The sequence below is a fragment of the Homo sapiens genome, chromosome X (assembly GCF_000001405.40).
Source record: "Homo sapiens chromosome X, GRCh38.p14 Primary Assembly".
Taxonomy (NCBI): domain Eukaryota; kingdom Metazoa; phylum Chordata; class Mammalia; order Primates; family Hominidae; genus Homo; species Homo sapiens.
Genome location: NC_000023.11, coordinates 48,199,257 through 48,321,468, shown reverse-complemented (window position 1 = coordinate 48,321,468; position 122,212 = coordinate 48,199,257). Strand labels below are relative to the sequence as shown.

Here is a 122,212-nt window from a genome sequence, read left to right as displayed (position 1 = left end):
GTTTGAGACCAGACTGGCCAACATGGCGAAACCCCGTCTCTACTGAAAATACAAAAATTAGCCCGGTGTGGTGGTGGGCGCCTGAAATCCCAACTATGTGGAAGCCTGAGGCAGGAGAATCACTTGAACCCGGGAGGCAGAGGTTGCAGTGAGCTGAGATTGTGCCACTGCACTCCAGCCTGGATGACAGAGCAAAACTCCGACTCAAAAAGGAAAAAAAAAAAAAAAAAGAATAGAAAGACTGTAGAGAAGGCGGTACTTGAAGAAATAATGTTCTAGAATTTTCTCAACTGAACAAACACATGAATCTTCAAACTGAAAAAAGTCACCTAGTTCTGAACCTGATTAACACACAGGCGCACACACACACACACACACGCTCACACACACACGCACACATATATACACACACACTCCCTAGGAGTAAAATTTCTAGGATAAAGATAAAATCCTGAAAGGCCCCAGAGAGAAAGAGAGAAAAGAGAATGCAATGGAGATGTTTTTCAAGGAGCTGATTAAAAATAACTTTGGGCCAGGCACAGTGGCTCACGCCTGTAGTCCCAGCACTTCGGTAGGCCAAGATGGGAGGACAGCTTGAGCTCAGGAGATTGAGACCAGCCTGGCCAACAAGGCAAAACCCATCTCTACAAAAAATACAACAAGTAGCCAGGTGTGGTGCCACGTGCCTATAGTCCCAGCTGAGTCTGGGAGGTGGAGATTGCTGTGAGCCGAGATGGTGCCACTGCATTCCAGCCTGGGTGACAGAGCCAGACACTGTCTCAAAAAACAAAACAAAACAAAACAAAAACAAACAAAAAAAGTTGAACCTAGATATCTATATACAGCCAGGATAATCCAGAATGAGGGAAAAAATATTTCAGAAAATTCATGACACATGTACCCTTCAGAAATCATTATTGGTATACAGGTCTATGAGAAGAGAAAAGTAAATTTAAGAGGAAGGAGGTGATTTCAATAAGCAATGATGAGAAGAAAACCAGTAAAATTTATTAAAAAGTGTAAACTTTTGATTGTAAACTTAAAAAATTATAGTCTTGAAATAAAATTCCAGGTATTATAAACATGGAAGATGGGAGGAGGGACAGGAAAAAAAAGAGAAGTTATTTCGGTGTTCAGGGAATGTATACAGATGTTTATGAATGATAGAACGGTAGAATGGTAAAAGGCACTAGCATTAAATTTTGTTTTATTTTAGACAGGGCCTCACTCTGGTGCCCAGGCTAGAGTTCCATAGCACAATCATGGCTCACTGCAACCCCAGCCTCCTCAGCTCAAGTGACCCTCCTGCCTCAGCCTCCCATGTAGCTGGGACTACAGGTGTGCACCACCATGCCTGGGTAACTAAAAAAAAATTTTTTTTTGGTAGAGACAGGGTCTTGCTATGTTGCCTAGGCTGACGTTGAACTCTGGACCTCGAGCAATCCTCCCACATCAGCCTCTCAAAGTGGTGAGATTATAGGAGTGAGTCACTGTGCCCACTTAACGCTAGTATTTTAGAGTACAAACTCTGGAGCCAGACAGCTTGGGTGCAGTTTCTGGCTTCTCAACTTATTAAGCTATGTGACCTTGTGTAAGTCATATAACCTTTCTGTGTCTCAGGCTACTCAAGAGTAAACTGGGGATAACCACACTAGCTCATTTGATTGCTATGATTAAATGGGCAAATACATGTAAAGCACTTAGAATAGCGCCTGTCATGTGGTTAAGTTAGTATATATCTTTTAGTTGTTGTTAGTAATGACTTCAAATTACTTTTAAAATGTAAAGGCATATCTGGTTCAAGAAGAAGATGGTGAACTAGCAATAGCTGCTGGCTTCCTTCCCAAACCCAACCCTGCAGATGTCAGATGCCACAGAAGAGGTGGGAAGTGGTTGGAGTTCAGAACAGTTCCCAATAACAAAACCCTTGATGGTTTAGCCCCACTGGAGGATGAGATGGCTTAGAGTGGGAAAAGGTCAGAGGCCACAGATGGAGGATCAGCCCAGGCGGAGCTTTCTAAGTTGCATTCTTTTTTTCTCCTTATTTTCTAGAAGGCTTATTACCTGTTCTGTAAACATACAGAGCAGAAACTTGGCAGGGCTGGCCCAGTGCTAGCCCAAAGTGGCCTGATAACATTAAAGAATAAGGGGCTTGGGAAGCTCCTAGAAAAAGTGCAGACTCATCAAAGCGGGCCAGTAACTGAATATTCCTTTCCTACCTGTCCCTCTGCCCTCTGAGCTGGGCGATTACAACCAATATCATCCACCTGTAGACTCCCTCCACACTATAAGGCAGAAATCCTGTAAGGGTCTCTGGGGGCTCATAGGCTAGGGACTGGAAGAAGAATTGGCTCAGCTCAGCTCTAGAGGCTCCGTATCCTACGATCTATCGATCCAGAAACCCTGAAACTCACGTGGAGTGTCTGGGCTGACACACCTTCCCAGGAAAAAAGAGTTATATAGAAAAACTATCGGATAGGCCAGACGCGGTGGCTCACACCTGTAATCCCACTACTTTGGAAGGCAGAGGCGGGAGGATAACCTGAGGTCAGGAGTTTGAAACCAGCCTGGCCAACATGGCGAAACCTCATCTCTACTAAAATTAGCTGTGTGTCGTGGTGCATGCCTGTAACCCCAGCTACTCAGGAGGCTGGGGCAGGAGACTCACTTGAACCTGGGAGGTGAAGGTTGCAGTGAGGTGAGACCACACCATTGCACTTCAGCCTGGGCAACAATAGTGAAACTGTAAAAAATAAAATAAAATAAAATAAAAGACCGGGCACAGTGGCTCACACCTGTAATCCCAGCATTTTGAGAGGCTGAGGCGGGCGGCTCACCTGAGGTCAGGATTTCGAGACCAGCCTGGTCAACATGGTGAAACCCCGTCTCTACTAAAAATGCAAAATTCACCTGGCATAGTGTCACACGCCTGTGGTCCCAGCTACTCAAGGGGCTGAGGCAGGAGAATTGCTTGGACTCAGGAGACAGAGCTGCAGTGAGCCAAGATGGAGTCACTGCACTCCAGCCTGGATGAAAGAACAAGACTCCATCTCAAATAAATAAATAAAAAGAAAACCTATTGGATAGATTGGATATGAAAACATTAATTGCTCGAATAAATAATTCAGTGAAATAGGTTGGATATTAAAATGGATATAGTTGAAAAAGCAATTACTGAGCTGAGGAAGTGAGTCTAAAGAATTCATAAAAGTAATCGGTAATGGATATAGATGAAGTAAATGAAAGGAAAGTTAATTAATAGGGAGGATAGAAGAATAAATGTTGAAACACATCTAATAGTAGCCTTATGGAAACAGAATATAGTCATTAAAAAGGAGAGTGTACTTAAAAAAGTAATGAATGAGAATTTCTCAGATTTAGACAAATGTCTTAAGATTTAAAGGGGTCATCGTACACACGCACATACACACACAGGAACTGTGAAATAAAAAATTGTGAAAGACAAAGAAAAAATATTTTTTAAATGATCTGAGAGAAATAGCAGGTTACATACAAAGGAAAAATATTTAAACCTTCATTGGGTCTCTCAAACACCACACTGGAGGCAAGGATACAATAGTGTAATAACTCCAAAGTGTTGAACGAAAGGATTTTTTTTTTTTTGAGACAGAGTCTTGCTTTGTCACTCAGGCTGGAGTGCAGTGGCATGATCTGCCTCCCAGTTACAAGCGATTATCCTCCTCAGCCTTCTGAGTAGCTGGGGCTACAGGCACACACCACCACACCCGGCTAATTTTTGTAGTTTTAGTAGAGAAGGGGTTTCACCATGTTGGCCAGGCTGATCTCGAACTCCTGACCTGAGGTGATCTGCCCACCTTGGCCTCCCAATATGCTGGGATTATAGGTGTAAGCCACTGCACCCAGCGAAAGAAGGGAATTTCTATATTTGGTGGAGTACGGCAATGTCAGGCATATAACACTTCAGGAGACTGAAGACACAGGGAAATGTTAAAGCAAACAAGTATTTATTGCACTTACTAAAGACTGTAAGGAAGGGCCAGCTGCAGTGGCTCATGCCTGTAATCCCAGCATGTTGGGAGCCCAAGGCAAGAGGATTGGTTGAGCCCAGGAATTCAAGACCAACCTGGGCAATGTGGCAAAATCCCCTCTCTACAAAAAATACAAAAATTAGACGGGCATATCAAGTTCCTGGGTCTGCAGAGAATTAAAAAAAAAGATAGCTGGATTTGGTGGTGCGTACCTCTAGTCCCAGCTACTCGGGAGGCTGGGGCAGGAAGATTGCTTGGGCCTTGGAGTTTGAGGCTACAGTGAGCTAGGATTGGGTCACTGCATTCTAGCCTGAGTTACAGAGTGAGACTTTGTCTCTGAAAATAAAAAAAAAGATCGTAAGGACGATTTTACTCAGAGCGGGGACTTCTGTGATAGGTATAGGGACCACCGCAATGGGGTCTTGCAGTGGGAGAGTGATATTGGGATCGACTTCAACTCCACCAAGGACAAGTGGGGATTTGTAGTCAGGGAGTAGGAGCCGGGGGTCAGAAGATGGGAAATTACTTAGAGGAAAACTCAGGTGCAGGGGGATTCTGGATAAACTGACTTGACAGGATTTTTGCTGAAACAGGCTAAATGGGCAGAGTTCCTGGATGAAAGACAGAGCCCGAGGTTGGGACCTAGTCAGAAACAGGACTCAGAGGAGCCCGACTCAAGTCTGGTCAAAGGACAGTGACTCTGTCTGAAAGCATAAGCAAGAAAGTCAACAGAAGTAAAATGAATGGATCACAAAGGAGAATTTTTGTGCATTGCTAAGCAGGACTCTGCTTTAACCATTGTGAAAGTTGATTACTTGAAGTGAGTCGTTCTTAGTTTTTTTTGAGTTCTTATTTGCAGAGGAAGCCTTCAGGTACTAGGCTTCAGAGAGAACAGGTTGTAACTTTTTTTTTTTTTGAGATGGAGTCTCTCTATGTCGCCAGGCTAGAGTGCAGTGGCTCCTTCTCCGCTCACTTCAACCTCCGGCTCCCAAGTTCAAGCGATTCTCTTGCCTGAGCCTCCTGAGTAGCTGAGACTACAGGCGCGTGCCACTACGCCCGGCTAATTTTTTTGTATTTTTAGTAGAGACGGGGTTTCACTGTGTTAGCCAGGATGGTGTTGATCTCCTGACCTCGTGATCTGCCCGCCTCCGCCCCCTAAAGTGCTGGGATTACAGGGGTGAGCCACCAAGTCCAGCCAGAACAATTTTCAATGTAGAACAGGGCGTTTTATTAACGGATCCAAATATCTTTTGTGTTTTATAAAACTTAAGGGCCAAGAACAAACTTGTATTTAAGTTTAGCGATTTGTTTCAGCTGTTTTCTTAGTTGGAAATGATCCCAATATTTAGTGAGTACCTATTACTTAATCTAACATAACACAACTTTAATATTTCATCTTCGTATGATAAGAGCAAGAAAAAAAGATTTCCAATTATATGAAAAGTTCATTTATAAACATGTATCTCACATTTACCTCGTTTATTCATTTTTAACAATTATACCTAGATTACTTATGAAAACTGACATATTAAACAAAGCCTGTTGGTCAGGTGAGGTGGCTCACACCTCCCCATCCAGGGACTCTGCCCATTAAGCCTGTTTCAGCAAAATTCCTGTCAAGTCTGTTTAGCCAGAATCCGCCTGCACCTGATGTCTCCTCCAAGTAATTTCCCATCTTCTGATCCCGCTCCCCCCAACCCTACTCTTGACTATAAATCCCCACTTGTCCTTGGTGGAGTCCAAGTCGATCCCAATATCTCTCCTACCACAAAAACCCATTGCAGTGGCCCGTGTACATCTCATAGTACTCCCCCTTCTGAGTAAAATCGTGCCTACGATCTTTTTTTTTTTAATTTTCAGAGACAAAGTCTCACTTTGTCACTCAGGCTAGAGTGCAGTGACCCAATCTTAGCTCACTGCAGCCTCAAACTCCAGGGCCCAAGCAATCTTCCTGCCCCAGCCTCCTGAGTGGCTGGGACTACAGGTACACACCACCAAATGCAGCTTTTTTTTTTTTTTAATTATCTACTGAGGCAGGAGAATTGCTTGAACTCGGGAGGCAAGGTGCATTGAGCCAAGATCACGCCACTGTACTCCAGCCTGGGCAACAGAGCAAGACTCCATCATAAATAAATAAAAAAATAAATAACCTATTGGATAGATTGGATATGAAAACATTAAATGCTCAAATAAATAATTCAGTGAAATAGGTTGGATATTAAAACTGATATAATTGAAAAGGCAATTGCTGACCTGAGGAAATGAGTCTAAAGAATTCATAAAACTAATCGGTAATGGATACAGATGAAGTAAATGAAATAAAAGTTAATTAATAGGGAGGATAAAAGAATAAATGTCAAAACACATCTAATAGTAGCCTTATAAGAAGAGAATACAGTCATTAAACAGGAGAGTGTACTTAAATAAGTAATGAAAGAGAATTTCTCAGATTTAGAAAAATAACTTAAGATTTAAAGGTATTGTAAGTACACACACACACAGGATCAGTGAAATGTAAAATTGTGAAAGAAAGAAAAAGTAGTTTTAAAACGATCAGAGAGAAATAGCAGGTTACTTACAGAGGAAAAATAATTAAACTGACATCGGGTCTCTCAAACACCACACTGGAGGCAAGGATACAATGGTGTAATAACTCCAAAGTGTTGAAAGAAAGGAATTTTTTTTTTGAGACAGAGTCTCACTTTGTCACTCAGGCTGGAGTGCAGTGGCATAATCCTGGCTCACTATAACCTCCGACTCTCGGGTTCAAACAATTCTACTGCCTCAGCCTCCCGAGTAGCTGGGGCTACCGTTGCACACCACCACACCGGGCTAATTTTTGTACTTTTGGAAGAGACAGAGTTTCACCGTGTTGGCCAGGCTGTTCTCGAACTCCTGACCTCAGGTTATCCCCCCACCTTGGCCTTCCAAAGTGCTGAGATTACAGGCATGAGCCACCGCGCCTGACCTATCTGATAGTTTTTCTATATAACTCTTTGTCCCTGGGAAAAATGTGTCACCCCAGACACTACATGTGAGTTTCAGGGTTTCTGGATTGATAGGTCATAGGATACACAGCCTCTAGAGCTGAGCTGAGCTGAGCCAATTCTTTCCAGTTCCTAGCCTATTAGCCCCCAGAGACACTTACAGGATTTCTGCCTTACAGAGTGGAGGGAGTCTACGGGTGGGTGATATTGGTTGTAATTGCCTAGCTCAGAGGGCAGAGGGAGAGGTAGGAAAGGAATGTTCAGTTACTGGCCAGCTTTGATGAGTCTGCACTTTTTTTTAGGAGCTTTCCAAGCCCCCTATTCCTTAATGTTATCACGCCACTTTGGGCTAGCACTAGGCCAGCCCTGCCAAGTGTCTGCTTTATATGTTTACACAACAGGTAATGAGCCATCCAGAAAACAAGGAGAAAACAAGAATGCAACTTAGAAAGCTCCACCTGGGCTGATCCTCCATCTGTGGCCTCTGACCTTTTCCCACTCTAAGCCGTCTCATCCCCCAGTGGGGCCAAACCATCAAGGGTTTTGTTACAGGAACTGTTCTGAACTCCAACCACTTCCCACCTCTTCTGTGGCATCTGCAGGGTTGGGTTTGGGAAGGAAGCCAGCAGCTATTGCTGGTTCACCATCTTCTTCTTGAACCAGATATGCTTTTACATTTTAAAAGTAATTTGAAGTCATTACTAACAACAACTAAAAGATATATACTAACTTAACCACATGACAGGCGCTATTCTAAGTGCTTTACACGTACTTACCCATTTAATCATAGCAATCAAATGAGCTAGATAGTGTGGCTATCCCCAGTTTACTCTTGAGTAGCCTGAGACACAGAAAGGTTATATGACTTACACAAGGTCACATAGCTTAATAAGTTGAGAAGCCAGAAACTGCACCCAAGCTGTCTGGCTCCAGAGTTTGTACTCTAAAATACTAGCATTAACTGGGCATAGTGACTCACTCCTGTAATCCCACCACTTTGAGAGGTAGAGGTGGGAGGATTACTTGAGGACAAGAGTTCAAGGTCAGCCTGGGCAACATAGCAAGACCCTGTCTCTACCAAAAAAAATTAATTAGCCAGGGGTGGTGGTTCATACCTGAAGCCCCAGCTACATGGGAGGCTGAGGCAGGAGGATCACTTGAGCAGAGGAGGCTGGGGCTGCAGTGAGCCACGATTGTGCTAAGGAACTCTAGCCTGGGCATCAGAGCGAGGCCCTGTCTAAAATAAAACAAAATAAAATGCTCGTGTTTTTAACCATTCTACCATTCTATCATTCATTAGTATCTGTATCCATTCGTTGAACACCAAAAGAACTTCTCTTTTCTTTTCTGTCCCTCCTCCCATCTTCCATGTTTATAATACCTGCAAATTTAGTTCAAGACTATAATTTTTTTAATTTACAATCTAAACTTTACACTTTTCAATAAATTCTAGTATTTTTCTCCTCACCATTGCTTATTGAAATCTTCTGCTTCCTCTTAAATTTACAACCTCTGCCTCCCGTGTTCAAGTGATTCTCCTGCCTCAGGTTCCCGAGTAGCTGAGACTACAGGCATGTGCTACCAGGCCTGGCTAATTTTTTGTATTTTTATTAGAGACGAGGTTTCATCATGGTAGCCAGGATGGTGTTGATCTCCTGACCTCGTGATCCGCCCTCCTCAGCCCCCTAAAGTGCTGGGATTACAGGCGTGAGCCACCTCGCCCAGCCTAAAATTTGCCTTTTTAAACAGTTGTTTATGGTGTCTTTTGACTTAGATGATACTTTAATTTTTACATCTTTAACTATGTCAGATTAATTGTTTATATCCTTGGTGTAATGTCAGGATTTGCTTATGCCAATTCAAGATCTCTTACACTATAATATTTTCCTGAATTTTCATCTAGTTCTTTATGACTTCACGTTTTCACATTTATGTCTCCGAACTTTTAGAATTTATTATTTTATGTGGTTCAGCATAAGGATTTCATCTTTATTTTTTCAAATGGATAGACACTTGTCAACAATCCTTTATTATACAACCCATCTTTTGCCCACTGTTTGTTTGGAAATGCATGCTGAAGTTGGTATATAAATTAGTCTGTTTCTTGACTTTCTATTTTGTTACACTAATCTGTTTCTAAGTATATTCATTTTTGATTGTTGCTGTAACAAATTGTCAATAGCTAAGACAATGCTGGGAGTGGTGTCTCACGCCTGTAATCCCAGCACTTTGGAAGGCGGAGATGGGCGGATCGCTTCAGGTAAGTTCGAGACCAGCCTGGCCAACATGACAAAACACCATCTCTACTAAAAATACAAAAATTAGCTGGGTGTGGTGGTGAGTGCCTGAAATCCCAGCTACTCGGGGCGCTGAGGCAGGAGAATCACTTGAACATGGGAGGTGGAGGCTGCAGTGAGCCAAGATCACCCCACTGATCTCCAGCTTGGGCGACACAAGTGAGACTCCATCTCAAAAAATATTTATATAGCTAAGACAATTTTTGAAAAAGAAGAATAAGATGGGAGGAATGGCTCTTTCATATTTCAATACTTCTTATATAGCTACAGGAATTAAGACTGTGTAGTACTGGGAGAAGAGTAGACACATAGATCACTGGAACAAAATAGAGAACCTAGAAATAGCCCCACACTGATTTTTTACCAAGAGACAAAAAGAAGGAAGGATTGTCTGCTTAACAAATGGTGCTGGAGATGTTGTAGACATAGGCCAAAAAAAAATGACCTAATTTTCTTACCTTTATACAAAAAAGTAACTCAAGTGCATCACAGATTTAAATCTAAACTATAAAACTAAAAGAAAACTTTTACAAGAAAATATAGGAGAAACGTCTGAGATCTAGGGCACAGTGAATGGTCCAAAAAGCATAATCAATAAGGAAAAAAATAAATTAGATTTCATCCAATTTAAAACTTGTGCTCTGCAAGAAATCTTGTTAAAAGGATGAAAAAACAGGGTATGATCTGGGAGAGAATGTTTGCAAACCACATATCCAAGAAAGGACTCACATCCAGAATATATAATGGATATGTATACTACTCTCAAAACTCAACGGTAGGCTGAGTTTGGTGGCTCACACTTGTAATCCTAGCACTTTGAAAGGTCGAGGTCGACGGAGGGCAGATCCCTTGAGGCCAGGAGTTCAAGACCAGCCTGGGCAACATGGCAAAAAACACATCTCTACTGAAATACAAAAATTAGACAGGCATGATGATGCGTGCCTGTAATCCCAGCTACTCGGGAGGCTGAGGCACGAGAATCGCTTGAACCTGGAAGGCGGAGGTTGGAGTGAGCCAAGATCATGCCACTGCACTCCAGCCTGGGTAACAGAGAGAGACTCTGCCTTAAAAAATAATAATAATAATAATAATAATAACTCAAAGGTAAAAAAAAAAACCCAAATAATCCAATTAGAAAATTATGAAAAGATATGAGCATACATTTCACTGAAGAGGAAATAAGCAAATAAGCACATGAAAAGATGTTCAACACTCATTTGCTTCACTAGATGCAGAATAACACCACGATGAGGCATCACTACACACTTATTACAATAGCTAAAATAAAAGACATAGTGACAACACCAAATGGTGATGAGGATGCAGAGAAACTGGACACCTCATTAAGTGCTGCTGGGAAGGTAAAATCTTACAGCCACTCTGGAAAGCAGTTTGGTAGTTTCTTATAAAACTAAACATGCAATGACCATACAATTCAACAATTACACTTCAGAGAAATTAAAATGTATGTCCATCCAGAAACTTGTACATAATTGTTCATAGCAGCTTTACTTGTAATAGCCAGTAGCTGGAAATAATCAATATGTCCTACAATAAGTGAATGGTCAAACTGTGGGACATCTATCCTATGGAATACTACTCAGTAATAAAAATGAACTACTGGCTTGGCACAGTGTCTCACCCTGTTACCCCAGCACTTTGGGAGGCTGAGGCGGGTGGATCATGACGTCAGGAGTTCAAGACCAGCCTTGCCAATATGTTGAAACCCCATCTCTGCTACTAATACAAAAATTACCCGGGCGTGGTGGCACGCACCTGTAGTCACAGCTACTTGGGAGGCTGAAGCTAGAAAACTGCTTGAACCTGGGTGGCAGAGGTTGCAGTGAGCCGAGACACTGCACTCCAGCCTGGGCGACAGAGTGAGACTCCGTCTCAACAACAACAACAACAATGAACTATTGATACACAAATATCAATATCTTGGATGAATCTCCAGGGAATTATGCTGAGTGAAATAAGTCCCTAAAACGTTATATACTATAAGATTTCATTTGTACAGCATTGTAGAAAAGAGAAAATTATAGAAATGAAAAACAGATTAGTGGTTGCCAGGGGTTAGGGATGGTGGATGGGATGAGAGTGAGTATTACTAAAAATGACTAGCACAAGGAATAGCATTATGATGATGGAAATGTTCTGTACCTTTTTCTTTTTTTCTGAGAGGGATTCTCACTCTGTCACCTAGGCTGTAGTACAGTGGCATGATCTTGGCTCACTGCAACCTCTGCCTCCCGGGTTCAAGAGATTCTCCTGTCTCAGCCACCCATGTAGCTGGGAATACAGGCGTGTGCCACCATGCCCGGCTAATTTTTGTATCTTTAGTAGAGACAGGGTTCTCCATGTTGGCCAGGCTGGTCTTGAACTCCTGATCTCAAGTAATCTGCCCACCTCGCCCTCCCAAAGTGCTGGGATTACAAGCGTGAACCACTGCACCCAGGCATGTTCTGTATCTTTTTTTTTTTCTGAAATACAAGCTTTATGTTAAATTTAAAGAAATATTAAACATTTTTAAACAAATTATAATCAAGCACTCAAAACAATTTAGGAATGTTAAACACTAATTCTTAATTGAAAATAATGACATCCATAGAATACATCCTGGTGTTGGCCAACATGAAGTTTACTTAATATTAGTATTTTATACATGCTTAACCATTCATCCTTCCTAAAATTTAATGATAACAATGATTTGACTTTATAAGGTGAAGTCTTTTATGTAATTCCCTAGAGAAAACTTTTTCAAATACAAAGCATTTATACCAGCAAGGAAATTATAAAAACATATATAAAGTACACTGAATGATGTAATTTAAACGCTGTCTGTATATATAGATACGTTTAACCTTAGAAAGTACACAACACATCAAAACACTTTCACAGAACATAGATGCCATTGCATGCTCTTACTTACGTTACAAAGCAAACAGCAGCTTCATAAATGTTGTTCTACTATGTATTAACTGAAAAAAATAGATACTCCACAAAAAGGTTTTGAAGACACACGGAGTGGAATGTGCCTGCATTAAAAGCAGAGCTTTTACAAGACCACCTGTCTCCAGCCGGCTCCTGGGGACCACTGAAAACAGCTGCTACCCTCAGAACGACAAGATGGCCTTGTTAATGATTTCACTGGACTTGAATCTCATCCCCCTTCACCACCAGCGGAGGCGAAACCTGATGATGTCGCCATGGGTTGGCTTGGCCAGAAGTGGATAATCTTGAAGTCGTAGACACACCTTCCAAGCATCACAATCTTTGGTTTCTTTAATAACAATAGAAATTAATAATTATTTTCCTCCCGGGCACAGTGGCTCACGTCTGTAATCCCAACATTTTGGGAGGCCGAGGTGGGTGCATCACCTGAGGTCAGGAGTTCAAGACCAGCGTAGCCAACATGGTGAAACCCAGTCTCTACTAAAAATATGAAAATTAGCTGGGCATAGTGGCACGTGCCTGTAATCCCAGCTACTCAGGAGGCTGAGGCAGGAGAATCGCTAGAACCCAGCAGGCAGAGGTTGCAGTGAGCCAAGATCGCACCATTGCATCCTGGGCAACCAGAGTGAACCTCTGACTCTAAATACATACATACATACACACATACACACAATAATTCTCTTCCTCTTACAGCAGTTACAGCATCAGAAGGTAGCTTCATGGGTTCATTTCTCAAGAGAATACCCATTTTGTTCTGTATTTTCAGCAAGATTTTCTTCTAAAACCTCAAGGGCTGCGATGGCCACTCAGCAGCCTAGTGGATTGCCACCGTATGTGGACCCATGGTCGCCTGGCTTAATGCTCAGCATTATGTCATCGTCCCACAGCACTGCAGACACAGAGTATCAGCCCTCAGAAAAGGCCTTTCCAAGGAGGACTATATCAGGTCTGACATTTTCATGATCAATAGCTAGCCATCTACCAGTTCTGGCCAATCCTATGTGTATTTCATCAGCAATGAACAGAACCAAGCTGGGAGCACGAGATGGGATGAGGGTAAGTTAATATACCACAAAGCTTACTGTTTTTACGGAGATTCAGCTGGTTTCTTTCTTTCTTTCTTTCTTTCTTTCTTTCTTTCTTTCTTTCTTTCTTTCTTTCTTTCTTTCTTTCCTTCCTTCCTTCCTTCCTTCCTTCCTTCCTTCCTTCTTTCTTTCTCTTTCTTTCTTTTCTTTCTTCTTTCTTTCATGTATGGATGTATTTATCTATTTGACAGTCTTGCTCTGTCGCCCAAGCTGGAGTGCAGTGGTGTGATCTCAGCTCAATGCAACCTCGGCTTCCCAGGTTCAAATCATTGAGTGAGCCCAGAAGGTCAAGACCAGCCTGGGAAAAATAGCAAAAGGCAGGGTGGTGCATGCCTGTAGTCCCAAGGCCGAAGCGGGAGCATCGCTTGAGCCCAGGAGGTAGGGACCAGCCAGGACAACATAGCAAAACTGTCTCTACTAGAAAAATTAAAAATATTAGTGGTGGTGGGGTGGTGTGAGCCTGTAGTCACCAGGCTGAGGCGGGAGGATTGCTTGAGCCTGGGAGGTCGAGGCCAGCCTGGCCAACATAGCGAAACCCCATTTCTACTAACAACAAGAACAACAAAAAAATTGCGTGGGTGGGATGGCTCACCCCTGTAGTTCCGAGGCCAAGGTGGGAGGACTGCTTGAGCCCAGGAGGTCAATACCAGCCTGGCCAACAAAGCGAAAGCCTGTCTTTCCTATAAATAAGTAAATAAAATTAAAATGAGCAGGAAGAATGGCACACTCCTGTATTCCTGAGGCCGAGGTGAAAGCATCATTTGAGCCCAGCAGATTGAGGCCAGCCTGGGCAACATAGCGAAACCCGGTTTCTACTAAAGAAAGAAACAAACAAAGAAGCAAAAAAAAAAAAAAAAAAAATAGGGTGGGCAGGGTGGTGCATGCTTGTAGTCCCCAGGCCAAGGCGGGAGGATCCCTTGAGCCCAGGCCAACATAGCGAAACCTGGTTTCCACTAAAAAATAAATAAATAAATAAAGCGTGGGCCGGGTGGTGCATGCCTGAAGTCCCGAGGCTGTGGTGGAAGGATCCCTTGAGCCCAGGAGGTTGAGGCCAGTCTGGTCAACATAGCGAAACATGGTTTCTACTTAAAAAAAAAAAAAGCCTGGGCAAGGTGGTGCATGCCTGTAGTCCCGAGGCTGAGGCGGGAGGATCGCTTGAGCCCAGGACGTGGAGACCAGCCTGACCAACATAGCGAAACTGTCTCTTTTAAAAAATCAAAAAACGAAAAATATGAGTGGGGGTGGGGTGGTTCCCGCCTGTAGTCACGAGACCGAGGCGGGAAGATTGGCCAAGGCGGATGTAACCAATACCACAATCACATCCCGTTAAGTAAATACATTTTCGTCTCTCCAGGGCTACAGGTAAGGATGCTAATTGTGCACACCACACTTAGATTCCCTTTCAAAAATGTAATCAGCGGTTGGAGGGCCTTGGACTGTTTTTTCAGTGGCAACAGATATAGAAGCCACTGAAGAATGAAAGCCACGACTAAGTACAGCAAAGCTCTGCAAATGTGCTAGTCTGGAAAACATTGTGTCTTTCAAGTAGAAAAATCACAGATCCGACTATTTTTTTCTTCTCGCTGTTCAGACTAGAATCCAGATTTTTAACCCGAGATCCAGGCATGGTCTTCAGAGAGTTCAAAATCTGACGGCGCCTGAGGACCACCCACTTTGTCCCAGTGGCAACAAAGTGTTGCTGGAGGAGGAGACAATATTGTGCAATGTCACTGCGCAAGGATGATGGACCAATCAGGGCAGTCGGTGAACTCCATCTGGCCAATCAGAAGTCAGAACAGTAGGCGGGATAAGCAAAGCTGATGTGGCGTCTATCAGTCCAGCCTCCAGGGACAGAACTTTCTAACTGGGGGTGGAGACCCTGATTTTCCCGCCTAAAGCATCCCCCGGGATTGGCTACTTTAAGTTCAGAGTATGCATGCTCTGACTTTCTCTCTCTTTCGATTCTTCCATACTCAGAGTACGCACGGTCTGATTTTCTCTTTCGATTCTTCCAAAATCAGAGTAAGCATGCGCTGATTTTCTTTTTCCATTCTTCCTACCCCTCCCCTCCTCCGCGGTGCATTTGTTATCTAGTTTTAATAAGGAGTGTATGTGAGGCAGGTCGCCATCTCAAATCCTTCCTGTCAGTTTCTAACTTTTTCAGGTATGGGATTTTTCCTGGGAACTCTAGTAACTTAACAAATTTGGGCCGGGTACGGTGGCTCACGCTTGTAACTCCAGTTTTGGAGGCCACAGCTGGTGGATCACTTGAACCCACGAGGCGGAGGTTGCAGTGAGCCATGATCACACCACTGCATCCCAGCCTGGGCAACAGAGAGAGACCATGACTCAAAACAAACAAACAAACAAACAAACAAAAAATCTCACTCAAATCTTTCCTCCTGGGCTCAAGTGATCCTCTCACGTAGGCCTTGGGACTACAGGCGCACACCACTCCGCTTCTGTTAATGTGTGTGTGTGTGTGTGTGTGTGTGTGTGTGTTTTGTTGTTGTTGTTGTTTTAGTAGAGATGGTTTCGGTATGTTGGCCAGGCTGGTCTCAAGCTCATGGACTCAAGCGACCCGCCCTCCTTGTCCTCCCAAAGTGCTGGGATTACAGGCATGAGCCACTGCGCCTGGCTGATTGCTGTACCTTGAAACTCCCTACATTCTCTTTAAGTGATGGCGGGCTCTTGTAGTCTCAGAAATTCTAGCTCTCTTCTTCTAATAATTTACAAATCACCCAGTAATAGCCTCTAAATCCGTTCATATTAGCCATGCTCATTTCTCTTCAACAGAACAGAACCCCCCATCCCTCTGCCTGATCAGATCCATCACCAGAGAGACCATGTTATCTCTGGGACTCATTTCCCTTCCTTTATTTATTGAGTGGGGGTGTCAGCATGCCCCCACTGAATAAAATTACACAGTCACATCTCTGCCTTCCCAACAAGGGTCTGTACATCTTTCAGGGTAAGCCTGGCCCCAGGGAAACTACTAACAACATTAGCCAACCCCCTCCCAAAGACTCAAGGCTGCTTTGCCCACAGGAAGCCTGTCATCCCAAATCAATACTTCTCCCAGAGACCCCTGGTTCCCTATTTTCATCTGACTTCGCCCCATGTCATTACTCAGGGACAGATAAGCCCCAGATGGAGAAATGAAGCACCTGATTCCAGGTGACTGAGGGTGGCCGGCCTTCACTGATTTCTCCCTCCACAAGACCAAAGCTGCTGTGGCTGGAAAGACTCGGTCTGTTTCTCTTGCAGGACAGACTGCTCCCGGTGCCATGAACGGAGACGATGCCTTTGCAAGGAGACCTAGGGCTGGTTCTCAAATACCAGAGAAGATCCAAAAGGTGAGGTGACCTGGAGGGGGCAAAGTAGTGGCCCAGGGGACAGTGTGGGGTGACCGGTTTCTGAGGAGGGGAGGATAGAGATACTGGAGACAAGGAGCAGGGTCTTGGGGGAGATCTGGACCCTTGAGAGCCTCCCATCCTCGCTCTATCATCAACTAGCATCCTTGGAGACAAGTCTGTGACCGTGCACTACATTTGGTGAATCTCAGTCCATTCTGGAAAGTGGGAAGAGAGCCAGCCAGCAGCATTAAAGCCCTACTGTGTGGCAGGGGTGAAGCTAGGAAAGGTCCCTCATGTTCTGTCAGTTAGCCATGGCATCAACCAGGACGGAATATCATCCCCACTTCCCAGATCCAGCACACAGGAGGCGGCTCCAGCTGAATGGCAGACGTGTCTAGCTGAGTCACTGACAAAATTCCTTTTTTATCTTTTCCTAGGCCTTCGATGATATTGCCAAATACTTCTCTAAGAAAGAGTGGGAAAAGATGAAATCCTCGGAGAAAATCATCTATGTGTATATGAAGAGAAAGTATGAGGCCATGACTAAACTAGGTAACAGAAAGTTCTAGGTACAGACAAGTCTGGGGACACATGAGCATCCCTTTTCCTGCTTTGGCTACTTCTTAGGCTGCAGAAAGTACCCCACATTTTCCTTTTGTGCAGGGAAAAATCGCAAGGCAGCTTCTGGGTGTTCTGCTCTTCTGTATCCTGTCAGGGCTGAGGGCAGGGACTGGCCACAGTGGAGCTCATACCTGGATCCTGCACGTTTCTCTCCCTTAGGCTTCTGTTCTGATGAGTCCAAGTGTCTCTGTGGCATCCCGGCACCTCCACACCGTCCCTACCTTCCTTCTCTCGGCTTGTATCTCTCTTTCTTTTTTTTTCTTTTTTTTTGAGTCAGAGTCTCAGTCTGTCACCTAGGCTAGAGTGCAGTAGTGCAATCATAGCTCACTGCAGCCTTGAACTCCTGGCCTCAAGCAATACTCCAGCCTCAGCCTCCCAAAGCGCTGGTACTACAGATATGAACCACCGTGGCAGGTCAAAGCTTGTCTCTTAGGAATAAACATTTTGCTTCTTTCTAGGTTTCAAGGCTACCCTCCCACCTTTCATGTGTAATACAGGGGCCACAGACCTCCAGGGGAATGATTTTGATAATGACCGTAACCACAGGAATCAGGGTGAGTAGATGGGAAGGGGCTGGAAAGGGTCTCATCAAGCCCAATTGCTTTTCAGCTCAGTTACCTGGGAAAGATCCTCAGGCATTTGTTCCCTCATACACATCAGGGCTGAGTGAAAAAAAATTGCATGCAGAAAGTTAACGACAGAGGCCATTCATGTAACATTTTAAAACATGAAAAACAAGTATATATATTTTTATAGATAATAAGTAAATGGTAAATGTATACAAACATGAATGTGAATAAAAAGCCATCAAATTGAGGTGACTGGCTGTAAGTGGAGGAGGGAGGGAGGGCAGGGATTGCTGAGTGCTGCACAGACAGGTTCAGCTGTGACTTGTTGATAGTGTGTTTTGTTTGTTTTTGTTTTTGAGATGGAGTTTCACTCTTCTCGGCCAGGGTGGAGTGCAATAAGGCAATCTCAGCTCACTCCAACTTTCAACTCCCGGGTTCAAGTGATTCTCCTGCCTCAGCCTCCGGAGTAGCTGGGGTTACAGTTGCCCGCCCCCACACCCAGCTCATTTTTTATTTTTGGTAGAGACGGGGTTTTACCATGTTGGCCAGGCTGGTCTCAAACTTCCTGACCTCAGGTGATCCACCCACCTCAGCCTCCCAAAGTGCTGGGATTACAAGTGTGAGCTACCACGCCCGGCCTGTTTGTAGTTTTTCTAATATTCTGAATAAATAAATCAGACCTAACATAGCTGTGGGGTAATGTTGAGATCCGACTGGACTCAATATTATTCCCCATACTTTTCTGTGTGTTTGAAATATTTCTTTTTTAAACGACATGTTGTTCTTCCTAAGCACTGTTAATGAATCAAAGGACTGTTAAAATAATGTTACAAGAGAAAAAAAAAGAAAGAAAATGTTACTAGTGTAGATCTGCCAAAAACTTCCAGAGTTTGTTTCATTAACAGCATGTAGGTATTGGATAGGTATCTTAGGAGTGAGGTTGATGAACACATTATGTAATAAAGATCGCTGTTTCTCTGTATTTTATCAAAACCAAATAGTCTTCTCATTCCCAAAGAACCCTGATTCTCTGTGATGAGCTCGGGAGTGAGTTTGAAAGAGTGATCCCTCATCCCACACACAGAGAGCTTTCCCACTTGTCAGAGAGCAGAGATAACACAGGGTGAAAAAAAGACAGGTTCTTGGGTAGAGATCTTTGTACATTTCAGTAATATAAAGGGGGCATATGTGTTTCCTTGCTCTTCTGCTCTGACAACACAATTATAAGACAAGGTCAGAATGTCCAAACTATCTCCAATAGACCTATTACTCCCCAACTAAAAAGGCCAGATTCTACAATCTCCCACGATCACTACAAGAGATCTGAAAATCCAGGGCTTGAGTGTCTGCCAAGATTTTGACATTAAAGAAGTGTCTTTATACTGAAAATATTTCAGAGCCACTGGACCAAATCATCCATGGTTCATCACACATTTAACAGCTTAATTCACATACCGTAAGATTCACCCATTTTAAGTGTACAGTGATTTTCAGTTATTGCACATCTTGAGTGGATACAGTTCAGATTCTTAACCAATCAATTTAATTATTTGGAAAAAAGTAAAAGATATGTAAAGTAATAAGATGAGACTGTGATGGGGTTTAGTCCACATTTGATAAACTATGAGATGGAAAATTCTGAATGGATGCCACAGATAAATGAATCAACCATTACTAAACATAATTCAGAAGCAAATCTGAAATAACTCCTCAACAATGAGTGGACTCATAAGCCTCTGCTGGAGAATACCCTGATGCTACAGAAGTCTCTATAGAGTTTGGAAATCTTTACCAACAAGGAAAAATTCTGATGTATTCTCTTGCAGTTGAACGTTCTCAGATGACTTTCGGCAGGCTCCAGGGAATCTTCCCGAAGGTGAGTATCTCTCAAATCTAAAGGACCAGAGAACCTTTGTCCCTCCACAGATGGGAACACTGGTAAGAGTGGGAGAATATAAAAAATGCCCTCACTGCCTTCTTCTCCCCATATCTATCACAACACCTGATGTAGCACCAACAGCTTGATAACACTAACAGTTGTGATCCTCAATACATCTTTTGTTTTCATAGTGATGCCAGATACTATTTTAAGCAGTTCACATGGATGAATTTATTTAATCCTTAAGAAGACCTCTATGATGTTGTTTCTATTATTATCTCCAAATAATAACGAGTCACACACTTCGGTTGTCATCCATATAAAAGCCATGTGACTTGGCACAAATCTTCTGAGTTCTCTGAGCTCCAGATTCCTGGTCCATGAAATGGAAGTAAAGAATCATAGTTCATGTTTTAGATCATAGTTATCAGCAACATAATAATAAAATGAGGCTATCATTGTACAGAGATGTTAAAGAATTTTCCTGGGGCACAGTGTCAGTGGTAGTCTAATCCAGAGCTCCAAGCCATTTAAAGCTCATTCACGTTTGCATTTGTTTATGAAGTTCAGATGTTGCTCACTAGGGCTTTACCCCATAGGGCCTCCTGGTGCTTCCATTGAGACACCCGCTCTCGCAACAGGAAGGACCAGCTGGCCTCTGCTCTGTTACTGGGACCACTTGCATGGCTTAGGAATCGCTTTGACTGTTGGCCCCTCCCTACTGTGAGCTCCTTGAGGACCTTGTCTGCACCTGGGGCGTCCCGGAAGCCCCCATTCCAGCCCAGGGGTTCCCTCAAAGACCCCTGAATGAGTCATCCCACAACTGCAGATCCAACTCTGGTTTAGAGGATAAAGGGATCTGGGAGTTGGGTTGCCAGTGTGGAGACCGAATTCAAAGATGGATCATGAAAGGTATTAATTGTTATTATTACTACATTTAAACAGTGTTTACAAGCTCAGAGAGGACTTTCCCATAGACTATTTTATGTGTATTGTTCACTATTTCATAAGTGAGGAAGCTGAATAAAAAGTAGATTAAGAGCGGGGCACGGTGGCTCGCGACTGTAATCTCAGCACTTTGGGAGGCTGGGGTGGATGGATCACTAGGTCAAGAGATCAACACCATCCTGCCCAACATGGTGAAACCTCGTCTCTACTAAAAATACAAAACTTAGCGGGGCGTGGTAGAACCTGCCTGTAGTCCCAGCTACTCTGGAGGCTGAGGAAGGAGAATCACTTGAACGCAGGAGTTGGATGTTGCAGTGAGCCAAGATGGCGCCAGTGCACTCCAGCCTGGCAAGAGAGCAAGACTGTGTCTCAAAAAAAAAAAAAAAAAAAGTAGCTTAAGATTGTTGGTCAGTGACACGTCCCAATGCAACCAGAATTGGTATGGGTACCACCTCACTGAATTCCACATTCAATTGGTGCCTCTGCTTTCTTTGCTGCCTAGATTAATTTCAGCAAACCATTTCTTTACCTCTCCTGTCCCTGTATTCATCTCCCCACAACATCTTTCCCAGCAGTGTTTTGTCCCCTCTCTATGTTTTTACATTTACTCTCCCAGCAGCTAAGAGCTAATATGAGATCCCTTGTATTTTACAGAAGCTCTTCCTTTTGTAGACCTTATGAATTCTTAGAATGCTATCCTCCTTCCAATCTTTTGTATACCAAACTCTCAATTACATGGAGATTTTTGCTGTTTGCAAGAATGTCAGTCTTAAAAGAGTGTGAAGATAAGCATTCTAGCCCTGGAAACCATATTCACATAGGCCATTCCTTTCCCATCTAACCTCCCAGGTTTCTCCTAATTTAGGCAAGTGTAACTCTCCCAGCATTGTTGAGAACATTGATTAAAGTAATGCATGTGAAGACCCTTTGTAAGCTCTAAAGCACTGTAGAAATGTCACCGATACTGTTTATCTGTGACCTTCACATTATAAAGATCATGCCCAAGAAGCCAGCAGAGGTAGGAAATGATTCGAAGGAAGTGCCAGAAGCATCTGGCTTACAGAACGATGGGAAACAGCTGTGCCCCCCGGGAAAACCAACTACCTCTGAGAAGATTAACAAGGCATCTGGGAAGAGGAAATAATTTGGGAACAACCCCTCTGGCTTCCCTGGCTATGTTCAGGTGTGTGGACTGGGTGTGTGGCATGGATCCCAGACAAGCCTGGGTGCAGACTGGGCTGAGGAGCTCACCCAGCTCCAGATGAGATGTTTGACTGGACTTCCAGAGATACAGACTGGAGTTGTCATCCATATAAAAAAACACGTGACTTGGGGCAAGTCTTCCAAATTTTCTCAGTTCCAGATTCCTAGTCCATAAGATGGAAATAAAGAATCATAGTTCATAAATTGTTTGGAAGTATTATATTTAATCTAGAAGGCCTGATGATATGAAAGGTGCTCAAGCGATTCTATCTTTGATAACCTGGGATCATATCTTACTTAGCTCAATGCCTGATACCCAGTACAGGTGTACTTCAGAGATATTGCAGATTCAGTCCCAGACCACTGCAATAATGTGAGTCACACACATTGTTTTTTTGGTTTGGCAGTGCATAAAAACATTATGTTTACACTATACTGCAGTCTACTAGGAGTGCAGTAGCGTTATGTCTAAAAATGTACATACCTTTATTTTAAAATAATTCATTGTTAAAAATGCTAATAATCTTCTGAGTCTTCAGTGACTCACTCTTTTTGCTGGTGGAGGGTCTTGCCTCGGTGTTGATGGCTGTTGGCTGATCAAGGTGGTGGTTGCTGAAGGTTGGAGTGGCTGTGGCAGTTTCTTAAAAGAACACAACAGTGAAATTTGCCACATCGATTAGCTCTCCATTTCATGAAGGATTTCTCTGTAGTGTGTGATGCTATTGGATAGCATTTTACCCACAGTAGAATTCTTTCAAAGTTCGAGTCAATTCTCTCTAGCTATGAAAGTCCTAGAAGGCATCTCCTTCCGATAGAAGGCTATTTTATCTACATTGAAAATCTGTTGCTTGGTGTAGCCACCTTCAACAGTGATCTTAGCTAGATCTTCTGGATAACTTGCTGCAGCTTCTCCATCGGGGTTTCCTGCTTCGCCTTGCACTTTTAAGTTATGGAGATGGCTTCTTTCCTTAAACCTCATGAACCAACCTCTGCTAGCTTCACACGTTTCTCCTGCAGCTTCTTCACCTCTCTCAGCTTTCATGGACTGGAAGAGAGTTCGGGTCTCTCTGTGAATTAGACTTTGGCTTAAGGGAATGTTGTGGCTGGTTTCGTCAAATATCCTGACCGCTCAAACTTTCTCTATTTGAGCAGTAAGGCAGTTTTGCTTTCTTATTCGTGTGTTCACTGGAGTGTTAATATTATTATTTCCTTCAAGGACTTTCCCTTTGCATTATATACTATTATTTCCTTCAAGAACTTTTCCTTTGCATTCACAGCTTGGCTGTTTGGTGCAAGAGGCCGAGCTTTCAGCCTGTCTTGGCTTTCAGCATGCTTCCTCACTAAGCTTAGCCATTTCTAGCTTGTGATTTAGAGTGAGAGGCATGCGACTCTTCCTTTCATTTGAACACTTAACGGCCATTGTAAGGTTGTTAATAATCCTCATTTCAGTGTTGCTGTGTCTCAGGAAATAGGGAGGCCCAAGAAAAGGAGGAGAGACGTGGAACAGCTCATCGGTGGAGCAGTCAGGACACACACAACATTGGTCGATTAAGTTTGTCAACTTCTATGGGTGCAGTTCATGGTACCCACCCCCCAAACAATTACACAGAACAGGGTGATTATTGTCAATAATAATTGTACATTTTTAAAAAACTAGAAGAGTGTAATTGGATTGTTTGTAACACAAGGATAAATGGTTGAGGGGATGGATACCCTATTTTCCATGATGTGATTATTACGCATAGCATGCGTGTATCAAAACATCTCACGTACCCCATAAGCACATACACCTACTGTGTACGCACAAAAATAAAACACACGGACGGGCAATGTGGCTCACGCCTGTAATCCCAGCACTTTGGGAGGCTGAAGCAGGCCGATCGTGAAGTTGGGAGATCGAGACCATCCTGGCTAATACAGTGAAACCCTGTCTCTACTAAAAATAGAAAATATTAGCCAGGCGTGGTGACATGCTCCTGTAGTCCCAGCTACTTGGGAGGCTGAGGCAGGAGAATTGCTTGAACTGGAGAGGCAGAGGTTGCAGTGAGCTGAGATTGCTCCACTGCACTCCAGTCTGGGTGACAGAGCGAGACTTCGTCTCAAATAAAATAAAATAAAATAAAAATTAAAAATTTAAAACTTAAAATTATTTTAAAAGCCTGAAAAACAACAAAAACAATTGCAGTAATAATATCAAAGCTCACTGATCACAGATCACTATAACAGATATAATAATAATGGAAAAGTGTAAAATTGATGAGAGTTTCCAAAAAAAACATTGCAGCATCTGTGAAGCACTATGAAAATGTTGTGCGATAAAAAAAAGTATGCCTCGGTGCCCTCAATAAAAACACGTGCTGAATGAAAGGAGGTAAGGGTGGATGTTCCCGTAAGTGAAGAGGTTGGGAATCTAAACCCCACAACAGAAGCAGCCAGAAGCTAAAACTTTAATTGGCATTTGGCCTGTATTGGTGTGGGTCTAAGGTCTCAGCCTCTCTAAGCCAGAGAATGTGAAAAACTGGATAAAGAAGGCCCATGGGCACTTGGGAGGGGGGAGGCATCTCCTTTTTTTGAGAAAACAGAGCCTAACACTCTCCAACCTACCCAACCCTCACTTTCCAACTATTCTCCATCACAGGACCCAAAAGGGGGAAACATGCCTGGACCCACAGACTGCGTGAGAGAAAGCAGCTGGTGATTTATGAAGAGATCAGCGACCCTGAAGAAGACGACGAGTAACTCCGTAAGTGAACCTTCGGCTCATCCCCCACATCCCTGCAGATGTGGTATTCTGTTATGGTACTGGTATCCCATCTGTCACTTGTTCCCCAAATCATTCCCTTCTCATAATTTTCTAGGGTACAGCATTGAGGCCGAATGATGAGAGATTTCCCACGTTTTTTTTTTTTTTTTTTGACGGATTCTCCCTTTGTGGCCCAGGCTGCAGTACAGCAGCATGATCTCCGCTTACTGCAAGCTCCGCCTCACGGGTTCATGCCATTCTCCTGCCTCAGCCTCTCCAGTAGCTGGGACTACAAGCGCCCGCCACCACGCCCGGGTAATTTTTTTTGTGTTTTTGGTAGAGACGGGGTTTCACCGTGTTAGCCAGGATGGTCTCGGTCTCCTGACCTTGTGATCCACCCGCCTCGGCCTCCCAAAGTTCTGGGATTACAGGCGTGAGCCACCGCGCCTGGTCTTCGCAAGCTCTTTTTACTCCCTGCCCTGTATATCCAGGGATGCTCCCTACCCAGGATGCTGTGTGTTTCCAAACTCCAGGTCAGCCCTGTATGTGGGCCACACCTTCCTCTAGCCTAGGAATGGATAACCCAGGCGAAGAAGTCACTGTGGCATGAGCAGATGGTTCACTTCGAGGAACCGTGGAAGGCGTGTACAGGTCCTGAGGTAGGACAGAATCAGAGTGTGCAAGGTCTGCAGGTCAGGAGGAGTTGAGATTGAGTTGTCACGTGGTGGGAACTCACTGCCACTTACTTTCCTTCTCTCTTCTTGCCTCAGCCTCGGGGATACGACACATGCCCATGATGAGAAGCAGAATGTGGTGACCTTTCACGAACGTGGGCATGGCTGCGGACCCCTCGTCATCAGGTGCATAGCAAGTGAAAGCAAGTGTTCACAACAGTGAAAAGTTGAGCTTCATTTTTTAGTGTGCCAAGAGTTCGATGTTAGTGTTTCCGTTGTATTTTCTTATAGTGTGCAATTCTGTTAGATATTAATGTTTTCATTGATGAGCAAGACATGCTTAATGTGTATTTCGGTTTGTGTATCCATGCACCTACCTCAGAAAACAAGTATAGTCAGGTATTCTCTCCATAGAACAGCACTACCTTCCTCTCTCCCCACATGTGACTACTGAGGGCAGTTCTGAGTGTTTAATTTCCGATTTTCTCCTCTGCATTTACACACACACACACACACACACACAGAGACACACACACACACCAAGTACCAGTATAAGCATCTCCCATCTGCTTTTCCCCATTGCCATGCGTCCTGGTCAAGCCCCCCTCACTCTGTTTCCTGTTCAGCATGTACTCCCCTCCTCTGATTCCCCGTATCAGTCACTGACAGTTAATACACCTTTGCAAACGTTCCCCAGTTGTTTGCTCCTCTCATTAATGTGCGCACAGGTCTCTGCACGTGTGTGAATATTTCTTTAGGAAAGATTCTTAGAAGTTGAATTGCTGTGTCAAAGGAGTCATTTATTCAACAAAACACTAATGAGTGTGTTCTCATGCTGGACGTTGTTCTAGGTGCTGGAGAGACATCAAGGAACAAGGCAGACAGATGTTCCTGACCCCCATTCCAGAGGAGGATGTTTCCAGTTGTTGGGTTTCTTTGTTTGTTTATTTTTGCTAGAGAAGCGATCTTGCACTTCCCAGGCTAGAGTGCAGTGGCATGATCATAGCTCAATGCAGCCTTGAACTCGTGGGCTCAAGTGATCCTCCCACCTCAGCCTCCAGAGAAGCTGTGACTACAGGAATGCACCATCATGACCCACTAATTTTTTTAAGGTTTTGTCAAGAAAATCTCTCTATGTTACCCAGGCTGGTGTTAACCTCCTGTGCCAAAGCGATCCTCCCACCTTGGTCTCCTAAAGTGTTGGGATTACAGGCCTGAGCCGCAGCACCTGGCCTCCAGTTTTTATTTTGATACAGACTATACACTTCAGTCCTGGAGCAGGATTCTGCAGCAGGTGGTTGGGCATCTTGGCCTTTTCTCTCTGAAAAATTTTAGGTTTCAAGGTCTGGAAGGGTCCATTTGGGTGGATGTGGGAGGAGACACAGATGAAATTGTCATCTGAGGAAAGTGGAGGAATCAGGCAGATGCGTGCACTGTAGACCCTGTGATGGACAGGAAATAGAGGAGTCCACTTAGTCTCCATGCAGGGGAGCAACTGGTGGGAAAGTCTCCTGGACAGAAGCATGAGAGCGCCCATCAAGGGTCTCACCACCCAAGGGCCTGGGGGCTGGGGTGGGGACGATGATTTGGGAATGGGACAGTTCTTTCTCACATGTACCATTGCATGGTGCAGAGGTGAAACAGTTGTGGGGAAGGGAAGGGCAGAGGGGAGTCTATTTTAGCACAAAGCATTGTGTGTGAATGGAGACATCAAAGCTCCATTCACACACCATGGACTTGAAACACCAGCCCCAGATGGAGGCAGGATTGGAGCTGTTTTGCCGGTTGGTGGCCCATCACCTTGGCCTCCTGGTTCTACCCAGCCTTAGAAGGAGGACACTATGATCATTATGCCTATAAGACAGATGAGAGACGGAGTCCCAGAGAGATGGCAGGCGTCTTGTCACAGGTCCTACAGCTGGCAGGTGCAGGAGGAGCTGAGTTTGGAGCTCACTGACTTCAGAAACATTAAGGAGGACAGGTGTGTGTGGTGGAGGGAGGGAGAATTGAACAAACTCCGGGTTCTGTCCCCAGTCACAAGGTAGAGGCTGTGGGTTCATTTTCCAAGACAAGGAGCCCTTAGAGATGGAGAGTGCAGGGAGGAAGAGGCAATCGTGGACATAGTGGGGACAGTGGGAGACAGAGATGTGCAGCCTGGGCAGAAGAAGGGCAGGCAAAGAAGCAGGGGATACCCAAGGCCAAGTGTGGGCTGTCACAGCCACCAGAGGGAGAGGGTGCCAGGAAGGAGGTTGTGGGGCTCCAGGAGCAAGAGGTTCCCCAGATCTGTGAGCATGCCCTGCCTGGCACTTCAGGAAGAGGTGGCTGCCACCCAGGTCAGTGTGGACCTGCCTCTACCTGTGTCTCAGAGGAAACAAATTCTGTTTTATCCCAATATAGTTCTGTATTACACAAATGTAACATTCAGCTATTAGATATTGAGTGCCTTAAACTCCATGCAACTAGAGGAGCGCATACCCCAAAAGAGATAATGAAGGATTTGATTTTTCTTTCTCCCTGGGATGATGGGATCCATAAGGTGGTTCCCGGAGCCCACAAGACAGATACAAGGAAGGGTGGCTGGAAGATTGTGAGTCATGAAAGGGAACATTTTTCCTTAGGTTCCATGGGTATATAAAGCTCCGGACTATCTGTCTATCATGGATAAAGAGTGAACATGGTCCCCTCTCCACAAATGTGTTTCCCTCCTTGTTTATTACTGTAAAGGGCTGAAGTTACACCAAGTCCTGATACATTACTTTTTTTTTTGAGACAGAATCGCAGTCTGTCGCCGAGGCTGGAACGCAGTGATGCAAGCACAGCTCACTGCAGCCCGGATCTCCCAGGCTCAAGGGATTCTCCCACTTCAGCTTCTGATCTAGCTGGGACTACAGGCACACGCCACCACACCCAGCTAGTTTTTGTATTTTTTTATAGAGACGGCATCCACTATGTTGCCCAGGCTGGTCTGGATACACTGGCCTCAGGCAATCCTCCTGCCTCAGCCTCCCAAAGTGCTGGGATGACAAGTGTGAGCCACCTCGCCAGGCCTTCACTTTCTTTAATGAACAATTATCAGAGTTTCATCTTAGAGACAAAAGTGGCTACTGCCAGCCAATCTGAGTGTGGTGTTGGAGCGGAATCTGGCTGATTCAGACGTTTCTAACGAACTTTTAAATTAACCTACCTGATGATTATCCTAAGGCCCTTTCCAGCTCCGTGTTTTTTTGATTTAGGGTTTGGGGATTTTCAGAGGCTTTGTTACAAAGAGCGTCTCCTGGGCAGGCGCGGTGACCCACTCTGTAATATCAGCCCTTTGGGAGGCCGAGGCAGGCAGATCACTTGAGGTCAGGAGTTGGAGACCAGCCTGGCCAACAGGGTGAAACCCCCATCTCTACTAAAAATACAAAAATCAGCTGGCGGTGGTGGCAGGCTCCTGTGAATTCCAGATACAGTGGGGAGTGAAGCAGGAGAATCCCTTGAACCTGGGAGATAGAGTGTGCAGTGAGCCGAGATCACGCCACTGCACTCCAGCCTGGGCGACAGAGTAAGTCTCTGTCTCAAACAGCATCTCTCGCCTACAGTGATTTGAGCTGTGGTCTTGTCTCCTTGGGTTTCTCTATCAGTCTGATCCCATCTACTCTATCTCCCAGGAATGCCTCAATATTTCTGGTGGACCACTGGCACGTTTTCCTATTTTCCTCTACTGTTAAGGATTGACCCTTGAAAACATTTTCATCCCAGTTCAATGGAATGTTGAGTGGGGCATGGGATCTATCTGCCATCTTGCTCCAATCATCTGGTTTTAGATATTTTATGTATATTTGTCACTATATAAGTGTATTTTTTCTCAATTTGGTTTTCTAAATGGTTAATATTGGTATGTAGAAAACCTATCTATATATATATAATGTTTTGTTACCTGTCTGGGTGCAGCTTCCCCTGCATTTTGGCAGAAGACTCAATATGTTTTATTCTCCAAAAGGAAAGTGACAGGCTGGGTGCGGTGGCTCACGCCTGTAATCCCAGCACTTTGGGAGACTGAGGCGGGTGGATCAACTGAGTTCGAGACCAGCCTGGGCGAGATGGTGAACCCCCTTCTGTACTAAAGATACAATAAAATTAAAAAATTAGCTGGGCATTGGTGGTGCGCGCCTGTAGTCCCAGCTACTAGGGCAGCTGAGGCGGGAGGATCATTTGAACTCGGGAGGCGGAGATTGCAGTGAGTCGAGATCGCACCACTGCACTCCAGCCCGGGCGACAGAGACTCTATCTCTAAATAAAAAAGATAAAGAAAAAAAGAAAATTCACTTCACAGGCAACAGATAGTTATAAAAGGATACTTTATGGATGATTTCATAGGGGAAAATGATGGAAAGAAAGGATATATATATATATATATATATATATATATATATATATATAACAGAGCTGAGCAATTCACTGGAACAATCACCAGAACTGCCTTTTTCTCCAAAAATAGTACCCCTAAGCTATACTACTACTGGTTCTTCTAGTCCTTCCCTCTATTCCACATCCTCAAATTGTCCATTTTCTTATTGGGATAATTTTCCTCTGCCCAGATCTGGGTCCTCCACAACACTTAGCACTCTCTTCGAGTGTTTGCATGCCCATTGTTTTAGCTCAGGTTCCCAAGGAAACAGAATTTGGGCCATACAGGACACCTCTAGACAGACTATACTGAGAAACAATGCCTCCTGGAATGGTGCATGGGGAGAGGAGAGGAGAGGGAATTACGTTCCTGACTCTCACTCCTGGTTCCTTTTCTTATTGGTCAAAATTTACCCCACAGGTGCGAACTCCCCTACACTTCTAGATTGCATCAACTGCCCCTTTGACAGCTGTCTAGGAAGCCAGATCCCACACTTGGAAGTGTAGTGTTTCATACAATCCAAAAGTGTTAGCAGAGGCCAGGCGTGGTGGCTCACACCTGTAATCCCAGCACTGTGGGAGGCCAAGACAGGCGGATTATGAGGTCAGGAGTTCGAGACCATCCTGGCCAGCATGGTGAAACCCCGTCTCTACTAAAAATACAGAAATTAGTTGGGCATGATGGTACATACATGTAATCCCAGCTACTCGGGAGGCTGAGGAAGGAGAATCGCTGGACCCTGGGGGGCAGAGGTTGCAATGAGCTGGGATTGCACCAATGCACTCCAGCCTGGGCAACAGAGGGAGACTCCCTCTCAAAAACAAACAAACAAGAAAAAGCCAAACAAACAATAAAAAGTCGTAGCAGAAACCAGAAATTTCAGGTGTGTGGCTAACTGGCCTGGTTGTACAGCAACAGCCAAGGATGAAAACTAAATATTCCCAGGCAAGTCCTAAGTTCACCAAGTATTTGGAGTACCCATCTGTGCTAGTTAACTGCCCTTATCTGAAGGAAAAATAAAACTCATATCTCTATGACAAGCAGGTGCTTACAGTTTGGAGCAAGTCACCTAGGCTAAACTCCCCTGGTGACAGGGAAACAAGGAAATCATCTTCCTCGATGTTCACATTTCAAAGAGATGGCTCCAAGGCCTTGAAGAAAGACATTTCTAGGGACTGGGCGTGGTGGCTCATGCCTGTAATCCCAACACTTTGGGAGGCTGAGGCTGGAGGATCACTTGAGGCCTGGAGTTCAAGTTCAAGACATTCCTGGGTTATAGGGTGGACAGAGGCTTACAGATCAAAGGAAGAATTTACAAATACAAATTTTCTCAAGGAAATGCTCTAAGGAAGGTGAAATGGAGAAAGGTTTCTTCTTCCCTTTAGGCAACAGGAAAAATTCAATTTTATGTTTCGTTACCCTTACAATTTCCCCCTTTTCTTATTCTTTTATAGTAACACTACAATTTTCTAATTATCTCCACTGCTGTTTCTAACTTTCTCTGCATAGTTTACAGCCACCTAAATATCCAACAAGTCCATAGTAAAATGCACAGCAAAGCAATTATCAAGATTATAATAGAATGCTTTTTTTTTTTCGGGACAGAGTTTCTCTCTTGTTGCCCAGGCTGGAGTGCAACGGTGCGATGTCGGCTCACTGCAACCTCTGTCTCCTGAGTTCAAGCGATTCTCCTGTCTCAGCCTCCCAAGTAGCTGGGATTACAGGCATGCGCCACCAGGCCCAGCTAATTTTGTATTTTTTGTAGATATGGGGTTTCACCATTTTAGCCAGGCTGGTTTTGAACTCCTCACCCCAGGTGATCCACCCACCTCGGCCTCCCAAAGTGTTAGGATTACAGACATGAGCCACCATGCCTGTTCTAGAATGAATTTTTAAATTCAGTATAATACTCACCTTGTCAGGGGACGGGGCGACCTTTAAACACATCATACTGGTTAATTGTGTTAAAGTCAAAATAAATTATAGAGACAAATCCTAAATCAAATGCTGTATTTGGGAATCACAAAATTGCAATCCAGGGCATATACAAGGACTGGGGTGGTCTTCAGTATGTCCAACGAACACAGAGAAGCTGGAAGTTTTATTAGAAAGAAAAGTGTTACATATTGTTTTGAAATGAGTCGCATTGGCACTGGAGAAGCTGGTTCATTTGCACAATCAGCTTTCACATTCCCTCTTTTCAACAACACCTTTCTTTCAAAACCTCACTGATCAACCATCTTAAAGTGAGGCTTCATTGTCACTCCATGCCAGGTTTGCCTGGAGTTCAGCATCAAGTTCCATGTTATTAGTCCCATCTGTATTAGCAATCATCTTGACTCACTGGGCTAACATTATCCTGTTAGGAGAACTGGCTTAACAAATATTAGACAGGCAACAAGAATGGAGCTCAAAGATCATAATATCAAAATAAGTAGCAATTGTTTTATTTTATTTTATTTTGATGGATTCTTGCTTTGTCTCCCAGGCTGAAGTGCAGTGGCGTGATCCCGGCTCAATGCAACCTCCATCTCCTGAGTTCAAGAGATTCTCCTGCCTCAGCCTCCCGAGTAGCTGGGATTACATTTGCTTACAACCATGCCTGGCTAATTTTTGTATTTTCAGTAGAGACAGGGTTTCACCATGTTGGCCAGGCTGGTCTCGCACTCCTGATCTCAAGTGATCCGCCCTCCTTGGCATCCCAAAGTGCTGGGATTACAGGCGTGAGCCACCGCACCCAGCTATAATTAGCAATAGTATAATAAATTTAGTTTGTACAATGGTTTTGAACCAAGATCCCAAGACTGAGGTAAACACCAGCTAAACAAATTAAAAGACTATGGGGGAAGTGAATGAGACCTCTTGTAGTCTTTGAGTAGCATTTTAGGACTGGGTTGAATTAAAGCAGAGTGCCAACTCTATAAAAGGGACCACTAGGTGAAGGAAAGGATTTGGGGGTTAGGTTCTGTCAAGGGAAAAATGTAGACATTAAGGGGATAAGAGTCTCATTATGATATGAAGACTTATTCTGATGTCTTCGGAAAATCTGTCTACAGTGTGGAAATATCATCTCCTCACCCTGATTTGTCTTTGGAATGTCTCTGGTTATGGCATTGGATAGTTTGGTGAACTTTTTGTGTGGTCCATACATCAGGCACGAGACTTGTTCCTTAAAATTTATGCACTTTTATCTTATAAGACTTATAAATCAAAAATAAAATCCTAAGCCCCCTGCCCCCCACCATCTGAATGGATGTCCTCCTAAGCCAGGGCTCTTTTAAAATTTAACCTGAGAGACGGTTTCAGGCCATGACAGGAAGTGTAGGTCAGGAATGCCTCATTATATCTCTCTGGCATCAACATCAACACAGACTTGTTGGATCACCAGGACTTGCGGATCACGAGGTCAGGAGATCCACACCATCCTGGCTAACACAGTGAAATCCGGTCTCTACTAAAAATGCAAAAAAGTAGCCCGGCATGGTGGCATGGGCCTGTAGTCTCAGCTACTCGGGAGGCTCAGTCAGGAGAATTGCTTGAACCCGGGAGCCGGAGGCTGCAGTGAGCGGAGAAGGAGCCACTGCACTCTAGCCTGGCAACATAGTGACTCTGTCTCAAAAAACACCAAACAAACAAAAAGTTACAACCTGTTCTCTCTGAAGCATAGTACCTGAAGGCTTCCTCTGCAAATAAGAACTTAAAAAACAACTAAGAATGACTCACTTCACATAATAAACTTTCACAATGGTTAAAGCAGAGTCCTGCTTAGCAATGCACAAAAATTCTCCTTTGTGATCCATTCATTTTACTTCTGTTGACTTTCTTGCTTATGCTTTCACACAGAGACACTCTCCTTTGACCAAACTTGAGTCAGGCTCCTCTGAGTCCTGTTTCTGACTAGGTCCCAACCTCGGGCTCTGTCCTTCATCCAGGGACTCTGCCCATTTAGCCTGTTTCACCAAAATCCTGTCAAATCAGTTTATCCAGAATCCCCCTGCACACCTGAGATTTCCTCCAAGTAATTTCCCATCTTCTGACCCCCGGCTCCTACTCCCTGACTACAAATCCCCACTTGTCCTTGGTGGAGTTGAAGTCGATCCCAATATCACTCTCCCACCGCAAGACCCCATTGCAGTTGTCCCTGTGCCTATCACAGTAGTTCCCGCTCTGAGTAAAGTCGTCCTTACGATCTTTTTTTTTTATTTTCAGAGACAAAGTCTCACTCTGTCTCTCAGGCTGGAGTGCAGTGACACAATCCTAGCTCACTGCAGCCTCAAACTCCAGGGCTCAAGCAATCTTCCTGTCCCAGCCTCCCAAGTAGCTGGGACTATAGGTACACACTACCAAATCCAGCTATTTTTAAAAAAAATTCTCTACAGACCCAGGAACTTGATGTGCCTGTCTAATTTTTGTATTTTTTTGTAGAGACGGGGTTTCGCCATGTTGCCCAGGCTGGTCTTGAATTCCTGGGCTCAACGAACCCTCTTGCCTTGGATTCCCAAAGTGCTGGGATTACAGGCATGAGCCACTGCAGATGGCCCTTCCTTACCGTCTTTAACAATTGCAATAAATACTTGTTTGCTTTAACATTTCCCTGTGTCTTCGATCTCCTGAAGTGTTATATGCCTGACATTGCCTTACTCCACCAAATATAAAAATTCCTTTCTTTCGCTGGGTGCAGTGGCTTACCCCTATAATCCCAGCACATTGGGAGGCCAAGGCAGGCAGATCACCTCAGGTCAGGAGTTCGAGATCAGCCTGGCCAACATGGCGAAACCCCATCTCTACTAACTTTGCACTAAAAGTACAAAAATTAGCCAGGTGTGGTGGTGTGTGCCTGTAGCCCCAGCTACTCAGGAGGCTGAGGAGAATCGCTTGAAACTGGGAGGCAGAGGTTACAGTGAGCCGAGATCATGCCACTGCACTTGAGCCTGGGTGACAAAGCTAGACTCTGTCTCAAAAAAAAAAGAAAACAAATTCCTTTCGTTCAACAGTTTGGAGTTATTACACTATTGTATCCTTGCCTCCAGTGTGGTGTTTGAGAGGCCTGATGAAGGTTTAAATATTTTTCCTTTGTAAGTAACCTGCTGTTTCTCTCAGATCATTTAAAAAATATTTTTTCTTTGTCTTTCACAATTTTTCATTTCACTGTTCCTGTGTGTGTGTATGTGTGTGTGTACGAAGATCCCTTTAAATCTTAAGACATTTGTCTAAATCTGAGAAATTCTCACTCATTACTTGTTTAAGTACACTCTCCTTTTTAATGACTATATTCTTCTCTTATAAGGCTACTATTAGATGTGTTTCGACTTCATTCTTTTTTTTTTTTATATGGAGACGGAGTCTTGCTCTTTCGCCCAGGCTGGAGTGCAGTGACTCGATCTTGACTCACTGCACCTCTGCCTCCTCCTGAGTCCAAGCAATTTTCCTGCCTCAGTCCCTTGAGTAGCTGGGACCACAGGCGTGTGACACTATGCCTGACTAATTTTTGTATTTTTGTAGAGACGAGGCTTCACCATGTTGGCCAGGCTGGTCTCCAACTCCTGATCACAGGTGAGCTGCCTGCATCAGCCTCCCAAGGTGCTGGGATTACAGGTGTGAGCCACCATGCCCGGCCTTTTATTTTTATTTATTTATTTATTTATTTTTAGACAGTTTCACTGTTGTTGCCCAGGCTGAAGTGCAATGGTGTGATCTCACCTCACTGCAACCTCCGCCTCCCAGGTTCAAGTGATTCTCCTGCCCCAACCTGCTGAGTAGCTGGGGTTACAGGTGTGCACAACCACACCGGGCTAATTTTTGTATTTGCAGTTGAGATGAGGTTTCACCATGTTGGCCAGGCTGGTCTCTAACTCCTGACCTCAGGTGATCTGCCTGCCTTGGCCTCCCAAAGTGCTGGGATTACAGGTGTGAGCCATGGCGCCCGACCCGGTCTTTCTATTTTCTATCTCTGGAACTTCTTTTTTTTTCTTTTCTTTTCCTTTCTTTTTTCTTTCTTTTCTTTTTTTTTTTTTTGAGTCAGAGTCTAGCGCTGTTGCCCAGGTTGGAGTACAGTGGCACGATCTCGGCTCACTGCAACCTCCGCCTCCCAAGTCCAAGTGATTCTCCTGCCTCAGCACCGCTAGTAGCTAGGATTACAGGCATGTGCCACCATGCCTGGCTAATTTTTGTATTTTTAGTGGAGATGGGGTTTCACCACATTGGCCAGGATGGCCTCAAGCTCGTGACCTCAGGTGATCCGCCCACCTCGGCCTCCCAAAGTGCTGGGATTACAGGCGTGAGCCACTGCGCCTGGCCTATCTCTGGAGCTTCTATTGGACGAATGTTGAAACTTTTGGGTTCTATTCTCCATTTCCTTTATTATTTTTCTTTCGTACTTTCTATTTCGTAATCCTTTTCTGCTATACGGTGAAGTAGTGCCATGCCTGAACACATTTTCTCATTGGGTTGTTCCAGTTTCTCTTATAGATAGGCAAAAGCTTTGTTGTATATTAGAGATGGTTACTCTTAATTTATTGGGGATGCTTCACCAATTTCCCCAACATTTGCCTTTTTAAACAGTTGTTTATGGTGTCTTTTGAATTAGATGATACTTTAATTTTTACATCTTTATGTCAGATTCATTGTTCATAGCCTTGGTGTAATGTCAGGAAGTTCCTATGCCAACTCAAGGTGTCTTACACTGTAATATTTTCCTAAATTTTCATCTAGTTCTTTATGATTTCAGGTTTTCACATTTAAGTCACTGAATTTTTAGAATTTATTATTTTATGTGCTTCAAAGTAAGGACTTAATCTTTATTTTTTCAAATGGATAGACGCTTGTCAAGCAGTCATATATTATACAACCCATCATCTTTTGCCCACTGTTTGGAAATGCATGCTGAAGTTTGCATACAGATTAGTCTGTTTCTTGACCTTCTATTTTGTTTCGCTATTAAATGTTTCTGTGTGTATTCATTCTTGATTGCTGCTGTAACAAATTTTCAATAGCTTAGACAATGCCGAGCATGGTTGCTCACGCCTGTAATCCCAGCACTTTGGGAAGCCGATACGGGTGGATTGCTTGAGGTCAGGAGTTAAAGACCAGCCTGGCCAACATGGCGAAACCCCCCCTCTACTAAAAATACAAAAATTAGCCAGGCGTGGTGGCACACAGCTGAAATCCCAGCTACTTGGGAGGCTGAGACAGGAGAATCACTTGAACCAGAGGTTGTAGTGAGCCGAGATCACCCCACTGCGCTCCAGCTTGGGCAACACAAGTGAGACTGCATCTCACAATATATATATGTAGCTAAGACAATTTTTGGAAAAGAAGAATAAGGTGGGAGGAATGGCTCTACCATATTTCAATACTTCTTATATAGCTACAGGAATCAAGACTGTGTAGTATTGAGAGAAGGATAGACACATAGATCACGGGAACAAAATAGAGAACCTAGAAATAGCCCCACACTGATTTTTTTTACGAAGAGACAAAATAAGGAAGTATTGTCTGCTTAACATATGGTGCTAGAGCAGTTTCATATCCACAGGCCAAAAAAAAAAAAAAAAAAAAAAAGGCCTAATCTTCTTACCTTTATACAAAAAAAAAAAAAAAAAAAACTCAAGTGGATCATAGACTTAAATCTAAAATATAAAACTAAAAAAAGACTTTTACAAGAAAGCATAGGAGAAACATCTGAGATCTAGGGCATAGTGAACAGTTCAAAAAGCATAATCCATAAGGAAAACAAATAAATTGGATTGCATCCCATTTAAAAGTTTTGCTCTACAAGAAATCTTGTTAAAATGATGAAAAAAAGGGTATGACCTGGGGGAAATGTTTGCAAACCACATATCTAAGAAAGGACTCACATCCAGAATATATAATGGATATGTATAGTACTCTCAAAACTCACCGGTAGGCTGAGCATGGTGGCTCAGGCTTGTAATCCCAGCACATTGAAAGGTCGAGGTCGACGGAGGGCAGATCCCTTGAGGCCAGGAGTTCGAGACCAGCCTGGGCAACATGGCAAAATACCATCTCTACTGAAAATAAAAAATTAGACAGGCATGATGATGCCTGCCTGTAATCCCAGCTACTCGGGAGGCTGAGGCATGAGAATCACTTGAACCTGGGAGGTGGAGGTTGGAGTGAGCCAAGATCATTCCCTGCACCCCAGCCTGGGTAACAGAGTGAGACTCTTTCTCAAGAAAAATAATAATAATAATAAGAAGAATAAACCTCAATGGTAAAAAATATAAACAAATAATCCAATTAGAAAATCATGAAAAGATGTGAACATTTCACTGAAGAAGGAATAAGCAAATAAGCACATGAAAAGATGTTCAACACTCATTTGCTTCATTGGATGCAAATTAAGACCACAATGAGGTATCACTACACACTTATTACAATAGCTAAAATAAAAGACATAGTGACAACATAGTCACCAAATGGTGACAAGGATGCAGAGAAACTGGACAGTTCATTTAGTGCTGCTGGGAAGGTAAAATCTTACAGCCACTCTGGAAAGCAGTTTGGTAGTTTCTTATAAGACTAAACATGCAATTACCATACAATTCAACAATTACACTTCAGAGAAATTAAAATGTATGTCCATCCAGAAACCTGTACATAATTGTTCATAGCAGCTTTACTTGTAATAGCCAAAAGCTGGAAATAATCAATATGTCCTGCAATAAGCGAATGGTAGAACTGTGGTACATCCATACCATGGAATACTACTCAGTAATAAAAATGAACTATTTACTGGCCCCAGTGTCTCCCATAGGTAATCCCAGCACTTTGGGAGGCCGAGGCGGGTGGATCACGACATCGGGAGTTCAAAACCAGACTTGCCAATATGTTGAAACCGCGTTTCTACGACTAATACAAAAATTACCAGGGTGTGGTGGCGCACGCCTGTAGTCACAGCTACTTGGGAGGCTGAGGCAGGAAAATCACTTGAACCCAGGAGGCAGAGGTTGCAGTGAGCCGAGATCATGCCACTGGACTCCAGCCTGGGCGACAGAGCGAGACTCTGTTTCAACAACAACAACAATGAACTATTGATACACAAATATTAATATCTTGGAGGAATCTCCATGGAATTATGCTGAGTGAAATAAGCCCCTAAAACGTTATATACTACAAGATTTCATTTGTACAACATTCTAGAAAAGACAAAATTGTGGAAATGAAAAACAGATTAGAGGTTGCCAGGGGTTAGGGGTGGTAGATGGGAGAAGAGTGAGTATTACTAAAAATGAGTAGCACAAGGGATAGCATTGTGGTGATGGAAATGTTCTGTACCTCGTTTTCCTTTTTTTTTTTTTCCTCCTAAGGGGATTCTCAGTCTGTCACCTAGGGTGGAGTGAAGTGGCACAATCTCAGCTCACTGCAACATCTGCCTCCCAGGTTCAAGTGATTCTCCTGTCTCGGCCTCCCATGTAGCTAGGACTACAGGCACCCACCAACTCGCCTAGCTAATTTTTGTATTTTTAGTAGAGACTGGGTTTCTCCATGTTGGCCAGGCTGGTCTCAAACTCCTGACCTCAAGTGATCTGCCCACCTCGCCCTCCCAAAATGCTGGGATTACAAGCATGAACCACTGCACCCAGCCATGTTCTGCACATCAAAATACTTTCACTGAATAGAGATGCCTTTACATTCTCTTACTTATGTTACAAAGCAAAAGGCAGGTTCAAAAATGTTGTTCTATTATATATCAACTGAGAAAAACATAGATTTTTGTATCAACTGAAAAACACATATATTCCAGAAAAAGGTTTTGAAGACACATGGGAGTGGAATGTGCCCGCATTAAGAGCAGAGCTTTTACAGGACCACCTGTCTCCAGCCGGCTCCCAGGGACCAGTGAAAACAGCTGCTACCCTCAGAATGACAAGATGGTCTTGTTATTGATTTCACTGGACTCTCGAATCTCATCCTCCTTGACCACCAGCAGAGGCGAAACCTGATGATGTCACCATGGGTTGGCTTGGCCAGAAGCCCATAATCTGGAAGTTGTAGACATACCTTCCAAGCATCACAATCTTTGGTTTCTTTAATAACAATAGAAATTAATAATTATTTTCCTCCTGGGTAGAGTGGATCACGCCTGTAATCCCAACATTTTGGGAGGCCGAGGCGGGTGCATCACCTGAGTTCTGGAGTTCGAGATCAGCCTGACCAACATGGTGAAACCCCATCTCTACTAAAAATTCAAAAATTAGCTGGGAATAGGGGCACGTGCCTGTAATCCCAGCTACTCAGGAGGCTGAGGCAGGAGAATGGCTTGAACCCAGGAGGCGGAGGTTGCAGTGAGCCAAGATCGTGGCATTGCACTGCAGCCTGGGCAACCAGAGTGAACCTCTGACTCAAAAAAATAAATAAATGAATACATAAAATAATCATTTTCCTCTTACCGCAGTCACAGCATCAGAAGGTAGCTTCATGGGTTCATTTCTCAAGATAATACCCTTGAGATAAAAACCTTGCATTTTCAGCAAGGTTTTCTTCTTCTAAAACCTCAAGGGCTGCGATGGTCACTCAGCAGCCTAGTGGATTGCCACCGTATGTGGACCCACGTTCCCCTGGCTTAATGGTCAGCATTATGTCATCATCCCACAGCACTGCAGACACAAGAGTGTCAGCCCCCAGAAAGGGCCTTTCCAAGCAGGTCTATATCAGGTCTGACATTTTCATGATCAACAGCCAGCCATCTACCAGTTCTGGCCAATCCTATCTGTATTTCATCAGCAATGAACAGAACCAAGCTAGGAGCACGAGACGGGACCAGGATAACTTAAAATACCACAAAGCTTACTGTTCTTATGGAGAGTCAGCTGGTCGCCCTTCCCTTCCCTTCCCTTCCCTTCCCTTCCCTTCCCTTCCCTTCCCTTCCCTTCCCTTCCCTTCCCTTCCCTTCCCTTCCCTTCCCTTCCCTTCCCTTCCCCTCCCCTCCCCTCCCCTCCCCTCCCCTCCCCTCCCCTCCCCTCCCCTCCCCTCCCCTCCCTTCCCTTCCCTTTTTCCTTTCCTTTCCTTTTTCCTTTCCTCCTCCTTTCCTTTTTCCTTTCCTTTCTTTCGTGTATTTATTTATTTGACAGTCTTGCTCTGTCGCCCAAGCTGGAGTGCAGTGGTGTGATCTCAGCTCAATGCAACCTCCGATTCCTGGGTTCAAATCATTGAGTGAGCCCAGGAGGTCAGGACCAGCCTGGGAAAAACAGCAAAAGGCAGGGTGGTGCATGCCTGTAGACCCAAGGCCGAGGCCGGAGGATCGCTTGAGCCCAGGAGGTAGAGAACAGCCTGGACAACATAGCAAAACTGTCTCTACTAGAAAAATTAAAAATATTAGTGGGGGCTAGGTGGTGTGAGCCTGTAGTCCCAAGGCCGATGGGGGAGGATTGCTTGAGTCCAGGAGGTCGAGGCCAGCCTGGGCAACATAGCGAAACCCCATTTCTAATAACAAGAACAACAAAAAAATAGCGTGGGCGGGGTGGCTCACCCCTGCAGGTCCCAGGCCAAAGTGGGAGGATTGCTTGAGCCCAGGAGGTCGATACCAGCCTGACCAACATAGCGAAAGCCTGCCTCTCCGAAAAAAAAATGAAAATAAAAAAATAAATAAATAAAATAAAAATGAGCAAGGCAGAATGGCACACGCCTGTAGTCCTGAGGCCGAGGTAAAAACATCACTTGAGTCCAGGAGATTGAGACCAGCCTGGGCAACATAGCAAAATCCGGTTTCTACTAAAAATGAAACAAACAAACAAACAAACAAACAAATAAAGCATGGGCCAGGTGGCACATACCAGTAGTCCTGAGGCAGTGGCAGAAGGAGCCCTTGAACCCAGGACGTTGAGGCCAGCCTGGTTAACATAGCGAAACATGGTTTCTATTAAAAAAAAAAAAATCATGGGCAGGTTGGTGCACGCCTGTAGTCCCAAGGCTGCAGCGGGAGGATCCCTTGAGCCCAGGACGTCGAGACCAGCCTGACCAACATAGTGAAACCGTCTCTATTAAAAAATCAAAAACCAAAAAATATGAGTGGGGGTGGGGTGGTTCGTGCCTGTAGTTGTGAGACCGAGGCGGGAGGATTGGCCAAGGTGGATGTAACCAATACCACAATCATATCCCATAAGTAAATACATTTTTGTCTCTCCAGGGCTACAGGTAAAGGATGGTAATTGTGCACACCACACTTAGATTCCCTTTCAAAAATGTAAGCAGAGGTTGGAGGGCCTTGGACTGTTTTTTCAGTTGCAACAGATATAGAAGCCACTGAAGAATGAAAGCCACGACTAAGTACAGCAAAGCTCTGCAAATGTGCTAGTTTGGAAAACATTGTGTCTTTCAAGTAGAAAAATCACAGATCCGACTATTTTTTTCTTCTCGCTGTTCAGACTAGAATCCAGATGTTTAACACAAGATCCAGGGGAGGTCTTTGGAGAGATCAAAATCTCCTGACTCTGTCGCAATGGCAACAAAGTGTGGCTGGAGGAGGAGACAATATTGTGCAATGTCACTGCTCAAGGATGATGGACCAATCAGGGCAGTTAGTGAACTTCATCTGGCCAATCAGAAGTCAGAACAGTAGGCGGGAGGAACGAAGCTGATGTGGCGTCTATCAGTCCCGCCTCCAGGGACAGAACCTTCTCAAACTGGGGGCGGAGACTCTGATTTTCCCGCCTAAAGCATCCCCAGGGATTGGCTACTTTAAGTGCAGAGTACGCATGCTCTGCCTTTCTCTCTCTTTCCATTCTTCTGCAGAGTACACACGCTCTGATTTTCTCTTTTGATTCTTCCAAAATCAGAGTAAGCATACACTGGTTTTCTTTTTCCATTCTTCCTACCCCTCCTCTCCTCTGCGGTGCATTTGTTATCTAGTTTTAATAAGGAGTGTATGTGAGGCAGGTCGCCATCTCAAATCCTTCTTGTCAGTTTCTAACTTTTTCAGGTATGGGATTTTTCCTGGGAACTCTGTAGTAACTTAAGAAATTTGGGCTGGGCACAGTGGCTCACGCTTGTAATCCCTGCACTTTTGGAGGCCACAGCTGGTGGATTGCTTGAACCCACGAGGCAAAGGTTGCAGTGAGCCAAGATCATGCCATTGCACCCCAGCCTGGGCAACAGAGCAAGACTATGTATCAGAAAAAAAAAAAGCTCACTCAAATCTTTCCTCCTGGGCTCAAGTGATCCTCTCACCTAGGCCTTGAGACTACAGGCACACGCCACCCCGCTTCTGCTAAGGTGTTTCTTCTTTTTTTTCTTTCTTTTTTTTGTTTTTTTTTTAGTAGAGATGGTTTCGCTATGTTGGCCAGGCTGGTCTCAAGCTCCTGGGCTCAAGCTATCTGCCCACCTTGGCCTCCCAAAGTGCTGGGATGGTACAGGCCTGCGCCACCACCCCCAGCTAATTTTTTGTAGACACGGGAGTTTTGCTCTGTTTCCCAGCCTGATCTCGACCTCCTGGGCTCAAGCGATCTGCACGCCTCGGCCTCCCAAAGTGCTGGGATTACAGGTGAGAGTCACTGCGCCTGGCTGAATGCTACATCTTGAAACGCCCCCACATTCTCTCTAAGTGTTGGTGGGCTCTTGTAGGCTCAGAAATTCTAGCTCTCTTCCTTCTAATAATTTAAAAATCACCCAGTAATAGCCTCTAAATTCATTCATAGTAGCAATGCTCATTTCTCTTCAAAAGAACAGAAACCCCCATCCTTCTGCCTGATCAGATCCATCACCAGAGAGACCACGTTATGTCTGGGACTCACATCCCTTCCTCTATTTATTGAGTGGGGGTGTCAGAACGCCCCCACTCAATAAAATTGCACAGTCAGGTCCCTGCCTTCCCAAACAAGGGTCTGTACATCTTTCAGGGTAAGCCTGGCCCCAGGGAAACTACTAACAACATTAGCCAACCCCCTCCCAAAGACTCAAGGCTGCTTTGCCCATAGGAAACCTGTCATCCCCGATCAATACTTCTCCCAGAGACCCCTGGTTCCCTGTTTTCATCTGATTTCTCCCCATGTCCTTACTCAGGGACAGATAAGCCCCGGATGGAGAAATGCAGCACCTGATTCGAGGTGACTGAGTGTGGCCGGACTTCACTGATTTCTCCCTCCACAGGACCAAAGGTCTTGAGCCTGGAAAGTCTCAGGCAGTTTCTCTTGCAGGTCAGACTGCTCCCGGTGCCATGAATGGAGACGACGCCTTTGCAAGGAGACCCAGGGTTGATGCTCAAATACCAGAGAAGATACAAAAGGTGAGGTGACCTGGAGGAGATACAGTAGTGGCCCAGGGACAGTGTGGGGTGACCCGGTTTCTGAGGAGGGGAGGACAGAGGTACTGGGGACAAGGAGCAGGGTCTCAGGGGAGATCTGGACCCTTGGGAGCCTCCCACCCTCGCTCTGTCATCATCTAGCATCCCTGGAGACAAGTCTCTGACCTTGCACTACATTTGGTGACTCTCAGTCCATTCTGGATGGTGGGAAGAGAGCCAGACAGCAGCATTAAAGCTCTACTGTGTGGCAGGGGAGAAGCTAGGGTAGGCCCCCCATGTTCTGTCAGTTAGCCATGGCATCAACCAGGACGGATTATCATCCCCAATTCCCAGATCCAGCACACAGGAAGTGGCTCCAGCTGAATGGCAGACATGCCTAGCTGAGTCCCTGCCATAATTCCTTTTTTTTTTGTAGGCCTTCGATGATATTGCCAAATACTTCTCTAAGGAAGAGTGGGAAAAGATGAAAGCCTCAGAGAAAATCCTCTATGTGTATATGAAGAGAAAGTATGAGGCCATGACTAAACTAGGTAACAGAAAGTTCTAGGAACAGACAAGTCTGGGGACACATGAGCATCCCTTTTCCAGCTCTGGCTACTTCTTAGGCTGCAGAAAGTATTACAGACATGAGCCACCATACCAGGCCCAAGCTTGTCTCTTAAGGAATAAACATTTTGCTTCTTTCTAGGTTTCAAGGCAACCCTCCCACCTTTCATGTGTAATAAACGGACCGCAGACTTCCAGGGGAATGATTTTGATAATGACTATAACCATGGGCATCAGGGTGAGTAGATGGGAAGGGGCTGGATAGGGTCTCATCAAGCCCAACTGCTTTTCAGCTCAGCTACCTGGGAAAGATCCTCAGGCGTTTGTTCCCTCATACACATCAGGGCTGAGTGAAAAAAAAGTTGCATACAGAAAGTTAACTACACTAATTAGGTTTCTTCTTGCTTAGGAAAACTGAGCTTTGAAAGGGTTAAGTTTTTAAGTCTGTGTAACTTTCTGTATTGCTTTTGAAGTCTGTTGACTATAACTCTGGTTAAATGAGTGACTATTATTTCACAGTGACCCGTGATCCTGTTTTGAACAAGTGTTTTGAGCCTTTTAACATCTTTGACAAACTTCCCCAAAATCCAATTCTTTTTTATTTATCTATTGCTGTCGAACAAACTAATCAAATTCTAATTTAAGTCTTTTTAACCTAAAATTGAGTGAGATTTACCAGTGAGGCCCCCGGAGAGCCTCAAAGAATGTGTCTCTCATTAGGCTTATTTGATATGTTAGATGATATGAAAAGCAATTTCAAATAATAAAATACACTAATTGCTGTTTACATTTATATAAATATGTTATTGATGTTAATGTTCTGAAGATCATATAAATTTTACAGAGCTCTGATGGTCCTGGTATGATGCTATCAGTCATGATTCTGGTTCTTATCTTAAAATGTTCTACATAATAGAAATAATTGAATTTTTTCTCAATTATGGACCTTTGATCAGATCTTAATCATTGCTATTCTAAGCTGTATCATCTACAGTGTTGATTCTTCTCTAAATGTATCCAGAATCAGATTCATAAAAAAGATTTTAACAAGTACTATTGAATATAGATTTGTAATAACTTTCAGATAAATGAACTAAATAATTCTTGAAAACTCTAATGAAAACTGATGGGTTCATGCACCTGATCATCAAGATCAAGCAGAACAAAATTACATGAGGCTAAATAACTGATGTTTTTATGACCTTTATTTAAAACTTTATTTATTCTTCAGCTAGGCACAGTGGCTCACACCTGTAATCCTAGCATTCTCAGAGGCCAAGACAGAAGGATCCCTTGAGTGCAGGACTTCAAGACAAACCTGGGCAACATAGGAGACCTGGTTTCTAAAAGAAATTAAGAAAAAAAGCTTTGTTTTTTACTTAAATGTTTGGTTTTGCACATTTAATAAAATTTTCTGGTGGGGTGTGGTGGCTCACTTTGGAAGCCAAGGCAGGAGGATTTCTTGAGCCCAGGAGTTCAAGACAAGTCTGGACAACATGGCAAAACCCTGTCTCAAAAAAAAAAAATTAGCTGGGCATGGTGGCATGCACCTGTGGTCCCAGCTACTTGGGAGGCCGAGGTGGGAGGATCACTTGAGTCAGGATGCAGAGGTTGCAGGGAGCCATGTTTGCACCACTGCACTCCAGCCTGTGCAACAGGGCACAAACCTTTCTCAAAAAATGAAAAAAAAAAGAGAAAATTTCCTCTGTTAAACTGTCTATAGTTTATAACAATTTGGTAAAGTGTACTTTTGTAAACTAAGATGGAAAGATTTGCTTTTTCTTTCTGCTCGATTCCTCCAGAATTTGAAACTATTTGGAAATATTCTTACGGCAGTATGGTTATTTACACAGGTCCAGTAAAAACCTGCTCTTGGTGTCTCATTCAACTCCAACATGGCAAAAATCTCCAGCCCTACAGAGAGTCCGATTGCTGTTTTCCAGAAATAGGCTGGAAAGGATGGTTACAATAGCATTCACTCCAAGACAGAGTTCCCAAGCTTCATGAATAGAGAACTAGATGCCTTCACGAAGAACCAGAGGCCCCAGTGTCTTTGACCACATGATGAAGAAACTGGACCTCACTAGTGATGGGCAGTTAGATTTCCAAGAATGTCTGCATCTGATGGATGGCATGACTGTGGCTTACCATGACTCTTTTCTCAAGGCTGCCCATTCCAAGAAGCAGATCTGAGGATCCCCTGGGCCTGGTTTCCAAGCCACCCCCTTTCCTTCCAGCCTCACCATCACCATCTGCTCACAGCCCACACATACCCTGGGCCCAGCACACCCACCACCTCATGCAGGCCCTGCCTGCAGGTAGTAATAAAACCATTCCTTCCTGCCTGCAGCTTCCCACTCAGTAATAAAACCATTCCTTCCTGCCTGCAGCTTCCCACTCCCTCTCCCCCCTTCTCCTCCTCCCCCTCCCCTCCTCTGCCCTGTCTTCTCCTCCCCTCCTTTCCTCTCTTCCCTTCTCTCAAGCACACCTACCACCTCATGCAGGTAGTAATAAAACCATACTTTACTTTTCTTTTCTCTTTATTTTCTTTTTCTTTTTTTTTTTTTTTCAGAGATGGGGGTCTAGTTATGTTTCCCAGGCTGATCTTGAACTCCTGGGCTCAAGTACTCTCCCAAAGTTCTGGGATTATAGGTGTGAGCCATTGCACCTGGCCCACTTTTTTTTTAACACACACAAAAAAATCTGCTCTCTCTTTATAGACGGATACAATTAAAAACATTGGTTATAGGGCCAGGCACGATGGCTCACACCTGTTATCCCAGCACTTTGGGAGGCTGAGGTGGGCAGATCACTTGAGATCAGGAGTTTGAGACCAGCCTGGCCAACACGGTGAAACCACATCTCTACTAAAAATACAAAAATATGTAGCAGGGCTTCGTGGCACACATCTTTAATCCTGGCTACTCAGGAGGCTGACACAGGAGAATTGCTTGAACCCAGGAGGTGGAGGTTGCGGTGAGCCGGGATCATGCCACTGCACTTCATCCTGGGCGACAGAGCAAGACTCCATTGCAATAAAATAAAACAAACAAAAAAAAAGATTGCTAATTATTTTTGTATTATGATCTTTGAGCTCTGTTCTTGTTGCCTGTCTAATATTTGTTCAGCCAGTTCTCCCAACAGGATAATGTTGGCCTAGTGCTTCAAGATGAATGCTAATATAGATGGAACTAATAAGATGCTGAACTCCAAACAAACATGCCTGATTTTTTTTTCCTTCTGGCCTCTTTGTGGCTCAAATGTGGCCCATGTTCCTGATATAGACTCCCTTACCTTTCCCTTGACATGGGACAAAGACAACCGGCACAGGTCCATCCTGGCATGGAGTGACAATGAAGCCTCACTTTAAGATGGCTGATCAGTGAGGTTTTGAAAGAAAGATCTTCATCAAAAGAGGGAATTTTAAAACTGATTGTGCAAATGAACCAGCTTCTCCAGGGCCAGTGAGCCTCATTTCAAAACAATATGTAACATTTTTCTTTCCGATAAAGCTTCCAACTTCTGTTTGTTCGTTGGACATACTGAAGACCACCCCAGTCCGTGTATATGCCCTGAATTGCAATTTTGTGATTCCCAAATACAGCATTTGATTTAGGAATTTGTCTCTATAATTTATTTTGTCTTTGACACAATTAACCACTATGATGTGTTGAATGGTCGCCCCGCCCCCTGACGAGGTGAGTATTACACTGAATTTAAAAATTCATTCTAGACCGGGCATGGTGGCTCACGTCTGTAATCCTCACACTTTGGGAGGCCGAGGTGGGCGGATCACCTGGGGTGAGGAGTTCATGTCCATCCTGGCTAACATGGTGAAACCCCATCTCTACAAAAAATACAAAGTTAGCTGGGCTTCATGGTGCATGCCTGTAATCCCAGCTACTTGGGAGGCTGAGGAAGGAAAATCGCTTGAACTCAGGAGACAGAGGTTGCAGCGAGCTGAGATCGCACCATTGCATTCCAGCCTGGGCAATGAGAGTGAAACTCTGTCCCGAAAAAAAAAAGTCATTCTATTATAATCCTGATAATTGCTTTGCTTTGCATCTTACTATGGACTTGTTGGATATCTATGTGGCTGTACACTACCCAGAGAAAGATAGAAACAGCAGTGGAGATAATTAGAAAATTGTAATGTTACTATAAAAGAATAACAAAAGGGGGAAATTGTAAGGTTAACTACACATAAAATTGAGATTTTCCTGTTGCCAAAAGGGAAGAAGAGACCTTTTCCCATTTCCCTTTCCCTAGAGCATTTCCTTCAGAAAATTTGTATTGGTAAATTCTTCCTTTGATATGTAAGCCTCTGGCCCCATATATCCCAGGAATGTCTTCGACTTGAACTCCAGGCCTCAAGTGATACTCCAGCCTCAGCCTCCCAAAGTGTTGGAATTACAGGTGTGAGCCACCATGACCAGTCCCTAGAAAGGTCTTTCTTCAGGGCCTTGAGCCATCTCTTTGAAACGTGAACATTGAGGAAGATGACGTCCCAGTCTCCCTGTCACCAGGGGAGTTTGCCTAGGTGCCTTTCTCCAAGCTCTAAGCACCTGCTTGTCATAGAGATATGAGTTTTATTTTTCCTTCAGATAAAGGCAATTAACTAGCACAGATGGGTACTCCAATTCCTTGGTGAACTTAGAACTTGTCTGGGAGTATTTAGTTTTCACCCTTGGCTGCTGCTATACAACCAGGCCAATTAGCTACATACATGGACTTTCTGGTTTCTGCTACCACTTTTTTGATTGTTTGTTTGTTTGTTTTGTTTTGTTTTTCAGATGGAGTCTTGCTCTGTCGCCCAGGCTGAAGTGCCGTGGTGCGATCTCAGCTCACTGCAACCTCTGCTTCCCAGGGTCAAGCGATTCTCCTGCCTCAGCCTCCCGAGTAGCTGAGATTACAGGTGTGTGCCACCATGCCGGGCTAATTTTTGTATTTTTAGTAGAGACTGGGTTTCACCATGCTCGCCAGGCTAGACTCAAACTCCTGACCTCATGAACTTCCTGCCTTGGCATCCCAAAGTGATGGGATTACAGGCGTGAGCCACCACACCTGGCCTCTAGGACCACTTTTGGTTTCTATGAAACACTACACTTCAAAGTGTGGGATCTGGCTTCCAAGACAGCTGTGAAAGGGGCAGATGATGCAATCTAGAAGTGTGGGGGAGTTCATGCCTATGGGGTAAATTTTGACCAATTAAAAAAAAAAAAACCATGAGTGAGAGCCAGGTACGTAAATTCCCTCTCCTCTCCCCATGCACCGTTCCAAGCATGGCTTCTCAGTATAGTCTGTCTAGAGGTGTCCTGTATGGCCCAAAGCCTGTTTCCTTGGGAACCTGAGCTAAAATAATGGGAATTCACACACTCGCAGACAGTGTTAAGTGTGGTGGAGGACCCAGATCTGGGCAGAGGAAAATTACCCCAATAAGGAAATGGACAATTTGAGGATTTGGAATAGAGAAAAGGACTAGAAGAACCAGTAGTAGAATAGCTTATGGGTAGCATTTTTGGAGAAAAAGGCAGTTCTGGTGATTTTTGCAGTGAACTGCTCAGCTCTGTAAAATGTATACTTCCTTTCTTTCCATCAGTCTCCCCTATGAAATCTTCCATAAATTATCCTTTTATAACTATCTATTGCCGGTGAAGTGAATTTTCTTTTTTTCTTTTTCTTTTTATTTAGAGATAGAGTTTCTGTCCACGAGGCTGGAGTGCAGTGGTGCCACCTTGGCTCACTGCGATCTCCGCCTCCCGAGTTCAAATGATCCTCCCGCCTCAGCTGCCCTAGTAGCTGGGACTACAGGCGTGCACCACCAATGCCCGGCTAATTTTTTTTTTTTTTTTGTATTTTTAGTAGAGATGGGGTTTTACCATCTTGGCCAGGCTGGTCTCGAAATCCTGACCTCAGTTGATCCACACACCTCGGCCTCCCTAAGTGCTGGGATTACAGGTGTGAGCCACCACACTCAGCCTGTCAGTTTTGTTTTGAAGAATAAAATAGATTGAGTCTTGTGCCAAAATACAGGGGAAGCTGTACCCAGACAGGTAACAAAATATTATTAACAATAATAGATAGGGTTTCTACATGCCAATAATAGCCATTTAGAAAACCAAATTGAGAAAAATTACACTTATATTGTGACAAAAAATACATGAAATATCTAATAACAGATGATTGGAGCAAGATGGCAGCTAGATCCCGTGCCCCACTCAACGTTCCATCAAACTAGGAAGAAAATGTTTTCAAGGGTCAATCCTTAACAGTAGAGGAAAATAGGAAAACGTGTCAGTGGTCCACCAGATATATTGAGGCATTCCTGGGAGATAGAGTAGATGGGATCAGACTGACAGAGAAACCCGAGGAGACAAGACCACAGCTCAAATCACTGTAGGCGAGAGATGCTGTTTGTTTTTTGAGACAGGGACTTACTCTGTCGCCCAGGCTGGAGTACAGTGGCGTGATCTCGGCTCACTGCACGGTGTATCTCCCGGGTTCAAGTGATTCTCATGCCTCAGCCCCCGCAGTAACTGGAATTCACCGGTGCCCACCACCATGGCCGGCTAATTTTTGTATTTGTGGTAGAGGCAGGGTTTTTGCAATGTAGGCCAGGTTGGTCTCGAACTCCTCACCTCAAGTGATCTGCCTGCCTCGGCCTCCCAAAGTGCTGGGAATACAGCGTGAGTCACTGCGCCCAGTCAGGAGATGTTCTTTGTAGGAAAGCTTCTGAAAAACTCCAAACCCATAATCAAAAAAACATGGAGCGAGAAAGGGCCTTAGGGTAATCATCAGGTAGGTTAATTTAAAAGTTCATTTGAAACGTCTGAACCAGCCAGATTCCCCTCCGACACAACACTCAGATTGGCTGGCAGTAGCCACTTTTGCCTCTAAGATGAAACTCTGATAATTGTTCATTAAAGAAAGCGAAGGCCTGGCGAGGTGGCTCACACTTGTCATCTTAACACTTTGGGAGGCTGAGGCAGGAGGATTGCCTGAAGCCAGTAGATAGAGACCAGCCTGGGCAATATAGTGGGATCCTGTCTCTACAGAAAATACAAAAATTAGCTGGGTGTGGTGGCAAGTGCCTGTAGTCCCAGGTAGTTCGTAAGCTGAAGTAGGAGAATCCCTTGAGCCTGGGAGATCGAAGCTGCAGTGAGCTGAAATTGCAGAACTGCACTCCAACCTGGGAGACAGAGTGCGATCCTGTCTCAAAAAAAATAAAAAAATAAAAAATAAAATATAAAAAAACACAGACATAAAAAAGTAATGCATCACTGGGCGCACTAGCTCACGCATGTAATCCCAGCACTTTGGGACGCTGAGGCCATCAGATCACGAGGCCAGAAGATCAACCTGGCTGACACAGTGAAACCCCGTTTCTACTAAAAATATAAAAAATTAGTTGGGAATGGTGGCACGCGCCTGTGTTCCCAGCGACTCTGGAGATTGAGGCAGGAGAATCGCTTGAACCTGGTAGGCAGAGGTTGCAGGGAGCCGACATCTCACCACTGCATTCCAGCCTGGACAACAGAGCGAGACTCTGTCTCAAAAAAAAAAAAAAGTAATGTATCAGGACTTGGTGTATCTTCGGCACTTCACAGTAATAATGAAGGAAAGAAACACATTTGTGGAGAGGGGACCATGTTCACTCTTTATCTATCCATGATAGACAGTCGGGAGCTTTATATACCCAAGAAACCTAAGGAAAAATGTTCCCTGTCATGACTCACACTCTTCCAGTCACCCTTCCTGGCACCTGTCTTGTGGGCTGGGGGACCCAACTTATGGATCCCATCATCCCAGGGAGAAAGAAAAACCAAATCCTTCAGTATCTCTTTTTGGGTATCCTCTCCTCTGTTTGCATGGAGGATAAGGCACCTGATATCTAGTAGCCGAATGTTACATTTGTGTAATACAGAACTATATTGGGATAAAATAGAATTTGTTTCCTCTGAGACACAGGTAGAGGCACGTCCACACTGACCTGGGGGGCAGCCACCTCTTCCTGCAGTGCCAGGCAGGGCGTGCTCACAGATCTGGGGAACCTCTGTTGCTCCTGGAGCCCCACAACCTCCTTCCTGGCACCCTCTCCCTCTGGTGGCTGTGACAGCCCACACTTGGTCTTGGGTATCCCCTGCTTCTTTGCCTGCCCCTCTTCTCCCTACGCTGCACATCTCTGTCTCCCACTGTCCCACTATGTCCACGATTGCCTCTTCCTCCCTGCACTCTCCATCTCTAAGGGTTCCTTGTCTTGGAAAATGAACCCACAGCCTCTACCTTGTGACGGGACAGAACCCGGGACTTGTTCAGTTCTCCCTTCCTCCACCACACACACCTGTCCTCCTTAATGTTTCTGAAGTCAGTGAGCTCCAAACTCAGCTCCTCCTGCACCTGCCAGCTGTAGGACCTGTGACAAGACGCCTACCATCTCTCTGGGACTCCGTCTCTCATCTGTCATATAGGCATAATGATCATAGTGTGCTCCTTCTAAGGCTGGGAGAACCAGGAGGCCAAGGTGATGGGCTATGGACGGTCAAAACAGCTCCAATCCTGCCTCCACCTGGGGCTGGTGTTTCAAGTCCATGGTGTGTGAATGGAGCTTTGATGTCTCCATTCACACACAATGCTTTGTGCTAAAATAGACTCCCCTCTGCCCTTCCCTTCCCCACAACTGTTTCCCCTCTGCACCGTGCATTGGTACCTGTGAGAAAGAACTGTCCCATTCCCAAATCATCGTCCCCACCCCAGCCCCCAGGCCCTTGGGTGGTGAGACCCTTGATGGGCAGTCTCATGCTTCTGTCCAGGGGACCTTCCCACCGTTGCTCCCCTGCATGGAGACTAAGTGGACTCTTCTATTCCCTGGCCATCACAGGGTCTACAGTGCACGCATCTTCCTCATTCCTCCATGTTCCCCAGATGACGATTTCATCTGTGTCTCTTCCCACATACTCCCAAATGGACCATCCCAGCCCTAGAACCCGAAAATTGTTCAGAGAGCGAAGGCCAAATTGCCCAACCACCTGCTGCAGAATCCTGCTCCAGGACTGAAGTGTATAGTCCCTATCAAAATAAAAACTGGAGGCCAGGCGCGGTGGCTCATGCCTGTAATCCTAGTACTTTAGGAGGCCAAGGTGGGAGGATCGCTTGAGCCCAGCAGTTCAAGGCTGCATTGAGCTATGATCGTGCCACTGCACTCCAGCCTGGACAGAGCAAGACCCCATCTCCAGAAGAAACAAACAAACAAAGAAACAAAGAAAGCCAACAACTGGAAACATCCTCCTCTAGAATGGTGGTCAGGAACATCTCCCCGTCTTGTTCCCTGATGTCTCTCCAGCACCTAGAACAGCGCTCAGCACGAGGACACACTCATTAGGGTTTTGTTGAATAAATGACTCCTTTGACATGGCAATTCCACTTCTAAGAATCTTTCTAAAGAAATATTCACACATGTGCACAAAGCTGTGTGCACAATAATGAGAGGAACAAACAACTGGGGAACGTTTGCAAAGGTTTATTAACTGTCAGTGACTGATACAGGGGAATCGGATGAGGGGAGTACATGCTGAACAGGAAACAGAGTGAGGGGGGCTTGACCAGGACGCATGGCAATGGGAAAAGCAGATGGGAGATGCTTATACTGGTACTTGGTGTGTGTGTGTGCGTGTGTGTGTGTGTGTGTGTGTAAATGCAGAGGAAAAAGTCTGAAATTAAACACTCAGAACTGCCCTCAGTAGTCACATCTGGGGAGAGATGAGGATAGTGCTGTTCTATGGAGAGAATACCTGACAATACTTGTTTTCTGACGTAGGTGCATGGATACACAAACCGAAATATGCATTCAGTATGTCTTGCTCATCAATTATAAGGATAGTATCTAACAGAATGGCACACTGTAAGAAAATACAATGGAAACACTAACATCGAACTCTTGGCACACTAAGAAAAATGACGCTCAAGTTTCACCGTTGTGAACACTTGCTTTCACTTGCTATGCACCTGATGACGAGGGAGCCGCAGCCATGCCCATGTTCGTGAAAGGTCACCACGTTCTGCTTCTCATCAAGGGCATGTGTCGTATCCCCCAGGCTGAGGCGAGAAGAGGGAAGGAAAGTAAGTGACAGCGAGTTCCCACTGCCCAATAACTCAACCTCAACTCCTCCTGACCTGCAGACCCTGCACACTCTGATTCTGCCCTACCCCAGGACCTGGACACGCCTTCCATGGTTCCTCGAAGTGAACCATCTGCTCATGCCACAGTGACTTCCTCGCCTGGTTTATGCATTCCTAGGCTAGAAGAAGGTGTGGCCACATATCAGGGCTGACCTGGGGTTTGGGAACCCACAGCATCCTGGGTGGTGAGGATCCCTGGATATACAGGGTAGGGAGTAGAAAGAGCATGGGAAATCTCATCATTCAGCCTCAATGCTGTACAGTAGAAAATTATGAGAAAGGAATGATTTGGGAAACAAATGACAAGATGGGATACCAGTACCATAACAGAATAGCACATCTGCAGGGATGTGGAGGGTGAGCCGAAGGTTCACTTACGGAGTTACTCGTCATCTTCCTCAGGGTCACTGATCTCTTCATAAATCACCAGCTGCTTTCTCTCACGCAGTCTGTGGGTCCAGGCATGTTTCCCCCTTTTGGGTCCTATGATGGAGAAGAGTTGGAAGATGAGGGTTGGGTACGTTGAAGAGTGTTAGGCTCTGTTTTCTCAAAAAAAGGAGATGCCTCCTCCCTCCCAAGTGCCCATGGGCCTTCTTTATCCAGTTTTTCACATTCTCTGGCTTAGAGAGGCTGAGGCCTTAGACCCACACCAATACACGACAAATACCAATTAATGTTTTAGCTTCTGGCTCCTTCTGTTGTGACGTTTAGATTACCAACCTCTTCACTTACGGGAACATTCACCGATACCTCCTTTCATTCAGCACGTATTTGTTAAGGGCACACAGGCATACCTTGTTTTATGGCACCTCATTTTTATAGTGCTATGCAGACACTGTAATTTTTTGGGGGGAATTCTCACCAATTTTACACTTTTCCATTATTATTATATCTGTTATGGTGATCTGTGATCAGTGAGCTTTGATGTTATTATTGCAATTGTTTTTGTTGTTTTTTAGTCTTTTAAAATAATTTATTTTTGTGGATACACAGTAGGTGTATATACTTATAGGGTACGTGAGATATTTTGATACACGTATGCAATGCGTAATAATCACATCATGGAAAATAGGGTATCCATCCCATCAAGCATTTATCCTTGTGTTACAAACAATCCAATTACACTCTTTTCGTTATTTTTAAATGTACGATTAAGTTATTATTGACTATAGTCACCCTGTTGTGTGTCAATGTTCTGGGGGTAACAGGAACTCCACCTAGAGAAGATAACGAACGTAATTGATCAATGTTGTGTGTATTCTGACTGCTCCACCAATGAGCTCTTCCCCATCTCTTTTCCTTTTCTTGGGCCTACCTATTCCCTGAGATACAGCGATACTGAAATTAGGACAGTTAACAATCCTAAAATGGCCACTAACTGTTCAAATGAAAGGAAGAGTCGCATTCTCTCACATTAAATCAGAATCTAGAAATGGCTAAGCTTAGTGAGGAAGGCATGCTGAAAGCCGAGACAGGATGAAAGCTAGGCCTCTTGCACCAAATAGCCAAGCTGTGCATGCAAAGGAGAAGTTCTTGAAAGAAAGAATAGTATATAATGCAAAGGAAAAGTTCTTGAAGGAAATAATAATACTAATACCCAGTGAACACAAGAATAAGAAAGCAAAACAGCCTTACTGCTGCAATAGAGAAAGTTTGAGTGATCAGGATAGAACATGAAACCAGCCACAACATTCCCTTAAGCCAAAGTCTAATTCAGAGCAAGACCTGAACTCTCTTCAAGCCCATGAAAGCTGAGAGAGGTGAAGAAACGTGTGAAACTAGCAGAGGTTGGTTTGTGAGGTTTAAGGAAAGAAGCTGTCCCCATAACATAAAAGTGCAAGGTGTAGCAGCAAACACTGATGGAGAAGCTGCAGCAAGTTATCCAGAAGATCTAGCTAAGATCACTGATGAACGTGGCTACACTAAACAACAGATTTTCAATATAGATTAAACAGCCTTTTATCGGAAGTAGATGCCATCTAAAACTTTCATAGCTAGAGATGATTGACTCCAACTTTGAAAGAAGTTCTAAAGTGGCTAAATGCTATCGAATAGCATCACATACTACAGAGAAATCTTTCATGAAAGGGAGAGCTAATCGATGTGGCAAATTTCATTGTTGTGTTCTTTTAAGAAACTGCCACAGCCACTCCACCCTTCAGCAACCACCACCTTGATCAGCCAGCAGCCATCAACACCGAGGCAAGACCCTCCACCAACAAGAAGAGTGTAACTCACTGAAGGCTCAGAAGATTGTTAGCATTTTTTAACAATAAATTATTTTAAAATTAAGGTATGTACATTTTTAGACATAATGCTATTGCACACTTAGTAGAGTACACTATAGTGTAAACATAATGTTTTTATGCACTGCGAAACAAACGAAAAACAATGTGTGTGACTCACTTTATTGCAGTGCTCTGGAACCCAACCTGCAATATCTCTGAAGTACACCTGTATTGGGTATCAGGCATTGAGCTGAGTAAGATATGATCCCAGGTTATCACAGATAGAATCGCTTGAGCACCTTTCATGTCATCAGGCCTTCAGGATTTAATTTAATGCCTCCAAACAATTTACGAACTATGATTCTTTATTTCCATCTTATGGACTAGGAATCTGGAGCTGAGAAAATTTGGAAGACTTGTCCCAAGTCACGTGGTTTTTTATATGGATGACAACTCCAGTCTGCATCTCTGGAAGTCATGTCTAACATCTCATCTGGAGCTGGGCGAGCTCTTCAGCCCAGCCTGGACCCAGGCTTGTCTGGGATCCATGCCACACACCCAGTCCACACACCTGAACATAGCCAGAAAAGCCAGAGAAGTTGTTCCCAAATCATTTCCTCTTACCAGATCTCTTATTAATCTTCTCAGAAATATTTGCTTTTCCTGGGGGGTGCAGTTGTTTCCCATCGTTTTGTGGGCCAGATGCTTCTGACACTCCCTTCGAATCATTTTCGTCCTCTGCTGGCTTCTTGGGCATGATCTTTATAATGTGAAGGTTACAGATAAACAGTATCAGTGACATTTCTATAGTGCTTTAGAGCTTACAAAGCGTCTTCACATGCATTACCTTAATGAATGTTCTCAACAACGCGGGGAGAGTTACACTTGCCTAAATGAGACAAACCTGGGAGATTAGAAGCAAAAGGAATGGCCTAAATGAATGCAGTTTCCAGGGCTAGAATGCTTATCTTCACACTCTTTTAAGACTGACATTCGTGGAAACAGCAGAAATCTCCATGTAGTTGAGAGTGTAGTACACAGAATATTTGGAGAAAAATAGCATTCTAAGAATTCACAAGGTCTACAAAAGGAAGAGCTTCTATAAAATACAAGGGATCCCATATAAGCTCGTAGACAGCTGCTGGGAGAGTAAATGTAAAAACATAGGGAGGGGACAAAACACTGCTGGGAAAGATGGTGTGGGGAGATGAATACAGGGAAGGGAGAGGTAAAGAAATGGTTTGCTGAAATTAATCTAGGCAGCAAAGAAAGCAGTACCAGATCTGGCATACCACCCTACCGAGGCACCAACATTGAATGTGGAATTCAGTGAGGTGGTACCCATACCAATTCTGGTTACACTGGGATGTGTCACTGACCAACAATATTAAGCTACTCTTTTTTTTTTTTTGACAAAGTCTCGCTCTGTCACCAGGCTAGAGTGCAGTGGTGCGATCTTGGCTCACTGCAATCTCCTCCTCCCCGGTTCAAGCGATTCCCCTGTCTCAGCCTCCTGAGTAGCTAGGATTACAGGCAGGCGCTACCACGCCCTGCTAAGTTTTGTATTTTTAGTAGAGATGAGGTTTCACCATGTTGGCCAGGACGGTCTCGATCTCTTGACCTCGTAATCTGCCCGCCTCAACCTCCTAAATTGCTGGGATTACAGTCGTGAGCCCCCGCGCCCGGCCCTTAAGCTACTTTTTACTCAGCTTCCTCACTTATGAAATAGTGAATAATACATGTAAAATAAGCTAAGGGAAAATCCTCTCTGAGCTTGTAAACATTGTTCAAATGTAATAATAATAACATTGAATACCTTTCTGGATCCTTCTTTGAATTCGTTCTCCATACTGGCAACCCAACTCCCAGATCCCTTTACCTTCTAAACCAGAGCTGAATCTGCACTTCCAGAATCACTCATTCAGGGGCCTCTGAGGGATCCCCTGGGCTGGGACTGGGGCTTCTCGGATGCCCCAGGTGCAGACAAAGCCCTCAAGGAGCTCAAGGAGGGGCCAACAGTCAAAGCGATTCCTAAGCCATGGGAGTGGCCCCGGTAACAGAGCAGAGGCCAGCTGGTCCTTCCTGTTGCGAGAGTGGGTGTCTCAATGGAAGCACCAGTAGGCCCTATGGGGTAAAGCCCTAGTGAGCAACATCTGAACTTCATAAACAAATACAAACGTGAATGAGCTTTAAATGGCTTGGAGCTCTGGATTAGACTACCACTGACACTGTGCCCCAGGAAAATTCTTTAACATCTCTGTACCCCGATAGCCTCATTTTATTATTATGTTGCTGATAACTATGGTCTATAACATGAACTATTATTCTTTACTTCCATTTCATGGACTAGGAATCTGGAGCTCCGATAACTTAGAAGATTTGTGCCAAGTCACATGGCTTTTATATGGATGACAACCGAAGTGTGTGACTCATTACTATTTGGAGATAATAAAAGAAACAATGTCATAGAGGTCTTCTTATGGATTAAATTAATTAATCCATGTGAACTGCTTAAAATAGTATCTGGCATCACTATGAAAACAAAAGAAGTATTAAGGATCACAACTGTTAGTATTATCAAGCCGTCGGTGCTACATAAGTTGTTGTGATAGACATGGGGAGAAAGAGGCAATGAGGGCGTTTTTGATATTCTCCCTGTCTTATCAGTGTTCACATCCATGAAAGGAAAAAGGTTCTCTGGTCCTTTAGATTTGAGAGATACTCACCTTCGGGATGATTCTGTGGAGCCTGCCGAAAGTCATCTGAGGATGTTCAACTGAAAGAGAACACATCAGAATTTTTCTTTGTTGGTAAAGATTTCCAAACTCTGGAGAGACTTCCGTTGCATGAGGGCATTCTGCAGCAGAGGTTATGAGTCCACTCATTGTTGAGGAGTTATTTGAGATTTGCTTCTGAATTATGTTTAGTCATGGTTGGTTCATTTATCTGTGGCATCAATTCAGAATTTTACATCACATGGTTTCTCAAATGGGGGTTAAATCCCATCACAGTCTCATCTTATTCCATTACATATCTTTTACTTTTTCCCAAATAATTAAATTGATTGGTTGGGAATGTAAACTGTAATCACTCAAGATGTGCAACAACTAAAAATCACTGTACACTTCAAATGGGTGGATCTTATGGTATGTGAATTAAGCTGTTAAATGTGTGATGAACCATGGATGATTTAGTCCAGTGGCTCTGAAATATTTTCAGTATAAAGACACTCCTTTAATGTCAAAACTTGGCAGATACTCAAGCACTGGAGTTTCAGATCTCTTATAGTGATTGTGGGAGATGGTTGATTCTGGCCTGTTTAGCTGGGGAGTAATAGAGATATTGAAGACAGTTTAGACACTCTGACCTTGTCTTATGATTGTATTGTCAGAGCAGAAGAGCAAGTAAACAAATATGTCCCCTTTCTATTCCTGAAATGCACAAAGATCTCTACCCAAGAACCTGTCTTTTTTTCATCCTATGTTATCTCCGCTCACTGACAATTGGGAAAGCTCTCTGTGTGTTGGATGAGGGGTCACTCTTTCAAACTCACTTCCAAGCTCATCATGGAGAATTGGGGTTGTTTGGGAATGTGAAGACTATTTGGTTTCAATAAAGTATGGAGAAACAGCAATCTTTATTACATGTGTTCATCACCCTCTCTCTTAAGATATTTATCCAATATCTACATGCTGTTAATGAAACAATGTCTGGAAGTTTTTGGTGGATCTATACTTTTAATAGTTTCTTTTTTTTTCACTTTTAAAATTGTCTTAACTGTCCTTTGATTCATTAACAGTGTTTAGCTATCTGTTTGTCTGTTGTTGGTGTATAAGAATGCTTGTGATTTTTGTACATTGATTTTGTATCCTGAGATTTTGCTGAAGTTGCTTATCAGCTTAAGGAGATTTTGGGCTGAGACAATGGGGTTTTCTAGGTATACGATCATGTCGTCTGCAAACAGGGACAATTTGACTTCCTCTTTTCCTAATTGAATACCCTTTATTTCCTTCTCCTGCCTAACTTCATGTCTAAAACACCAAAAGCAATGGCAACAAAAGCCAAAATTGACAAATGGGATCTAATTAAACTAAAGAGCTTCTGCACAGCAAAAGAAACTACCACCAGAGTGAACAGGCAACCTACAGAATGGGAGGAAATTTTTGCAACCTACTCATCTGACAAAGGGCTAATATCCAGAATCTACAATGAACTCAAACAAATTTACAAGAAAAAAACAAACAACCCCATCAAAAAGTGGGCAAAGGGCATGAACAGACACTTCTCAAAAGAAGACATTTATGCAGCTAAAAAACACATGAAAAAATGCTCACCATCACTGGCCATCAGAGAAATGCAAATCAAAACCACAATGAGATACCATCTCACACCAGTTAGAATGGCAATCATTAAAAAGTCAGGAAACAACAGGTGCTGGAGAGGATGTGGAGAAATAGGAACACTTTTACACTGTTGGTGGGACTGTAAACTAGTTCAACCATTGTGGAAGTCAGTGTGGAGATTCCTCAGGAATCTAGAACTAGAAATACCATTTGACCCAGCCATCCCATTACTGGGTATATACCCAAAGGACTATAAATCATGCTGCTATAAAGACACATGCACACATATGTTTATTGTGGCACTATTCACAATAGCAAAGACTTGGAACCAACCCAAATGTCCAACAATGATAGACTGGATTAAGAAAATGTGGCACATATACACCATGGAATACTATGCAGCCATAAAAAATGATGAGTTCATGTCCTTTGCAGGGACATGGATGAAATTGGAAATCATCATTCTCAGTAAACTATTGCAAGAACAAAAAACCAAACACCGCATATTCTCACTCATAGGTGGGAATTGAACAATGAGAACACAAGGACACGGGAAGGGGAACATCACACTCTGGGGACTGTTGTGGGGTGGGGAGAGGGGGAAGGGATGGCGTTGGGAGATATACCTAATGCTAGATGATGAGTTAATGGGTGCAGCGCACCAGCATGGCACATGTATACACATGTAACTAACCTGCACATTGTGCACATGTACCCTAAAACTTAAAGTATAATAAAAAAAAACAGTGTTTAGCAAGAACAACATGTCTTTTAAAAAAGAAATGTTTCAAACACACAGAATAGTATGGGGAATAATATTGAGTTCAGTCGCATCTCAACATTACCCCATGACTATGTTAGATCTGATTTATTTATTTAGAATGTTAGAAACACTAGAAACGGCCTGGGTGCAGTGGCTCACGCCTGTAATCCCAGCACTTTGGGAGGCTGAGGTGGGTGGATCACCTGAGGTCAGGAGTTTGAGACCAGCCTGGTCAACATGGTGAAACCCCATCTCTACTAAAAATACAAAAATTAGGTGGGCATGGTGGCGGGCGCCTGTAATCCCAGCTACTCAGGAGGCTGAGGCAGGAGAATCGTTTGAACCCGGGAGGCAGAGGTTGTAGTGGGCTGAGACTGTGCCATTGTACTCCAGCCTGGGCGACAAGAGCAAATCTCCAGTTCAAAACAAAAACAAAACAAAACGAAACAAAACAAAACACACTATCAACAAGTCATGACTGAAGCTGTCTGTGCAGCACTCACCAATCCCTGCCCCCGCCCCTTCTCCATTTACAGCCAGTCTCCTCAATCTGATGCCTTTTTATTCGCATTTATGTTTTTATGCATTTACCATTTACTTATTATCCATGAAAGTACATATTACTTTTGCATGTTTTAGAATTTTATGAATGGCCTCTGTAGTTAACTTTCTGTATGCAATTTTTTTTTTCACTCAACCCTGATGTGTATGAGGGAACAAATGCCAGAGGATCTTTCCCAGGTAGCTGAGCTGAAAAGCAATTGGGCTTCAGGAGACCTTTCCAGCCACTTCCCATCTACTCACCCTGAATCCTGCGGTTATGGTCATTATCAAAATCATTCCCCTGGAAGTCTGTGGCCTGTTTATTACACATGAAAGGTGGGAGGGTGACTTTGAAACCTAGAAAGAAGCAAAATGTTTATTCCTTAAGGGACAAACTTAGGCCTGGCATGGTGGCTCATGTCTGTAGTACCGGCACTTTGGGAGGCTGAGGCAGGAGGATTGTTTGAGGCCAGGATTTCAAGATGAGCCTGTGTAACATAGAGAGACCCCCATATCTACAAATTATAAAATAAAATTAGTTGGGCATGGAGGCATGTGCTCATATCCTCAGCTACTCCATCGGCTGGGCAGAAGGATTGCTTGAGCCCAGGAGTTCGAGGCTGCATTGAGCTATGATTGCACTACTACACTCTAGCCTAGGTGACAGAGTGAGACTCTGACTCAAAAAAAAAAAAAAAAAAAAAAAAGGGAGAGAGAGAGAAAGAGACAAGCTGAGAGGAGGAAGGTAGGGTGGGAGGTGTGCTGCAATGCCACAGAGACAGCTGGGCTGATCAGAACAGACGCCTAAGGGAGAGAAAAGTGCAAGGTCCAGGTACAAGCTCCACTATGGCCAGTCCCTGCCCTCAGCTCTGACAGGATACAGAAGAGCAGAACCCCCAGAAGCTGCCTTGCGATTTTTCCCTGCACAAAAGGAAAATGTGGGGTACTTTCTGCAGCCTAAGAAGTAGCCAAAGCAGGAAAAGGGATGCTCATGTATCCCCAGACTTGTCTGTTCCTAGAACTTTCTGTTACCTAGTTTAGTCATGGCCTTATAGTTTCTCTTCATATACACATAGCTGATTTTCTCCGAGTATTTCATCTTTTTCCACTCTTTCTTAGAGAAGTATGTGGCAATATCATCAAAGGCCTAAAAAAAATAAAATAAAATTTGTCAGTGACTCAGCTAGGTATGTCTGCCATTCAGCTGGAGCCGCTTCCTGTGTGCTGGATCTGGGAAGTGAGGATGATAATCCGTCCTGGTTGATGCCATGGCTAACTGAGAGACCATGGGGGACCTACCCTAGCTTCTCCCGTGGCACACATTAGGGCTTTAATGCTGCTGTCTGGCTCTCTTCCCACCTTCCAGAATGGACTGAGAGTTACCAAATGTAGAGCAAGGTCAGAGACTTGTCTCCAGGGATGCTAGGTGATGACAGAACACAGGTGGGAGGCTCCCAAGGGTCCAGATCTCCCCCGAGACCCTGCTCCTTGTCCCCAGTACCTCTGTCCTCCCCTCCTCAGAAACCTGGTCACCCTACTCTGTCCCCTGGACCACTGCTCTGCCCCCTCCAGGTCACGTCACCTTGCTTCTCTTCTCTGATGCTTTAGCATCATCCCTGGGTCTCTTTGCAAAGGTGTCGTCTCCGTTCATGGCACCAGGAGCAGTCTCACCTGCAAGAGAAACAGCCTGAGACTTTCTAGCTACAGGACCCTTGGTCCTATGGAGGGAGAAATCAGTGAAGCCCGGCCACACTCAGTCACCTGGAATTAGGGGTTGCATTTCTCCATTCGGGGCTTACCTGTCCATGGGTAAGGACATGGAGAGAAGTCAGATGAAAACAGGGAGCCTGGAGTCTCTGGGAGAAGTATTGCTTGGGGATGACAGGTTTCCTAGCAGCCTTGAGTCTTTGGGAGGGGGTTGGCTAGTGTTGTTAGTAGTTTCCCTGGGGCTAGGCTTACCCTGAAAGATGTACAGACCCTTGCTGGGGAGGCAGGGACGTGACTGTGTAATTTTATTGAATGGGGGCGTTCTGACACCCCCACTCAATAAATAAAGGGAGGGAAGTGAGTCCCAGACATAACGTGGTCTTTCTGGTGATGGATCTGATCAGGCAGAGGGATGGGGGGGTTCTGTTCTGTTGAAGAGAAATGACCTTCACTAATATGAACAGATTTAGAAGCTATTACTGGGTTATTTGTAAATTATTAGAAGGAAGAGAGCTAGAATCTCTGAGATTACAAGAGCCTGCCATCACTTAGAGAAAATGTGGGGTGTTTCAATTTGCAGCAATCGGCCAGGCGCAGTGGCTCATGCCTGTAATCCCAGCATTTTGGGAGGCCGAGGCGTGCAGATCTCTTGAGCCCAGGAGGTTGAGACCAGCCTGGGAAACATAGCAAACCCCTCATCTCTACAAAAAAAAAAAAAAAAAAAAAAAAACAACCACACAAAAAATTAGCTGGGGGCGGTGGCACAGGCCTATAACATCTCAGCTCTTTGGCCAAGGGGGGGCGGATCGCTTGAGCCCACGAGGTTGATACCAGCCTAGCCAACCTAGAAAAACCCTCTACTAAAAAAAATAAAATAAAATAAAAAGTATTAGTGGGGGCGGGGTGGTGCTCGCCTGTAGTTCCGAGGCCGAGGCAAGAGGATCTCTTGAGCCCAGGAGGTTGAGGCCAGCCTGGCCAACATAGCAAAACCCCATTTCTACTACTAATAATAACAACAAAAATAATAACATCAGCGAGGTGGTTCTTGCCTGTAGTTCCGAGGCCGAGGTGGGAGGATCACTTGAGCCGAGGAGGTCAAGCCCAGTTCGGCCAACATAAGGAAACCCTGTCTCTACTAAAAAGAACAACAACAACAAAACTAGCAGGGGCGGAATGGCACACATCTGTAGTCCTGAGGCCAAGGTGTGAGGATCGCTTGAGCCCAGGAGGTTGAGGCCAGCCTGGCCAACATAGTGAAACCTGGTTTCTACTAAAAAAAAAAAAAAAAAAAGCATGGGCAGGATGGTGCACTTCTGTAGTCCCAGGGCCGAGGCGGAAGGATTGCTTAAGCCCAGGCGGCAGAGGCCAGCCTGGCCAACATAGCAAAACCGTCTGTACTAAAAAAATAAAAAATAAAAAAAATTAGTGAGGGTGGGGTGGTTCGTGCCTGTAGTCCCGAGGCCAAGGCGGGAGGATTGCTTGAGCCCAGGCGGTTGAGGCCAGCCTGGTCAACATAACAAATCCCCGTCTCTACTAAAAAAAAAAAAAAAAAAACAGGGGTGGGATAATACAGGCCTGTAGACCCAAGGCCGAGGCGGGAGGATCCTCCATGATGATCGTCCTGAAAGGCATTAGTTGTCTTTCAGTCCTCAAGATTTTCGGAACCCCAAGCACTTGACGGCCCTACAGAGGCTTCCTCCTTTTCTATCTGCCCCGATTAGCCCATCTAGGGTGTCCCTTAAAGAGAACCTACTTCAGAGACAAAGCAGTGGTTGCGAGGTCGGCAGCAGTGGTGGCGAGTTGGCAGCAGTTGGTGACAAAGTGTGGCTGGAGGAGGAGAAAATATTCTGCAATGTCATTGCTCCAGGATGATGGACCAATCAGGGCAGTTAGTGAACTCCATCTGGCCAATCAGAAGTCAGAACAGTAGGCGGGACAAGCCAAGCTGATGTGGGGTCTATCAGTCTAGGCTCTAGGGACAGAACCTTCTCAAAATGGAGGCAGAAACTCTGACTTTCCCGCCTAAAGCATCCCCTGGGATTGGCTACTCCAAGTTCAGAGTACGCATGCTCTGATTTTCTCTTTGGAGTCTTCCCAAATCAGAGTACGCATGCGCTGATTTTCTCTTTTCATTTTTCCTATCCCTCCCCACCTCCTCGGTGGTGCATTGTTATCCAGTTTTAATAAGGAGTGTATATGAAGCAGGTCATCATCTCAAATCCTTCCTGTCAGTTTCTATCTTTTTCAGGTATGGGATTTTTTCCTAGGAACTCTGTAGTGACGTAAGAAATTTGGGCCGGTGCGGCGGCTCACGGTTGTAATCCCAGCACTTAGGGAGGCCACAGCTGGAGGATCACTTGAACCTGGGAGGCAGAGGTTGCAGTGAGCCATGATCATGCCACTGCACCCCACCCTGGGCAACAGAGCAATACCCTGTCTCTTTTCTCTACAAAAAAAATAAATAAAATTAGCGAGGTGGGGTGGTGTGCCTGTAGTCCGTTACTCAGGAGGCTGAGGTAGGAGGATAGCTTGAGCCCAGGAGTACGAGGTTGCAGTGAGCCATGATCTGGCTACTCCTGCCTACCTGGGCCACAGAGCGAGATCTTGTCTTTAAAAAGAGAGAGAGAGAGAAAGAGAAAGAAAGAAAAATTTCAATGAGCCAGTCCCAGTGGCTCATGCCTGTAATCCCAACACTTTGAGAGGCTGAGGCAGGAGGTGGAAGGATCACTTGAGGCCAGGAGTTCCAGAACAATCTGGGATACATAGTGAGACCCCCATCTCTATAAAAAATTTTTAAAAAAGAAATTTAAACAAAAAAAAACACTTCTACACTTCCATATATGTTTTTTTCTAAAAGACCAAAGAAGCAGAAATATATTTTACCCATTGATATTAATAATATTTATAATAATAGTATTAAAAAGAGTATGTAATTAGGGCCCACTGTGTTCATCAGGGAGCTCATAAGTCAATTTGTCTAAGAAGTTTCCCCTACCCCCATCCCTAGTACCTCCAACAAGTCCCCATTCCTCTCTGGGCTTTCCACCTACAGCCCTGATCTCTCTAAGATCCTCCCAGGATTACAGCAAGCTCTCTTAGGGCAGGAACAGAGCAATGGCCCTTGAGCCCAGCACAAAGCCTTTTATGTGCATCTTCCCATTAATTTTCACAACCTTCTCTGGAGTTAAATACTATTATCATCCCCAGTATGCAGATGTTGAGACTGAGGCTCAAGAGAATTAAGCAGTCTGCTCAAAGTCACATAGTCAGTGGGTGACAGAGCTGGGATTCACCCCCAAGATAGAATTGAGTCCAAAGTCTGTGCTTTTATTTATGTATTTATTTATTTTTAATTAAAATAATTTTTTTTTAGAGATGGGGTCTTGCTATGTTGTCCCTGCTGATCTGGAAGGAACTGCTGGCCTCAAGCAATCCTCCTGCCTTGGCTTCCCAAAGCACTGGGATTACAGGAGTGAACCATCCCACGCCCGGCCTCAAAGTCGGTGCTTTTAATTACTCTTCTATATTGCCTCGACTACTTGTTGAATGAATGAATGCATCTTACAACTGCAAAGGTTCTTTAACATAATTTACATAACTCCTTACAATCACCCCATATTCCCTCTGACTGCTGTAACAAATTACCGCAAACTTTGTGGCATAAACAACATCAATTTATTCTCTCACAATTCTGGAGCCCAGAAATCTGAAATCAGTTTCACTGAGTTGAAATCAAGTTGTCAGCAGGGCTGTAGTCCTCCAGAGGCTCTAGGAGAGAACCTGTTCCTTGCCTCTTCCAGCTTCCCGTGATTGCCAGCATTTCTTGGCTTGTGGCTTGATATGGATTGGCTCTGTGTCCCCACCCAAATCTCATCTCGAATTGTAATCCCCACAGATTACAAATCCCCACGGGGGTGGTTTTCCCCATGCTGTTTTTGTGACAGTGAGTTCTCATGAGGTCTGATGGTTTTACAAGCGTCTGGCATTTCCCCTGCTTGCATTTCTGTCTCCTGCTACCATGCGAAGAAAGTCTTTGCTTCCTCTTCACCTTTGGCCATGATTGTTTCCTGAGGCCTCCCCAGCCATGCAGAACTGTGAGTCAGTTAAATCTCTTTCTTTTATAAATTACCCAGTCTCGGGCAGCTCTTTATAGCAGTGTGAGAAGGGACTAATATATGGCTGCATCACTCTAATCTCTACCTCCATGGTCATTGCCTTCGTTTGTTTTCTGTTACTATAATGGAATACCACAAACTGGGTAATTTATAAAGGATAGAAGTTCATTTGGTATACAGTTCTAGAGGCTAGGAGTCCAAGAACATGGCGCTGGCATCTGGTGAGGGTTGTGTCATGATGGAAGGATGAAAGGCAAAAGCAAGTGCAGGAGACAGACAGAGAAAATGTGACTAAGCTCCCTTTTATAACAAACCCAATCTCGTGATAACTAATCCACTCTTATGATAATGGCATTAATCACTTCCTAACAGCCCCACCTCTTAATATTGTTAACAATGGCAATTAAATTTCAACACAAGTTTTGGTGGGGACGTTCAAACCATGGCAGGCTTACTGCCTTCTTCTCTTCTGTCTGTGTCAGATCTCCCTGCCTTAATCTGATAAGGACACTCATTATTACATTTAGGGCCCACCCAGATAATCCAGACAATCCAGGAGAATCTCCCCATCTCAAGAGCTTTAACATAATTACTTTTTTTTTTTCGAGACGGAGTCTCACTCTGTTGACCAGGCGAGAGTACAGTGGCATGATCTTGGCTCACTGCAACTTCTGCCTCCCGGGTTCAAGCAATTCTTTGCCTCAGGCTCCTGCATAGCTGGGATTACAGGTGCCCGCCACCATACCCAGCTAATTTTTATATTTTTTTTAGCAGAGACGGGGTTTCACCATCTTGGCCAGGCTGGTCTTGAACTCCTGACCTCGTGACCCACCCGCCTCGGCCTCCCAAAGTGCTGGGATTATAGGCGTGAGCCACCACACCTGGCCAACATAATTACTTTTTTTGTTGTAAGCTAACACTCACAGGTTCCAGGTGTTACTATGTTGCTATCTTTTGGAGGGGCGTTGTTCAGTCTACCACAGCCTGCCCTCTGGCCCCCAAGTATTCACATCTCTCCCACATGCAAAATACATGCACCCCATCCCCAAATCCTCAAATGTCTCAAACCGTGCAACATTAGCTGAAGTCCAACATCTTATCCATATAAGATCAGCTCAAAAGTACCAAATCTCCTCATCTAAAACAGATATGGATGAGACTCTGGTTATGAAACATCCTGGGGCAAAATTCTCCTGCCGTGAATTTGTGACACTAGAAAGCAAGTTATTTATTCCAAAAATAAAGTGGCGAGACAGATGTAGGATAATAGTTACAGATATTTCTATTTCAAATGGGAGAAAATGGAAGGAAGGAGTTGCCACTTCCAACCATTTTGAAATCTAGCAGGACAAATTCCATTTGGTTTCAAGGACTCAGAATAATCCTCTGTAGCTTGAAGCTCTCCCCTCTCCCATCGCCCTCCTCTCAGAATGTATGTCATAGTGATTCACACCTTTAGACCAGCAGGTCCTATGTGTATCTTCCCAGATAATATCATTTCTAGACTGGCTATGGCTGAGCATAGTGGAAGAGCTCCTTGAGTCACGTGCCTAATCTCTTCAGCACTAGCAAACATGGCCACATTCTTGACTTTCTCTCTAGAGGATACCTTCCTGACAGTGCCTCTCCTAATTTTAGTGTCTTTTGCAATCTTGATAGGCTTAGAATTTCCCTGGATCCTTTTTGTTTAACAGTCCTTTCCTCAGTTTATCCTTTTCCTCTAACATTTTACTAGAACTTGAATTGGAGTCCAATATAAAAATGAAAAATTATGGGACTAAGACTGGGGATAAAAAATGATGGAATCTCTAGGCAAGTTGCTGAGGGTTTATGAAGGATGAGCCTTGGGAATGGAGTCTTATATATGATCAGATTGGTTGTGATTGAAAAGAAATTGTTCATCCGTTTATCTAAAAATCGACCATTAGTGTCAAGGGTGCAATGAAGCAGGGCGAGTCTACTCCTCTCGTTTTGAATTAGGTTTTCTTAACATGTTGATCTGTTTTTTCTTTATCTTTTAAACAATCAGTCTAAAAAAAGGGGATTTTGTGTTTTAAGATAGTTTCCTAACTGCATTTATTAGGTTTTGGTTTTTGTTTTTGTTTTCTGAGATGGAGTCTTCCTCTGTCGCCCAGGCTGGAGTGCAGTGGTGGGATCCAGCCACCGTAGTAAGCAAGGTTGCTTACTGCAACCTCCACCTCCCAGGTTCAAGTGATTCTTGTGCTTCAGCCTCCTGAGTAGCTGGGATTACAGGTGCCCACCACCACGCCCGGCTAATTTTTGTCTTTTTAGTAGAGACGGGGCTTCACCATGTTGGCCAGGCTGGTCTCGAACTCCTGACCTCAGGTGAGCCGCCTGCCTCAGCCTCCCAAGGTGCTGGAATTACAGGCGTGAGCCACCATGCCCGGCCTTTTGCTGTTGTTGCTGTTAAGACAGTTTCACTATTGTTGCCCAGGCTGAAGTGCAATGGTGTGGTCTCACCTCACTGCAACCTCTGCTTCCCAGGTTCAAGTGATTCTCCTGCCCCAACCTCCTGAGTAGCTGGGCTTACAGGTGTGCACCACCACGCACAGCTAATTTTGTATTTTTAGTAGAGATGGGGTTTCGCCATGTTGGCCAGGCTGGTCTCAAACTCCTGACCTCAGGTGATCGTCCCACCTCGGCCTTCCAAAGTACTGGGATTACAGGCGTGAGCCACCGCACCAGGCCTATCTGATAGTTTTTCTATATAACTCTTTGTTCCTGGGAAGATGTGTCAGCCCAGACACTCCATATGAGTTTCAGGGTTTCTGGATTGATAGGTCATAGGATACAGAGCCTCTGGAGCTGAGCTGAGCCAATTCTTTTCAGTTCCTAGCCTATTAGCCCCCAGAGACGCTTACAGGATTTCTGCCTTACAGAGTGGAGGGAGTCTATGGGTGGGTGATATTGGTTGTAATTGCCTAGCTCAGAGGGCAGAGGAAGAGGTAGGAAAGGAATGCTCAGTTACTGGGCAGCTTTGATGAGTCTGCACTTTTTCTAGATTTCCAAGCCCCCTATTCCTTAATGTTATCACGCCACTTTTGGCTGCCACTGGGCCAGCCCTGCCAAGTGTCTGCTCTATATGTTTACAGAACAGGTAATAAGCCATCCAGAAAACAAGGAGAAAACAAGAATGCAACTTAGAAAGCTCCACCTGGGCTGATGCTCCATCTGTGGCCTCTGACCTTTTCCCATTCGAAGACATCTCATTCCCCAGTGGGGCCAAACCATCAAGGGTTTTGTTACTGGGAACTGTTCTGAACTCCCAAATAGCTGGGATTTCAGGCACCCACCACCAAACCCTAGTAGAGATGGGGTTTCACCTTGTTAATCAGGCTGGTCTCAAACTCCTGAGCTCAGGTGATTTGCCTGCCTCGGCCTCCCAAAATGCTGGGATTACAGGCATGAGCCATGGCGCCTGGCCCAGTCTTTCTATTCTCTACCTCTGGAACTTTTTTGTTTGTTTGTTTGTTTTTTTAGACGGAGTCTTGCTCTGTTGCCCAGGTTGGAGTGCAGTGGCACGATCTCAGCTCACTGCAACCTCTGCCTCCCAGGTCCAAGTGATCCTCCTGCCTCAGCACTGCTAGCAGCTAGGATTACAGGCATGTGCCACCATGCCCGGCTAATTTTTGTATTTTTAGTAGAGATGGAGTTTCTCCATGTTGGCCAGGCTGGTCTCAAACTTGCGACCTCAGGTGATCCGCCCACCTCGGCCTCCCAAAGTGTTGGGATTACAGGCGTGAGCCACTACACCTGGCCTATCTTTGGAACTTCTATTGGATGAATGTTGAAACTTCTGGGATCTATTCTCCATTTTCTTTATTATTTTTCTTCCATACTTTCTATTTCATAATCCTTTTCTGCTATACAGTGAAGTAGTGCCATGCCTGAACACATTTTTTCATTGAGTTGTTCCAGTTTCTCTTATTGATATGCAAAAGCTTTGTTGTATGTTAGAGATAGTTACTGTTAGTTTATTGGGGATGCTTCACCAATTTCCCCAACATTTGCCTTTTTAAACAGTTGTTTATGGTGTCTTTTGAATTAGATGATACTTTAATTTTTACATCTTTATGTCAGATTCATTGTGTATAGCCTTGGAGTAATGTCACGAAGTGCCTATGCCAACTCAAGATGTCTTACGCTGTAATATTTTCCTAAATTGTCATCTAGTTCTTTATGATTTCAGGTTTTCACATTTAAGTCACTGAATTTTTAGAATTTATTATTTTATGTGCTTCAAAGTAAGGATTTAATCTTTAGTTTTTGAAATGGATAGACACTTGTCAAGCAATCATTTATTTTACAACCCATCGTCTGTTGCCCACTGTTTGGAAATGCATGCTGAAGTTTACATATAGATTAGTCTGTTTCTTGACTTTCTATTTTGTTTCACTAATAAATGTTTCCATGTGTTTTCATTTTTGACTGCTGCTGTAACAAATTTTCAATAGCTTAAACAACCCTGGGCGCAGTGGCTCAGGCCTGTAATCACAGCACTTTGGGAGGCCGAGACAGGCAGATCACTTGAGGTCAGGAGTTCAAGACCAGCCTGGTCAACATGGCGAAACCCCCTATCTACTAAAAAATTAGCTGTGTGTGGTGGCGCATGCCTGTAATCCCAGCTACTCGGGAAGGTGAGACAGGAGAATCACTTGAACCCGGGAGAAGGAGGTTGCAGTGAGCCGAGATCACCCCACCGCACTCCAGCTTGGGCAACACGAGTCAGACTGCATCTCAAAATATATATATGTAGCTCAGACAATTTTTGGAAAAGAAGAATAAGGTGGGAGGAATGGCTCTACCATATTTCAATACTTCTTATATAGCTACAGGAATCAAGACTGTGTAGTATTGGGAGAAGGATAGACACATAGATCACGGGAACAAAATAGAGAACCTAGAAATAGCCCCACACTGATTTTTTACCGAGACAAAAAGAAGGAAGGATCGTCTGCTTAACAAATGGTGCTGGAGCAGTTGCAGAGCCATAGGCTAAAAAAAAAAAAAAGACCTAATCTTCATATTTTTATACAAAAAATAACTCAAGTGGATCATAGATTTAAATCTAAAATATAAAACTAAAAAAATCTTTTAGAAGAAAGCATAGGACAAACGTCTGAGATCTAGGGCATAGTGAAGGGTTCAAAAAGCATAATCCATAAGGAAAACAAATAAATCAGATTTCATCCAATTTAAAACTTGTGCTCTGCAAGAGACCCTGTTAAAAGGATGAAAAAACAGGATCTTGACTAGGAGAAAATATTTGCAAACCACATATCCAAGAAAGGACTCACATCCAGAATATATAATGGATATGTATAGTACTCTCAAAACTCAATGGTAGGCTGAGCATGGTGGCTCACGCTTGTAATCCCAGCACTTTGAAAGGTCGAGGTGGATGGAGGGCAAATCCCTTGAGGCCTGGAGTTTGAGACCAGTCTGGGCAACTGGCAAAAACCCACCTCTACTAAAAATACAAAAATTAGACAGGCATGATGATGCGTGCCCGTAATCCCAGCTACTCAGGAGGCTGAGACATGAGAATCGCTAGAACCTGGGAGGCGGAGGTTGGAGTGAGCCAAGATCGTGCCACTGCACTCCAGCCTGGGTGACAGAGCGAGACTCTGTCTCAAGAATAATAATAATAATAATAATAATAATAATAATAATAATAATAAACCTCAATGGTAAAAAATACAAATAAATAATCCAATTAGAAAATCATGAAAAGATGTGAATATATATTTCACTGAAGAGGAAATAAGCAAATAAGCACATGAAAAGATGTTCAGCCCTCATTTCCTTCACTAGATGCAAGTTAAGGCCATGATGAGGTATCACTACACACTTATTACAATAGATGAAATAAAAGACATAGTGACAACACCAAATGGTGACAAGGATGCAGAGAAACTGGACACCTCATTAAGTGCTGCTGGGAAGGTAAAATCTTACAGCCACTCTGGAAAGCAGTTTGGTAGTTTCTTATAAAACTAAACATGCAATTGCCATACATTTCAACAATTACACTTCAGAGAAGTTAAAATGTATGCCCATCCAGAAACTTGTACATAATTGTTCATAGCAGCTTTACTTGTAATAGCCAAAAGCTGGAAATAATCAATATGTTCTACAATAAGCGAATGGTTGAACTGAGGTACATCCATACCATGGAATACTACTCAGTAATAAAAATGAACTATTGGCCAGGCACAGTGACTTACCTTGTTATCCCAGCACTTTGGGAGGTTGCGGCGGGCAGATCATGACGTCAAGAGTTCAAGACCAGCCTTGCCAATACGTTGAAACCCCGTCTCTATGACTAATACAAAAATTACCAGGGTGTGGTGGCACACACCTATAGTCACAGCTACTCAGGAGGTTGAGGTAGGAAAATCACTTGAACCAGGGAGGCGGAGGTTGCAGTGAGCCGAGATCATGCCACTGCACTCCAGCCTGAGTGACAGAGTGAGACTCTGTCTCAACAACAACAGCAACAATGAACTATTGATACACAGATATTACTATCTTGGATGAATCTCCAGGGAATTATGCTGAGTGGAATAAGCCCTTAAAACGTGATATACTATAAGATTTCATTTGTACAGCATTCTAGAAAAGACAAAATTGTAGAAGTGGAAAACAGATTAGTGGTTGCCAGGGGTTAGGAGTGGTGGGTGGGAGGAGAGTGAGTATTACTAAAAATGAGTAGCACAAGGAATAGCATTGTGGTGATGGAAATGTTCTGTACCTTTTTTTTGTCTGTTTTCCAAAGGGATTCTCACTCTGTGACCTAGGCTTGAGTGCAGTGGCACGATCTCGGCTCACTGCAACATCTGCCTCTCGGGTTCAAGGGATTCTCCTGTCTCAGCCTCCCATGTAGCTAGGACTACAGGCACCCACCACCTCACCTAGCTAATTTTTGTATTTTTAGTAGAGACGGGGTTTCTCTGTTTTGGCCAGGCTGGTCTCAAACTCCTGACCTCAAGTGATCTGCCCACCTCGCCCTCCCAAAATGCTGGGATTACACGCATGAACCACTGCACCTCGCCATGTTCTGCACATCAAAACACTTTCACTGAATATAGATGCCATTACATTCTCTTATTTATGTTACAAAGCAAAAGGCAGCTTCATAAACACTATTCTATTATGTATCAACTGAAAAAAAAATATATTCCAGAAAAAGGTTTTGAAGACACATGGGAGTGGAATGTGCCCGCATTAAGAGCAGAGCTTTTACAGGACCACCTGTCTCTAGTCGGCTCCCAGGGACCACTGAAAACGGCTGCTACCCTCAGAACAACAAGATGGTCTTGTTATTGATTTCACTGGGCTCTCTAATCTCATCCTCCTTGACCACCAGCAGAGGCAAAAACTGATGATGTCACCATGGATTGGCTCGGCCAGAAATCCATAATCTCGAAGTCGCAGACACACCTTCCAAGCATCACAATCTTTGTTGTCTTGAATAACAATAGCATTTAATAATTCTTTTCCTCCTGGGCAGAGTGGCTCACGCCTGTAACCCGAATATTTTGGGAGGCCGAGGCAGGAGCATCACCTGAGGTCAGGAGATCAATACCAGCTTGGCCAACATGGCAAAACCCCATCTCTACTAAAAATACATAAATTAGCTGGGCATAGGGGCACATGCCTGTAATCCCAGCTACTCAGGAGGCTGAGGCAGGAGAATCCTTTTAACCCAGGAGGCAGAGGTTGCAGTGAGCCAAGATCGTGGCATTGTACTCCAGCCTGGGTAACCAGAGTGAACCTCTGACTCAAAAAAATAACTAAATGAATAAATAAAACAATCATTTTCCTCTTACGGCAGTTACAACATCAGAAGGTAGCTTCATGGGTTCATTTCTCAAGATAATACCCATTTTTTTTCTGCATTTTCAGCAAGGTTTTCTTCTTCTAAAACCTCAAGGGCTGTGATGGTCACTCAGCAGCCTAGTGGATTGCCACCGTATGTGGACCCACGTTCCCCTGGCTTAATGGTCAGCATTATGTCATCGTCCCACAGCATCGCAGACAGAGTATCAGCCCCCAGAAAGGGCCTTTCCAAGGAGGACTATATCAGGACTGACATTTTCATGATCAACAGCCAGCCCTCTACCAGTTCTGGCCAATCCTATGTGTATTTCATCAGCAATGAACAGAACCAAGCTGGGAGCATGAGATGGGACGAGGGTAAGTTAAAATACCAAAAAGCTTACTGTTCTTATGGAGAGTCAGCTGGTCTTTCTCTCTCTTTCTTCCTTCCTTTCTCTTTCTTTCTTTCTTTCTTTCTTTCTTTCTTTCTTTCTTTCTTTCTTTCTTTCTTTTCTTTCTTTCTTTCTTTCTTACTTTCTTTCTTTCTTTTTATTTATCTATTTATTTGACAATCTTGCTCTGTCTACCAAGCTGGAGTGCAGTGGTGTGATGTCAGCTCAATGCAACCTCTGCTTCCCGGGTTCAAATCATTGAGTGAGCCCAGGAGGTCAAGACCAGCCTGGGAAAAATAGCAAAAGGCAGGGTGGTGCCTGCCTGTAGTCCCGAAGCTGAGGCGGGAGTATCGCTTGAGCCCAAGAGGTCAAGACCAACTTGGTCAACATAGCAAAACCGTCTCTACTAAAAAAACAAAAATAAAAATATTAGTGGGGGCTGGGTGGTGCACGCCTGTACTGTAGTCCCAAGATTGAGGCAGGAGGATTGGCCAATGTGCTGGGATTACAGGCGTGAACCACCGCTCCTGGCTGATTGCTGCATCTTGAAACGCCCCATATTCTCTCTAAGTGTTGATGGACTCTTGTAGTCTCAGAAATTCTAGCTCACTTCCTTCTAATGATTTACAAATCATCCAGTAATAGCCTCTAAATCCGTTCACAGTAGCCATGCACATTTCTCTTCAACAGAGCAGAATCCCCCAACCCTCTGCCTGATCAGATCCATCACCGGAGAGACCATGTTATCTCTGGGACTCACTTCCCTTCCTTTTTTTATTGAGTGAGGGTGTCAGAATGCCCTCACTCAATACAATTACATAGTCATGTCCCTGCCTCCCCAACAAGGGTCTGTACATCTTTCAGGGTAAGCCTAGCTCCAGGGAAACTACTAACAAGAGTAGCCAACCCCCTCCCAAAGACTCAAGGCTGCTTTGCCCATAGGAAACCTGTTATCCCCTATCAATACTTCTCCCAGAGATCCCTGGTTCCCTGTTTTCATCTGATTTCTCCCCATATCTTTACTCAGGGACAGATAAGCCCCGGATGGAGAAATGCAGCACCTGATTCCAGGTGACTGAGTGTAGCCGGCCTTCACTGATTTCTCCCTCCACAAGACCAAAGGTCCTGCGGCTGGAAAGTCTCAATCTGTTTCACTTGCAGGTCAGACTACTCCCGGTGCCATGAACGGAGACAACAACTGTGCAAAGAGAGCTGGGGATGATGCTCAAATACCAGAGAAGATACAAAAGGTGAGGTGAGGAGAAACTCTGTCTGTACTAAAATACAAAAATTAGCTAGGTGAGGTGGTGGGTGCCTGTAGTCCTAGCTACATGGGAGGCTGAGACAGGAGAATCACTTGAACCTGGGAGGCAGAGGTTGCAGTGAGCCGAGATCGTGTCACTGCATTCCAGCCTAGATGACAGACTGAGAATTCCTCTTGGGAAAAAAAAAAGGTACAGAACCTTTCCATCACCACAATGCTATCCCTTGTGCTAGTCATTTTTAGTAATACTCTCCTCCCATCCACCATCCCTAACCCCTGGCAACCACTAATCTGTTTTTCATTTCCACAATTTTGTCTTTTCTAGAATGCTGTACAAATGAAATCTTATAGTATATAACATTTTAAGGGCTTATTTCACTCAGCATAATTCCCTGGAGATTTACCCAAGATATTAATATTTGTGGATCAATAGTTCATTGTTGCTGTTGTTGTTGTTGTGACAGCGTCTCGCTCTGTCGCCCAGGCTGGAGTGCGGTGGCAGATCTCGGCTCACTGCAACCTCTGCCTCTCGGGTTCAAGTGATTTTCCTACCTCAGCCTCCCAAGTAGCTGTGACTACAGGCACGCATCACCACTCCCAGGTAATTTTTGTATTAGTAGTAGAGATGGGGTTTCAACATATTGGCAAGGCTGGTCTCGAACTCCTGACGTTGTGATCCGCCCTCCTTGACCTCCCAAAGTGTTGGGATTACATGCATGAGCCACTGGGCCCAGTCAATAGTTCATTTTTATTACTGAGTAGTATTCCATGGTATGGATGTACCTCAGTTCGACCATTCACTTATTGTAGGACATATTGATTATTTCCAGCTTTTGGCTATTACAAGTAAAGCTGCTATGAACAATTATGTACAAGTTTCTGGATGGGCATACATTTTGATTTCTCTGAAGTGTAATTGTTGAATTGTATGGTAATTGCATGTTTAGCTTTATAAGAAACTACCAAACTGCTTTCCAGAGTGGCTTTAAGATTTTACCTTCCCAGCAGCACTTAATGAGGTGTCCAGTTTCTCTGTATCCTTGTCACCATTTGGTGTTGTCACTATGTCTTTTATTTTAGCTATTGTAATAAGTGTATAGTGATACCTCTTCGTGGTCTTAATTTGCATCTAGTGAAGCAAATTAGTGTCGAACATCTTTTCATGTGCTTATTTGCTTATTTGCTCTTCAGTGAAATGTATGTTCATATCTTTTCATGATTTTCTAATTGGATTATTTGTATTTTTTACCATTGAGGTTTTTTTAATTATTTTTTTTGAGACAGAGTCTCGCTCTGTTACCCAGGCTGGAGTGCAGTGGCACGATCTTGGCTCACTCCAACCTCCGCCTCCCAGGTTCAAGCAATTCTCATGCCTCAGCCCCCTGAGTAGCTGGGATTACGGGCATGCATCATCATGCCTGTCTAATTTTTGTATTTTTAGTAGAGATGGGTTTTTGTCACATTTCCCAGGCTGTTCTTGAACTCCTGGCCTCAAGGGATCTGCCTTCCGTCCACCTCAACCTTTCAAAGTGCTTGGGTTACAAGCATGAGCCACCATGCTCAGCCTACCATTGAGTTTTGAGAGTACTATACATATCCATTATATATTCTGGATGTGAGTCCTTTCTTGGATATGTGGTTTGCAAATATTTTCTCCTAGTCAAGATCCTGTTTTTTCATCCTTTTAACAGGGATTCTTGCAGAGCACAAGTTTTAAATTGGGTGAAATCTAATTTATTTGTTTTCCTTATTGATTATGCTTTTTGAACCGTTCACTATGCCCTAGATCCCAGATGTTTCTCCTATGCTTTCTTGTAAAAGCTTTTTCTTAGTTTTATATTTTAGATTGAAATCTATTATCCACTTGAGTTGTTTTTTTGTATAAAGGTATGAAGATTAGGTCATGTTTTTACTGGCCTATGGCTCTGCAACTGCTCCAGCACCATTTGTTAAACAGATAATCCTTCCTTCTTTTTGTCTCTTGGTAAAAAATCAGTGTGGGGCTATTTCTAGGTTCTCTATTTTGTTCCAGTGATCTGTGTGTTTATTTTTCTCCCAGTACTACACAGTCTTGATTCCTGTAGCTATATAAGAAGTATTGAAATATGGTAGAGCCATTCCTCCCACCTTATTCTTATATTCCAAAAATTGTCTGAGCTACATATATATATTTTGAGATGCAGTCTGACTTGTGTTGCCCAGGCTGGAGTGCGGTGGGGTGATCTCGGCTCACTGCAACCTCCTTCTCCCGGGTTCAAGTGATTCTCCTGCCTCAGCCTCCTGAATAGCTGGGATTTCAGCTGTGTGCCACCACACCTGGCTAATTTTTGTATTTTAAGTAGAGATGGGGTTTCGTCATGTTGGCCAGGCTGGTCTCAACTCCTGTCCTCAAGTGATCTGCCTGTCTCAGCCTCTGAAAGTGCTGGGATTACAGGAGTGAGCAACCGCACCCAGTGTTGTCTAAGCTATTGAAAATTTGTTACAGCAGCAATCAAAAATGAATAGACACAGAAACATTTATTAGTGAAACAAAATAGAAAGTCAAGAAACAGACTAATCTATATGTAAACTTCAGCATGCATTTCCAAACAGTGGGCAACAGATGAGTTGTATAATAAATGATTGCTTGATAAGTGTGTATCCATTTCAAAAAATAAAGATTAAATCCTTACTTTAAACCACTTAAAATAATAAATTCTAAAAATTCGGTGACTTAAATGTGAAAACATGAAGTCATAAAGAACTAGATGACAATTTAGGAAAATATTACAGTGTAAGACATCTTGAGTTGGCATAGGCACTTCCTGACATTACACCAAGGCTATGAACAATGAATCTGACATAGTTAAAGACGTAGAAATTAAAGTATCATCTAAGTCAAAAGACACCATAAACAGCTGTTTAAAAAGGCAAATTTTGGGGAAAATGGTGAAGCATCCGCAATAAGTTAACAGTAACCATCTCTAATATACAACAAAGCTTTTGCATATCAGTAAGAGAAACTGGAACAACCCATTGAAAAAATGTGTTCAGGCATGGCACTACTTCACCGTATAGCAGACAAGGATTACAAAATAGAAAGTATGAAACGAAAATAATAAAGGAAATGGAGAATAGATCCCAGAAGTTTCAACGTTCATCCAATAGAAGTTCCAAAGATAGGCCAGGCGCAGTGGCTCACGCCTGTAATCCCAGCACTTTGAGAGGCCGAGGTGGGCAGATCACCTGAGGTCACGAGTCTGAGACCAGCCAGGCCAATGTGGTGAAACCCCGTCTCTACTAAAAATACAAAAATTAGCCGGGCAGGATTGTGCATGTCTGTAATCCTAGCTACTAGTGGTGCTGAGGCAGGAGGATCACTAGGACCTGGGAGGCAGAGGTTGCAGTGAGCCGAGATCGTACCACTGCACTCCATCCTGGGCAACAGAGCGAGACTCCATCTCAAAAAAATAAATAAATTAATTAATTAATTAAAAAAGGAAGTTCCAGAGGTAGAGAATAGAAAGAATGGGCCTGGTGCCATGGCTCATGCCTTTAATCCCAGCACTTTGGGAGGCCAAGGCAGGCAGATCACCCGAGGTGAGGAGTTTGAGACCAGCCTGGCCAACATGGTGAAACCCCATCTCTACTAAAAATACAAAAATTAGCCCAGTGTGGTGGTGCACGCCTGTAACCCCAGCTACTCAGGAGGCTGGGGCAGGAGAATCACTTGAACCTGGGAGGCAGAGGTTGCAGTGAGGTGAGATCACACTATTCTACTTCACCCTGGGCAACAATAGTGAAACTGGCTTTAAAAAAAATGGCTGGGCACTGTGGCTCAAACCTGTAATCCCAGCACTTTGAGAGGCTGAGGCGGGCAGCTCACATGAGGTCAGGAGTTCAAGACCAGCCTGGCCAACATGGTGAAACCCCGTCTCTACTAAAAATACAAAAATTGGCCTGGCAAAGTGTCACATGCCTGTGGTCCCAGCTACTCAAGGGGCTGAGGCAGTAGAATTGATTGGACTTAGGAGGCAGAGCTGCAGTGAGCCAAGATCGAGTCACTGCACTCCAGCCTGGGCGAAAGAGCAGGACTCTGTCTCAAATAAATAAATAAAAAGAAAACCTATTGGATAGATAGGATATGAAGACATTAACTGCTCAAATAAATAATTCAGTGGAATAGGTTGGGTATTAAAACAGATATAGTTGAAAAAGCAATTACTGAGCTGAGGAAATGAGCGTATAGAATTCATAAAAGTAATTGGTAATGGATAGAGATAAAGTAAATGAAAAAAAGTTAATTAATAGGGAGGATAGTAGAATACATGTGAAAACACATCTAATAGTAGCCTTATAAGAAGAGAATATAGTCATTAAAAAGGAAAGTGTACGTAAAAAAGTAACGAATGAGAATTTCTCAGATTTAGATGAATGCCTTAAGATTTAAAGGGATCATCATACACACACACATACACACAAACGGGAGCAGTGAAATGAAAAATTGTGAAAGACAAAGAAAAAATATTTTTAAAATGATCAGAGAGAAATAGCAGGTTACATGAAAAGGAAAAATATTTAAACCTTTATCGGATCTCTCAAACACCACACTGGAGGCAAGGATACAATGGTGTAATAACTCCAAAGTGTTGAACGAAAGGAATTTTTTTTCTTTTTTTTTGAGACAGAGTCTCGCTTTGTTACTCAGGCTGGAGTGCAATGGCATGATCTCGGCTCACTGCAACTTCTGCCACCCAGTTTCAAGTGATTCTCCTCCTCAGCCACCTGAGTAGCTGGGGCTTCAGGCACACGGTACCACACCCGGCTAATTTTTGTACTTCTAGTAGAGATGGGGTTTTGCCATGTTGGCCGGGCAGATCTGGAACTCCTGACCTGAAGTGATCTGCCTGCTTTGGCCTCCCAATGTGCTGGGATTGTAAGGGTAAGCCACTGCACCCAGCAAAAGAAAGGATTTTTTTATATCAGGTGGAGTAAGGAAATGTCAGGCATATAACACTTCAGGAGACTGAAGACACAGGGAAATGTTAAAGCAAACAAGTATTTATTGCACTTATTAGAGACTGTAAGGAAGGGCCAGCTGCAGTGGCTCAGGCCTGTAATCCCAGCACTTTGGGAGACAGAGGCAAGAGGATTGGTTGAGCCCAGGAATTCAAGACCAGCCTGGGCAACATGGCGAAACACCGTCTCTACAAAAAATACAAAAATTAGACGGGCATATCAAGTTCCTGGGTCTGCAGAGAATTAAAAAAAAGATAGCTGGATTTGGTGGTGCGTACCTCTAGTCCCAGCTACTCGGGAGGCTGGGGCAGGAAGATTACTTGGGCCTTGGAGTTTGAGGCTACAGTGAGCTAGGATTGGGTCACTGCACTCTAGCCTGAGTTACAGAGTGAGACTTTGTCTCTGAAAATAAAAAAAAAGATCGTAAAGACGATTTTACTCAGAGCGGGGACTTCTGTGATAGGTATAGGGACCACCGCAATGGGGTCTTGCAGTGGGAGAGTGATATTGGGATCGACTTCAACTCCACCAAGGACAAGTGGGGATTTGTAGTCAGGGAGTAGGAGCCAGGGGTCAGAAGATGGGAAATTACTTAGAGGAAAACTCAGGTGCAGGGGGATTCTGGATAAACTGACTTGACAGGATTTTTGCTGAAACAGGCTAAATGGGCAGAGTTCCTGGATGAAAGACAGAGCCCGAGGTTGGGACCTAGTCAGAAACAGGACTCAGAGGAGCCCGACTCAAGTTTGGTCAAAGGAGAGTGACTCTGTCTGAAAGCATAAGCAAGAAAGTCAACAGCAGTAAAATGAATGGGTCACAAAGGAGAATTTTTGTGCATTGCTAAGCAGGACTCTGCTTTAACCATTGTGAAAGCTGATTATGTGACTTGAGTCATTCTTTTTTTCTTTTTTTTTTTTCCCTGTGTCACCTAGGCTGGAGTGCAGTGCATGATCTCAGCTCACTGAAACCTCAGCTTCCTGGATTGAAACTATTCTCCTGCCTCAGCCTCCCGAGTAGGTGGGACTACAGCCATGTGCCACCACACCCGACTAATTTTGTATTTTTACTAGAGTAAGGGTTTTGCCATGTTGACCAGGCTGGTCTCGAACTCCTGACCTCAAGCCAACTGTCTGCTTTGGCCTCCCAAAGTGCTGGGATTACAGGTGTGCTCCACCACAACCCACCCAAATTGAGTCATTTTCGACATCCGCAACTATGTCAGAGTTGAGTGGCCAGGAGAAAAAGCACTCAGGGCACATTGCACCTGCCCCAATAATTGAATTTTCCACAAGGCTGGTGGCTGAAATGGCCTGCTGCCACCCTAAGACCACTTTTACCTAGTAACTGCTGAAACAACCTGCAATGACTCTAAGGCTTATTTTACCTATTGTCTGCACTCACCAATCAGAGCTTCCAGCTCCTGAAAGCTTCTCTGGTGCCAATGGACTTGCTTTGAAAAATATAGGTAACATTTCTGTTTCTAATAAAACTCTCAACTTTCTCCTTGTTCTTTGGACAAATCAAAGACCAGCCAGTTTGGGTGTATGCCTCAGATTACAATTCTATGATTCTCAAATAAAATGTTTAGAGATTCATGGCCAAGCATGGTGGCTCACACCTGTAATCCCAGCCGTTTGGGAGGCTAAGGCCGGCGGATCGCTTCAGCCCAGGGGTTCGTGACCAGTCTGGAAAATGTGGTGAAACCCTGTCTCTACAAAAAATACAAAAAGTTAGCTGGATGTGGTGCATGCCTGTAATCCCAGCTATTCCAGAGGCTGAGTCGGGGAGGTAGAGGTTGCAGTGAGGCGAGATTGTGCCACTGCACTCCGGGGTAGGCGACAGAGCAATACCCTGTCTTAAAACAAAAACAAACATAATATAACATCCTTAATATTGTAGTTAAAAAAGTGACTCGTCTCCATAGTCTTTGACTTTGATATTTGTGGTGTCAGAAATGGGGTCCGAAGCTGACTCACCTTGGAGATATCAATGACCTCTGGAACTATGGTGTGAGGTCTGCACACTTGGCCCCCTTGAGCCTTTTGTTTTTCTGGTTGCCAGTTTTCCCCCTGGTGAATCTGTCTTGGATCAAACTGCCATTTGCTGGGGAGTTGAGTTCAGTTTTATTTGGGAATTTGTTAGGAAGGGTCTTTCTCTCTCTCCTGGTTATGAAACCTCCTCTTTTCTTTTCTTTTCCTTTCTTTTCTTGTCTTGTCTTTTTTATCTTGTCTTTTTTCTTCTTTTTTTGAGACAGTGTTTCGCTCTGTCACCCAGGCTGCAGTGCAGTGGTGTGACCTGGGCTCACTGCAACCTTCACCTCCCAGGCTCAACTGATTCTCATGCATCGTCCTCCCAAGTAACTGGGATTACAGGCGTGCGCCACTACGCCTGGATAATTTTTGTAGTTTTTAGTAGACATGGGGTTCATCCTGTTAGCCAGGCTGGTCTTGAACTCCTGAGCTCAAGTGATCTGCCCACCTCGGCCTCCCAAAGTGCTGGGATTACAGGTGTGAGCCACTGCGCCTGGCCAACTGGCTTTGTTTAATATGTCAGTTTTCATATGTAATCTAGGTATAATTGTTAAAATGAATAAATGAGGTAAATGTGAGATACATGTTTATAAGTGAACTTTTCATGTAATTTGAAATATTTTTTTCTCTTGCTCTTACCATATGAAGATGAAATATTAAAGTTATGTTATGTTAGATTAGGTAATAGGTACTCACTAAATGCTGGGATCATTTCCAACTAAGAAAACACGGGATACAAATTGCTGAACATAAATACAAGTTTGTTCTTGCCCCTTACGTTTTATAAAAGACAAAAAGTATTCGAATCTGTTAATAAAATGCCCTGTTCCACAATGAGAATTGTTCTATAAAAATATTTTTAAAGATTATAAAATATATATTCATGAGATGTTAATATATAACAATTCCAAACTTCTTCCTAGGTTTTTACTAAAAATTAAGGTTACTAAAAATTAAAAGTTCTTTGTATATGTAATTCTATATACAAAATGTACAAAAAATAATTTTTATATGACAAAATTTTGTGTGGTCTGAGTGACAATACATTTTTATCCTAAAATAAAATGATTGGTTGTTTTAATATAAAAAATAGTCTATGGCCATACCACCCAGAATGCGCCAAATCTTGTCTAATCTCAGAAGTTAAACAGGAGTTAAACAGGGTTGGGCTTGGTTAGTACTTGGAATGGAATCCAATATAAAAATAAAAATTTATACAGCTAAGACTGGGGGTAAAAAAATGATGGAGTGTCTAGGCAAGCTGCTGAGGGTTTATGAAGGATGAACCTTGGGGAGGGAGTCTTATATATCATCAGATAGGTTGGGATTGAAAAGAAATTGTTTATCAGTTTTTCTAAAAATTGAACATTAGTGTCAAGGGTGCACTGAAGCAGAGCGAGTCTGCTTCTCTAAGTTTGAAATAGGTTTTCTTAATATGTTGATCTGTTTTTCTTTACCTTTTAAGTAATCAGTCTATAAAAATGGAGATTTTGCATTTTAAGAAAGTTTCTTAACTGTATTTATTAAGTTTTTGTTTTTGTTTTTGTTTTCTGAGACGGAGTCTCGCTCTGTCACCCAGGCTGGAGTGCAGTGGTGTGATCCAGCCAGTGCAGTGAGCAAGGTTGCTTGATGCAACCTCCACCTCCCGGGTTCAAGTGATTCTCCTGTCTCAGCCTCCCCAGTAGCTGGGATTACAGGGACCCACCACCACGCCCTGCTAATTTTTGTCTTTTTAGTAGAGACAGGGTTTCACCATGTTGGCCAGGCTGGTCTTGAACTCCTGACCTCAAGTGATCCACCCTCCTTGGCATCCCAAAGTGCTGGGATTACAGGCGTGAGCCACTGCACCCAGCTATAATTAGCAATAGTATAATAAATTTAGTTTGTACAATGGTTTTGAACCAAGATCCCAAGCCTAGGGGCCACCAGCCAAACAAATCAAAAGACTATGGGGGAAGTGAATGAGACCTCTTGTAGTCTTTGAGTAGCATTTTAGGACTGGGTTGTATTGGGGGAACCCACCCCCAATAGTTCTTTGTGGGTCCTTTTCTATTTTCCCTAAGTGTCGGCCAGTCTGAGAAATAAAGGGAAAGAGTACAAAAGAGAGAAATTTTAAAGCTGGGTGTCTGGGGGAGACATCACATGTCAGCAGGTTCCGTGATGCCCCTGCAAGCCACAAAACCAGCAAGTTTTTATTAGTGATTTTCAAAAGGGGAGGGAGTGTACAAATAGGGTGTGGTTCACAGAGATCACATGCTTCACAAGTTAATAAAATACTACAAGGCAAATAGAGGCAGGGCGAGATCACAAGACTGGGGTGAAATTAAAATTGCTAATGAAGTTTCGGGCACACATTGTCGTTGGTAACATCTTATCAGCAGACAGGGTTTAAGAGCAGGCAACCGGTCTGACCAAAATTTATTAGGTGGGAATTTCCTCTTCCTAATAGGCCTGGGAGTGCTGTGGGAGACCAGGGCTTATTTCATCCCTTATCTACAACTGTAAAAGACAGATGTTCCCAGAGCAGCCATTTCAGAGACCTGCCCCTAGGAACGCATTCTCTTTCTCAGGGCTGTTCCTTGCTGAGAAAAAGAATTCAGCGATATTTCTCCTATTTGCTTTTGAAAGAAGAGAAATATGGCTCTGTTCCACCCGACTCTCAGGTAGCCAGACCTAATGGTTATCTCCCTTGTTCACTGAACATCGCTGTTATCCTGTTCTTTTTTCAAGGTGCCCAGATTTCATATTGTTTAAACAATGTGCAATCATCACAGGGTCCTGAGGTGACGTACATCCTCAGCTTATGAAGATGATGGGATTAAGAGATGAAAGTAAAGACAGGCATAGGAAATCACAAAAGTATTGATTGGGGAAGTGATGAATGTCCATGAAATCTTCACAATTTAAGTTCAGAGATTGCAGTAAAGACAGGCATAAAAAATTATAAAAGTATTAATTTGGGGAACTAATAAATGTCCATGAAATCTTCACAATTTGTAAATTTGTTTGAGTTCATTGTAGATTCTGGATATTAGCCCTTTGTCAGATGAGTAGGTTGCGAAAATTTTCTCCCATGTTGTAGGTTGCCTGTTCACTCTGATGGTAGTTTCTTTTGCTGTGCAGAAGCTCTTTAGTTTAATTAGATCCCATTTGTCAATTTTGGCTTTTGTTGCCATTGCTTTTGGTGTTTTGGACATGAAGTCCTTGCCCACGCCTATGTCCTGAATGGTAATGCCTAGGTTTTCTTCTAGGGTTTTTATGGTTTTAGGTCTAACGTTTAAATCTTTAATCCATCTTGAATTGATTTTTGTATAAGGTGTAAGGAAGGGATCCAGTTTCAGCTTTCAAACAAATTTACAAGAAAAAAACAAACAACCCCATCAAAAAGTGGGCGAAGGACATGAACAGACACTTCTCAAAAGAAGACATTTATGCAGCCAAAAAACACATGAAGAAATGCTCATCATCACTGGCCATCAGAGAAATGCAAATCAAAACCACTATGAGATATCATCTCACACCAGTTAGAATGGCAATCATTAAAAAGTCAGGAAACAACAGGTGCTGGAGAGGATGTGGAGAAATAGGAACACTTTTACACTGTTGGTGGGACTGTAAACTAGTTCAACCATTGTGGAAGTCAGTGTGGCGATTCCTCAGGGATCTAGAACTAGAAATACCATTTGACCCAGCCATCCCATTACTGGGTATATACCCAAAGGACTATAAATCATGCTGCTATAAAGACACATGCACACGTATGTTTATTGCGGCACTATTCACAATAGCAAAGACTTGGAACCAACCCAAATGTCCAACAATGATAGACTGGATTAAGAAAATGTGGCACATATACACCATGGAATACTATGCAGCCATAAAAAATGATGAGCTCATGTCCTTTGTAGGGACATGGATGAAATTGGAAACCATCATTCTCAGTAAACTATCGCAAGAACAAAAAACCAAACACCGCATATTCTCACTCATAGGTGGGAATTGAACAATGAGATCACATGGACACAGGAAGGGGAATATCACACTCTGGGGACTGTGGTGGGGTCGGGGGAGGGGGGAGGGATAGCATTGGGAGATATACCTAATGCTAGATGACACATTAGTGGGTGCAGCACACCAGCATGTCACATGTATACATATGTAACTAACCTGCACATGGTGCACATGTACCCTAAAACTTAGAGTATAATAAAAAAAATAAAATAAAAAAAAAAAATAAAAAAAAAAAAAAGATGAAAAAAAAAAAAAAGAAATCTTCACAATTTATGTTCTTCTGCCATGGCTTCAGCCAGTCCCTCCATTCAGGGTCCCTGACTTCCTGCAACTGGGTTGAATTAAAGCAGAGTGCCAACTCTATAAAAGGGACCACTAGGTGAAGGAAAGCATTTGGGGGTCAGGTTCTGTCAAGTGAAAAATGTAGACACTAAGTGGGTAAGAGTCTCATTATGATATGAAGACATTCTGACATCTTGGGAAAAGCTGTTTACAGTGTGGAAACATGAACTTCTCATCCTAATTTGTTGTTCGAATGTCTCTGGTTATGGCATGGGACAGTTTGGTGAACCTTTTGTGTGGTCCATACATCGGGCATGAGACTTGTTCTTTAAAATTTATGCAGTTTCACCTTACAGGATTTGTAAATCAAAAATAAAATCCTAAGCCCCCTGCCCCCAACCATCTGAATGAACGTCCTCCTCAGCCAGGGCTCTTTTAAAATTTAACCTTAGAGACAGTTTCAGGCCATGACAGGAAGTGGGGGTCAGACATGCCTCATTATACCTCTCTGGCATCAACATTAACACAGACTTGAAGTCTGATAAGAAACATGTTATGGCCGGGCGTGGTGGCTCACAACTGTAATCCTAGCACTTTGGGAGTCTGAGGCAGGTGGATCACCTGAGGTCAGGAGTTTGAGACCAGCCTGACCAATATGGTGACACCCCATCCCTACTGAAAATACAAAAATTAGCCAGGCATGGTGGCAGGCGCTTGTAATTCCAGCTACTTAGGAGGCTGAGACAGGAGAATCACTTGAACCCGGGAGGCAGAGGTTGCAGTGAGCTGAGGTGGCACCACTGCACTCTGGCCTGGGCAACAAAGTGAGACTCCAGGTGAAGAAGAAAAAAAAAAAGAAACATGTTACAACCTATTCTTTCTGTAGCCTAGTACCTGAAGGCTTCCTCTGGAAATAACAACTTGGGTCTCTACCATCCTTTTTCTTAACCCTGGCATTCCTTTCTGTTGATCCTAGGGTTTTGTTTTCTTTTTGTTTTGAGACAGAGTCTCTCTTTGTCACCCAGGCTGGAGTGCAATGGTGTGATCTCGGCTCACTGTGATCTCCATCTCCCGGGTTCAAGCAATTCTCCTGCCTCGGAGTAGCTGGGACCACAGGTGCAGGCCATGGCACACAGATAATTTTTTGTCCTTTTAATAGAGATGGGGTTTTACCATGTTGCTCAGGCTGGTCTTGAGCTCCTGGCCTCAAGTTATCCACCTGCCTCGGCCTCACAAAGTGCTGGGATTCCAGATGTGAGCTGACATGCCCAGCCTATTAATTAGGTTTCTGATTGCTTAGGAAAACTGAGCTTTGGAAGGGTTATGTTTTTAAGTAACTTCCTGTATTGCTGTTGAAGTCTGTTGACTATCAATCTGGTTAAATGAGTGACTATTTTCTTTTTTCCCTTTTTCTTTTCTTTTTTTTTTAGAATTTATTTTTGGCCTGTGACACAGCCCTCAGGAGGTCCTGAGAACATGCGCCCCTAAATGAGTGACTATTATTTCACAGTGACCCGTGATCCTGTTTTGAGCAAATGTTTTGAGCTTTTTAAACTCTTTGACAAACTTCCCCAATATCCAATTATGTTTCATCCGTTGCTGTTGAACAAACTAATCAAATTCTAATTTAGGTATTTTTTTTTTTGAGACAGAGTCTCGCTCTGTCACCCTGGCTGGAGTGCAGTGGCATGAGCTCCACTCACTGTAAGCTCCACCTCCCGGGTTCACACCATTCTCCTGCCTCAGCCTCCCGAGTAGCTGGGACTACAGGTGCCTGCCACCATGCCTGGCTAATTTTTTTTTTGTATTTTTAGTAGAAATGGGTTTTCACCATGTTGGCCAAGATGGTCTCGATCTCCTGAACTCGTGATCCACCTGCCTCGGCCTCCCAAAGTGCTGGGATTACAGGTGTGAGCCACCATGCCCGGCCCTTAAATCTTTTTAACCTGAAATTGACTTTGAGCTTTACCAGTGAGGCCCCTGTAGAGCCTCAAAGAATGTGTCTCTCATTAGGCTTATTTGATATGTTAGATTATATGAAAAGCAATGTCAAATAATAAAATAATACTAATTGCTGTTTACATTTATATAGATATGATATTGATGTTAATATTATATGTTTACACTTACGTAGATATGTTATTGATGTTAATGTTTATAGATCTGAAGATCATACAAAATTTACAGTGGTCTGATGGTCCTGGTGTGATGCTATCAGTCATGATTCTGGTTGTTATCTTAAAATGCTCTATATAATAGAAATAGCTGAACTTTCTTGTCAGATATTGAACTTTCATCAGATTTTAATCATCACTATTCTAAGTTTTTTCACCTGCAGTGCTGATTCTTCTCTAAAGGCAGCTAGAATCAGATTCATAAAAAAGATTCTAACAAGTACTGTTGAATATAGATTTCTAATAACTTTCAGATTAATGAACTGAATAATTTTTTTTTCAAAACTCTAACAGAAACTGATGGGTTCATGCAACTGATCATCAAGATCAAGCAGAACAAAAATTAATTACATGAGGCTAAATAACTGATAAAGTTAATGTATTTTTGACCTTTATTTAAAACTTTATTTGTTCTTGGGCTGGGTGCGGTGGCTCACACCTGTAATCCCAGCAATTTGGGAGGCCAAGACAGGAGGATCCCTTGAGTGCAGGAGTTCAAAACCAACCTGGGAAACATAGGAGACCTGGATTCTTAAAAAAAATTAAGAAAATAAAAACTTTGTTTTTTACCTAAATGTTTTGTTTTCCACATATAAGAAAATTTTCTGGTGGGGTGTGGTGGCTCACTTTGGAAGGCCAAGGTGGGAAGATCGCTTGAGCCCCGGAGTTCAAGACGAGTCTGGGCAACATGGCAAAACCCTGTCTCTACAAAAAAATGCAAAAAAATTAGCTGGGCATGGTGGCATGGTGGTCCCAGCTATTTGGGAGGCCGAGGTGGGAGGAACACTTGATCCAAAAGGCAGAGGTTGCAGGGAGCTGTGTTTGCACCACTGCACTCAGCCTGTGCAACAGAGTGCAACCCTTTCTCAAAAAAATGAAGAAAAAAAAGAGAAAATGTTCTCTGTTAAATTATCTATAGTTTATAACAATTTTGTAAAGTATACTTTTGTAAACTAAGATGGAAATGTTTGCTTTTTCTTTCTACTCGATTCCTCCAGAATTTGAAAACTATTTGGAAATATTCTTATGCCAATATGGTTATTTACACAGGTCCAGTAAAAACCTGCTCTTGGTGCCTCATTCAACTCCAACATGGCAAAAATCTCCAGCCCTACAGAGAGTCCCTGATTGCTGTTTTCCAGAAATAGACTGGAAAGGATGGTTACAATAGCATTCACTCCAAGATGGAGTTCCCAGGCTTCATGAATAGAGAACTGGATGCCTTCACGAAGAACCAGAGGGCCCCAGTGTCTTTGACCATATGATGAAGAAACTGGACCTCACTAGTGATGGGCAGTTAGATTTCCAAGAATGTCTGCATCTGATGGATGGCATGACTGTGGCTTACCATGACTCTTTTTTAAAGGCTTCCCATTCCAAGAAGCGGATCTGAGGATCCCTTGGGCCTGGTTTCCAAGCCACCCCCTTTCCTTCCAGCCTCACCATCACCATCTCCTTACAGCCCACACGTCCCCTGAGCCCAGCACACCTACCACCTCATGCAGGCCCTGCCTGCAGGTAGTAATAAAACCATACTTCTCTTCTTTTCTCTTTTCCTTTTTTTTTTGTCTCATTATGTTGGCCAAGTTGGTCTTGAACTCCTGGGCTAAAGTGGCCTCCAAAAGTTCTGGGAATACAGGTGTGAGGCATTGAACCTAGCCCACTTTTTTTTTTCAGCACAAACAAACAAACAAAAACCCAAACAAAAAAATCTCTGCTCTCTTTTTTTTATAGAGGGATACAATTAAAAACATTGGTTATAGGGCAGGGCACAGTAGCTTGCGCCTATAATCCCAGCATTGTGGGAGGCTGAGGCAGGTGGATCACCCGAGGTCAGGAGTTTGAGATCAACCTGGCCAACATGGTGAAATCACATATCTACTAAAAATACAAAAATATTTAGCCAGGCATGGTGTCACACGCCTGTAATCCCAGCTACTCAGGAGGCTGAGGCAGGAGAACTGGTTGAGCCCAGGAGGTGCAGGCTGCAGTGAGCTGAGATCTCATCACTGCACACCAGCCTGGGTGACAGAGCAAGACCCTGTCTCAAAAAGAAAAAAAAAAAATAAAACATTGGCTATATTACCAAGGCTTTCATCAAAATGCATGGAATGCCTGACTTCAAGTGTTTTTAGCTTTAGAGTGGGTGAATAAAAACGGTCACTTTCTGTCAGCCCCAGGAACCTTAAAAAGGTAGGTGAAATCTAAGGTCTGCCTTGGTTTGACTTTCTATCCTCAAGAGGTTTTTAAATCTGAGATTCCTAAGCGATCAATATATAGAGAAAAATTATGTTGCTAAAGAAAAGTTCTAATAGATCAGTTATTAGATTGTAGCTCTGTGCATTGTTTCGAGGTCTTGGTGTTTTGTTTGTTTTTATTTGAGACGGAATCTCACTCTGTCACCAGGCTGGAGTGCAGTGGCACGATCTTGGCTCACTGCAACCTGCGCCTCGCCTGTTCAAGTGATTCTCCTGCCTCAGCCTCCCGAATAGCTGAGACTACAGGTGCATGCCACCATGCCCAGCTAATTTTTGTATTTTTAGTAGAAATGGGGTTTCACCATGTTAGCCAGGATGGTCTTGATCTCTTGACCTCGTGGTCCACTCACCTCAGCCTCCCAAAGTACTGCAATTACAGGTGTGAGCCACTGCGCCCGGCCGAGTTCTTGTTATCTACATATAGAATAGACTAGTTCCAACTTTTTCCCATAAAATTACTAAAAACAGATTCTGCTCTGTTCCTGAAGTCTGCTGATGAAAAGAGTCAAACTCTGGAAAACACTTGAAGAGACTTAATCTGAGCCAAATAGGAGTGACCATGGCCCATGACACAGCCTCAGGAGGTCCTGAGTTCCCCAAGGAGGTTGGGGTGCAGCTTGGTTTTATAGATTTTATGGAGACTCAGTCAAATACATTTAAGAAGTACATTGGTTTGGTCCAGAAAGGCAGGACAACTCGAAGCAGGGGCTTCCAGCTTATGGGTAGATTTAAAAATTTTCTGGTTGGCAATTGGTTGGGTTTATCTAAAAACCTAGGTTGAGCCGGGCTGGTGGCTCACACCTGTAATCCCAGCACTTTGGGAGGCCAAGGCAGGTAGATCACCTGAGGTCAGGAGTTCAAGACAAGCCTCGCCAACATGGTGAAACCTGGTGTCTATGAAAATTAACAAAAAAATTAGCCAGGTGTGGTGGCGGGTGCCTGTAATCCCAGCTACTCAGGTGGCTGAGACACGAGAATTGCTTGAACCCAGGAGACAAAGGTTGCAGTGAGTGCCAACGTGGTAAAATCCTGTCTCTACTGAAAACACAAAAATTAGCCTGGAGTGGTGGGGGGCACCTGTAATCCCAGCTACTCGGGAGGCTGAGGCAGGAGAATCGCTTAAACCCAGGAGGTGGAGGTTTCTGTGAGCCGGGATTGTGCCACCTCCAGCCTGGGTGACAGAGCAAGATTCTATCTCAATACAATACAATGCAATGCAATACAATACAATACAATACAATACAATACAATACAATACAATACAATACAATACAATACAACACAATACAATACAACACAACACAATACAATACAACAATTGCTAAGTAGTTTTGTATTATGATCTCCGAGCTCCATTATTTTGTCTGTGTAATATTTGTTAAGCCAGTTCTCCCAACAGGATAATGTTGGCCTAGTGCTTCAAGATGATTGCTAATGCAGATGGTACTAATAAAATGGAACTTGTTGCTGAACTCCAGACAAATCTGCCTGAATTTTTTTTTCCTTCTGACCTCTTTTTTGCTCAAATGTGGCCCATGTCCCTGATATAGACTCCCTTACCTTTCCCTTGACATGGGACAAAGACAACTGGCACAGGTCCATCCTGGCATGCAGTGACAATGAAGCCTCACTTTAAGATGGCTGATCAGTGAGGTTTTCAAAGAAAGATCTTGATCAAAAGAGGGAATGTGAAAGCTGATTGTGCGAACGAACCAGCTTCTCCAGTGCCAATAAGCCTCATGCCAATGAGTCTCATTTCAAAACAATATGTAACATTTTTCATTCTGATAAAGCTTCCAACTTCTGTTTGTTCATTGGACATACTGAAGACCACCGCAGTCCGTGTGTATGCCCTGAATTGCAACTTTGTGATTCCCAAATACAGCATTTGATTTAGGGATTTGTCTCTATAATTTATTTTGACTTTGATGCATTTAACCAGTATGATGTGTTTAAAGGTCCCCCGCCCCGAGAAGGTGAGTATTATACTGAATTTAAAAACTCTTTCTAGGCTGGGAGTGGTGGCTCATGTCTGTAATCCCAACACCTTGGGAGACCAAGGTGGGCTGATCACCTGGGGTGAGGAGTTCAAGACCAACCTGGCTGACATGGTGAAACCCCATCTCCACAAAAAATACAAAATTAGCTGGGCGTGGTGGCACATGCCTGTAATCTCAGCTACTCGGGAGGCTGAGGCAGGAGAATAGCTTGAACTCAGGAGATGGAGGTTGCAGTGAGCTGACATCGCACCATTGCACTCCAGCCTGGGCAACAAGAGTGAAACTCTGTCCTGAAAAAAAAAAAAACATTCTATTATAATCCTGATAATTGCTTTGCTTTGCATCTTATTATGGATTTGTTGGATATCTAGGTGGCCATAAACTACCCAGAGAAAGATAGAAACAGCAGTGGAGATAATTAGAAAATTGTAGTGTTACTATAAAAGAATAACAAAAGTGGGAAATTTTAAGGGTAACTAAACATAAATTGAGTTTTTCCTGTTGCCAAAAGGGCAAGAAGAGACCTTTCCCCATTTCACTTTCCTTAGAGCATTTTCTTGAGAAAATTTGTATTTGTAAATTATTCCTTTGATCTGTAAGCCTCTGGCCATCCTAGAACCCAGGAATGTCTTGAACTTGAACTCCAGGCCTCAAGTGATCCTCCAGCCTCAGCCTCCCAAAGTGTTGGGATTACAGGCATGAGCCACCACGCCCATTCCCTAGGAATGTCTTTCTTCAGGGCCTTGGAGCCATCTCTTTGAAATGTGAACTTTGAGGAACATGATGTCCTTGTCTCCTTGTCAGCAGGCGAGTTTAGCCTAGGTGCCTTGCTCCAAGCTGTAAGCACCTGCTTGTCATAGATAAATGAGTTTTATTTTTCTTTCAGATAAAAGCAATTAATTAACACAGATGGGTACTCCAATTACTCGGTGAACTTAGGATTTGACTGGGAGTATTCAGTTTTCACCCTTAGCTGCTGCTGTACTAGCAGGCCAATTAGCTACATACCTGGACTTTCTGACTTCTGCTACCACTTTTGTTTGTTTGTTTGTTTTTGAGACAGAGTCTTGCTCTGTCACCCGGGCTGAAGGGCAGCAGTGGGATCTCAGCTCACTGCAAACTCAGCCCCCCAGGGTCAAGCGATTCTCCTACCTCAGCCTGCAGAGTAGCTGGGATTACAGGTGTGCACCACCATGCCCGGCTAATTTTTGTATTTTTAGTAGAGATGGGCTTTCACCATGCTGGCCAGGATGGTCTCGAACTCCTGACTTCATGATCTGCCTGCCTCGGCCTCCCAAAGTGCTGGGACTATAGGCGTGAGCCACTGCACCTGGTCTCTGCTACCATTTTTGTATTGTATGAAACACTACACTTCAAAGTGTGGGATCTGGCTTTCCAGACAGCTGTGAAAGGGGCAGATGATGCAATCTAGAAGTGTAGGAGAGTGCCTGACTGTGGGGTAAATTTTGACCAATAAGAAAAGGAACCAGGAGTGAGAGCCAGGTATGTAAATTCCCTCTCCTCTCCTCTCCCCCTGCACCATTCCAGGCATGGTTTCTCAGTATAGTCTGTCTAGAGGTGTCCGGAATGGCCCAAATTCTGTTTCCTTGGGAACCTGACCTAAAACAATGGACATTCAAACACCGAAGACAGTGTTACATGTGGAGGACCCAGATCTGGGCAGAGGAAAATTATCCCAATAAGGAAATGGACAATTTGAGGATTTGGAATAGAGGGAAGGACTAGAAGAACCAGTAGTAGAATAGCTTAGGGGTAAAATTTTTGGAGAAAAAGGCAGCTCTGTTGATTTTTGCAGTGAACTGCTCAGCTCTGTAAAATATATACTTCCTTTATTTCCATCAGTCTCCCCTATGAAATCATCCACAAAGTATCCTTTTATAACTGTCTATTGCCTGTGAAGTGAATTTTCTTTTTTTCTTTTTCTTTTTTTATTTAGAGATAGAATCCCTGTCTCCCGGGCTGGAGTGCACTGGGGCGATCTCGGCTCGCTTCAATCTCCACCTCCCGAGTTCAAGTGATCCTCCCACCTCAGCTGCCCTAGTAGCTGAGAATACAGGCATGCACCACCAACGCCTGGCTAATTTTTTTTTTGTATTTTTAGTACAGATGGGGTTTCACCATCTTGGCCAGGCTGGTCTTGAACTCCTGTCCTAAGGGGATCCACCCGCCTTGGCCTACCAAAGTGCTGGGATTACAGGCATAAGCCACTGCTGTCAGTTTTCTTTTGCAGAATAAAACAGATTGAGTCTTGTGCCAAAATGCAGGGGAAGCTGCACCCAAACAGGTAACAAAATATTATATACAATCAGACGAGATCGGGCATGTTCAGGGTGGTATGGCCGTAGACAAATATTATATACAATCATAGATAGGTTTTCTACATACCTGTAATAACCAATTACAAAACCAAATTGAGAAAAACTACACTTATATAGTGACAAATATACATAAAATATCTAAAACAAGATGAATGGAGCAAGATGGCAGATAGATCCCGTGCCCCACTCAACATTCCATTGAACTGGGGAGAAAATGTTTTCAAGGGTCAATTCTTTTTTTTTTTTTTTTTTTCTTTTTCTTATTTCTTTTTTTTTTTTATTGATCATTCTTGGGTGTTTCTCGCAGAGGGGGATTTGGCAGGGTCATAGGACAATAGTGGAGGGAAGGTCAGCAGATAAACAAGTGAACAAAGGTCTCTGGTTTTCCTAGGCAGAGGACCCTGCAGCCTTCCGCAGTGTTTGTGTCCCTGGGTACTTGAGATTAGGGAGTGGCGATGACTCTTAACGAGCGTGCTGCCTTCAAGCATCTGTTTAACAAAGCACATCTTGCACCGCCCTTAATCCATTTAACCCTGAGTGGACACAGCACATGTTTCAGAGAGCACAGGGTTGGGGGTAAGGTCACAGGTCAACAGGATCCCAAGGCAGAAGAATTTTTCTTAGTACAGAACAAAATGAAAAGTCTCCCATGTCTACTTCCTTCTACACAGACACGGCAACCATCTGATTTCTCAATCTTTTCCCCACCTTCCCCCCCTTTCTATTCCACAAAACCGCCATTGTCATCATGGCCCGTTCTCAATGAGCTGCTGGGTACACCTCCCAGACGGGGTGGTGGCCGGGCAGAGGGGCTCCTCACTTCCCAGTAGGGGCGGCCGGGCAGAGGTGCCCCACACCTCCCGGACGGGGCGGCTGGCCGGGCGGGGGGCTGACCCCCCCACCTCCCTCCCGGACGGGGCGGCTGCCGGGCGGAGACGCTCCTCACTTCCCAGATGGGGTGGCTGCCGGGCGGAGGGGCTCCTCACTTCTCAGACAGGGTGGCTGCCAGGCGGAGGGGCTCCTCACTTCTCAGACGGGGCAGTTGCCAGGCAGAGGGTCTCCTCACATCCCAGACGGGGCGGCGGGGCAGAGGCGCTCCCCACATCTCAGACGATGGGTGGCCGGGCAGAGGCGCTCCTCACTTCCTAGATGGGATGGAGGCCGGGCAGAGACGCTCCTCACTTTCCAGACTGGGCAGCCAGGCAGAGGGGCTCCTCACATCCCAGACGATGAGCGGCCAGGCAGAGACGCTCCCCACTTCCCAGATGGGGTGGCGGCCGGGCAGAGGCTGGAATCTCGGCACTTTGGGGGGCCAAGGCAGGCGGCTGGGAGGTGGAGGTTGTAGCGAGCCGAGATCACGCCACTGCACTCCAGCCTGGGCAACATTGAGCACTGAGTGAACGAGACTCCATCTGCAATCCCGGCACCTCGGGAGGCCGAGGCTGGCGGATCACTTGAGGCTAGGAGCTGGAGACCAGCCCGGCCAACACAGCGAAACCCCGTCTCCACCAAAAAAATACGAAAACCAGTCAGGCGTGGCGGCGCGAGCCTGCAATCACAGGCACTCGGCAGGCTGAGGCAGGAGAATCAGGCAGGGAGGTTGCAGTGAGCCGAGATGGCAGCAGTACAGTCCAGCTTCGGCTCGGCATCAGAGGGAGACCATGGAAAGAGAGGGAGAGGGAGACCGTGGGGAGAGGGAGAGGGGGAGGGGGGGGAGGGGAGGGGGAGGGAGAGGGAGAGGGAGAGGGAGAGCTCTTTTTTTTTTTTTTTTTTTTTTTGAGACAGAGTCTTGCTCTGTCATCCAGGCTGGAGAGCAGTGGTGCAATCCCGGCTCACTGCAAGCTCCGCCTCCTGGGTTCATGCCATTGTCCTGCCTCAGCCTCCTCAGTAGCTAGGATTACAGGTGCCCGCCACCACACCCGGCTAATTTTTTTTTGTATTTTTTAGTAGAGACAGGGTTTCACTGTGTTAGCCAGGATGATCTCGATCTCCTGACCTTGTGATCCGCCCACCTCAGCCTCCCAAAGTGCAGGAATTACAGATATGAGCCACTGCGCCTGGCCGTCAATTCTTAACAGTAGAGGGAAATAGGAAAACGTGTCCACCAGAAATATTGAGGCATTCCTGGGAGATAGAGTAGTTGGGATCAGACTGATAGAGAAACCCAAGGAGACAAGACCACAGCTCAAATCACTGTAATAAAGAGATGCTGTTTGCTTTTTGAGACAGAGACTTACTCTGTTGCTCAGGCTGGAGTGCAGTGGCTTGATCTCAGCTCACTGCAGGGTCTGTCTCCCAGGTTCAAGTGATTCTCTTGCCTCAGTCCTCACAGTAACTGGGATTCACAGGCGCCCGCCACTACGGCCGGCTAATTTTTATATTTTTAGTAGAGACGGGGGTTTTGCCATGTAGGCCAGGCTGTTCTCGAACTCCTGACCTCAAGTGATCTGCCTGCCTTGGCCTCCCAAAGTGCTGGGATTACAACATGGGTCACTGCGCCCAGTCAGGAGATGCTCTTTGTAACAAAGCCTCTGAAAAACTCCAAACTCTGAATCAATAAAACACGGAGCTGGAAAGGGCCTTAGGATAATCATCAGGTATTTAAAAGTTCATTAGAAACATCTGAATCAGCGAGATTCCACTCCAACACCACACTCAGATTGGCTGGCAGTAGCCACTTTTGCCTCTAAGATGAAACTCTGATAATTGTTCATTAAAGAAAGTGAAGGCCTGGCGAGGTGGCTCACACTTGTCATCCCAGCACTTTGGGAGGCTGAGGCAGGAGGATTGCTGAGGCCAGGAGATCGAGACAAGCCTGGGCAACATAGTGGGATCCCATCTCCACAAAAAATACAAAAATTAGCTGGGTGTGGTGGCCTGTGCCTGTAATCCCAGCTAGTTAGGAAGCAGAAGTGGGAGAATCCCTTGAGCTTTGGAGATCCAGGCTGCAGTGAGCTGTAATTGCACCACTGCATTCCGGCCTGGGCAACAGAGCACTATCTTGTCTCACAAAAACCCAAAAAATTAATTGCCGAGAACAGCTCGGTTGGGGAGACCATAACTAACCCAGCAGCGCTAGAGGAATTAAAGACACACACACAGAAATATAGAGGTGTGAAGTGGGAAATCAGGGATCTTACAGCTTTAAGAGCTGAGAGCCTGGAACAGAGATTTACCCACCTATTTATTAACAGCAAAGCACTCATTAGCATTGTTTCTATAGATATACGATTAACTAAAAATATCACTTATGGGAAATGAAGGGATGGGCCGAATGAAAGGAATAGATTTGGCTAGTTAACTGCAGCAGGAGCATGTCCTTAAGGCACAGATCACTCATGCTATTGTTTGTGGCTTAAGAACGCCTTTAAGCGTTTTTCCGTCCTGGGCAGGCCAGGTGTTCCTTGCTCTCATTCCAGTAAATCCACAACCTTCCAGCTTGGGCGTTAGGGCCATTATGAACATGTTACAGTGATGCAGAGATTTTCTATATGGCCAGTTTTGGGGCCAGTTTATGGCCAGATTTTGGGGGGCTTGCTCCCAAAAAGTAATGTATCAAAACTTGGTGTAACTTCAGCCCTTTACAGTAGTAATGAAGGAGAGAAACACATTTGTGGAGAGGGGACCATGTTCACTCTTCATCTATCCATGACAGACAGATAGTCTGGAGCTTTATATACCCATGGAACCTAAGGAAAAATGTTCCCTGTCATAACTCACAATCTTCCAGCTACCCTTCCTGGCACCTGTCTTGTGGGCTGGGGGACCCAACTTATGGATCCCATCTTCCCAGGGAGAAAGAAAAATCAAAACCTTCAGTATCTCTTTTAGGGTATCCTCTGCTGTATTTACATGGAGGATAAGGCACTCGATATCTAGTAGCTGAATGCTACATTTGTGTCATATAGAACTACATTGGGATAAAATAGAATTTGTTTCCTCTGAGACACAGGTAGAGGTACATCCACACTGACCTGGGTGGAAGCCACCTCTTCCTGAAGTGCCAGGTAGGGCATGCTCACAGATCTGGGGAACCTCTGTTGCTCCTGGAGCCCCACAACTTCCTTCCTGGCACCCTCTCCCTCTGGTGGCTGTGACAGCCCACACGTGGCCTTGGGTATCCCCTGCTTCTTTGCCTGCCTCTCTTCTGCCCACGCTGCATATCTCTGTCTCCCACTGTCCCCACTATGACCACGATTGCCTCTCCCTCCCTGCTCTCTCTCTCTCCTAGGGCTCCTTGTCTTGGGTAAAGGAACCCACAGCCTTTACATTGTGATTGGGGACAGAGCCCGGGGCTTGTTCAATTCCTCCTCCCTCCACCACACACACCTGTCCTCCTTAATGTTTCTGAAGTCAGTGAGATCCAAACTCAGCTCCTCCTGCACCTGCCAGCTGTAGGACCTGTGACAAGATGCCTACCATCTGTCTGGACTCTGTCTCTCATCTATCATATAGGCATAATGATGATAGTGTCCTCCTTCCAAGGCTGGGGAGAACCAGGAGGCCAAGGTGATGGGGTATGAATGGTCAAAACAGCTCCAATCCTGCCTCCACCTGGGGCTGGTGTTTCAAGTCTGTTGTGTGTGAATGGAGCTTTAATGTCTTCATTCACACACACTGGTTTGTTCTAAAATGGACTCCCCTCTGCTCTTCCTTCCCCACAACTGTTTCACCTCTGCACCATGCAATGGTACATGTCAGGAAGAACTGTCCCATTCCCAAATCATCGTCCCCACCCCAGCCCCCAGGCCCTTGGGTGGTGAGACTCTTGATGGGCAGTCTCATGCTTCTGTCAAGGGGACTTTCCCACCGTTGCTCCTTTGCAGGGAGACTAAGTGGACTCTTCTATTCCCTGGCCATCACAGGGTCTACAGTGCATGCATATTCCTCATTCCTCCACGTTCCCCAGATGACGATTTCATCTGTGTCTCCTCCCACATACTCCCAAATGGACTGTCCCAGCCCTAGAATGCAAAAATCGTTCAGAGAGAGAAGGCCAAGATTCCCAACCACCTGCTGCAGAATCCTGCTCCAGGACTGAAGTGTATCGTCTCTATCAAAATAAAAACTGGAGGCCAGGTGCAGTGGCTCATGCCTGTAATCACAGCACTTTAGGAGGCCAAGGTGGGAGGATCACTTGATCCCAGGAGTTCAAGGTTGCATTGAGCTATGATCATCCCCCTGCACTTCAGCCTGGACAGAGCAAGACCCTGTCTCTAGAAACAAACAAACAAACAACTGGAGACATCCTCCTCTAGAATGGTGGTCAGGAACATCTGTCTGCCTTGTTCCCCAAGGTCTCTCCAGCACCTAGAACAGCGCTCAGCACGAGGACACACTCATTAGGGTTTTGTTGAATAAATGACTCCTTTGACACAGCAATTCCACTTCTAAGAATCTTTCCTAAAGAAGTATTCACACACATGCTCAGAGCTGTGTGCACAACAATGAGAGGAGCAAACAACTGGGGAACGTTTGCAAAGGTTTATTAACTGGCAGTGACTGATAGAGGGGAATCGGATGAGGGGAGTACATGCTGAACAGGAAACAGAGTGAGGGGGGCTTGACCAGGATGCATGGCAATGGAGAAAAGCAGATGGGAGATCCTTATACTGGTACTTGGTGTGTGTGTGTGTGTGTGTGTGGTGTGTAAATGCAGAGGAAAAAATCTGAAATTAAACACTCAGACCTCCCCTCAGTAGTCACATCTGGGGAGAGAGGAGGGTAGTGCTGTTCTATGGAGAGAATACCTGACAATACTTCTTTTCTGAGATAGGTGCATGGATACACAGACCGAAATATGCATTACGTCTTGCTCATCAATGAAAACACTAATAGCTAGCAGAATGGCACACTGCAAGAAAATACAGCGGAAATGCTAACATCGAACTCTTGGCACACTAAGAAAAATGACGCTCAACTTTTCACTGTTGTGAACACTTGCTTTCACTTGCTATGCACCTGATGATGAGGGGTCCGCAGCCATGCCCATGTTCGTGAAAGGTCACCACATTCTGCTTCTCATCATGGGCATGTGTCATATCCCCGAGGCTGAGGCAAGAAGAGAGAAGGAAATAAGTGGCAGTGAGTTCCCACCACGTGACAACTCAATCTCAACTCCTCCTGTCCTGCAGACCCTGCACACTCTGATTCTGTCCTACCCCAGGACCTGCACATGGCTTCCACGGTTCCTCGAAGTGAACCATCTGCTCATGCCACAGTGACTTCCTTGCCTGGGTTATCTATTCCTAGGCTAGAGGAAGGTGTGGCCCGCATATCAGTGCTGACCTGGGGTTTGGGAACCCACAGCATCCGGGGTAGGGAGGATCCCTGGATATATAGGGCAGGGAGTAGAAAGAGCATGGAAAATCTCGTCATTCAACCTCAATGCTGTACCCTAGAAAATTATGAGAAGGGAATGATTTGGGGAATAAGTGACAAGATTGGATACCAGTACCATAACAGAATAGCTAGCACATCTGCAGGGATGTGGAGGGTGAGCCGAATGTTCACTTATGGAGTTACTTGTCGTCTTCCTCAGGGTCGCTGATCTCTTCATAAATCACCAGTTGCTTTCTCTCACGCAGTCTGTGGATCCAGGCATGTTTCCCTCTTTTGGTTCCTATGATGGAGAAGAGTTGGAAGATAAGAGTTGGGTAGGTTGGAGAGTGTTAGGCTCTGTTTTCTTAAAAAAAGGAGATGCCTCCCCATCCCAAGTGCCCATGGGCCTTCTTTATCCAGTTTTTCACATTCTCTGGCTTAGAGAGGCTGAGACCTTAACCCATTATTATTATTATTTTTAATTTTACTATTTTAATAAATTTGTATATAACTCCAGTCCAAATTTGTATGAAGTTCTGAATGTATATAATTAGGTTCAAATATATTTATTTGTTTTTAATTTTATTATTATTATATTTTAAGTTTTAGGGTACATGTGCACAACGTGCAGGTTTGTTACATATGGAGGCATGTGCCATGTTGGTGTGCTGCACCCATTAACGATTATATCTCTTATAGTGATCTGTGATCAGTGAGTTTCGATGTTATTATTGTAGTTGTTTTTTAGTCTTTTAAAATACTTTCTGTTTTTTGTTTGTATACACAATAGGTGTATCTACTTATGGGGTACATGAGATGTTTTGATACATGCATGCAATGTGTAATAATCACATCATGGAAAATAGGGTATCCATCCCCTCAACCATTTATCCTTGCATTACAAATAATCCATTTACACTCTTTTAGTTTTTTAAAATGTACAGTTAAGTTATTATTGACTGTAATCACCCTGTTGTGGGTAATTATTTTGGGGGTAACAGGAACTGCACCCACAGAAGATGACAAACTTAATCGATCAATGTTGTGTGTGTTCTGACTGCTCCATCGATGAGCTCTTCCCCATCTCTCCTCCTTTTCTTGGGCCTCCCTATTTCCTGAGACACAGCAACACTGAAATTAGGACAATGAACAACTCTACAATGGCCGCTAAGTGTTCAAATGAAAGGAAGAGTCGCATGTCTCTCACTTTAAATCAGAAGCTAGAAATGCCTAAGCTTAGTGAGGAAGCATGCTGAAAGCCAAGACAGGCTGAAAGCTCGGCCTCTTGCACCAGCCAAGCTGTGAATGCAAAGGAAAAGTTCTTGAAGGAAATAATAGTATATAATGCAAAGGAAAAGTTCTTGAAGGAAATAATAATACTAATATTCCAGTGAACACACAAATAAGAAAGCAAAACAGACTTACTGCTCAAATAGAGAAAGTTTGAGTGGTCTGGACAGAAGATGAAACCAGCCACAACATTGACTTAAGCCAAAGTCTAATTCAGAGCAAGACCCGAACTCTCTTCAAGTCCATGAAAGCTGAGAGAGGTGAAGAAGCTGCAGGAGAAACGTGTGAAGCTAGCAGAGGTTGGTTCATGAGGTTTAAGGAAAGAAGCTGTCTCCATAACATAAAAGTTCAAGGTGAAGCAGCAAACCCTGATGGAGAAGCTGCAGCAAGTTATCCAGAAGATCTAGCTAAGGTCACTGATGAAGGTGGCTACACTAAAGAACAGATTTTCAATACGGATAAAATAGCCTTCTATATTGAAGAAGATGCCATCTAGGACTTTCATAGCAAGAGAGGATTGACTCCAACTTTGAAAGAAACTCTACTATGGATAAAATGCTATCCGATAGCATCACATACTACAGAGAAATCTTTCATGAAAGGAAGAGCTAACTGATTTGGCAAATTTCATTGTTGTGTTCTTTTAAGAAACTGCCACAGCCACTCCACCCTTCAGGAACCACCACCTAGATCAGCCAGCAGCCATCAACACCGAGGCAAGATCCTCCACCAGCAAAAGGAGTGTGACTCACTGAAGGCTCCGAAGATTGTTAGCATTTTTATACAATGAATTATTTTAAAATTAGGGTATGTACATTTTTAGACATAATGCTATTGCAAACTTAGTAGATTATAGCATAGTGTAAACATAATGTTTTTATGCACTGCGAAACAAACGAAACACAATGTGTGTGACTCACTTTATTGTAGTGGTCTGGAACTGAACCTGCAATATCTCTGAAGTACACCTGTATTGGGTATCAGGCATTGAGCTGAGTATGATATGATCCCAGGTTATCACAGATAGAATTGCTTGAGCACATTTATATGGATGACAACTCAAATGTGTGTCTCTGGTAGTCATGCCTAACATCTCATCTGAAGCTGGGTGAGCTCCTCAGGCCAGTCTGGACCCAGGCTTGTCTGGGATCCATGCCACACACCCAGTCCACACACCTGAACATAGCCAGGGAAGCCAGAGGGGTTGTTCCCAAATCGTTTCCTCTTACCAGATCTCTCGTGAATCTTCTCAGAGCTACTTGCTTTTCCCGGGGGGCACAGCTGTTTCCCATCGTTCTGTGGGCCAGATGCTTCTAGCACTTCCTTTGAATCATTTCCTTCCTCTGCTGGCTTCTCAGGCATGATCTGTATAATGTGAAGATGACAGATAAACTGTATCAGTGACATTTCTACAGTGCTTTAGAGCTTACAAAGAATCTTCACATGCATTACCTTAATCAATGTTCTCAACAATGCTGGGATTGTTACACAGGCCTAAATTAGGAGAAACCTGGGAGGTTAGAAGGGAAAGGAATGGCCTAAATGACTGGGGTTTCCAGGGTTAGAATGTTTATCTTCAAACTGTTTTAAGACTGACATTCTTGCAAACAGCAAAAATCTCCATGTAATTGAGAGTTTGGTATACAGAAGATTTGGAGCATAGCATTCTAAGAATTCACAAGGTCTACAAAAGGAAGAGCTTCTATAAAATACAAGGGATCCCATATAAGCTTGTAGACAGCTGCTCGGAGAGTAAATATAAAAACATAGAGAGGGGACAAAACACTGCTGGGAAAGATGGTGTGGAGAGATGAATACAGGGAAGGGAGAGGGAAAGAAATGGTTTGCTGAAATTAATCTAGGCAGCAAAGAAAGCAGTACCAGATCTGGCATACCAGCCTACCGAGGCACCAACATTGAATGTGGAATTCAGTGAGGTGGTACCCATACCAATTCTGGTTGCATTGGGATGTGTCACTGACCAACATTGTTAAACTACATTTATACAGCTTTTTCACTTATGAAATAGTGAAAAATACATGTAAAATGGGCTAAAGGAATGTCCTCTCTGAGCTTGCAAACACTGTTTAAATGTAGTAATAATAAAAAACAATACTTTTCATGATCCTTCTTTGAATTTGGTCTCCACAATGGCAACCCAACTCCAAGATCCCTTTACCCTCTAAACCAGAGTTGAATCTGCACTTTTGGGATCACTCATTCAGGGGAATCCGAGGGATCCCCTGGGCTGGGACGGGGGCTTCCCGGATGCCCCACTTGTAGACAAGGCCCTCAAGGAGCTCACAGTAGGGAGGGACCGTGAAGAGTCAAACCGATTCCTAAGCCATGCGAGTGGCCCTGGTAACAGAGCAGAGGCCAGCTGGTCCTTCCTGTTGTGAGAGTGGGTGTCTCAATGGAAGCACCAGCAGGCCCTATGGGGTAAAGCCTTAGTGAGCAACATCTGAACTTCATAAACAAATGCAAACGTGAATGAGCTTCAAATGGCTTGGAGCTCTGGATTAGACTACCACTGCCACTGCGCCTCAGGAAAATTCTTTAACATCTCTGTACAAGGAGAGCCTCATTTCATTATTATTTTACTGATAACTATGATCTATAACATGAACTATTATTCTTTACTGCCATTTCATTGACCAGAAGTCTGGATCTCAGAGAACTTAGAAGATTTGCGCCAACTCACATGGCTTTTATATGGATGATAACTGAAGTGTGTGACTCATTATTATTTGGAGATAGTAATAGAAACGTCGTCGTAGAGGTATTCTTAAGGATTAAATAAATTAATCCATGTAAACTGTTTAGAATATATGGCATCTCTATGAAAACAAAAGAAATATTAAGGATCACAACTGTTAGCATTATCAAGCCATTGATGCTACATCAGGTGTTGTGATAGACATGGGGAGGAGGCAGTGAGGGTATTTTTGATATTCTTCCACTCTTACCAGTGTTCATATCCGTGGAGGGACAAAGGTTCTCTGGTCCTTTAGATTTGAGAGACACTCACCTTCGGGAAGATTCTATGGAGCCTGCCGAAAGTCATCTGAGGATGTTCAACTGAAAGAGAATACATCAGAATTTTTCTTTGTTGGTGAAGATTTCCAAACTCTAGAGAGACTTCTGTTGCATGAGGGCATTCTGCAGCAGAGGTTATGAGTCCACTGATTGTTGAGGAGTTATTTGAGATTTGCTTCTAAATTATGTTTAGTCATGGTTGGTTCATTTATCTGTGGCTTCAATTCAGAATTTTCCATCTCATGGTTTATCACATGGGGACTAAACCCCATCACAGTCTCATCTTATTCCATTACATATCTTTTACTTTTTCCCAAATAATTAAATTGATTGGTTGGGAATCTGAACTGTATCCACTCAAGATGTGCAACAACTGAAAATCATTGTACACTTCAAATGGGTGAATCTTATGGTATGTGAATTAAGCTGTTAAATGTGTGATGAACCATGGATGATTTGGTCCAGTGGCTCTGAAATATTTTCAGTATAAAAACAGTCCTTTAACGTCAAAAACTTGGCAGATACTCAAGCACTGGCTTTTCAGGTCCCTTATAGTGATTGTGGGAGATTGTAGAATCTGGCCTGTTTAGTTGGCGAGTAATAGGTCTATTGGAGACAGTTTGGACTTTCTGACCTTGTCTTATAATTGTGTTGTCAGAGCAGAAGAGCAAGTAAATACATATGTCCCATTAATAGTCCTGAAATGCCCAAAAATCTCTTCGCAAGAACTTGTCTTTTTTTCACTCTATGTTATCTCTGCTCACTGACAAGTGGGAAAGCTCTCTGTGTTTTGGATCAGGGATCACTCTTTCAAAATCCCTTCCAAGCTCATCACGGAGAATTGGGGTTATTTGGGAATGAGAAGACTATTTGGTTTTGATAAAATACAGAGAAACATCCATCTTTATTACATAATGTGTTCATTATCCTCTCTCATAAGATACTTATCCAATACTTACATGCTGTTAATTATAGAAACTCTGGATTTTTTTTGCAGATCTTTGCTTTTAATATTTTCTTTTTTTATATTTTCACTTGTAACATTTTCTTAACTGTCCTTTGATTCATTAACAGTGCTTAGCAAGAACAACATGTCCTTTAAAAATGAAATATTTCAAACACGTGGAAAAGTATGTGGAATACTATTGAGTCCAGTCGGATCTCAACATTACCCCACAGCTATGTTAGATCTGATTTATTTATTCAGAGTATTAGAAATACTATAAACGCGCTGGGTGTGGTAGCTCATGCCTGTAATCTGAGCACTTTGGGAGGCTGAGGCAGGTGGATCATCTGAGATGAGGAAGTTTGAGACCTGCCTGGCAAACATGGTGAAACCTTGTTGCTACCAAAAATAAAAAAAATAGCTGGGTGTGGGTCGGGCGCCTGTAATTCCAGCTACTCGGGAGGCGTGGGCAGCAGAATGATTTGAACCCGGGAGTTGAAGGTTGCAGTGAGCTGATATTATGCTATTGCACTCCAGCCTGGGCGACAAGAGCGAAACTCCATCAAAAACAAACAAACAAACAAACAAACAAACAAACAAACAAAGAAAACCACTATCAACAAGTCACCTTGAAGCTTTCTGTGCAATCCCTGCCCTCCCTCCTTCTCCACTTACAGCCATTCTTCTCAATTTGATGGTTTTTTATTCTCATTCATGTTTTTATACTTTACCATTTACTTATTATCCATAAAAATATATACTCTTGTTTTGCATGTTTTAGCATTTTATATGAATGGCCTCTGTAGTTAACTTTTTGTGTGCAATTTGTTTTTTCACTCAGCCCTGGTGTGTATGAGGGAATAATGTTAGTGGGAACTGTTCTGAACTCCCAAATAGCTGCGATTTCAGGCGCCCATCACCAACCCCTAGTAGAGATGGGGTTTCACCTTGTTGGCCAGGCTGGTCTTGAACTCCTTGAGCGATCCACTTGTCTCGGCCTCCCAAAGTGCTGGAATTACAGGCGTGAGCCACCGCGCCTAGCAGTGTCTAAGCTATTCAAAATTTGTTACAGCAGCAATAAAAAATGAATACGCATAGAAACATTTATTAGTGAAACAAAATAGAAGTCAAGAAACAGACTAATCTATATGAAAACATCAGCATGCATTTCCAAACAGTGGGCAAAAGATGATGGGTTGCATAATAAATGATTGCTTGACAAGTGTCTATCCATTTAAACCACATAAAATAACAAATTCTAAAAAATCAGTGACTTAAATGTGAAAACGTGAAGTCATAAAGAACTAGATGACAATTTAGGAAAATATTACAGTGTAAGACATCTTGAGTTGGCATAGGCATTTCCTGACATTACACCAAGGCTATGAGCAATGAATCTGACAAATTTAAAGATGTAAAAATTAAAGTATCATCTAATTCAAAAGACACCATAAACAACTGTTTAAAAAGGCAAATGTTGGGGAAATTGGTGAAGCATCCACAATAAATTAACAGCAACCATCTCTAATATACAACGAAGCTTTTGCATATCAATAAGAGAAACTGGAACAACCCAATGAAAAAATGTGTTCAGGCATGGCACTACTTCACCGTATAGCAGAAAAGGATCATGAAATAGAAAATATGAAAGGAAAATAATAAAGGAAATGGAGAATAGATCCCAGAAGTTTCAACGTTCATCCAATAGAAGTTCCAGAGATAGGCCAGGCGCGGTGGCTCATGCCTGTAATCCCAGCACTTTGACAGACTGAGGCAGACGGCTCGCCTGTGGTCAGGAGTTCGAGACCAGCCTGGCCAACATGGTGAAGCCCCGTCTCTACAAAAATACAAAAATTAGTCAGGCATAGTGTCACATGCCTGTGGTCCCAGCTACTCAAGGGACTGAGGCAGGAAAATTGCTTGGACTCAGGAGGAGGCAGAGGTGCAGTGAGCCAAGATCGAGTCACTGCACTCCAGCCTAGGCGAAAGAGCAAGACTCTGTCTCAAATAAATAAATAAAAATAAAACCTATTGGATAGATTGGATATGAAGACATTAACTGCTCAAATACATAATTCATTGGGATAGATTGGATATTAAGACGGATATAGTTGAAAAAGCAATTACTGACCTGAGGAAATTAGTCTAAAGAATTCATAAAAGTAATCGGTAATGGATAGAGATGAAGTAAACGAAAGAAAAGTTAATTAATAGGGAGCATAGAAGAATAAATGTCAAAACACATCTAATAGTAGCCTTATAAGAAGAGAACATAGTCATTAAAAAGGAGAGTGTACTTAAACAAGTAATGAGTGAGAATTTCTCAGATTTAGAGGAATATCTTAAGATTTAAAGGGATCATCGTACACACACACATACACACACAGGAACAGTGAAATGAAAAATTATGAAAGACAAAAATTTTTTTTAAATGATCAGAGGAAAATAGCAGGTTACTTACAAAGGAAAAATATTTCAGCCTTCATCAGATCTCTCAAACACCACACTGGAGGCAAGGATACAATGGTGTAATAACTCCAAAGTGTTGAACGAAAGGAATTTTTTTTTCTTTTTTTGGAGACAGAGTCTCGCTTTGTCACCCAGGCTGGAGTGCAGTGGCATGATCTCAGCTCACTGCAACCTCTACCTCCCAGTTTCAAGTGATTCTCCTCCTCAGCCTCCTGAGTAGCTGGGGCTACAGGTGCACACTATCACACCCAGCTAATTTTTGTACTTTTAGTACAAAATTAGTAGAGATGGGGTTTCGCCATGTTGGCCAGGCTGATCTCCAACTCCTGACCTGAGGTTATCTGTCCGCCTTGGCCTCCCAATATGCTGGGATTATAGGGGTAAGCCACTGCGCCCGTGAAAGAAAGGAATTTTTATATTTTTGGTGGAGTATGGCAATGTCAGGCATATAACACTTGAGGAGATTGAAGACACAGGGAAATGTTAAAGCAAACAAGTATTTATTGCACTTATTAAAGACTGTAAGGAAGGGCCAGCTGCAGTGGCTCATGCCTGTAATCCCAGCACTTTGGGAGCCTGAGGCAAGAGGATTGGTTGAGCCCAGGAATTCAAGACCAGCCTGGGCAACATGGTGAAACCCCATCTCTACAAAAAACAAAAACAAAAACAAAAACAAAAACAAAAACAAAAAAAACCACAAGAATTAGATGGGCATATCAAGTTCCTGGGTTCATACAGAATTAAAAAAAAAATAGCTGGATTTGGTAGTGCGTATCTGTAGTCCCAGCTACTCAGGAGGCTGGGGCAGGAAGATTGCTTGGGCCCTGGAGTTTGAGGCTGCAGTGAGCTAGGATTGGGTCACTGCACTCCAGCCTGAGTGACAGAGTGAGACTTTGTCTCTGAAAATAACAAAAAGATCGTAAGGATGATTTTACTCAGAGGGGGGACTCCTGTGATAGGCACAGGGACCACTGCAATGGGGTCTTGCAGTGGGAGAGTGATATTGGGATCGACTTCATCTCCACCAAGGACAAGTGGGGATTTGTAGTCAAGGAGTAGGGTCGGGGGGTCAGAAGATGGGAAATTACTTGGAGGAAACCTCAGGTGCAGGGGGATTCTGGCTAAACTGACTTGACAGGATTTTTGCTGAAACAGGCTAAATGGGCAGAGTCCCTGGATGAAGGACAGAGCCCGAGGTTGGGGCCTAGTCAGAAACAGGACTCAGAGGAGCCCCACTCAAGTTTGGTCAAAGAAGAGTGTCTCTGTCTGAAAGGATAAGCAAGAAAGTCAACAGCAGTAAAATGAATGGGTCACAAAGGAGAATTTTTGTGCATTGCTAAGCAGGACTCTGCTTTAACCATTGTGAAAGTTGATTACGTGAAGTGAGTCGCTCTTAGTTTTTTTTGAGTTCTTATTTGCAGAGGAAGCCTTCAGGTACTATGCTTCAGAGAGAATAGGTTGTAACATTTTTTTTTTTCTTTTTGAGACAGAGTCTCACTATATCGCCAGGCTAGAGTGCAGTGGCTCCTTCTCTGCTCACTGCAGCCTCTGGCTCTCGGGTTCGAGCGATTCTCTTGCCTGAGCCTCCTGAGTAGCTGAGACTACAGGCATGTGCCACCACGCCCGGCTAATTTTTTGTATTTTTAGTAGATACCGGATTTCACTATGTTAGCTAGGATGGTGTTGATCTCCTGACCTCATGATCCGCCCTCCTCAGCCCCCTAAAGTGCTGGGATTACAGGCGTGAGCCACCGCGCCCGGCCAACATGTTTCTTATCAGACTTCAAGTCTGTGTTGATGTTGATGCCAGAGAAGTATAATGAGGCATGTCTGACCCCCACTTCCTGTCATGGCCTGAAACCGTCTCTCAGGTTAAATTTTAAAAGAGCCCTGGCTTAGGAGGAAGTCTTTTCAGATGGTTGGGGGCAGGGGGCTTAGGATTTTATTTTTGATTTACAAGTCCTACAAGGTGAAACTGCACAAATTTTAAAGAACAAGTCTCATGCCTGATGTATGGACCACATAAAAAGTTCACCAAACTGTCCAATGCCATAACCAGAGACATTTGCTCGACAAGTCAGGATGAGAAGTTGATGTTTCCACACTGTAGACAGCTTTTCTCAAGATGCCAGAATAAGTCTTCATATCATAATGAGAATCTTACCCCCTGAATGTCTACATTTTTCACTTGACAGAACCTGACCCCAAATCTTTTCCTTCACCTAGTGGTCCCTTTTATAGAGTCGGCACTCTGCTTTAATTCAACCCAGTCCCAAAATACTACTCAAAGACTATAAGAGGTCTCACTCAATTGCCCCGTAGTCTTCTGATTTGTTTAGCTGGTGGCCCCTAGGCTTGGGATCTTCATTCAAAACCATTGTACAAACTAAATTTATTATATTATTGCTAATTATAGCTGGGTGTGGGGGCTTACACCTGTAATCTCAGCACTTTGGGATGCCAAGGCAGGCAGATCACTTGAGGTCGGGAGTTGGAGACCAGCCTGGCCAACATGGTGAAACCCCATCTCTACTAAAAAGACAAAAATTAGCCGGCCGTGGTGGTGGGCACCTGTAATCCAAGCTACTCGGGAGGCTGAAGCAGTAGAATCACTTGAACCTGGGAGATGGAGGTTGCAGTGAGCAACCTTGCTTACTACAGTGGCTGGATCACACCACTGCACTCCAGCCTGGGTGACAGAGCGAGACTCCATCTCAGAAAACAAAACAAAAACAAAAACCTAATAAATGCAGTTAAGAAACTATCTTAAAACAAAATCCCTGTTTTTTTAGACTGATTATTTAAAAGATAAAGAAAAACAGATCAACATGTTAAGAAAACCTGTTTCAAACCTAGAGGAGCAGACTCACCCTGCTTCAGTGCACCCTTGATACTAATGTTCAATTTTTAGAAAAACTGATAAACAATTTCTTTTCAATCCCAACCAACCAGATGATATATAAGACTCCCTTCCCAAGGCTCATCCTTCATAAACCCTCAGCAACTTGCGTAGACATTCCATCATTTTTTTACCCCCAGTCTTAGTCCTACAATTTTTCATTTTTATATTGGACTGCAATCCAAGTACCAACCAAGTCTGACCCTGTTTAACTTCTGAGATCATGCAATATTTGGTGCATTCAGGTGGTATGGCCATAGACTATTTTTCTTTTTTTTTTTTTTTTGAGACAGAGTCTTGCTCTGTCACCCAGGTTGGAGGGCAGTGTCGCAATCTCAGCTCACTGCAACCTCCACCTCCCGGGTTCCAGTGATTCTCCTGCCTCAGGCTCCTGAGTAGCTGGGATTACAGGCATGGGCCAACACATCTGGCTAACTTTTTTACTTTTAGTAGAGACGGGGTTTCGCCATGTTGGCTCACGAACTCCTGACCTCGTGATCCACCTGCCTCAGCCTCCCAAAGTGCTGAGATTACAGGCATGAGCCACCACGCCCGGCCATAACCTTAATTTTTAGTAAAAATCTAGAAAGTAGTTTGGAATTGTTATATATTAACATATCATGAATATATATTTTATAATCTTTAAAAATTTTTTTTTTTTTTTTTTTTTTTTTTTTTTTTTTTGAGACGGAGTCTCGCTCTGTCACCAGGCAGGAGTGCAGTGGCTCAATCTAGGCTCACAGAAACTTCTGCTCCTGGGTTCAAGCGATTCTCCTGCCTCAGCCTCCCAAGTAGTTGGGACTACAGGTGCCCACCACCACACCCAGCTAATTTTTGTATTTTTAGTAGAGACGGGGGTTCATCATGTTGGCCAGGATGGTCTTGATCTCTTGACCTCGTGATCCACCCACCTCAGCCTCCCAAAGTGCTAGGATTACAGGCGTGAGCCACCTCCCCCGGCCAGAACAATTTTCTACATTTTCAATGTAGAACAGGGCATTTTATTAACAGATCCAAATATCTTTTCTCTTTTATAAAACTTAAGGGCCAAGAACAAACTTGTATTTATGTTTAGCGATTTGTATCAGTTATTTTCTTAGATGGAAGTGATCCCGACATTTAACGAGTACCTATTACTAAATCTAACATAACATAACTTTAATATTTCATCTTCCTATGATAAGAGCAAGAGAAAAAAGATTTCAAATTACATGAAAAGTTCATTTATAAACATGTATCTCACATTTACCTCTTTTATTCATTTTTAACAATTATACCTAGATTACTTATGAAAACTGACATATTAAACAAAGCTAGTTGGCCGGATGAGGTGGCTCATGCCTCTCCATCCAGGGACTCTGCCCATTTAGCCTGTTTCAGCAAAATTCCTGTCAAGTCTGTTTAGCCAGAATCTGCCTGCACCTGATGTCTCCTCCAAGTAATTTCCCATCTTCTGACCCCCTGACCCTACTCCTTGACTATAAATCCCCACTTGCCCTTGGTGGAGTTGAAGTTGATCCCGATATCACTCTCCTAACCCAAAACCCCGTTGCAGTGGCCCGTGTACATATCATAGTACTCCCCACTCTGAGTAAAATCGTCCCTACAATCTTTTTTCTTATTTTTCAGAGACAGAGACTTTGTCTCACTCTGTCACTTAGGCTAGAGTGCAGTGACCCAATCCTAGCTCACTGCAGCCTCAAACTCCAGGGCCAAAGCAATCCTCCTGCCCCAGCCTCCCGAGTGGCTGGGACTACAGGTACGCACCACGAAATGCAGCTATTTTTTTTTTTAATTCTCTACTGAGGCAGGAGAATTGCTTGGACTCAGGAGGCGAGGTGCAGTGAGCCAAGATCGCGCCACTGCACTCCAGCCTGGGTGACAGAGCAAGACTCCATCATAAATAAATAAATAAATAACCTATTGGATAGATTGGATATGAAAACATTAAATGCTCAAATAAATAATTCAGTGGAATAGGTTGGATATTAAAACGGATATAGTTGAAAAAGCAATTACTGAACTGAGAAAATGTGTCTAAAGAATTCATAAAAGTAATCGGTAATGGATAGAGATAAAGTAAATGAAAGAAAAGTTAATTAATAGGAAGGATAGAATAAATGTCAAAACACATCTAATAGTAGCCTTATAAGAAGAGAATATAGTCATTAAAAAGGAGAGTGTACCCCAAATAAATAATGAAAGAGAATTTCTCAGATTAAAAAAAATGACTTAAGATTTAAAGGTATTATAGTACACACACACAGGAACAGTGAAATGTAAAATTGTGAAAGAAAGAAAAAATATTTTTAAAATGATCAGAGAGAAATAGCAGGTTACTTACAGAGGAAAAATAATTGAACTGACATCAGATCTCTCAAACACCACACTGGAGGCAAGGATACAATGGTGTAATAACTCCAAAGTGCTGAAAGCAAGGAATTTTTTTTTTTTTTTTTTGAGACAGAGTCTTGCTTTGTTACTCAGGCTGGAGTGCAGTGGCATAATCTCAGCTCACTGCAACCTCCACCTCTTGGGTTCAAGCGATTCTCCTGCCTCAGTCTCCCGAGTAGCTGGGGCTACCTGTGCACACCACCACACCCGACTCATTTTGTATTTTTAGTAGAGATGGGGTTTCGCCATGTTGGCCAGGCTGCTCTTAGACTGCGGACCTCAGGGGATCCTCCCGCCTCTGCCTTCCAAAGTGCTGGGATTACAGGCGTGAGCCACCCCGCCTGGCCTAACCGATAGTTTTTCTACATAACTCTTTGTTCCTGGGAAGGTGTGTCAGCCCAAACACCCCACACGAGTTTCAAGGTTTCTGGATTGATAGGTTGTAGGATACGGAGCCTCTAGAGCTGAGCTGAGCCAATTCTTCTTTCCAGTCCCTAGCCTATGAGCCCCCAGAGACGCTTACGGGATTTCTGCCTTACAGCGTGGAGGGAGTCTACGGGTGGGTGATATTGGTTGTAATTGCCTAGCTCAGAGGGCAGAGGGAGAGGTAGAAAAGGAATGCTCAGTTACTGGCCAGCTTTGATGAGACTGCACTTTTTCTAGGAGCTTTCCAAGCCCCCTATTCCTTAATGTTATCAGGCCACTTTGGGCTAGCACTAGGCCAGCCCTGCCAAGTGTCTGCTCTATATGTTTACACAACAGGTAATAAGGCTTCCAGAAAACAAGGAGAAAACAAGAATGCAACTTAGAAAGCTCCACCTGGGCTGATCCTCCATCTGTGGCCTCTGACCTTTTCCCCCAGTGGGGCTAAACCATCAAGGGTTTTGTTACAGGAACTGTTCTGAACTCCAACCACTTCCCACCTCTTCTGTGGCATCTGCAGGGTTGGGTTTGGGAAGGAAGCCAGCAGCTATTGCTGGTTCACCATCTTCTTCTGGAACCAGATATGCCTTTATGCCTTTACATTTTAAAAGTAATTTGAAGTCATTACTAACAACTAAACTAAACTATATCTATATATATATATATAAACAGCTAAAAGATATATACCACTTAACCACATGACAGGCACTATTCTAAGTGCTTTACATGTATTTGCCCATTTAATCACAGCAATCAAATGAGCTAGTGTGGTTATCCCCAGTTTACTTTTGAGTAGCCTGAGACACAGAAAGGTTATATGACTTACACAAGGTCACACAGCTTAAAAAGTTGAGAAGCCAGAAACTGAACCCAAGCTGTCTGGCTCCAGAGTTTGTACTATAAAATGCTAGTGTTAACTGGGCACAGTGGGTCATGGCTGTAATCCCACCACTTTGAGAAGCAGAAGTGGGAGGATTGCTTGAGGACAATAGTTCAAGATCAGCCTGGGCAACATAGCAAGACCCTGTCTCTACTAAAAAATAAAAAAATTTAATTAACCAGGGGTGGTGGTGCACGCCTGTAGTCCCAGCTACATGGGAGGCTGAGGCAGGAGGATCACTTGAGCTGAGGAGGCTGGGGCTACAGTGAGCCACGATTGTGCTATGGAACTCTAGCCTGGGCAACAGAGTGAGGCCGTCTCTAAAATAAAACAAAATGAAATGCTAGTGTTTTTAATCATTCTACCATTCTATCATTCATTAGAATCTGTATCCATTCCTTGAACAACAAAAGAACTTCTCTTTTCTTTCCTGTCCCTCCTCCCATCTGCAATTTTAGTTCAAGACTATAATTTTTTAAATTTACAATCTAAACTTTATACTTTTCAATAAATTGTACTATTTTTCTCCTCACCATTGCTTATTGAAATCACCTCCTTCCTCTTAAATTTACAACCTCTGCCTCCTGTGTTCAAGCAATTCTCCTACTTCAGCTTTCCAAGTAGCTGAGACTACAGGTGTGTGCCAGCATGCCCGGCTAATTTTTTGTATTTTTAGTAGAGACAGGGTTTCGCGGTGGTAGCCAGGATGGTGTTGATCTCCTGACTTTGTGATCTGCCCTCCTTAGCCCCCTAAAGTGCTGGGATTACAGGCGTGAGCCCCCGCGCCTGGCCTAAAATTTGCCTTTTTAAATAGTTGTTTATGGTGTCTTTTGACTTACATGATACTTTAATTTTTACATCCTATGTCAGATTAATTGTTTATAGCCTTGGTGTAATGTCAGGAAGTGCCTATGCCAACTCAAGATGTCTTACACTGTAATATTTTCCTAAATTGTCATCTAGTTCTTTATGACTTCACTTTTTCATATTTAAGTCTCTGAATTTTTAGAATTTATTATTTTATGTGGTTGAAAGTAAGGATTTAATGTTTATTTTTCCAAATGGATAGACAACAATCCTTTATTATACAATCCTTTATTATACACCCCATCTTTTGCCCACTGTTTGGAAATGCATGCTGAAGTTGGTATATAAATTAGTCTGTTTCTTGACTTTCTATTTTGTTTCACTGATCTGTTTCTATGTATATTCATTTTTGATTGTTGCTGTAACAAATTGTCAATAGCTAAGACAACGCTGGGAGTGGTGGCTCACGCCTGTAATCCCAGCACTTTGGAAGGCGGAGATGGGCGGATCGCTTCAGGTCAGGAGTTTGAGACCGGCCTGGCCAACATGGCAAAATCCCGTCCCTACTAAAAATAGCAAAATTAGCCAGGTGTGGCGGTGCGTGCCTGAAATCCCAGCTACTCGGGAAGCTGAGGCAGGAGAATCACTTGAACCTGGGAGGCAGAGGTTGCAGTGAGCCGAGATCACCCCACTGAGCTCCAGCTTGGGTGACACAAGTAAGACTCCATCTCAAAAAATATTTATATAGCTAAGACAATTTTTGAAAAAGAAGAATAAGGTGGGAGGAATGGCTCTACCATATTTCAATACTTCTTATATGGCTACAGGAATCAAGACTGTGTAGTACTGGGAGAAGAATAGACACATAGATCACTGGAACAAAATAGAGAACCTAGAAATAGCCCCACACTGATTTTTTACCAAGAGACAAAAAGAAGGAAGGATAGTCTGCTTAACAAATGGTGCTGGAGCAGTTGCAGAGCCACAGGCCAAAAAAAAAAAAAAGCCCTAATCTTCAAACCTTTATACAAAAAAGTAACTGAAGTCGATCATAGATTTAAATCTAAAATATAAAACTAAAAGAAAACTTTTACAAGAAAATATAAGAGAAACGTCTGAGATCTAGGGCATAGTCAATGGTTCAAAAAGCATAATCCATAAGGAAAAAAATAAATTAGATTTCATCCAATTTAAAACTTTTGCTCTGCAAGAAATCTTGTTAAAAGGATGAAAAAACAGGGTATGACCTGGGAGAAAATGTTTGCAAACCACATATCCAAGAAAGGACTCACATCCAGAATATATAATGGATATATATACTACTCTCAAAACTCAATGGTTGGCTGAGCATGGTGGCTCACACTTGTAATCCCAGCACTTTGAAAGGTCAAGGTGGACGGAGGGCAGATCCCTTGAGGTCAGGAGTTCGAGACCAGCCTGGGAAACATAGCAAAAACCCATTTCTACTAAACTACAAAAATTAGACAGGCACGATGTTGCGACCCTGTAATCCCAGCTACTCGGGAGGCTGAGACACGAGAATTGCTAGAACCTGGGAGGCGGAGGTTGGAGTGAGCCAAGATCGTGCCACTGCACTCCAGCCTGGGTAACAGAGAGAGACTCTGTCTCAAGAAAAATAATAATAATAAAAGAAACCTCAATGGTAAAAAATACAAACAAATAATCCAATTAGAAAATCATGAAAAGATATGAGCATACATTTCACTGAAGAGGAAATAAGCAAATAAGCACATGAAAAGATGTTCAGCCCTCATTTGCTTCACTAGATGCAGAATAACACCACGATGAGGTATCACTACACACTTATTACAATAGCTAAAATAAAAGACATAGTGACAACACCAAATGGTGACAAGGATGCAGAGAAAATGGACACCTCATTAAGTGCTGCTGGGAAGGTAAAATCTTACAGCCACTCTGGAAAGCAGTTTGGTAGTTTCTTATAAAACTAAACATGCAATGACCATACAATTCAACAATTACACTTCAGAGAAATTAAAATGTATGCCCATCCAGAAACTTGTACATAATTGTTCATAGCAGCTTTACTTGTAATAGTCAATAGCTGGAAATAATCAATATATCCTACAATAAGTGAATGGTCAAACTGTGGTACATCCATACCATGGAATACTACTCAGTAATAAAAATGAACTATTGGCCAGGCACAGTGGCTCATCCTGTTATCCCAGCACTTTGGGAGGTTGAGGTGGGCGGATCATGACGTCAGGAGTTCAAGACCAGCCTTGCCAATATGTTGAAACCCCATCTCTACTACTAATACAAAAATTACCTGGGCGTAGCGGTGCGCACGTGTAGTCACAGCTACTCGGGAGGCTGAGGCTGGAAAATCGCTTGAACCCGGGAGACGGAGGTTGCTGTAAGCCGAGACACTGCACTCTAGCCTGGGCGACAGAGTGAGACTCTGTCTCAGCAACAGCAATAGCAACAATGGACTCCTGACCTCAAGTGATCTGTCCACCTCGCCCTCCCAAAGTGCTGGGATTACAAGTGTGAACTGCTGTACCCGGCCATGTTCAATAATCTCGAAGTCGTAGACACACCTTCCAAACATCACAATCTTTGGTTTCTTTAATAACAATAGCATTTAATAATTATTTTCCTCCCGGGCACAGTGGCTCACGTCTGTAATCCCAACATTTTGGGAGGCCGAGGTGGGTGCATCACCTGAGGTCAGGAGTTCAAGACCAGCGTAGCCAACATGGTGAAACCCAGTC

At 43.8% G+C, this 122,212-nt stretch overlaps 1 protein-coding gene and 10 pseudogenes across 3 annotated transcripts; 4 read left to right on the top strand and 7 right to left on the bottom strand.

The window, feature by feature from the left end:
* On the bottom strand, window positions 11,779–13,278 carry LOC791092 (ornithine aminotransferase pseudogene; annotated as a pseudogene).
* On the top strand, window positions 15,290–19,919 carry SSX9P (SSX family member 9, pseudogene; annotated as a pseudogene). Its single transcript, NR_073393.1, has 5 exons — window positions 15,290–15,356; window positions 16,602–16,690; window positions 17,128–17,242; window positions 17,770–17,865; window positions 19,707–19,919. The product of NR_073393.1 is annotated as an SSX family member 9, pseudogene (transcript).
* On the bottom strand, window positions 39,331–42,079 carry LOC791091 (ornithine aminotransferase pseudogene; annotated as a pseudogene).
* On the bottom strand, window positions 42,118–44,877 carry SSXP8 (SSX family pseudogene 8; annotated as a pseudogene).
* Window positions 43,871–44,765, top strand: SSX18P (SSX family member 18, pseudogene; annotated as a pseudogene).
* S100A11P6 (S100A11 pseudogene 6) lies at window positions 46,419–47,054 on the top strand (annotated as a pseudogene).
* SSX1 (SSX family member 1) lies at window positions 54,025–66,077 on the bottom strand. Of its 2 annotated transcripts, NM_001278691.2 has the most exons (9): window positions 66,037–66,077; window positions 65,333–65,418; window positions 64,159–64,247; window positions 63,609–63,723; window positions 62,838–62,933; window positions 59,654–59,703; window positions 57,552–57,687; window positions 55,078–55,182; window positions 54,025–54,615 (listed from the first exon to the last, which is right to left on the bottom strand). In NM_001278691.2, exons 3-8 carry the CDS (start codon window positions 64,225–64,227, stop codon window positions 55,082–55,084), a joined length of 567 nt encoding a protein of 188 aa, NP_001265620.1. In that variant the 5' UTR covers window positions 64,228–64,247; window positions 65,333–65,418; window positions 66,037–66,077; the 3' UTR covers window positions 54,025–54,615; window positions 55,078–55,081. The 2 variants fall into 2 exon arrangements, with proteins under 2 accessions (NP_001265620.1, NP_005626.1); NM_005635.4 differs by lacking the exon at window positions 65,333–65,418.
* LOC100420084 (ornithine aminotransferase pseudogene) lies at window positions 75,527–76,591 on the bottom strand (annotated as a pseudogene).
* S100A11P7 (S100A11 pseudogene 7) lies at window positions 92,484–92,784 on the top strand (annotated as a pseudogene).
* SSX20P (SSX family member 20, pseudogene) lies at window positions 103,459–108,678 on the bottom strand (annotated as a pseudogene).
* On the bottom strand, window positions 115,095–115,211 carry RNA5SP503 (RNA, 5S ribosomal pseudogene 503; annotated as a pseudogene).

What these genes read in the sequence shown, in the direction of transcription:
- SSX1 (NM_001278691.2), bottom strand. Translation starts at nt 64,227, where the DNA reads ATGAACGGAGACGACACCTTTGCAAAGAGACCCAGGGATGATGCTAAA. An exon ending in CATCAGAGAAGAGAAGCAAG is followed by an intron (nt 63,724 to 64,158) that starts GTGACGTGACCT and finishes TATTTTTTTTAG; the next exon opens with GCCTTTGATGATATTGCCAC. An exon ending in GAAGATTAATAAGAGATCTG is followed by an intron (nt 55,183 to 57,551) that starts GTAAGAGGAAAT and finishes TCTCCATCATAG; the next exon opens with GACCCAAAAGGGGGAAACAT.